Below are 137803 nucleotides of genomic sequence, written 5' to 3'. Positions count from 1 at the left end.
ATTAGTTATTAATGTGCCTTTAACCCAGATATATGTTTACTTATACTTTCATGGTAATTATTAGAAAAATTCAAAGTGTTTTGGGGAACATTGCCATTAGATCAGGTAGTTGTAAAATAACTACTGAGATTTGTCTCAAATGTAGCTAACCTTGTTTACTTGGGGGAACTTCCTGGAAGTGTAACTGCCTCATGAATTAGGTCAATTTCCCACAAAGGGAATCATCCATTTAGAAAAGGTAATACAAAATATGTGCCTACTTCTCTGGCATGGTGCTATAATAAGAAAAGATAGGATAAAATGGCAGAAGGAAAGATTAGGACCTGAGGTCCCTGGGTGGGGAAAGACACATATTTTGGAACAATGTTGGGAATGTCTGACTACAGCAAACCTCCTCAAGCATAAAGTCCCTCTTAAGAATATAACAGACACCACCTACTCCCCTCAGGTTCCTCTCAGGAATTTGACAATCAAAATACCTAGCTAAACCATAAAACCTATAACCCACAAGGAATGCATGGCCATAGACTACCCTTCATACAATGGAAATGAGCCAATCAGGAATGGACAATCCAGCACCTAGAGTTATCCAGCCAATAAGGGTAGAACCTGAGAAGGAACAAGGGGGAAGAACAAGGGAGCAACCAGAATCTTATGAAACAAGGACTCTTGTCTACTGTCAGTGGGCTTTCCTTTCGAATGTCCCCTCTGTAAAGACAGCTTTCCTACAATTCTTACTTTCTAATCTTATACTCTAATAAACTTTTGCCTGCTGCTCATTTTGTGTCCACCTCTTCATTTTTTCGAAGTGGTGAGAAAACAACCTGCCGGAGTCCAGCTCCAGCAGGTCTAGGGGTTCCCAAAGGATGAACGGCGTCTGCGAAAAAGTGAAAATAAAACTAAAACAAATATAAAGATAAAAAACTAAAATAAAAAGCTAAAATAAAAAACTAAAATAAAAATGGACACAGACAACAGCAGTGTATTGAACTGGCCGATTTATTGCAGTAAACGTGGCATTATATATGCTAGTGATTTCCTTGTAACATACGTCATCTATGTTTTTCTAACATTACCCAATTCTAAAATTGTTCCTTTGTATAATCACCCAATAAGGAATAACATGATTGTTTTCTCATAACGTTCCCTCCTGCCCTTTGCTTATTGATTAATTTCTTTTGTTGTTTTTATTATGTATCTATGTTTATCTATAATTTATAAAGTATTTGCTTTGCTGTTTTCACGAAAGGTCATTTATCTCTCAACACCTCAAGTGGAACAGTTACAGGGACATGACCTCTTAGTTGCTTCCTTGAACCATTCGTGGTTTTTTTTTTTTTTAATTTTTTTTTTTCAACGTTTATTTATTTTTGGGACAGAGAGAGACAGAGCATGAATGGGGGAGGGGCAGAGAGAGGGAGACACAGAATCGGAAACAGGCTCCAGGCTCTGAGCTGTCAGCTCAGAGCCCGACGTGGGGCTCGAACTCCCGGACCGCGAGATCGTGACCTGGCTGAAGTCGGACGCTTAACCGACTGCGCCACCCAGGCGCCCCGAACCACTCGTGGTTTTGAAGAACAAAAGAGTTCGCCTGGGTCCGAGGTGCCAGGAAGGGGGCCAAGAGGCCTTATACATTCTCAGAAGAAACCCACACCTTATACATTCTCAGACAGACAATGCATCTAGGAACCAATGAACCATTCTGTACTTTAACCGACTAGGTTCAATCATCATCTGGAATGCCTCCGGGGGGCCAAGTGGGCCTAGGGGTCAGAGTGACCTGTGTCCATAGATACACTCCTTAGTTACCGGAGTGGGGCTTTCAGATCCTTATGTCTCTCCTTCGTTGGCCGCCTTTGCTGGCAAACGCATGAGGCTATCCTTCCTGCAAGTAGAGGAGTCTCCATGGGGAATGGCAAGGGCTAAACGTAAGGCCGCACAATTTCTTGCGGAAACTTATTTTCTTCCTAATGGTTCTTTTCCCAGGGGGCCTGTCAAGGGCAATTCCCCAACAGACAATACCCCAGGTAGTTTTAAGGCCAAATTACCTAAAAGCGGGAGTACAAGAAGCTTCACTGTTGGTGGTCCACCTTGCAGTCACCAATCTGTCCCCAGCCCGGGCTTTGCCACTCAGGCAAAAAATAGCTCGGCTTCCAGCAACAACCCCCAGATATTGAGGTAAAAAATCCTACAACAGTGTCATCTGGGCCTTGGAAGCTTTCAAGTCAGCATCAACCCACAGGCTAGGATTGCCTTAGATTTTATCCTTAAGAGCAAGAGTAGTCTGTATGGTAACATAACCTGCTGGATTAATGCCATGGGCAATTTTAATGAAGAGACTTGAAAAAGCCATGTGGTTTGTAAGGTTAGACCTTATTGGTTTATAAGACTTGTTCTGTTAGGACATCGAGGGGCATGTTTGAGATTAATATTGTAGGTAGACCACATCTGGCTTCTTGGAGTCCTATTGATAATAGCCTTAATTAAGTGCCATACAAGAAAAGTGAAGGACTTCTGTCATATTTTTCAGAATAACTAATGGAGTAGCATAATCTAATAGGGAACTCTATCAAAAACCAAAATGGTATCAAAATGATGGATGGATAGTTTGGGGAGAAAATTGTCTATGGATCTCTTATGTCTCCATGTCTTACAAGCAGAGATACTGAATATTGTCCTAACTATCTTCAGGAATGTGTTCATAGAGATAATATTTCCCTCTGGGGCAGACCTATGTATACTTACTGATTAGTATAATAAGGATAATGTCTCCCTCAGAGCAAACAACAAGTATGCTTCTTACCCATTAATAAAGATTCACATTCCCTAAACGTAGGGTTCCTCTCCTACGGAATATAATCCACAATGTGTGCAGGTAACATCTGGCCCTCTTGGTGTCACCATATGGAAATGAGGACAGAATATATGTTGATACTCTGGCTACTGCTCTTGGGGTAAGTAATAAACTGTCCTTTGTTTCTGAGTGAGGAGTCTCATGTCTTCTGCATGATTTTGAGGCAGTGAAACTTGTCAATTTCCAAGTAAGGTAAATTATGACCTTTCACAGTTCTTGACAAAGTGATATGTGTCACTTTGGGTCCAACACAAAGGAGAAAATTATATGCATGCTCTGTGCCCCCTCCTTTTTTTACCTCTATCGACCAGAACCATACACCGAAAGGAACTATTTCTCTGAATTGCTTCGTGGAAGACAGCCCTCTGCATAATACGAAAAATTGGTTGTTCTGTTAGATAAGAGAGAAATATATTTTTTAATATGCTAACTCACTGAAATGTTGGGGTTTATTTGTTATAGTGATGGGAAGTGTGCATTAATTTGATCAAGAATGACAGATTAACAAATGTGAGTGGCCAGACAACATACACATGAGGACTTCTGAAAATGTTTGGTAAAACCAGCTATAGATGAGCGCCTTAGGCAGCAGAAGGCGGGGGTGGGGGGTGGGGTTGGGGGGATTCTGTTGACTCATCTGCCAAGTTCTACACCTGTAATTGCAAGGCCTAAAAATCCCATAGCCCCCAAATTTCTCTTCAGGTTTGGTATCTTGTCCCTGCTAGATCCCTGAGCATTATTCTAAACTCTGATGAGCAATGAAGGACTTGCCTGGGTATCATTGAGTTTCCCCTAGAAAATGCTGTTCCCACAGGTCTAGTTTATGTACTGTCTAGGAATTCATCTTGGTTTTTGTTTTTGTTTTGGTTTTTTTTTTTGCTTGTTTGCTTGTTTTTAATGTTTATTTATTTTTGAGAGACAGAGAAAAAGACAGAGTGTGAGCAAGCAAAGGGCAGAGAGAGAAGGAGACACAGAATCTGAAGCAGGCTCCAGGCTGCATACATCCTGACATGGGGCTTGAAATCACAAACTGTGAGATCATGACCTGAGCTGAAGTTGGATGCTTAATGGACTGAGACACCCAGGCGCCCCTCATCTTTGTTGATTTATTATTTCACACATATTTATGATTACTCAATTTAGCATAGAAATAGTACTAGATGAGGGGTGTGACTGCAATTAATCATAGACATATGTGGCAATTTATCAATGGTTGAGCAACAGACTAAGAAACAATATTTCAGGATAGAATTGTTGGATAACTGTTATATTGTGACAAATACTTAGTAAAATCACTGCTTGCCATAATATAGAAACTGGACCAAGATATCACTAGACCTGTAGCTCTTGGGAAAATTGACTCTAAAAATTAAAAGCATTAGTATAGTTGGCATTATTAGTATTATTGTTATTCCTTTATAGTAAGATAAAGGACTAAAAAGAGATTTAAGGCAAGAAAGGCATAGTAAGATTTTTCTGTTAATACAAGTGGCTCAAACCTGAAGCAAAGGTTTTACTTTCCCTTTTAATTCTATTATTTTAGATTGCCTCAAAATAGCCACAATTAAGTGATAGTAAAAGGTGTGGGGGAGAAACCTCAAGAGTTAAGACAAATTTGAATAGTATTTCTAAGACAAGACTTTGGTATGGTTCCTGGTACCTACAACTGGCTAGAAGGAAAACCTACCCAGGTTGTAGATAATTTTATTGCCAAAGAAACCAAATCCCTGGCATAAAAAACTTTTGACATTTGTAAAAATGTCATTCCTTAAACTTGCCTAAGCAGAAAGCAGATTGCCAAAACTCTACAACCGTCATGGAGTGTATGACACTAATACCCCCTTACCTGTGTCTAAGCAGGAACGAAGTAGGAAAAACTATGCAGACTGCAGCCCAGGTTTATAAAGAATAATGTTGTGAGTTGTTAGTTTCAGGGACCAGAATCAGGGTCTAATCAAGTAATTTCTACCACGGCCAGAGCGGGATTTGATGATGCTCCTTCACAGGATTATATCTTTGGTGTGTTTTTACCATTCTTCTCTTCTCTGAATCTTTAGGTGTTTTTAATATGAATGCCTTGTTCCTGTCTTTAACTGTAAAATGGTCAGGCATATATTATCATCTTCTAGTTTATAGGACATAAGACCACAACAGTGTATCTGACAGCAAGATCCTGGATTTTGAGGAGAGGTCTCTGAGACCTTGGGGACTGCCTGAGCCAAAATTTAGAAGCAGTCTGAGTGGAGGAAAACAAGATCCACATGGATACATAGGTGAGAAATAGACTTCTATGGTGTTAAGCCACCAAAACTGAAGATTTCTTACAGTGTTACCCTAAATTGGTGATTCTCAAATTTATGTTCATTTTCAACTCCCAGAAGGCCTTTTTAGATATTCTTTTTTCCTAATCACTCCTCCTGTTAAATTTTGACATCTTAGATATACTCTGTATCTGCTTGTGTACTATACATATATCTGTGCTTTATACATAAAGAGTAGGATTCACCCACCCTCTACCCACAAGAACCAATTTTTGTCCCCTTGGGGGTGCTATTGCCCCAGTTGAGAATGCACCTCTCTTACTCAAATTCCTCACCTACCCCTTCATACTAACCATTTCAGCCTTGCTTCAGTTCCTTGAACATACCAAACTCTTCTGAACTTTAAGAACTCTTTTGTTTACCTTTTTTTCTGTGAGCACACTTCATTTCAATCTTTCCATTGCTGATTTCCTCTAATTTTTCAAAACATTTCCTAACATTTCCTTGAATGTACTTCCACAGAGAAACCTGATTATAAAGTGGTTCTACCATTGAATTCTGTACTCTTATTTTCTTTCACAGCATTTTCGACAATTTATAATAATATATTTGACTGTTTTGTCACTTAATGTTTGTCTCACTCACTATAGTGAGATATGGAAATTGAAGAGACCCTATGAAGAACTGTTCTTTTGCCCTTCTTCTTGCTTCTATTCTTGTTAGAACCTACACCCCTGCCTTACACACCCTTTATAGTACTGATAATATGTGTTCTCCTTATAAAAGGTCAAGGACTTAGTGAGTCCTTTGGAGTCTTCCACCACAATCTAAAGAGTGACTGGATGAGGTCATCATGTATGCTTTCCGAGACCATTGACTCCAGACCCTTGATGCCAAGATCCATGGCTCCAGGACATAAATGACTTACGGAGGACACCTGAGCCCTTGCCCTAATTTTGACCAGTTTCTGGATGCCTGAGAAGACATGTACACTGGACCATAATCCTCAATAAAAACCCTAGACCTCAAGCAAAGATACCCTTCTCTCTCATTTCCTTTCTGAGTCCCCCAGACACTCCAGCTTTTATACTCTATCACTTACACTACTCTATAAATTCTGTTCTCACTTTCTCTTGTTTTGCAATTGAATTCTACCCTGCACAGAGCTGAGAACCCTTTAGACTGGTCCTGCAGGACCCCCTCTGGGTCCTTGGACCCAGCCAGCCTACATCAATATGACATTCCATATATTCTCAGAACCTAGTGTTGAAATAAAATGTCTATGCTCAAGATGGAGCCACTCCTGCCCAGTATGCCATATCTTCAAATTGAAGCCTTGGTAAGTTTTATGCCCTTGTGAATGCTCCACTTGACCAGATATGCAGTATATACAGCCAGCCAATCCCCAACTTCAAAATACCTGTAATGATTTCCTTGTTCTAAATAAGGTCAGATATGCAAGCTCAGACAAAAAATTTAAGCCAAATACTCTTTCCTTATTCCCTGATTGACCTGCTGGCCTTATAAGGAAATCCCCAACCTCCTACACAATCATGCTTTTTCTGCATTGCTGCTTCCAACACTACAAAACTCACTCTTGCCCAAACATTTTTGGGAAGAGTGCTCCCCTGCTTTGAAAGAGCAGTATTCCCCCAATCCATGGATTGTTTTTTCTTGAATAAGAGACATCGAATTCATCACACAATTAACTTATTTTTGTCATTTGACATTAGCCAATAAATACTGAAGAGTGGGTATAAAAAAGTATAAGTGAAACAAGGAGGAAAGGAAGGAAGGAAGGAAGGAAGGAAGGAAGGAAGGAGTCAACAGTAATCAATTCCATTCTTCTTTTTTTAACCTTCTTTTCCCCTGTACTTCCTCTTTTGTCCTCTAGAGTTCAAAGTTCATATCTAGTATGGGGGAAGAAAAATAATTTTCCTTCTACCCTTCTGAGTTCATGGCTGAGACCTCTTGTAATAAAAGATTAGTTAACAAGAGGGAAAAAAACCCCACAGAAGTTTATTAACATGCATACCTCATGTATACATAAAAGATACCCAGGGAAACTGAGTAACTCCCTGAGATGGCCCAAGCCACCACCTTAAATACCATTTTCAACTAAACAAAAGAAACAAAAGTGTGTGTGTTTGGAACAGTTATGGGAAGTTATTGGGAAAAGCACAATAAACAAGAGTAAGGTTTGTTAGCAGTTAGGTCAGTGCTTTCCCCATGGATAGAGTTTTAGGTGATTACACTCATCCTTCTCTTCCTGGTACAGAAAGGGAGACATTTTTAAACATAGAGATTTCTTTTATAAATGTAATTTTCCCTTATAAAAGGACAACCCCTACTCTTCTTTTCAGAGTTTCTCCTGTCTCTGTGTTTCCTTAAAAATAATCCTTGTGCCAAAAAGACATCTTTGGGGTGGCATATCGTGCTACCTTTCACAACTAATGGTAGTTTGTTGCTATGTGGCATGAACTTATGACTTAATAGATCTAACAATAATGAATGCATGCTGGATGCTTTTAATCACATGGCCATTTGATGCTTCACAATCAGGTACTCAGTCTCTATCTATTATGGCCCCAAATCCAGAAGTTGTACTGAAAGTGGTATACAGTTCCCTACTGAAGATGAGAAGGCCTCACAGTGCTCTGTGCTGTGACTCTCTTATTGGAACATTCCAAGGACTCTAAACAATGTGTGTGTGTGTGTGTGTGTGTGTGTGTGTGTGTGTTTTCCTGTAACGAGGTTCAGAATATTATAGCATGTGGGCCAAATCTGAGTCAGGGCCTGTTTTCATAATTAAAGTTTTATTGGAACACAGCCATACCCATATGCTTATGTATCATCTATGGCTACATTTGCACTACAAGTATGCAGCTGAATGGTTATACTATAATAGCAGGGGTGAACAGTTGCACTACATCAGCAGAGTTTAGTACTTGCAAAAGAGACCCTATGGCTCTCAAAGCCTAAAATATTTACCCTCTGGCCATTTTCAGAAACAGTTTGCTGACTCCTGCTCTACAACATTATTGGATCTGCTAGATTATATGACCCAAGTGGTAGAGCTGTTTGTACTGCAGCCTACACCTGCTCCTGAGCCTTTTTCTGCTCTGGGCCCCACTTGAAACTGGCAGCCTTGTAAGTCACCTGATAAATGAATCAGACAAGTACTGTGACTCTTTCTTAGTGGTAGAAAGTTCCAATACCCTGACACATACAGGTCATTGGACCTTTAAAATTTCACGAATGTGGCAGGCCCTTTGTTTTAGCAAGGCTTTAACTTAACAAGGCATGTAGAGTACTTGATACTTCTGCTTACTAAGTCCTCAACAAAGAATCAGACAGATGTTCTGTAGAATGCCCAGACAATCAAGACCCCTTCAGACTATAAATTGACACAGTAGAGCAGAGTGAAGACAGTTCTTGGGCAAGGTCATGTACTATTTACTCTTCATTTCAGTGAATGCTTTTGATTTTCTCTCCTGACTGGGAATGAAATGTGTTTACTAAATTAACAGTTATTATATTAATTTTCTGTTGCTGCTATAACTAATTACCATAAATTTAATGGCTTAAGATAACCCAAATTTATCATCTCACCTTTTTGTAGATGATCAGTCCAACACAGATCTCACTGGGCTTAAGATTAATGGCAGGTGAAGGCATTCCTTTCTGGAGGCACTTGAGAAGTTTCCTTTACTTTGTTTGCCTTTTCCAGTCTCTAGATTCTGCCCACTTTTGGGGGGCACATGGCCTCCTCCCTCTATTTTTAGAGCCAGTAATGTTAAACTAAGTCTTCTCACACTACCATCTCTCTACTTCTCTTCCTCTTTACTCTTCTACTTTTTTTTTTGACATTTATTCATTTTTGAGAGAGAGAGAGAGACACAGAGTGCAAATGAGGGAGGGGCAGAGAAAGAGAGGGAGACACAGAATCCGAAGCAGGCTCCAGGCTCTGAGTTATCAGCACAGAACCTGATGTGGGGCTCGAACCCACAAACCATGAGATCATGACCTGACCCAAAGTCGGACGCCCAACTGACTGAGCCACCCAGGTGCTCCTTTACTCGTCTAGTTTTAAGGACTCTTTGGGCCCACTTGAATAATCCAGGATAATCTCCCCATTTTAAGATCTGCTGTTAAGCAACCTTAATTCGATCTGCAACCTTAATTCTCCTTTGCTTGAAACCTTGCTTATTCCCAAGGTCTGGGGTTCAGGGCATACCTCTTTGTGGGGACTTCACTGTGCATACCACATCAACATACCAAGTGCAGAATCTGTGTGGTTCTATTCTAGAAGATATGCCAAATCTGGCACAGCAGCTATGAGAATGGGTCTGTCACTTAACTATGTGCAATTTCGGTGTCATCTGCCATGAGCTATCTGAATTTTCTTGCAGGTTACTATTAGTGAATTCAATAAGGATATAAAGGAGGATAGAAAACTTGTATTTTTTTAAGTCTTTAAGTTTGGTAAAAACTTCTACCATTTGACTGGAAATTCAATGGCATTTCTGATTTCTTTCAACCTCCATTAATGAAGTTTCCAAAAAGGAGGTATATCTGCTTTGTCAAGAGAGATATTTTTCTATGCAGACATTAGTGATATAGAACGTATTATTAACAATATACATTGTAGTAGGGAAGAATCCAAATCAGGCCTCAAGATTTCTGTCCTTTTGTGTATGCATCTTTGTATTATTCTCTCCCCTTGGGTAGGCAATCTTATTGGTTGACTTTGAATTAATCGAAAGGGAGATTATCTGGGTGGGTGTGATATATTCAGGGAACACTTAAGAAGGGACTGAGACTCTTCCAAAGAGACTGAAAGTATTGGAAGGTTCATGACAATCTCTGTGAATTAAGAGCAATGCCTGACCTACAGCAAGCAAGGAAAAGGGATCTCAGTCCTACAACCAAAGGGAACTAAATTCTGCAACACCTGGATTACATTGGACAAAGACCCCTAAATCTGGATGAGAACTGATTCCTGACAAACACCTTGACTTCAGTCTGATGAAACCCTGAACAGAGGACTCAGATAATCTGTGTAACACAGAAACATTGGGAAAACATAAAATTGTGTTAAGAAATGAAGTTTGTCATACTCTGTTATGCAGAATTAGCAAACTAATGCACATTTTACACATTTAGCCAGTGTTAATTTTCCTGCTAATGAACTAAGCAAAGTGTTATAAAAAGTTTCCACTAAAATTAAACAAAATTAGTCTGGCACTCTGTAAGTTATTAAGAATGTGTGTGTGTGTGTGTGTGTGTGTGTGTGTGATTTTAATTATTTTTTAATAATCTTTTTAATTAATACAATTGCTATAGTCTAAATGTTTGTACCCCCTTCTCAAATTCATTTTTTGAAATCCTAACCCCAAAGATAATTAACAGGGAAGGTCTTTGGGAGGTGCTTAAGTCATGAGGATAGAACACTCATGAAGGGAACTAGTGCCTTATTAAAACGGCTCCAGCAGGATTCTTAGACCACTCCATATGATGACACAGTGAGAAGGTGTTGACTATGAACCAAGAAGGTCCTCACCAGAATGTGAATATGTTGGCTCCTTAATCCTGGACTTCTAGTCTCCAACTGTGAGAAATACATTTCTGTTTATGAACTACCCAATCTAAGGTATTTTGTTATAGCAACTTGATATAATGATCATAATCAACATGATTGTGACATTTCTTAGTGGTCTTTATGAGCATATGAAATACTTGATTTCTATTTTCATATACTTTATTTTATTCATATATATCAGAAATAATAGTGTTTAAAGATCTATTTTATATTTTAATTACCAACATTTTCCTGCATTATGAGTGCAATTGAGTGTGTGTGTATGTGTGTTTCTGCTATACCCAGCTATGAGTCAGATAAAATTGTCTACCTGTTTCAAGAAAAATATTTTGCTTTCTCATTTGTTATAGACATAGTTTAAAGAAAACTTGGGGGCTGCCTGGGTGGCTCAGTCGGTTAAGCGTCGGACTTCAGCTCAGGTCATGATTTCATGGTTTATGAGTTTGAGCCACGTGCTGGGATCTGTGCTGACAGCTCAGAGCCTGGATCCTGTTTCAGATTCTGTGTCTCTTTCTCTGTCTGCCCCTCCCCTGCTCGCATTCTATATCTCTCACTCTCTCTTTCTCAAAAATAAATAAACAATAAAAATGTTTTAAACAAAGAGAAAACTTGGTATTATTTTATTTGTTCTAATTTTATAAGTAGGTATACAATATTCTACTTATATCAATTTATATATATAATTTTCCATTCCACAGTCTACTTATGTATCTTTTTTGTTTTATTTTGTTTGCTTTTGCATAAACCTTTACTTTTAGATTATCTTTTATTTTTAAAAATTCTATGGCCAATAACTAGTCTGAAAGAAACATTGAATGCATACACTTTGTTCATTGACTTTACCCCCTAAATCTCCTGTGTGTTGATTATAGGAATAATAGCTGTTTAAAGTGACTTACCAAGGTAACACAACTAGTCAGTGGGAGAACCAGATGGCCTTAAACATAATCCATTACTTTTAGACCATATCAGTGGCTATTTTTTACATATATTTATATGAATAAATCAAATGACAGAAAACCTCACTTATCTGTCCGTGAAAGTCAGTCAGTATGCTATATAAAATAAAATGACCTTTGGAAATTGCAATGCTGATGCAAAACATAGCAAAATAAAACAAAATAAAACAAGGATTTTGAGTTTCCAGGTAAGGTCCATCAATCAGAAATCATGTAAAATACCTGAGGTATCCTAGAAACTCAGAAGTATTAAATGTTAATTATATGGAATATCCGTTATAGCTTCAAAAATAATCTTTTATTAAAAAAATTGACTTATTTATTTTGAGTGAGCACAAGTGAAGGAGAATCAGACAGAGAGAGAGAGAGAGAGAGAGAGAGAAGAGAGAGAGAGAGAGAGAGAGAGAGAGAGAGAAAATCTCAAGCAGGCTCCATGCTGTCAATTCAGAGCCCGATTTGGGTCTTGATTTTACGAACCATTAGCTCTTGACCTGAGCTGAAATCAAGAGTTTAATACTTAACCAACTGAGCCACCCTGGTGCCCTGGAGTATCCCTTATAACTTCTAATTCATTATCTTACACATTTGCTCTATGCTGATTTTTTTCACTTTATCGAGAATGATAGAATGCATCGGTGCCTTTTCTTCTCCAGAATACAACTAAACAGAAATACAGATATCAGCAAGAATGTTTACAATATACAAATTTGTTTTGCTTTGTATCAGTAAAAAAATTCCTATCAGATTTTATATATGCCATGACAGCCAGTGCAGAATTGAACTGGAAGTGATTGAAGGAGAAGACATTCACAGTAGAAAACACATATTTTATGAAGGCATAGATAGGTTTATAAAGCTCAAAGAAAATAAATGCCTTTGTTAACATCTGTGAGAAACAAGGAAAAATTGGAGACTAACAAGAGGTGAAATTGTTTAATTAACAGTATATACTGGAACACGTGTTTGATAAAGAGTTTGAATAATTAGGCAATGTAAAGTAATCCTCATGATTATTCCTGTCTCTGTCTCAGTTCATTTTTTGTTTTGTTTTGTTTTGTTTTGTTCTATTATTATTATTATTATTATTTTGGAGATGACTTAAACGTACATAAAGTAAACATGTCATGAATGGTGCAGGCTGTGTGTGGCTTCCACATTATGCTCTAAGAGGCAGCTCAGCAAACTGAGAGCATGGTCTCTAGAGCCAATCTCTCTGGTTTCTAATTCTAGTTTAAGCTCCGATTAGTGTCTGATCTTGGAAAGTTAATTAACCTCTGATTGCTCATCTATAAAATATAGATTGTAGCATCTACGTCATAAGGTTATTATACGGCAAATGAGATAACACTTTCAATGCATGTAAAATAGTGCTGGGTGCATAATAACATCCATATTAAAAAAAAAGGAAAGGAAAAGAAAAAAAGAAATTCAATCACTTGTGCTAAGCCCACTGAGGCTTACTACCCTACCTAAATGTAGTTACATTACCCTCAGGAATGTAATCTTCACTGGTTGGTGTGGACTCTTCTAGTCAGCACCAATGAGGTAATCTGCTGCTAGTCCCCTTCTGTCTGCCGTAGGTGGGTTACCTAAGTCTGAAATAATCCTTTTGTTTGTTCATGACTTCCTTCTTCAGGTTTTAAAAACCTTTCCCTTTTTGTAGCTCTTTGGAGATCTTTTCTATTTGCTAGATGGAATCCTAACCAATTTGTGAATCATTCACTCAAACCAATCAGATTTTCAAATTTACTTGGCTGAATTTTTGTTATTTAATGGATTTGGTGGCAGCGTTGGGATGTGAAGTGAACATCTGGCAACATTAAGGGGCAATGAGAAACACAAGCATGGTACCCACACAAACTCCCTTTTCAGTCCTGTCTCTCACCATTTCTGAGGACTGTAACTAAGTTCTTCTTAGTTCTGAGCTCTGCTCTATTTGCATCGAGCTCCTTATCCATTTGGCTTTCTAATCAGTTCTCCATTTGTTTGGAATCACTGGCTCCACATTGGGAACTTCTGGTAGTTTGGACCACAATTCCCCATTTGATCTAATAGCCCAGCCCTTGGTTCTGTCCCCAGATTCCACATTGCAAACTGCTTTCTGCAGTTCTCCATTTGTTTAGAATCAGTCTGCAATCCTCATTTGTTTAGGTCTGATGGTTCAATCTGTTCCCCAGTCCCATCTTCCACATTTAGAATTATTGGAGGTGAAGAATTTAGAGTCATTGTTAGGGCCAAAATCTGTGGGCTGCTTCTAATACTGACATTGGGAGAATAAAAACTGTAGAGTCCATAAAGTTTTAGATAAATATGATTAAATCTCTTTCTAAATCGCCTCAATATCCATTAAAGCCTGAGTCTACACAAGGTCTCACTCTAATAACACAAGACCTAATTGCCTAGGGGCTAATCATTCCCTGTACCAGCTCCTGTAATAGACCCATCTTGCCAGTTGAGAAACCTAAAGTGAAGGGAAAGTAACTTCTCCAGGACTTGAGAGTTACTAACAACATAGTTATTCTCCATTTCCCAATTGTTCCAAACCTAAACACCCCTTTGTCTCAAATTCCACTGGACTCACAATGCTTAATTGCTGTGGTTCTTTGTTCAGCCTTTTTAGCATCACTTAGGCCTCCACAGGCAATATCTGTTTTTACCCGGAACAATTAATGATATACCTGGATAGTCAAACCTCAAGGGTTCACAAAGGACTCTATTTCTTCCAAGTACTCCACCTAGATTTAAGCACCCTCCAATTCCCTGGGAAATAGACCCTTCTGCAATATGTAGACAACCTCTTGCTGTGCTGTTACCAAAGAGACATTCATAAAAGATTGCAATCATTTGCTGCAATAGTTAGTTGAAGAGGGACATAAGGTCTTTAAGGAAAAATTATAATTATCTCCAGATACTGTTCATTACTTAGGTCATGATCTAAGCATGAGTGAATCCAGCTATCCAAAAAGAATTAAGCTAATCTAAAGTTTTCCTAGACCCACAACTAAGTGACAGCTCTTCCATTCTTGGCTAGTTTTTGCAGACCATGGGTTCCTATCTTTTTGTTCATTGGCTTCTCCACTCTAAGAACTTACTAAAATTTCAGTCCCTGAACTCTTTCCTTGGGAACATGAACATGCCTTCAGTCTTTGTAAGAACTGCTGGCTCAAGGGCTACCTTACTATTCAAAACCTTTCACCTTATTTATGTGTGAAAGAGATAACCAAGCCCTTGGAAGACTCACACGAACATGGTAATAAATATAGGCTTGTTGCCTATAACAGCATATAACTTGATTCAGTTTCTCCTGCCTATCCCAGTTGTCTTAAGGCTGTAGCCACAAAGTTAGTAGAAGCCTCAGCAGATTTAATCTTAGGAAATGGCATTTAGAAACCACAAACTGTTCAAACTCATAACTCTGAATTGACTCAACATTTCTCTGCAAGCTGACTAACCTCCTATGAGATCCTTTTACCACCTAATCTGCCTTTCACTATTACAAAATTCTTAATTCTGCTATGTTACTACCTCTACCTGACATAAGCAGGCCCAATAATTGTGAGGTGCTAACATCCAATTTTGTGATTCCATGTCTTGATTTACAAGGCACTCCTTTAATTAACCTGAATTTGATCCTGATTTTTGGTAAGTCATACTGAGACATGGGAAAGAGAATTTGTAAGCTAGTTATGCTATGACTACCCAATATGAACTACTTGAAAAAAGAAACTTTCCACAAGCTACATCGGCCTAGCAAGCAGAGCTTCAGGCCCTTACCAGAGCACACCAGTAATCAAAAGGATAAACTGTTACTATCTATATTGATACCTGGTATGCCTTTGGGGTCATCCATGATTTGGGGATTTTATGGAAACAGAGGGGTTTTATTATGTCCTCTGGGACCCCAATAAAAATGGACAAGTAAATGATTTTCTTACTGCCAATGTCTTACCTTCTGCAGTTGCTGTCATCAAAACTGGGGTTCACACTCAAAGGACCAAATCTGAGTATCAGGGGAATGCCCTAGATGACTTTTATTCAAAGGCAGCAACAATAGAATCCATAAAGGTTGTGGCACATGTGGATAAACTCCACTCTTCTTCTGCAAAAAATGACTTCTTACTGTCCGACTTCTGCCATCCTGACATCCTTGCAACATGGTGACTGTCTGCTCTTGAATTAGAAAATTAAGATGGACAAAGAATGATTGTAAATTAGATAAACAGATGGGGTTATGGAGAATCCAAGATGGCCACTTTGTTCTTCCTAGCTCTCTGGCAAAACCTATCTTTTGGTTTTTGCATTCTTCTACACACTATGGTGCATTAAAGATGACTCAAATTATGAACAGACAATGGTGGGGACATTTCTATAAAATTGCTAAGACAGTCTACTATCAACCTTACCAGTCAGGTCCACAATCCTAAAAAATCTATTTTTGTCCGTGGAGACCTCAGACCTCCCTCAAGGGTGGTTGAGCACTTGCAGTTAGACTTAATTTAACTGCCACTTAGGATAGGTTATAACATATTCTTACTGTGCATGTTTTCCTTTGCCATAAGGCCGATGCCCTCACAGTGGCAAAGAAACTGTTAGAAAATGTGTGTCTCACTTGCGGTATACCTTTCATAATCTCCAACGATTAAGGTATGCACTTCACTGGGAAAATCATATGAGCCTTAGCAAAAGCTTTAGAAACTTCTTGGAATTAACACTGTCCCTAACACCCTCAATCATCAGGCAAGGTCAGAAGAACTAATGGGATCCTCAAACTTAAAGTTTGCAAACTTGCTGGGGCAGCTGGGTGGCTCAGTAGTTTAAGCATCTGATTCTTGGTTTCAGCTCAGATCATGATCTCACAGTTCATGAGTTCAAGCCCTGTGTAGGGCTCCATGCTGACAGCACAGACCCCGCTTGGGATTCTCTCTCTCTCTTTCTCACTCTCTCTCAAAATAAATAAATAAACTTAAAAAAATCTCTAAACTTGCTGGAATTACTAGACTCCTTTGGCCTAAGGTACTGCCTCTGGTTTTTATGACTATTTTTGGTGTCCCCTTTGGAAAACATAAACTCCTTCCACATGAGATAGTCACTGGTAGAACAATGTTTATTGGTATACAATTTTCTGCTTATCTTTGGTGTCTCATGCTTGTATGACCAGCTACTGTGAGTCTTTAACGTCCTCTGCTAAAGCCTATCATTAACAGCTTAAAGGAGCTTCCTGGGGACGTGCCTGACTTCAGCTCAGGTCATGATCTTGCGGTCTGTGAGTTCGAGCCCACGTCGGGCTGTGTTGGCAACTCAGAGCCTGGAGAATGCTTCAGATTCTGTGTCTCCCTCTCTCTCTGTTTCTCCCCCACTTTTTCTCCCTCTCTCTTAAAAATAAATAAACATGAAAAAACATTTATTTTTAAAAGGTTTCCTGGATCCCAATTCAAAGACTCTTGGTCACAGATGGAGCCTAGTAATTGGGTATTCTGGAAACAGTCCTTGAGCCCCTGTAGAAGGAACCTTGCCAAGTGCTCCTGATAAGTGACACTGCTGTAAAACTAGATGGCATTGAATCTTGGGCACACATCTTACAGCTAAAGAGTCTTCATCTGACATCCAGCTGTCTACAAAAGCTAGAGACCTTGGAACCAAACTGATGAAAAAGAGAAGTAGCTGACATCAAGGTACACTGCTTTCACCCAAGACATCGGATTCATATTTTAACTAAATGTGAAACTCTTTCTTCTCTTCTTCCCTTTAGCGTTGGTCTGGGAAGATAATGCCCTCATCCTCATTTCCCAGGCAATTGCTCAAGTGGACTACCTTCCAGTAGCTGGATTTGTCATTGAAAATTCTGATCTATCCATGATTCAAGAGATCCTCTGGTCCTCCCTGTGATCAATATTTCTTCTATTTCCAATGTCCTGCAAACTACAATTGACCCCTCTGAGAAGTTTCTTACTGAGTTTAACTTATACAACCAGAATATCCAGTACCCTGTTTTTACTTTCTCTGATTATAACTGTACATCCTAAATTAGACACAATTACTTATGTAAATCTTAGTACATTTGCACCCCCATGTTCCCATGATTATTTAGATCAAATCTGCCCGTATTCACTAAGATATCTCACCAGCAACACCCATCTTCACAAGGTATTTGGAATGACTCTTTCTTTCAGGCTAGAGATTTTCTTCCCTTATGTGCTAAACACCTGACTGACCTCTGGCTAGAATGAGTAAATTCAGCAATCCTTGTGAATGGATCTATTAACAGTACCTCCTTAATAGGAATGGCTCGTGTCCCAGCAGGGTTTGTTTTTGTTTTTGGTGGTTATCCTTTTCCTTGGACCTATGAGTGCTTGAATAGCTGGTGCACAGCCAGACCGTGGCTCTTAGATTATCTAACTGTGCCCCTAATTTTTCACAAGTGAACTAAGACGTGCCATTGGCCAAACTCCCCTGGATTTACGTTATTGAGTTAGAAAGGACCTACCACGGGGGACGACTCAAGATTTGTTTCCTTTGACAGAGTCATACTTCCTCCTTACAAGTAAATGTAAATGAGAATATGTTCAGAAACTTCTCCTTAATACTTGAAGAGATTGCAGATTGTATTGCTAAGACGATAGCTGCCCAACAAAGATCCTTAGACTCTGGCCAAAGTTACTCTTGATTATCTTTTAGCCGAGTAAGGAGGAGTCTGTGCTGTGGTCAACACCACCTGCTGCCCCTGGATTAACATAGGGAATGTCAAACTCGATTACAAAACATCACTAAGCAAGCCATTTGGCTTAAAAAGTTGATTCCTTCAGTTGGTTAATCATCTGACTCTTGATTTCAGTCAGTGCAGAACCTGCTTGGGATTCTTTCTCCCCGCACCCCCTCCCAGCCTGCCCCCCTTCTCTTTGGCCCTTGCCCATGTTTGTGCTGTCTCTCTCTTAAATATATATATATTATAAATATTTATATATTTATATTTTTATATTTATAAATAATATTTATATTATTATATATAATATATTATATTATTATATTTATATTTATAATATATATTATTATATATTATAAATATAAATATAAATATATTATATTTATAATAATAAATATTTATAAATATTTATATATTTATATTTAAATATATATATTATAAATATTTATATATTTATAATATATATATATTTAAATTATATATATTTAATGCTATTCCTTCAACAGGGGTCTTTCTTTGACTTATTTGATTTTGGTTGGTTTGGGTTTTGGAGACCATGGCTCCAAAGTGTTCACTAAACACTGGGAATTATCCTGCTTATTATAATCATAATAATGCCCTGGGGCATTGTATTCTCTCAAAAGCTTCGAATTCATGTTTGCAGCCCCTAACCACCAAGTAAATTATTTCCTTAGGACTACAACATTAGAAAAGCAAAGAGAGTGACCAACTTAAAGATTGTGAACTTGAAGCCATGACCTGTGAGTATCACGGGGGTTAAGTAAAAACAGCATAACCTATAGATACCACATAAAGGAACAACAGAACTATGAGAACTGCAAAATGGTAACTGAGAGTGGTGTTAATGCCTCGAATTTTGATTACATCTTTCAATTAAGCTGTGAGTTTGATCAAAAGGGGGAAATTTTAAAAACAGAAATAACATGTCCGAAATGGAGTCACCTATGCTAAGCCCATGATGACCTAATACTTAACCTAATCACAGTTACAATCTTCTCCAGGAAGTAGTCTTAACTGGTCAGTCTGGAATTTTCTGGTTAGCACTAATGAGGTAATCTGCCACATAGTCTCCTTCTGTCCCCCTAGGTAGGTTGCCTATACCTGAATTTTTTTTTTCTCTTTTGCATTTATGATTTCCTTTTCCAGACTTTAAACTTTTCCTTTTCTGTAGCTCTTTGGACCTCATTTCTACATCTTGGATGGAATGCCGCCTGAGTCATTAATCATTCAATAAAGCCAACTTGATCTTCAAATTTACTCAGTTGAATTGTTGCTATTTTACACATACAAGGATGTATTAAATGAAAATAAATAAATGTGCTCCTTTTACATTTAGTATACTGCACAGTCACCACATCAACTTCCCAGAAAGAAGATGCTATGACATTTTGGGAAAGGTCATAGAATTTGAAATAACTCAGCATGAAATTAGCCAAATAAATTTGTGAACTGTCATAATTATTTTTTTTTAATTTTTTTTTTCAACGTTTATTTATTTTTGGGACAGAGAGAGACAGAGCATGAATGGGGGAGGGGCAGAGAGAGAGGGAGACACAGAATTGGAAACAGGCTCCAGGCTCTGAGCCATCAGCCCAGAGCCTGACGCGGGGCTCGAACTCACGGACCGCGAGATCGTGACCTGGCTGAAGTCGGACGCTTAACCGACTGCGCCACCCAGGCGCCCCCTTAACTGTCATAATTATTATATAACAATAGTAAATTTTCATCAAGATGCTATAAAGAAAGGAAAAAATTTTATCAAACCTCATGGTGCTACTCAGGTTTACTATTATTTTACCCTTTCTCATAAGTGCCTCATATACACATGGATAGAGACAGTGACCTCAGTCACATTAGCAGAACAATTTATAATCACTAGATCTAAGTGGTATAAAATAGCAGGGAAAAACAAATCCAAAAAATGAGGATGCTTACATAGTTGCTTAATCTTTAAACCAAGAATACAAATGTTGTTAATATCTTTATGTATGTCTATATTTGAAAGTTATCTTACATTCTTGATAAACCATGAAGACAAACATTGAGAGCTTTGCAAGCTTACAGGCATTTGGAAGTTAAGATAATTTCTAAAAAGTGTTTCTATTATGTAACAGTGTTTTGGTAGTAACAGTAAACTCTGCTTAGTACAAAACAAAGATTTAATCATAGCCTAAGCCTATTCTCTTCATTAAATTTCCACTAATGAGCAACTGCTAAGGCAATATTTCATTCCAAAACAGGAAGTTTCTACTTTCAAATTTAAATGCTTTTAAATTAGCATTTAAATGTATCCTATAAGCTTGTATCAGGCAGAGTTATTATTCAATAGCATGATCATTGTCGTGGTAATTATTATGTAGCATTTAATGAACACTCACTGTGTATTTGGAACCTTGCTAAATATAGTGTGTTTTATTCTGTGGATTTCTGATGACTTTTTTTTTCCTATTAGAACACAGAATATACATCTCACTTCAAGCCTAACACATAGTGATGAAAGGCTAAAGGAATCTGATGTGTTTTTAATTTTTGTTTCTTAACAGTTTCATCTATTCTTTAGAATTCAAGAACTCAAGAGAAATTACTTTTTAAAATTATAACTCATTCATTGGTTGGTTTGTGAATATTTGCGTGTGTGAATTTTGTGGGTCTTATTCTGAAATTATGTTGTTTTCAAAAAACAAAACATTTTTAATATCTTTATATTTTATCCAGTTATTTGATTAGTGTTCTTTTTATAAAATGCAATTTTCTGTTTTTATCTGATATATTGTTTATATTCTATAATTTTTTTTTTTAAATTTTTTTTTTTCAATGTTTATTTAGTTTTGGGACAGAGAGAGACAGAGCATGAACGGGGGAGGGGCAGAGAGAGAGGGAGACACAGAATCGGAAACAGGCTCCAGGCTCTGAGCCATCAGCCCAGGGCCTGACGCGGGGCTTGAACTCCCGGACCGGGAGATCGTGACCTGGCTGAAGTCAGACGCTTAACCGACTGCGCCACCCAGGCGCCCCTATATTCTATAATTTTAATTCAAGCACATTCTTACTAATTTGGGAAAAAACACTGCAGTTGCTATTATTACATAACATAACTCTACAAAGCAATATTGAATATCATAATTGAAACATTATTTTTTCTATCCAAAATTGCTCTGTATTTTGGTTAGATTATCAAATATTTTGCTTGGTAATCTTTCAGTGCTTTCCTTCAGTTGCATGGCTTTGATATCAATGCATTTATTGAGACAAAACCTCATTGAAGAGTTGAAACAACCACATTCAACCACTTCCCTTGTTCCTGTGAAAGTCTATAAAAAAACAAATTGAGAAATAAACAAAAAGTCATCACAGAATTAATGTCATTGAACACCAACAGTGTTCAATATTAAATATTGTAGTTGGAAGTATGTTACCTTGGACATTTCTTCAAAGTGAGGAAATTTGCTAACGTCAAATCATTTGATTGGAATTATTATCTTTCAAAAGTTTTCGTTTAAAAATAAAGAAATCTTTATAAATACTGCTATTTTAAATAATCTCGGTGAAACAGTGATCACATGGCTTATGAATAAAATATTTTGTGGTATGAGATGTTAGGCTATAAACCCCACAAATTTAACAGATAGTAAGTAGTTCAATAAGACATTGAATTGTGTTAACATTATTGGTCATCTTGTAACTAAAAATTATTTATCACTGCATAAGGTATATTTCTCACGTATATATGTGAATAAAAATAGATAATATAAAAGTACAGGTAAAGGGCATTAAAATTTTCTATTACTAGCTATTTTGCCCTCTGATATTTGAGTGATTTCCTATATAAATTCACATGGAAGTCCATTTGCAGAAAATTTGCTGAGAGTGAAACAATGTTTGCTAAAAGCCTTAGGGTAACTTTACACATTAATAAATATTCATTTAAATTCTAATAAGCTTCAGAAATGTGAATGCTAGGGACATCTGGGTGTCGTAGTCAGTTAAGCGTCCAACTTTGGCTCAGGGCATGATCTCACAATTGGTGGGTTTGAGCCCCGCATTGGGCTCTGTGCTGACAGCTCAGAGCCTGGAGCCTGCTTTGGATTCTGTGTCTCCCTCTCTCTCTGCCCCTTCCCTGCTCGTGCTCTGTCTCTCTCAGTCTTTCTCACTCAAAAAGAAATAAACATTAAAAAAATTTTTAAAGTAAATGTGAATCCTATAATTTACAAAAAAAATTATGGAGATTATATTTTATTAAAAAATAATTAGCTTTGTAAATGTTATTTTTTAAATATTTATTTGTTTATTTTGAAAGAGAGTGGGGAGGGGCATAGAGAAATGGAGAGAGAATCCCAAGCAGGCTTGAAGCAGCGTTCAAAATCATAAATCATGAGATCATGACCTGAGCCAAAATCAAGAGTCAGTCGGTCACTTAACTGACTGAACCACACAGGCACCTCTTTTGTAAACTTTGAATAACAAATATTTCTCTATTATTTTTTAATCTTTCTTACTGTCCCCTCCCATGGTAACAGTTTGCTGAACTGTGGTATTATCGCGCAACCAGGATATTAACACTGATACAACCACCCATTTTTTTTCAATTTTCTCCAGTTTTGCTTGTACCCATCTGTGTGTGTGCATGTGTGTGTGCATGTGTGTGTGTGTGGGGGGGCATTTAGTTTACTACAATTTTATCACATGTGTAGGCTCATGTTAAGACACTTAACAGCTCCAGCCTCACAAATTCTTTCATGTTGCCCTTTTATAAGCACACCCACTTCTCTTCCACCCTCTCCCACTGTTCCCCAACTGAATATTTCAAAAATGTTATTTAAATGGTGTCACACAGTATGTATATTTTGTAGACTGGTTTTTTTTTTCACTCAGCATAATTCCCTGAAGAGTCATTCAAGTGATTGTATTTACACGTTTTATTGCTGAATGGGCTTCTCTGAAATGTATGGACCAGAGCTTTTTTTAACCATTTTGCTGAAGAAGGACATCTGGGTTGATTCCAGTTTATGGCTATTATATATAAAGCTGCATTAAAAGATAAACTGGGGCATACTAAAAATTTGAAGAGTTTTTGTTTGTTTGTTTGTTTGTTTGTTTTAAGAACTTGAGTGCAAATAAATTCTAGTTGGGGAGCATGAAACCGGGAGTGGTTAGGAGTGCTCCACCAAGAAGAGCAAGGGGAATGACCTCTATGGGGAGAAGGGGCAAATGCAAAGAATTATCTGATTGGCTATAACTCAAAGACCAGTTAGCTGTTTGTGATTGGTTGTCCTTAGGTTTTGATTTTTTAACCTTGAGATATTTACAGTCTTAGATGTCAGTTTGTCTATACTGAGCACCATAGTATTTGAGATACCTCAGTCTAATGGTCTTCTTGTTCAATTAATTTAATAATTAAATTCATAGTGGTATAAGCACTATGCTTGGTCACCATCAGGTTTGAGTTATTCTTGTTTCATCATGGGAGAAAACGGTCTTGCTGTCCATCTTGCTCTTTATCTTTTTTTCTGTTTCTCCCAAGCACAACGAGACCATCTGTGGTACTACTGATGTCTGTAAACATGCATTTAAGATCCTTGAGTCTTAACACAGCACGCCAGAATGACTACAATAATGACTATTAGGAGGATAACACTAGGAGACTTTAGGACACTCCTTAGTCAGAGCTCCCATGAACTAAACCGGCTGATATCAAATAAATCAAAGAATGTACCGGAAGGAGTACCAACCTGTTTTGGCCAACTGACTTTGTTAATTTCTTTCATTTGTTAGACTACTGGAGGTGTTGTTCCAGGCACCACAGGAGGTATTTGTTATAGCACAGATTCCTCCTTCAGCCAGTAAGTAATCTAAGGCAATTCTATTATCTAAAGCTACCTTAGCAAGAAAAGCTACGACTTTTGTTGTGCAGTCAGAGCCTTTAAAGTAGATTCAATGATAGTTACCAGAGTTAAGGAGCATTGTCTTCTTGTGCATTAACAGAGAGAAAAAACACGTAGTAAAAAGACAAAAGGAGTAAATATTTAATATTGGAGATGAAGATCTTGATCCATGATCTTTGGAGAGTCATTCACCTCAAGATGCCATCTGCTTCTGGGAAAGAACCTAGGGTCAATTTTAATTTTTGGTCTCTAGGTGATGTGAAGTTCCAGGAGTCTGGAGGACCCTTGTTAATCGGGAGATGTGAATCCAAGGTTCAAGTCCCTGTAATTTGGCTGCTATCTGGATAGTGTGAGGGGCCTGGGATGGCCCCTTCTAAGAAGGTTCAAGACAGTCTTTGTACGTAAAGATCCCAAATCAGAAAGCTGGGAGAAAATCAAAAGTGTGGTTTAGAGACTCATAGCCAGATATTTGAGGAAACTGAAAGAATTCAGCATCCAGACCTCATTTCTAGCAAATATAATTACAAAAAAAAAACAAACAAACAAACAAACCTAATTTTACAAAAAAAAGTCTAGTCTCATTAAACTTAGTCTGATAATTTATATAAATGCAGCAAGAATACTTATTGACCATATAGGTTCTTTTTAAATCTGCTTTGCTGGAGCTTCTCATAAGGAATTTTAGATTGGACTTTTAAAGCCTCTCCAGACTAAGAAGCCAAGCCAAAGACTTGTCATCAGACTTCACCTGTAATGTCTACAATTTGGGGTTAATTCCTTTCATCTTGAGGTCCTCAAGATGCCCTGAGGTTCCTGGGCCTACCAAGAAGTAACTCACCTGATGAGGCTGCCAGGAACCCTATAAACAAGGTACCAGTCTGTTTTTTTTTACACGAGGTTTTATTAACTCCATAAAGTCATCTGTATCTTTTTAAAACTGTATGGTTATATCTCAATTTTTGCACATCCCCAAATATGACATTCCAGTTAAAGCCTTGGTTTCCAATTGTGTCCTGTTATAAGTAGAGAAAATTCTTGTTGAACTTATGCAAATAATAATATTGTCATGAAAATAAGACAACTCAATGAGTTTCTAAATTCTGGAGGGATCAGATAGGGAGAAAAAGTAAATGTTTCAATTCTATTCCCAAAGTGTACTTTGGATACCTCAGAGCCTGGAGCCTGCTTCTGATGCTGTGTCTCCTTTGCTCTCTGACCCTCCCCCACTTATGCTGTCTGTCTGTCTCAAAAATAAATAAAAATTAAAAAAAATTAAAAAAACACAACTTTTTCCTTGAAACATCGCTCATTCCTTAATGTATTGTTTTTTCCAAATTTAAGGAAACCTTTTTCTCTTTTCTCTTAAGCCGACTATGACTTGCAGCAATTTGGTAAGTTTGCCTTTGTGTTTTTTTGTTTTGTTTTGTTTTGTTTAACGTTTATTTACTTATTATGAGAGAGAGAGAGAGAGAGAGAGAGAGAGCAGGAGAGGGGCAGAGAGAGAAGGAGAGAGGGAATCCTAAGCAGGCTCCACTCTTAGCACAGTCTCAACACAGGGTTTGATCTCAGTGACTGTGAGATCATAACCTGAGCCAAAATCAAGAGTCAGATGCTTAACCAACTGAGCCATCCAAGTGCCCCTCAAGGAAAAAGTTGTAAGAAAATCTATAATCATGCTTACCAGTTTATTAAGTCCCATGTTATTAATTCTTATTCCACCTGAATTCTGGTTTTCCATTTGTTCTCGAGATTCTCGCCCATTTCAGTGGCATGATCTTACAGTTATCAGAAGTCTATATTCTAGAGTACTTGTCAGAATCCTTCTCATAAATCTCTCTAAATATGAAGCACTTTTGCAAAAACAATAACTATCTACAAAGGACAAATGGCCATGATTAAAGATCTGATGATAGTTTATTTGGTAAGGAAATGCCATTATTTCTGTAGCATATTTATAACAATTGGACCATACGAGTATTGATAAATCTCTATGAACTTCAAACAATTTCTGCAATACCTACATTAGTAATGTATGTGCATATACATGTAACTTGAGGTTTAAGACCACTTCTTATTGGCAATGTTTCCCATGTAATTAAATATATTAAATAAACCTAATTAATTTTAACACTTCTCTTTTACAAGGTGGAGAGACAAATTCTTTGTAATTTTCCAGGGATCATCTGGGAAATCTCAAAGTTAGTTTGAGGTCAAAAAGACCCCATTTAGCAATTGATTTTGGGTAGTTGTGAAAACATCAAAAGGTTTGAACATTTGACTAAATTGAATCACAGATCATTATGAAATAATACTTATCTATGTAACCAAAGTGACAATAGAAGATTTTAAAGGCAAATGGAAAGTTACATGAGTGTGAACAAAACTTAGTTCTTTTAATACTGAGAAAACTCAGTTTTCCCGAGTAATCAAAGACCTGATAAAGACAATAGGAAGCATAGGAAATTATTTTGCTAAAACCTAAAATCTTTGCTTTCCAGGCAGATTACCCAAAAAGTAAAGAACAACTTTTTATACCTCTTACCACAATCACATCAAAATAGTCCAAGAAAACATTGTCCTTTTAACAGAGAGAAAACAAATTCTAATTTCACATAAGTGTACTTTCAATATTGACTCATTATTTAAACACTTAAATAAACCCATTTCAATCCTAGTCAGCTTGACCATACATGAAATTCCTTTTCCAAGATTCCTTTCCCACAAATCTACAACTTCTTAAAATAATCATTCAGGTTTTTCCTATATTTTTCCTCTTTCTCACTCTGCAGAAAAACAAAAAGCAAAATAGTTATCCTTCATTAGGCCAAATTAGTCTTTTTCCCTTAACAAAAATATGTCCTTAATACTTTTCTTTATCCAAGAAACACAATTTAATTTCCTTACCTACTTTTATATACAGCTTTCTTTTAGCCTTGCTATTCCTGGTAGTTTTAATTACATGGATTGATTAGAATTCTTAATGCTTAGAAACTTTAATTTCTATTGAAAAATAAGAAGTAAGCAATTTGGACTGCTGTTACACTAGAATTCTATGGGTTTGCAGGTTTATGAATGCATTTCATAATTTCTAGAAGTATATTTTTTCTCATGGTAAATTTATCCATGTGGCACAAGACATGCTTACTGATAGATGAAATATCTTTATTTTCTTTGTAATAAGACACCAAAACTAGATAAACTTGAATTCAAAAGTTGTTTCAATATTTTCTTTATTTAAAGATGACCTAGATATTTAATGAATGTTCATCATTTAACTTAATTTACTGTAACTTTAAGTTTCAGATTACCAAAAAGATTTGGGAAATTATTTTTATTTTTTAATTTTTTTAATGTTTATTTTTGAAAGAGAGAGAGACAGAATGTGAGCAGAGGAAAGACAGAGAGAGAGGGAGACAATCTAAAGCAGTTTTCAGATTCCATCTTAAATTAGATGCAGTTAAAAGTTTATAGCCTTATCTTACTGGGTGTCATCTGAATTATAAAAATTAGAGCTAAAACTGGATTAGGTAACCACACTTTTTTTCTTTTTAAAAAATTTATCTTAGAGGGTTGAAATCAAGAGTAGGACACTCAATTTACTGAGCCACCAGATGCCCCAGGCTTTTTTGGTAAAATTTTGTCACAAAGTATTTGTCATGTTCCAACCAAGTAATGTTAGAACTTTCATTATTCTCTGCAATATTCTGTAAATATTACAGAAGGTTATTGGGCAGCATCAAACATCATCATGAGACAGTTTGAGATAGCTAGTATGTTTTAGCTTTTGAGGAGAGTTTGCTGTTTTCAATAAATCCTTTTCAAACAGAATTCAGAGCGAGCAACTTCCTTTATATATCAACTATATCATAACTACTGAGGGCTGTTGATTTTATTTTATTTTATTAAAAAAAATTTTTTTTCACGTTTATTTATTTTTGAGACAGAAAGAGACAGAGCATGAACGGGGGAGGGTCAGAGAGAGAGGGAGACACAGAATCTGAAACAAGCTCCATGCTCCAAGCTGTCAGCACAGAGCCCGACGCGGGGCTTGAACTCACAGACCGCGAGATTGTGACCTGAGTGCAAGTTGGCCGCTTAACCGACTGAGCCACCCAGGTGCCCCATGAGGGCTATTGACTTTAATAGTTAGCTAGGACATTGTTCTGAATATAGTCTTTAAGCTAAATGACTGAGTTTCTTTGGATATTACTTTATATCCCAGAAGTAAATATTTACTTTTAAATGTGTTGACATATCTAAAAAATTAGAAAAAAATAAAAAAAAAAACAACTTTCCTTAATAGTGTGTTGAAATTATGAACAACCTCAAGGCCCATCTAACTGCTCTTAGTAAAGATGTTAATTAATAAAACTGCTGTAAATTGGCAAGCTTATATCAGCGCTGAATAGAATCAGCAGGGATTAACACAGCATTTTGTAACACACAAAATTGGCATTAACCAATAAAAACACATTGTGATGTTTTGATTAAAGTCTGCCTCCTTTAGCCTAGTTAGAGCTAGCTGTTAGCTCAGTGAGAGTTTCTCCTTACCATTATGTCTCTACCACGTGACAGAATTCTTGATACATAGTACATGGTCAATAAACACTAAATGAATTCAATGTGTATCAGACATGGATTAGCTTCCATTCAGTGGATGACTAACTATCTTTTGGGGGAAACAAACGACTTTTTATTTACTAATCTAATTTTGTAATTTGTTTAAGTCATAAAATGTTTGGGATTTTTTTTAGGAAAATTAAGAGGCAACTAAAAATGTCACACAACCATATTAAGAGTATCATGCTAGGCCTTGGCTCTAAGTAACCAAGAGGTAATAAAGAAATGAAGGGGTGCCTTGGTGGCTCAGTCGGTTGAGCATCTGACTCTTGATGTTGGCTCAAAATCAAGGATCAGGATCGTGGGATCGAGCCCGGCGTTGGGCTCGGCACTGAGCATGGAGTTTGCTTAAGAGCTCAAGATATGCTCTCTCTCTCTCTCCGTCTGCCCCTGTACCCTGCTCCTTGCATGCTATCTCTCTAAAAGAAAAAAAAAAAAAAAAATGAAGGAAAAGGAGGACCCCTCAGTCAAGGGACCAATACAAAAAAAAAAAAAAAAAAAAGCCAACAGGCAGCAGCGAAAGAGCACCTAAAGATAAAAGAGAATTGTTAAAAATTGTTTCTTGGGAATTATAAAATAAAGTCATAATTGATGTTTAAAAAAACACATTGATAGTGCAAACCATAAGTTCACTTTTTTTTCACCGTGTAAACTGGAGCGAATCACACGGTTTTTATGTTCAAAGTACTTCCATAACTCTTTCTCCTGTATCTCTAACTTTGTCAAGGAAATTTAGGATTTAACAGAACTTTGCTGGTTAGCTACAAGGACAACTACTTCCTTGCTACACAGTGACAAAAGAAGAGACTCCAGTGTCTCCAAAGTGTTTATTGGTAGCACACAGTGCTGTCTAAAAGTTTTCACTGAGTGTTCAGGCTTCTTCTGCAGCAAAATGTCAATTCAATGGGAAAGATCATAGAAAAAGAGTATGAGTGGGCAACAAAGTGGCAGATGAGTTTCAATAACTGCAAAACACTGCATTTTGGTAAAAATAATTTTTACAATGCTCCATATTGATCGAAGGAGCCGAGCAATACAATGTGACCCAACAGAAGACGTGTGACTGTAGATCACGTCCAAGAGATTCTGGCCAGAGTGAGCCATTCAACCAAAAACGGCATGACAATTGCTTCTGCATCAAAAGAATTCAATCACACGTGGTACAAAACACCAAACCCCAATCTGGCATTGTATGTGGAACTCTGATAGTTAATCAAAAGTACATATACTGATATTGAAAAAAATTAAAAGGATAGAGAAATGGAGTTTGGAGTATATTAATGTAAGAATAGACCAACATTTGTTATTTATTTCTGGTTTAATAAAAAAAAAGCCTGAAAATGGGTATAATGAAAATTGATAAACTTATCAAAGATATAGAGTAAAATACTTTTCCTTTCTACCTCTTTCACTTCTAGTCTGCTCACAACCCTTTGTAATTGGCTTAAATTCCTGTCATTCTAATACAGTGGATGCGGCCTTATCTTGATATTACTCAACTTCTCAGAAAAATTTGATATAGTCCCCAGATCTCCTCTTGAAACATCTTTTTTTTTTTTTTTTAATATAATTTATTGTCAAATTGGCTAACATACAGCGTGTAAAGTGTGTTCTTGGTTTTGGGGGTAGATTCCTGTGGTTGAAACATCTTTAATTCTAGTGACATAAGACTTAGCTGATTTCCCTTCTTCTCCATGTCTTGCTGGATTTCCCTCTTCTATTTGATTTCTTCGTATTGGAATTCCCCAAGATTCCTAATGAGACACCTTCTCGGCTAACCACATAGTCTTTGTGCAATGTCATCTAGTCCTCAAGACCAAGACTTTCAAATTTATGTTTTTGGGCCTGATCTCCCAACTGAGATCTGGAATCATATTTTGTCAGACTCCTTGACATATCCTCTTAGATATAGGTTGGTCTTAAAAAAAAAAAAAAAAAAGCTAACAAGTCCAGAAACACAACTGTTAACTACCTTCCCCATCCCTGCCAATTGTTTCTTCTCTTGATCACCTTTCAGACAATGGCACCATCTAATATCCCAAACTTAAAAGATACTTCTGGTTCTTTTTCTCTCGACCCCAGCATAAGACCCATCAGCAAACTCAGTTAATTTCACTTTCAGTAGACTCTAAATTCCATTGCTTCTCACTATGGTTACAAATAGTACGTAGTGTAACATTATCACCTAGAACATTATAATAGCTTTTTAACTGGTCTATCCACTCTCATGTAACAACAGTGTTATCTAGTCTTTCCAGAATAATGAATAATGACAGAGTGAGGAGAAAATATATCATAAAAATGATAGAGCTTCTAAAAATATAAATGAAGTAATTTCACGCTCCTTCCTAAAAGAAACAGGATAAAACCTCCAATGTTACTTACAATCAAAGTAATTCCTCTTACCATGGCCTACAAGTTCCTACCAAATCTGGCTCCTGCTTATTTCGAGGCTTACTTTGTATCTGTCCTCCTGTTCACTATACTCTAGTCAAATCACCTTTTTTTCTGTTTTCAGAATATGTTATTTCCAACACAGTGTCATATTACATGTTTTTCCTCTTGTCCCAAAAGTTCTTCACGAAGATCTTTGCATTACAGCATTACACTATTGCATTCAGGTAATGGCTCAAATGTAATAGTGGGCTTTACTGGGCACTCAATTTTAACTAGTACAAGTACTCAGTTCTGGGACATTTTATATCAAATATTCAATTAAGGGTATTATTTTTTATAGCATTTATTTCCACTTAAATTATCTTTTTATTCATTTATTTTCTACAAGTTTGTTCTCTCTGTAAGTAATTTATTTTTCTCATTCACTGTCCTGCCCCACATAACTACAACCATTTGGGCTTTTTTAGTATTTACTCAGTAAATATTGTGAATATGCTTTTCAAAAAAATAAATGGTGTTATTTAGGAAATCATACCATTCCTGAACTAACAGCTATTTCTGGTTATTTGAGAGGCATTTTTTTTTAGAGAATAATGTATATTTATATGATGATATATCATCACAATATTAATAAGCAAATATTGAAATAAAAAGTAATATTTCAATAAGTAATTGAAATAATAGGATGCTCATTTAGAGAAATTATAGAAGACTTTCAAAAACTTAATTTAAAATAAAGGTTTTAGGTTAATAATAAGGCTGTGTTTTCTTGACATATGATATGATAAAAATTCAGTTTATTCAAATGTATTTAAGAAATGATTCTTCATGAAAAGACCTATAGATTAGAAAGCATACCTGTGACACAGAACTCATTTGAATTAGACTTTGTAAATAAATACTAATGGTGATGGACATAAAATAATAAAGCTTAAATGTTTTACATTTCTCTCCATATTTTGTAAGCTCATTTTAATTTTTTTTTTCACCTTTTTTTTTTTTTTTTTTTGGGACAGAGAGAGACAGAGCATGAACGGGGGAGGGGCAGAGAGAGAGGGAGACACAGAATCGGAAACAGGCTCCAGGCTCCGACCTGTCAGCACAGAGCCCGACGCGGGGCTCGAACTCAACGGACCGAACTCACGGACCGCAAGATCGTGACCTGGCTGAAGTCGGACGCCTAACCGACTGTGCCACCCAGGCGCCCCTGTAAGCTCATTTTATAACCCATTTTATCTTTGCTCACACATTAAAATCATTCTAGATGATGTTAAGTTATTACTCTGCAATACTTTGCAAACTATTGAACTACTGCAATAAGTAAATTAAAGGTAAGGAAAGTAAAAAATAGATTATAAAGTTTCAATAAATGCTACTCTTTCACATTTACATTTACAATTACTCAACTTCATTATAAAAATCTTTAACTTTTACAAATTTGTCTCTTATCACTGCAGATGAAAAAAATATTCCCTGTGATGACTATTACAGTTTTCATGGTAGCAAAATTTTGGTTAATTACTTATGCTCATGAAATATCTGCTGAGACCTTCTATTACAGGGACCAAAATATTTTTGCTATTTCAAAATACATGATCACATATGTACATATGTGCACATGTAAATATGTGTGTAAAATAATTGCCAAGATGCTGAGTCAGGTTAGTGCCATCAAGTCATATTGGAGCTTATGCTTTTTCATACTCCCACTTATGTACGGGGTGAAGGCCCTGTTCTCTGTTACCTAGGAGCTGTGAGCTTTATTATTGCAGCTGTCCATGTGGAGCTGTCAATATAGGAAGGAAGTGAAATTTATCACTTTAAAGGATCCATGGTCAATACGCAAAAAATGTTGTTCTTAGAAAACCTACACTTTAAGATAAAACAGAAGAAGAATTCATATGTGGCTGCCCCAACAAACAAAACAGGGTGATCTTTGGCCAATTAAAGTTTATAAGAGCAGTGTCTTGGCCTCAGTATTTTGATTGATCCTCAGCAATGAATGTACTCGGGACTTTACAGTTCCCTGATAGTAACCAAGCATTTCTCCTGCCAGGGAGATTTAGGCCAGGCCAGATCCTTTTATTACTGCTATGTGCAACACCTCTTCTCAGTTTAACTCCATCTCTTTCCTTCCCCAGTTGAGAGGCTCTCTAATGCTCAAATATGGTTTGAAAGTAAAAAAAAAAAAAATTCTGAATATTAACTGTTACTGTACAATCTTATTTCTCCATAAAGTGAAATCTGAGTTGATCTGTGAGAAATGACCCTGCTAAATAATAAACTTAAGAGTTAGCAGGTGCAAATCAATTGGGAGGAAGAGATGGAAATAGATAGAATGTAAAATTGGGTCATGGAAGTGAATTGTGGGAGTTGCTACTGAATAAGAGATGCACCACTCATTGTAGGCCTCGTCATTCTGCTTGTGATCATTCTGGACATTTATGCTTTTATTTTTTGAAGGATTTGAATATTTTCAATACTGAGGATGACTTTCAGTTACAGGAAGAGAATTGTCTTTTGGTTTTTTTTGTGTTTTTTTTTTTATTTATTAGGATAATGATAACTGAGCACTGATGCATTAATTGAATTGTGACAAAAAAAAACTGTATTCCTCTGAAGTTTTGTCTTCCTGTAGGATACACACTGTGAATTTTTAATACAAAAATAATTTAACACAAGCATATTTTATCTAGAATTTAAATGAGGATTTGTTGGGGTGCCTGGGTGGCTCAGTCAGTTAAGTGGCCGACTTTGGCTCAGGTCATGATCTTGCAGTCCGTGAGTTCGAGCCCCGCGTTGGCTCTGTGCTGACAGCTCAGAGCTTGGAGCCTGTTTCAGATTCTGTGTCTCCCTCTCTCTGACCCTCCCCTGTTCATGCTCTGTCTCTCCCTGTCTCAAAAATAAACGTTAAAAATAATTCTTTTTAAATAAATGAGGATTTGTTTCAACTAAGTTGGTAACACAAGATGCACGTTTAAATTTTTTTTAATGTTTATTTCTGAGGCAGAGAGAGACAGAGCATGAGTGGGGGAGGGGCAGAGAGAGAGAGGGAGACACAGAATCCGAAGCAGGCTCCAGGCTCTGAGCTGTCAGCACAGAGCCTGATGCAGGGCTCGAACCCACAAACTGTGAGATCATGACCTGAGCCGAAGTCAGACGCTTAACTGACTGAGCCACCCAGGTGCCCCAAGATACACATTTAAAAATTTTTTTTTCAACGTTTATTTATTTTTGGGACAGAGAGAGACAGAGCATGAACGGGGGAGGGGGAGAGAGAGAGGGAGACATAGAATCGGAAACAGGCTCCAGGCTCTGAGCCATCAGCCCAGAGCCCGACGAGGGGCTCGAACTCACGGACCGCGAGATCGTGACCTGGCTGAAGTCGGACGCTTAACCGACTGTGCCACCCAGGCGCCCCCCAAGATACACATTTTAAATAAACTATACTTCTCACTATACTCAGTGTTATTCTGGGCCGTATATTATAACAAAGAAGGAACTTTGTATAAACCATATCATTTAATATCAAAACAGTATTAACTAAAATGATATTTGGCCTCATAAATATCCCCTAGCTTCACAAACCAACATTGGACATGATTTGATAATTTGAGATAGATGATCTCACACACACACCCACACACACACACATTTATGTTTCCCTTTGACTTTTTATATAAGCTTGTGGGCTGGTCAAGTTTGAGAAGTAAAATGGCAGAATTTAGTTCCTTTGAGGACTACTTCTTAGACTTTGAATTATTTAAGAAAAAGGAAATATAAACCTATTTGGATTACTACGCGTTTAACCTGAGAATAACCTCCCCACCCAACACCACCAAATAAACCAGAGATTGACTTACAGGTTTGTAGATATTTATATATGGATACAGATGTATATAAATTCACTGGTAGGATCAGTGGGAATAGCTTTCAGTGCCTTGCCTATGATTTTAACCTGGAATGGCATTTTCCTTTCTGATATGAATATATATTATTGAGGTTAGGATCTTAGTCAAACTCTTAGTTTTATAGTGCTATTAATTTTAAAAGTTGATTTATTATATGGCCAGATATTCTCATAATAGGACCACTGTTGACAAATTATCCACAACCAAACATGAACCACAGAATTAAAGCATAAAATTATTATTGCTAGTTCCATCTAAACAAAGCAATTGCTTTTGAAATTAGTGTTGTGAGTCATATAATAAAAGACACACGAGTTATTGTTTTGACTTATAAGCATTTTGTTCATAAAAACTGATTACAATAATTATGCAAAAATGGAAATAGGAGCTTAGCATTTAGCTTTATTTTCTAATTAACTCTATGATTTATTACATCACCCAACTCTCTTACACAGCTGGTGGTCAAGGAATTTCCAGAGAAAATGGCTTTAAGACACAGGGTTGGAGGGGTGCCTGGATGGCTCAGTCTGTTAAGCTTTTGGCTCTTGTTTTCTGCTCAGGTCATGATCTCATGGTTCGTGTGATGGAGCCTTGCATCAGGCTCATGGAGCCTACTTGGGATTCTCTGCCCGTTTGCCATTACTCATGCTCTCTCTCCTTCCCTCTCTCTCTCAAAATAAATAAGTAAACTTAAAAAAAAAAAGACACAGTATTGAAAAACACTTTAGATTTACTTCAACCAAAATGTTAGGAAAACTGCATACAAAAACAGCTCCTGGGTTCTGATGTCATATCAGAAATGTGGAGAATTGGATAGTGTTCCCTCTTACTTTACAATAAGAAAAACACCTTGAAAAACTGCAAGTTCACAATGTTCCCATCAGATAATGAAAGCTGCAAAGGGAAAAAAATTAAAATAAAATCAGGAATGTTGGAAGCACTCTCAGGGAGAAACAAGATCCAGGAATTTGCTTACTTGAGACATAAAATATTGAACGGAGCGTAAGCTGGTAAAAAGGATCAGCTAGAAGATTTTAACTGACTGCTAACATCCGAGTGCGGGTGAGCATGAAAGCTGTAAGCCACATGGGACAAATATGTTCACATGCCTTTATAAGCTTTTCCTCCACACACCCCACCAGATACATACAGAGATGATTGGAGATGAGATATATATATTTTTGTTTTTTCTTAAGAAAGCTTCCCTGATGGTGCTGTCTGGGGAGTGAAAAAGCGTGCACTGACTAATGGTCACCTAGTCTCATCTTCTCTGTTTCCTTATGGAAGCAAAGCCTTAATATGCAAAACCTGTTGCCTGAGGGTACAGGTGGGAACCCAATGCAGTTGTGAGAGAATAAGGCCCTTACCCAAGGGCAAAACACATACTCAGCCCAACATGAGCTCTGGAGGAGGGGCATGGACCTTTGTGAAGGCTTCACATCTGGGACTTGTGTTTATATAGTACCTAACTAGAATTGCAGCTTAACCAGAACTTCAGAGAATGACCCCCACCTCTCTAGCTCCTGACCACCACACTAACAAGATTTGAGTAAAAATAAAAGTGGAATATATTTAGGAAAGATGTGAGAGATCTGTTCGGCTGAGCAGCACAGAGTGGAGAATAAATGTGAAATTTCATGTAGGAAAAGAGTAAAGCTAGAATTGACAGTGAAACTATTAAATCCTACTTAGCAAAGGCAGAAGGCTGTCCTTAAAAATCTTTCTTGCAGACTCTTTAATTCATCAATTATATGTACTTTGAACAGAAAGCGTATTAGATAAATAATTGCACTCTGTTAGCTCAGAAATAACAGGGACAAAAATAAAGGGGGGGGGGCGGGAATTAATGAAGTTTCTCCAAGGGGAAATCAACTGACTAGTTTTCTTTTACCTCGTAGGGTCCAATTTCTCTAAATAGTTAAGGAAATCTTGAAAGTTTTTGATTGATATGCCCTATGACACCTGGCATCTATCCTAACACTCTTACTCAACTTCTCCCTGGGAGCCAGCAACTATCATACGCTGGGTACCTGTAATAACCATCAAACATTTTGTATGTCCCAGCCCAACTGTTACCATCAGACCTTTAACTGAGAAACATTCTTTCCTCCTTTGTGACATCACATCCACTAACTAAATAGGGTGGTGTAGGGGATTTACTGTAAAACAGATGCTCACCTGATGGCCTACACCTGAACATTCCTGAGGACTCTCATAATCAGGTCATAGATAATTTAAACATTGATTTACTTGTATTCTTAATGGAAGTTGAAAGTCTAAGGAGTAATCATATGTCTGGGCATAAATTATGCTGGTTTTCCAACATATTTGGACTGAACCAAATATTCAGACCGAACCCTGCTAACATCTACTTGCATCCTTCCCTCTAACACCAGAAACAAAAGAGCACCAAAATCGATGCAATGAAAATCTAATAGAGAGATTAGTCATTGGATACCTTGTACTTTTCCTTATAATGCTTGTATTGTCTGGGGTAAAAAAATCCAAAGGTCAGAGATATATATTTATTCAGAATCTCAGCAGTATAAATGTAATAATCATTTCCTACTTACCTATAGTACCAAATCCAAATATTCTCTTATCTTTAGTGTACCATAAGGCTGCATATTTCATAGCTATAAGTCTGTTTTCTGTTCTTTTAGCATCGTTTTTTTAGTCAGAGTCATTTCTTTCCTTCCTCCTGGGAAAGCCAAAGTCCTCAACGAGGATTTCAAGAGTATTTCCAATATTTTATTTTTTATCTCATGTATCAATTATCTTTTGTTGTACTCTAAAATTCACTTGAGCTCTGGAACCAATTCTATCTATCTATTTATTGTTTTATCTCTAGTAGGCTATACACTTTCTTTTTTTTTCTTTTTTTTTTAAATTTTTTAATGTTTATTTATTTTTGAGACAGAGAGACAGAGCATGAACAGGGGAGGGGCAGAGAAAGAGGGAGACACAGAATTGGAAGCAGGCTCCACGCTCCGAGCCATCAGCCCAGAGCCCGACGCCGGGCTCGAACTCACGGACCGTGAGATCGTGACCTGAGCTGAAGTCGGTCGCTTAACCGACTGAGCCACCCAGGTGCCCCGCTATACACTTTCTGAAGAGAAGTTAGTATTTTGTTAAAGTTTATTCTTTGGAACATAATTTATCCCAAAGAGATATTTCTCGCTCCTGAAAAATTGTAACACGTCAGAAATTTCCTAGGTTTGTAACTAAGAGATCACACAGATGATTCCTAAGTCTCACTGGAAGGCAATGTGTTCCAAGGGTGTTCATTTCCTATTGCTGCACAACGAATTAGCACAAATGTAGGTGCTTAAATCAACATACACATATGTCACAATGCCCATGGGTCAGAAGTCCAGACAAGGCTAGATGGGCCCTTTGCTCATGACTTTGAGAACTGAAATCAAGACATTAGCCACATTACAGTTCTCTTCTGAAGCTTGAGGTGCTCCTCCCAGCTCATTAGGTTATTGACAGAATTTAGTTCCTTGTGGTTTTCGCATTGAGGTCCTCTGCTTTTAAAAGCTGCTGCTACTTGGGGCGCCTGGGTGGCGCAGTCAGTTGAGCGTCAGACTTCAGCCAGGTCACGATCTCGCGGTCCGTGAGTTCGAGCCCGGCGTCGGGCTCTGGGCTGATGGCTCAGAGCCTGGAGCCTGCTTCCGATTCTGTGTCTCCCTCTCTCTCTGCCCCTCCCCTGTTCATGCTCTCTCTCTCTCTCTGTCCCAAAAATAAATAAAAGTTGAAAAAAAAAAATTAAAAGCTGCTGCTACCCACTGGCAGCTCTACAGCCTACTTCTCTTCTTCCAAAGAAGAAGGGAAGCTTATGACTCCTTAAACACTGTTTCTTAAGTATCTAATAGATTTATTAAAACACCCATTAAAAAGTTTATTACAATATCCCTAGACATCTAGATTTAATCGTGTTTGTTAATTAAATCTTAAGATGAAAACCAGAAAACATCAGGCGGGATACATTGTAACAGATCTCAATTCACCACTAGAATATGACTACTTCCCAGAGGCAAAAATATGCCCAAGTGACAGAATTTGTTGTGGTCCCAATAGCTTCCTGGCTAGGTAAAAAAAAGAGGGTTTATATGTACACAATAGTAGAAAAAATTTTGGGATGGTTTATCATTTCAGAAAGCTTTAGAGAAAATAAAAGTGCTTAACCTAAGAAAGGATCCTAATTTAGAATGGTCATCAAATTGTAGGCATTTAATAGCTCTAATGTTTTTCAATAAACTGGCTATTTTCAAGATAGAAGTCCCTTCAAAAAGATATTAAAGCAAAAGAAAATGCCCTGGTTAATCATTATGCCAAACAGCCTGTCCTTACCAAAATCTCACTTTTCTCTCTCTCTGTCTCTCTCTCTGTCTCTCTCTCTGTCTCTCTCTCTCTCTCTCACACACACACACACATCTATGCAGAAATTCAAAAAGAATATTATAAAATATTATACACTGCCATCCTTTTGTTCCAGAGTTACAAAAAGACATTTATTAATGGCTGCTTGTGACCTCAAATGAAATCTTGAAAAAATTTTACATGTCACTACCCACACATTTAGGACAAATTGCTCACTGTACTCAATCAACATTAGTGAAGAAACAGACTTCATTGCCTATTGTTGATGAGTGATGCCAAAAATGTACGATACTGTTGACAAACCTGTGAGGAAATTTTAACCAAAAACAGATCATTGGGTGGTCCCCAATAACTGATATTCAGTTGGCAGTACAAAAGCTTACTGGCTATTATCCAAAAGCTAGACAAGTATGTGTTACCTTGTTAAATGGTTATCTACCTTAAGGTTAGCAGCTGGGGACATCATCCATTTTCTCCCATCACTTTTAACTCTCAAAAGAAGAGCTAAATGAATTCAAGAATGAGATAAACTAGGTGTGCCTGGGTGCCTCCGTTGGTTTAGGGTCTGACTTCGGTTCAGGTCATGATCTCATAGTGAGTTTGAGCTCCTCGTTGGGCTCTGTGCTGACAGTCAGAGCTTGGCGCCTGCTTCGGATTCTGCCTCTCCCTCCATCTCTGCCCCTCATCTGCTTGCACTTTGTCTCTCACTCTCCCTTTCAGAAATAAAATAAAATAAAATAAATGAGATAAACTAGACCTTAATTTTAGGAAGCAAATCCTAACCACTTAAAGGAAATTCTGGATTTTTGTTTTCTGTTCAAGCCTATTCACTTCATTTTTAAATAAAAGAACCTGAAATAGGGTGGATTCTACATGCTGTGGTTCAGAGACTAGACAGGGAGAGCTAGACAATGCCACCAACTCTTGGTCAAAATTATTACTTAATTGGACAGAAGCAGTAGTTCAGAATAGACCCATTTTAGATATAATACTGACTTTTGAGAGTGAATATATGTAATTTTAGGAGAAGACTATAGTGCTTGCATGCCTAGAGGTTTCTCTGGCATTTTTATTTTATTTTATTTTACTTTATTTTATTTTACTTAATTTTACTTATTTTTATTTATTTATTTTTATTTATTTATTATTTTTTAAATGAAATTTATTGCCAAATTGGTTTCCATACAATACCCAGTGCTCATCCCAACAGGTGCCCTCCTCAATGCCCATCACCCACTTCCCCCTCCCTCCCACCTCCATCAACCCTCAGTTTATTCTCAGTTTCTAAGAGTCTCTTATGATTTGTCTCCCTGCCTCCCTGTTTTTTTTTCCTTCCCCTCCCCCATGGTCTTCTGTTAAGTTTCTCAGGATCCACATAGGAGTGAAAACATATGGTATCTGTCTTTCTCTGTATGACTTATTTCACTTAGCATAACACTCCAGTTCCATCAATATTGCTACAAAGTAGTATTCCATTGTGTATATAAACCACAATTTCTTTATCCATTCATCAGTGGATGGACATTTAGGTTCTTCCCATAGTTTGGCTATTGTTGAAAGTGATGCTATAAACATTGGGGTACAAGTGCCCCTATGCATCAGCGCTCCTGTATCCCTTGGGTAAATTCCTAGCAGTGCTATTGCTGGGTCACAGGGTAGGTCTATTTTTAATTTTTTGAGGAACCTCCACACTGTTTTCCAGAGCGGCTGCACCAGTTTGCATTCCCACCAACAGTGCAAGAGGGTTCCCATTTCTCCACATCCTCTCCAGCATCTATAGTCTCCTGATTTGTTCATTTTAGCCACTCTGATTGGCATAAGGTGGTATCTCAGTGTGATTTTAATTTGTATTTCCCTGATGAGGAATGACATTGAACATCTTTTCATGTGCCTGTGGGCCATCCAGATGTCTTCCTTAGAGAAGTGTCTATTCATGTTTTCTGCCCATTTCTTCACTGGGTTATTTGTTTTTCAGGTGTGGAGTTTGGTGAGTTCTTTATAGATTTTGGATACTAGCCCTTTGTCCGATATGTCATTTGCAAATATCTTTTCCCATTCCATCAGTTGCCTTTTAGTTTTGTTGATTGTTTCCATTGCTGTACAGATGCTTTTTATCTTCATGAGGTCCCAATAGCTCATTTTTGCTTTTAATTCCCTTGCCTTTGGAGATGTGTCAAGTAAGAAATTGCTACGGCTGAGGTCAGAGAGATCTTTCCTGCTTTCTCCTCTAGGGTTTTGATGGTTTCCTGTCTCACATTCAGGTCCTTTATCCATTTTGAGTTTAATTTTGTGAATGGTGTAAGAAAGTGGTCTAGTTTCATTCTTCTGCATGTTGCTATCCAGTTCTCCCAGCACCATTTGTTAAAGAGGCTGTCTTTTTTCCATTGGATGTTCTTTCCTGCTTTGTCAAAGATTAGTTGGCCATACGTTTGTGGGTCTAGTTCTGGGGTTTCTATTTTATTCCATTGGTCTATATGTCTGTTTTTGTGCCAATACCATGCTGTCTTGATGATTACCACTTTGTAGTAGAGGCTAAAGTCTGGGATTGTGATGCCTCCCACTTTGGTCTTCTTCTTTAATATTACTTTGGCCATTTGGGGCCTTTTGTGGTTCCATACAAATTTTATGATTGCTTGCTCTAGCTTCGAGAAGAATGCTGATGCAATTTTGATTGGGATTGCATTGAATGTGTAGATAGCTTTGGGTAGTATTGACATTTTAACAATATTTATTCTTCCAATCCATTAGCACGGAATGTTTTTCCATTTCTTTATGTCTTCTTCAATTTCCTTCATAAGCTTTCTATAGTTTTCAGCATACAGATCTTTTACATCTTTGTTTAGATTTATTCCTAGGTATTTTATGCTTCTTGGTGCAATTGTGAATGGGATCCGTTTATTTATTTGTCTTTCTGTTGCTTCATTATTAGTGTATAAGAATGCAACTGATTTCTATACATTAATTTTGTATCCTGCGACTTTGCTGAATTTATGTATCAGGTCTAGCAGACTTTTGGTGGAGTCTATCAGATTTTCCATGTATAATATCATGTCACCTGCAAAGTGCGAAAGCTTGACTTCATCTTTGCCAATTTTGATGCCTTTGATTTCCTTTTGTTGTCTGATTGCTGATGCTAGAACTTCCAACACTATGTTAAACAACAGCGGTGAGAGTGGACATCCCTGTCGTGTTCCTGATCTCAGGGGGAAAGCTCTCAGTTTTCCCCATTGAGAATGATATTAGCTGTGATCTTTTAATAAATGGCTTTTATGATGTTTAAGTATGTTCCTTCTATCCCGACTTTCTTGAGGGTTTTTACTAACAAAGGATGCTGAATTTTGTCAAATGCCTTTTCTGCATTGATTGACAGGATCATATGGTTCTTATCTTTTCTTTTATTAATGTGATGTATCACATTGATTGATTTGCTAATGTTGAACCAGCCCTGCAGCCCAGGAATGAATCCCACTTTATCATGGTGAACAATTCTTTTTGTATGCTGTGAATTTGATTTGCTAGTATCTTATTGAGAATTTTTGCATCCATATTCATCAGGGATATTGACCTGTAGTTCTCTTTTTTTGCTGGGTCTCTGTCTGGTTTGGGAATCAAAGTAATGCTGACTTCGTAGAACGAGACTGGAAGTTGTCCTTCCCTTTCTTTTTTTGGAATAAATTGAGAAGTATAGGTATTATCTCTGCTATAAATGTCTGGTAGAATTCCCCTGGGAAGTGATCTGGTCCTGGACTCTTATTTGTTGGGAGATTTTTGATAACTGATTCAATTTCTTTGCTGGTTATGGGTCTGTTCAAGTTTTCTATTTCTTCCTGTTTGATTTTTGGAAGAGTGTGGGTGCTTAGGAATTTGTCCATTTCTTCCAGGTTGTCCAGTTTGTTGGCATATAACTTTTCATAGTATTCCCTGATAATTGCTTATATTTCTGAGGGATTGGTTGTCATAATTCCATTCTCATTCATGATTTTATCTACTTGGGTCATCTCCCTTTTCTTTTTGAGAAGCCTGGCTAGAGGCTTATCAATTTTGTTTATTTTTTCAAAAAAACAACTCTTGGTTTCATTGATCTGCTCTACAGTGTTTTTAGATTCTATATTGTTTATTTCTGCTCTGATCTTTATTATTTCTCTTCTTCCTCTGGGTTTGGAGTATCTTTGCTGTTCTGCTTCTATTTCCTTTAGGTGTGCTGTTAGATTTTGTATTTGGGATTTTTCTTGTTTCTTGAGATAGGCCTGGATTGCAAAGTATTTTCCTCTCAGGTCTGCCTTCGCTGCATCCCAAACTGTTTGGATGGTTGTATTTTCATTTTCATTTGTTTCCATATATTTTTTAATTTCTTCTCTAATTGCCTGGTTGACCCATTCATTCTTTAGAAGGGTGTTCTTTAACCTCCATGCTTTTGGAGGTTTTCCAGACTTTCCCCTGTGGTTGATTTCAAGTTCATAGCATTGTGGTCTGAAAGTGTGCATGGTATGATCTCCTTTATACTTATTAAGGGCTGTTTTATGACCCAGTATGTGACCTATATTGGAGAATGTTGCATGTACACTCGAGAAGAAAGTATACTCTGTTGCTTTGGGATGCAGAGTTCTAAATATATGTCAAGTCCATCTGATCCAATGTTATCATTCAGGGCCCTTGTTTCTTTATTGATCCTGTGTCTAGATGATCTGTCCATTGTTGTAAGTGGAATATTAAAGTCCCCTGCATTACCATATTCTTATCACTAAGGTTGCTTATGTTTGTGATTAATTGTTTTATATATTTGGGTGCTCCCATATTTGGCACATAGACTTTTATAATTGTTAGCTCTTCCTGATGGATAGAGCTGTAATTATTATATAATGCCCTTCTTCATCTCTTGTTACAGACTTTAATTTAAAGTCTTGTTTGTCTTATATAACTATGGCTACTCCAGCTTTCTGTTGACTTCCAGTGGCATGATAAATAGTTCTCCATCCCCTCACTCTCAATCTAAAGGTGTCCTCAGGTCTAAAATGAGTCTCTTGTAGACAGCAAATAGATGGGTCTTGTTTTTTTATCCATTCTGATACCCTATGTCTTTTGGTTGGCGCATTTAATCCATTTACATTCAGTGTTATTATAGAAAGATACGGGTTTAGAGTCATTGTGATGTCTGTATGTTTTATGCTTATAGTGATGTCTCTGGGACTTTGTCTCACAGGGTCCCCCTTAGGATCTCTTGTAGGGCTGGTTTAGTGGTGACAAATTCCTTCAGTTTTTGTTTGTTTGGGAAGACCTTTATCTCTCCTTCTATTCTAAATGACAGACTTGCTGGATAAAGGATTCTCGGCTGCATATTTTTTCTGTCTACCACACTGAAAATCTCTTGCCAATTCTTTCTGGCCTGCCAAGTTTCAAAAGAGAGATCAGTCACGAGTCTTATAGGTCTCCCTTTATATATGAGGGCATGTTTACCCCTTGCCGCTTTCAGAATTTTCTCTTTATCCTTGTATTTTGCCAGTTTCACTATGATATGTCGTGCAGAAGATCAATTCAAGTTACGTCTGAAGGGAGTTCTCTGTGCCTCTTGGATTTCAATGCCTTTTTCCTTCCCCAGATCAGGAAAGTTCTCAGCTATGATTTGTTCAAGTACACCTTCAGCCCCTTTCTCTCTCTCTCCTTCTTCTGGAATTCCTAGGATACATATATTGTTCCATTTGATTGCATCACTTAGTTCTCTAATTCTTCCCTCATGGTCCTGGATGTTTTTATCTCTCTTTTTCTCAGCTTCCTCTTTTTCCATAATTTTATCTTCTAATTCACCTATTCTCTCCTCTGCCTCTTCAGTCTGTGCTATGGCTGCCTCCATTTTATTTTGTACCTCATCTATAGTCTTTTTTAGCTCCTCATGACTATTTCTTAGTCCCTTGATCTGTGTAGCAATAGATTCTCTGCTGTCCTCTATGCCTTTTTCAAGCCCAGCAATTAATTTTATGACTAATATTCTAAATTTTTGTTCCGTTATATTGCTTAAATAGTTTTTGATCAGTTTGTTAGCTGTCGCTACTTCCTGGAGTTTCTTTTGAGAATTTTTCTGTTTTGTCATTGGGTAGTCCCTGCAGTGGCTCCAAACTGCAGGGCCATTCCCCTGTGTTGTCCATAGAAACTTGTGTTGGTGGGCAGGGCCACAGTCAGACCAATGTCTTCCCCCAGCCCAACACTGGGGCCACAGTCAAACTGGTGTGTACCTTATCTTCCCCTCTCTCAGGGGCAGGACTCACGGTGGAGTGGTGTGGCCCCTGTCTGGGCTACTTGCACACTGCCAGGCTTGTGGTGCTGCTTCAATGGGATCTGGCATATTAGCCAGGGTGGATCCACAAGGTGCACAGGGACAGGAGGGGCAGGCTTAGCCTGTTTTGCCTTCAGTGGTCCCCTGTGGGAGGGGCCCTGCAGCACTGGGAAGGAGGAAGACCTGTGGGAGGGATTGACCCACAGAAGCACAGCATTGGGCATTCATGCAGTGCAAGCAAGTTCGGTGACAGGAACTGGTTTTCTTTGGATGTTCTGCTGGGGGATGGGAGAGGGAGATGGTGCTTGCCAGCGCCTTTGTTCCCCAGCCGAGCTGAGCTCTGTCTTCAGTGTCTCAACAACCTTCCTCCTGGCATCCTTTCGACCTCCCCACTCTCTCAGAGCAAAGCTGTTGACTATAACATTCCAGATGTTAAGTCCCACTGGCTATCAGAACACACTCCATCTGGCCCCTCTGCTTTTGCAAGCCAGACTGGGGCCTCTGCCTTGCCTGGTGGGCTGCCCCTCCAGCACCCCGGCTTCCTCCCACCAGTCCATGTAGCACGCACGGCCTCTCCGCCCTTCCTACCCTCTTCCAAGGGCCTCTTGTCTACCTCTCTGGTATTTTTAATATTACTAAGAATGATCTGGGGAAAAGGAATTATTAAATTGAGTACTTCAGCTAAAACTCCCATATTGGTTCTTCAGACTCTTTGGATTAGGAAACAATGAGGTGAGTAGTTGCATATTGATGATGACACAATTGTTTGCTCATAAGCAAGAAATTCAGCAACAACTTAGATCCTGCTCCAGGAGTATATTTGTCAAAGTGCCATTGTAACTCCCCAACTTAAGCATAATAGTAGAGAACAGTGTTTAAAGAACTATTGTTGAAAACTAGCATCTCTGGTAGTAGTACCCATCATTTTGTGTTTTTAACAAGTTTAATAAGGGACTAGTAGGCAAACTTAAGTTTGAGGATCATTGGTATACAAAAGATAACAATGTTTTTTCTTTTTCCACAGAAGGCAATCATTGCCCTTTTATATTCTAGCAATATCAACAATAGTACATTGTTTTTCATGTACTAAGCTAAAAGTGAGGAAGACAATAGGTCAATTTTGTCAACTTAGATAAATCAAATATAAGCAATTACAAATAACTAAGTAATCAATGTCTATATCTTTAGAATCTAAAAGTGAACTTAAAAACATCAAAGAAATGTTCTAAAAAATGTAAACTGCTCTGCTAGTTTTCAAGAAAATAACTTTTGGGGTATACATTATATATACTTGACATGGTCTTCTGCAATAATAGAATATCCAAAATTGTTATCTAATTAAGTAAAGATATTTCAATGGGCCATGAAATGACAGGCTGTGGAACAGGGGTTGAATAATAATTATGTATATATAGAGTGCGTATCTGTAGATTGATCTTAGAAAGCATATAGACAAAAATATCAATAGACATTAATATATAGGATTCCCTTCAATCATAAACAAACATTGACACTTAAACATTATGTTTACATCACAGATGTGTAAAAGAAGAACATTCACTCTCACGTTAAAATGAATGATACTCATAGGAGATAAGAATAAAATAAAGATATATATCACTACCAATGTGATCAGTGAAGTACAAACTTCATGTCTGAGTGTTGTATATTCAACCTGTATACTCTATGTTAATTTAGGATCTATATTTAATCTTTGACAGGTATGAAAACTCACAAAACAAGTACTATACAAATATAATCTATGGGACAAATAACTGAATAGATACACATCATCCTGTTAATAATTGTCACTACTGGGAAGAAGTATGAGATTAAGGATAAGAAAAGAGTTTTCATTCTTTAGAAATCTGAATTGTTTAAAAATGAGCATGTATCCTTGAGTTACTTTTTAAAATTTTAATGACAATTAAAATATAATTATGATTCAGATATCCAAATATATTTACATAGATACTTGGTAATGTTCCAAGAAAATATTTAGTCAATTTAAAAAGATATTTGTGTTAGGGGTGTCTGGGTAGCTCAGTAGGTTAAGCATCTGAATCTTGATTTTGGTTCAGGTCACGATGCCAGGGTCATGGAATGGAGCCCCTCATGGGGCTCTATGCCCAGTGTGGAGACTATTTGGGATTCTCTCTCTCCCTCCTTCTGCCCCTCTCCCCTATTCATGTTCTCTCAATATATCTCTGTTAAATACCATAAAAATCAATGCAATATCTGTCTTTCTGTCTGTCTCTATCACTCTCTCTGAACACACACACACACACACACACATACACACACACACACACTAAATAAAAAGATTTTTTCTTAATCTTCAAAACATATACAAAATAATTATATTATGAAACTTTTGTTTGAAAACCAGTTAAATTTGTCTCTAATATTTTTATAGCTTTCAATGGTATAAATGAATACAATCCAGAAATTATTTCCTATGAAAATAAGATTTATACATGAGAATTGCTCTGGAAGAAAACTTATCTTTTTCACAATGGGGATGATTATAAAGTTAAAAGTACAACATTGTTGCAAATGGAATTATGAAGAATAAGGGTAAAATAAGAGTAAAAAAGTGCTTAAATGAATGGTAATATGAGATCATTTTCAAATATAGGATTTTTAACTCCCAGAAGCCACTTTAAGGAGAAATGATTAATGGTCCTTAAAATTCATTTTATGTAATGTTATATTGTTATACACTTAACTATAATACCTCTTTTTTCATATTAATATATAACAAAAGATAAAAATGTTAAATGATGCTTTTCCACAGAGTACTAAAAGATATATACAGAATGACATCAAAAAGGAGAGTTACAGAAACAACTATTTATATAATAATTACATATATTTTCCTGCAGGAGTAGCTGTGGTGTTTTTGGTAATTATTTATTAGTAACTAACACGGGCCATAGAACAACCAGGGCCATCCCTAAATGTATCTTTGTATCATACACCAGTAGCAACTCTCTTTATGCTTAGCACACCCATTTTGTATTGCCATACTTGAATATTTCCAATGAGCTATTCTTATGTTTTTAAATGTGGAAAAATTTCTTCAGTTTTTTAATTGAAGTGGCATATAACATTATGTTAGTTTCATGTGTACAATATAATGATTCAATATTGCAAAATAACCACTGCAATAAGTCTGTCATCTGTCACCATCTGTCACCATACATAAGCAAACTAGTGTGAGTGTGTGTGTGTATGTGATGAGAACTTTTAAGAAATACTTTCTTAGCAACTTTCAAATGTGTAGTTCAGTGTTATAAAATATAACCACCATGCAGTGCATTACAGCCTCATGACTATTTTATAACTGAAAGTTTGTAATTTTGGATCCACTTCATCCATTTCACCCATCCCATACCTCTGGAAACCATTGTTTCCATAAACCATTGTTGGTTTCCATAAACCATTGTTGTCTTTATCTATGAGCTTTTTTGTTTGTTTTGGGAGATTTTAAATTTTTATTATTGTTAGTGTTTATTATTATTATTATTCCACATACAAATGAGAATAATATGACTTATCTTTCTTTGTCTAACTTATTTCACCTAGCATAAAGCTGTCAAGGTCTATCCATGTTGTTAAAAATAGCAATGTGTGTATATGTATATACACCACATTTTCTTTACCCATTTATTCATTGATGGACACTTAGACTGTTTCCATATCTTGACTATTATAAATAATACTACAATGAACATAGGGGTGCATGAATATTTTTGAGTTAGTATTTTTGTTTTCTTTGGATAAAAGTTCAGAAGTGGAATTGCTATATCATATGGTAATTCTATTTTTAATTTTTTTGAGGAAACTTCACATTTTTTTCTATAGTGGTCGCACCAGTTTACATTCATACCCACAATGCATAAGGGTTCACTTCTCTCCACATCCTTGCCAACAGTTTTTTATTTCTTGTCACTTTGATAACACCATTCTAACAGGTGTGAGGTAATATCTCTTGGTTTTGATTTGCATTTCCCTGATAATTAGTGATGTTGAGCACTTTTCCATGTACCTATTGGCCATCTGTATGTCTTCTTTGGAAAAATGTTCACTCAGGTCTTCTGCACATTTTTAAATGTGATTGTTTTTTGCTATTGAGTTGTATGGATTCTTTATATATTTTGTATGTTAACTCCTTATCAAATATATAAAAAAATATTTCATCCCATTCCAGTTTTCCTTTTCATTTTGTTTATGTTTTCTTTTCCAGTGAAGAAGCTTCTTAGTTCGATGTGGTTCCACTTGTTATTTTCTGCTTTTGTTGCCTTTACTTGTGTAGTCAGATCCAAAAAAATCACTGCCGATACTGTATCAAAGAACTTACAGCCTATGTTTTCCTCTAGGAGTTTTATGATTTCAAAATATACATCCAAGTCTTAAACCCATCATGAATTATTTGTGTATGCTTAAAGTATGGGTCCAGGTTCATTCTTTGGCACGTGGCTGCCAAGTTTTGCCAACATCATTTATTGAAGAAACTGTCCTTTTCTCAGTGTATATTCTTAATTCCTTAATCATAAATTAATTACCCATATATGCATGGGCTTCTGAACTCTATTCTGTTCCATTGATCTATGTGCCTATTTTTATGCCAATATCATACTGTTTTGAGTCTATGGATTTGTAAATATAGTTTGAAATCAAGGAATGTGATACCTCTAGTTTTGTTCTTTTTCAAGATTGCTCTGGCTATTTGGAGTCTTTTGTGAGAGAAGATATTTGCAAATGACATATATATTCAAAATATATAAAGAACTTATACAATTTAATGCTCCAAAAAATGAATAATCCAATTGAAAGCTGTTTTTAAATATATATAAACAATATTGACAAACCTCTAGCTAGATTCGCCAAGAGTCTTGGTTCTCTATCCTGTTCCATTGATCCTATATGTTTACTTTTGTGCCAGTACCACACTGTTTTGATTACTACAGCTTTGTAATGTAACTTGAAGTCTGGAATTGTGACACCTTCAGCTTTGCTTTTCTTCTTCAAAGTCACTTTGGCCATTTGGGGTCTTTTGTTGTTCCACATAAATTTTAGTGTTTTTTGTTCTACTGTGAAAAATGCTGTTGATATTTTGATAGGGATTACATTAAACCTGATTGCTTTTGTAGTATAAACATTTAAAAAAAATATTTGTTCCTTCAATCCATGAGTATGGAATATCTTTCCATTTCTTTGTGTCATCTTCAATTTCTTAAGAAATAGGCAGCAGAAACGAACAGACATTTCTCCAAAGAAGACATCCAGATGGCCAACAGACAAATAAAAAGATGCTCAACATCATTTATCATCAGGGAAATGTAAGTGAGATATCACTTCACACCTGTCAGAATGGATAAAATCAAACACACACACACACAAAACAGTACGTGTTGTCAAGGATGTGGAGAAAAAGAAACTCTTGCACTGTTGGTGCAGTCACTCTGGAAAACAGTATGGAGGTTCCTCAAAAAGTTAAAAATAGAACTACCCTATGATGTAGCAATTGCACTAATTCACCCCCAAAATACAAAAACAGTAATTCAAAAGGATACATGTACCCTTATGTTTATAGCAACATTATTTATAATAGCAAAATTATGGAAGCAGCCCAAGTCTCCATCAATAGATGAACGGATAAAGAAGATGTGATATATACACATAATGAAATATTATTCAGCCATAAAAAGAATGAAATCTTGCCATTTGCAATGACATGGATGGAGCTAGAGAGTATAATGCTAAGCAAAGTCAGTCAGTCAGAGAAAGACAAATACCATATGATTTTACTCATATGTGGAATCTAAGAATAAACAAACAAATGAGCAAAGGAAAAAAGAGAGAGAGAACCAAGAAATGGACTCTTAGCTATAGAGAACAAACTAACGGCTACCAGAGGGGAGGTTGGTGAGAAGGGATGGGTGAAATAAGCAATGGGGATTGAGGACTACACTTGTCATGGTGCACACTGGGTGTTGTATGGAATTGTTGAATCACTATACTGTATGCCTGAAACTAAGATAACACTGTAAACTATACTGGAATTTAAAATAAAATTTAAAAAGACCCAACTTTTAGTTTAATCAATTTTTTTAGTTTCTATTTTGTATATTTATGCTCTAATCTTTGTTAATCCCTTCCTTCTGCCAACTTTGAATTTTGCTTGTTCTTATCCTACTTCCATTAGATGTAAAGTTAAGTTGTTTGTGATTTTTCTAGTTTCTTGAGGCAGGCGTTTATTGCTATGAATGTAACTCTCAGAATTGCTTTTGCTGCATTCCATAAGTTTTGGTATGTTTTATTTCCATTTTCATTTGTCTTAGGGTATTTTTATTTACCTTTTGACTTGACTTTGACATATATTTAGATTTTACAGTTTTGTTTGTTTGTTTCTTTGTTTGTTTTTGGAACTGATTTCTACTTTCATACCACTGTGGTCAGAAAAGATACTTAATATAATTTCAGGATTCTTAAATTTATTAAGACTTGCTTTGTGGCCTAACCTGTGATATATCCTGGAGAATGTTCCAGGCTGACTTGAGAAGAATGTATATTCAGTTCTTTGGGATGGAATGTTTTGTAAATATCTGTTACATCTGTCTGGTCCAACATGTTATTTGAGGCTGATATTTCCTTATTGATTATCTATCTGGACTACCTCTCCATTGATATAAGTGAAGTATTAAAGTCCCATACTACCATTGTATTGCTGTATTTTTCTCTTTTTAGTCCTGTTAACATTTATGTATGTAGGTGCTTCTATGTTGGATGCATAAATGTATACAAATGTAATATCATCTTGTTGGATGGACAGCTTTATCATTATATAATATCCTTCTTTGTCTCTTATTACAGTTTTGTTTCAAAGTCTATTTTGTCTGATGTAAGTATAGCTACCCCAGCTTTCTTTTGGTTTTCATTTGCATAGAAGATATTTTTCCATACCTTCACTTTCAGTCTGTGTGTGTCCTTAAATCTGATGTGAGATTTTTGTAGACAGCATATAGATATAGACAGGTCTTTTTTTTTTTTCCAGCCATTAAGCTGCACTATGTCTTTTGATTGCAGAATTTAGTCCATATACATTTAAAGTAATTATTGATAGGTATACACTTACTGACTTTTTGTTCATTGTTTTCTGAATGTATTGTAGTTTCTCTCTGTTTCTTTCTTCTTGTTCTCTTCATTTGTGGTTTTATGGCCTTCTTTAGTGGTATGCTTAGATTCCTTTCATTTTATCTTTGTGTGACTGCTATAGGTTTTATGTCATCATCATGAGGATTATGTATAACATTTATTATAGTCCATTTTAAATTGATAACAGTTTAAGTTTGAATGAATTCTAAAGCTTTACATTTTTACTCTCTCCAACACTTTAGGTTTTTGATGTCACATGTTGCATTTTTTATCTTGTGGATGCCTTAACTCATTAGTGTAGTTATAGTTATTTTTATGACTTTTATCTTTTAACCTTTATATTAGCTTTATATGTAATTAATTTACTACCTTTACTATATATTTACCTTTACCAATGAGATTTATACTTTCATATATTTTCTTGTTACTAGTTAACATCCTTTCTTTTTTAGCCTAAAGAAATTCCTTTAACATTAATAGTGATGAACTCCTCTAACTTTGCTTGTCTGAAAATTTTTTTTATCTTCCCTTCAATTCTGAATGATAACTTTTCTAGGTAGAGTATTCTTGGCTGGAAGTTTTTTGTTTTTTGTTTTTTGTTTTTTGTTTTCTCAGTATTTTGAATATATTGTGCCACTCCCTTTGGCTTGTAAAGTTTCTGCTGAAAAATCTGGTATTAGCCTTATGACATTTCCCTTGTTCATAAAAAATTATTTTTCCCTTACTGGTTTAAGATTCTCTCCCTGTCTTTAACTTTTGACATTTTAATTATAAGGTGTCTTGGTGTGGATCTCCTCAGGTTCATCTTATTTAGAATAGTCTGGGCTTTCTGGACAGATGTCTGTTTCCTTCTCCAGACTAGGGAATTTTTCCGTCACTATTTCTTCAGATAAGGTTGTTTTTTTTTTGTTTTTTTTTTTTGTCTCTTTCTCTCCCTTTTCTCCTTTTGACGTCTCTATAAGCCTTGTTGTTATCCCATAAAGTTTTCTTTCTTTCTTTCCTTTTTTTCTTTTTTTTAATTTTTTTTGTGTGAAAGAACACAAAGTAAAAAAAAAAAAAAACTACTATTTTGCCAGATATAATGAAATTATTGGTTTAGAAAGGATTATCAGTAAGTCCAAAAACTATTAGAAGAATGATTTGTAATAAAAAAAGACTTTTGTATGATTCTAAAACCATTCTACAAAGACTACTTTTGTTAGATTCTGTTTTGACAAGCTTGTTACAAAGAACATTTTGAGGATAAGTGGGAATTTGAATATGCACTGGATATTAGATGGTTTAAAAATAATAATAATTGATTTTGTTAGATCTAATGTTATTTTGACTATGTAGGAAAATACTTCTTCAGAGATGCTTATAAAAGTATATGGAATGTTATGTCATATTTTTCATAATTTGCTTTAAAAAAAGTTTTAAAAAATTTTTAGAAATTTAAAAGTCCTTGTTATATATGCAACGGTAGCATATTTAAAAATAAAAACTGTAACACTCATACCAAACAAACAAGAAAATAACTTTACAGTTTAGCTCTGAAAAAAATGATGATTACATGTCATCCAAAATGGATGGAAGTTCAAGGAAATTTGTTTGTTTTTTTTTTTAAGTGAAAAATAAATAAACTAGATAAGAAACAATAAAAAAGAAGAGACAAAATAGTAGGTAAAAGGTACTAACTGAGGAAGTGAGATAAAAGATAAGGTAAAAGATAGTAGATAGTTTCTATAAAATAAGAAGGGCAAACAGTCTTTGAAAGCTGATCATCTGTATCTGACCTTCTGAAACGTAGAAGCAGAGGATATTGACGTACAGTATACAAAAGATGATTTGTCTCATGGCACTGTGATATGTGTATAGGTAGCTAATGTTCTGAACAAAAACACAGAATAATGGCATTATTCTCACTCTTAAATGCTCTTCTTGTAAAACCCATTTGTATAGGAATCAATTCCTTTATAGTATAGCTCTCACAAGACCTTCTCATGGACCTCTGCCAGCCCAGTGAGGTAGATATTTTCCTTTATGCACAACATATGTTCCTATTCCCTTTTCCCAAATATGCTGGGTTTGTAGAGAAAATCACATAATGCTTACCCTAAAACGTGTTGTTTACATACTATACATATCTCGTTTCATACCAAATGTTCTTATCTATTCCTCATAGAGTGGTGCAACCCTCCTCAGCTCTCCTCCCACCACTTCCCTAAGATATCTCTTTGATCCTATCTTGAGACACTTTCAAGAAAAGAAGTTATGAAGATAATCATGAGGTAACATTTTATGAAATAGTTTCCAAATTTTTCTTCCCCAACTTTTTTTTCCTCCAGTCCTCCAATGAATTATCAATTTAAATCACAGAAGTTACTTAGAAAGTACTCTGTCTTACATTCATTGTTTATATCTGGAGTCAAGCCAGTTTCATTTTCCAACCTGGTAGAGTTTTGGTAGAATCTAACCCAGTCTTGTGCAAACAATATATGTATTTTTTCTGTATTGTATAAAACATTTTTTAAAAATTTTTTTAAATGTTTATTTATTGTTGAGAGAGAGAGACAGAGCATGACTGGGGGAGGGGTAGAGAGAGAGGAAGACACAAAATCAGAAGGAGGCTCCAGACTCTGAGCTGTCAGCACAGAGCCTGACACGGGGCTGGAACTCACAAACCGTGAGATCATGACCTGAGCTGAAGTCAGACGCTTAACTGACTGAGCCACCCAGGTGTCCCTCTTATGAAACTTTTCTTGATGTAAGATTTTTAACAATATGTATTTTCTCTATGTAAGTTTTAGAGCATGAAATCATTTATATACTTCAGGTTAAAAGGAAGATTATTATAAATCTTCAATCCAATATGGTAAATAAATATCTTTTCTGCATATTTTGAGAATAATACTCTTAGTTAATTGAAATTGTTCTTTTGGTTTTGTTAGTCACATTGTAAAGTGCTTAAGTATTCTGTATTTAAAGAAATAAAATGGTAAAGTCCATCGGTCATTTCTACGAACCAAAAGTATACAATGTGATTCATTTTTGATGGAGCAACTTCTAGTCAAACCATAAAGAAAACAGTGTGAGAATTTCAGTATTGTATTTTCCTGCTGATGTTTTGAGTATTTTACAATATTGAAGTCTAAAGTTGTTTTCAAATAAATAGTAAATGGATATGTTTTTGAAAAAATAATTGAAGAAATATGTTACCCTGTTATAGTATTTAAGTAGGATCCATGATCTAAAATTAATTGGTAAATGCTAAAATTAAAGCATTAAATGTAAAAAAAAATTTCTTTTGTAACAATAAAATTCTACGTTTTAAAATTAGTTGATTGCTTATATTTCTGTCTAAAATGCTTGCCCCAGGATGATATTTTTTCCTTAAAAAATATGTAAAATTTATATGTAGTTACCAGACATTATATGAGATATTTATTAATTTTTCCTAATTATATTTAATTTTTAAATAGAAAATGTAAATTCTCTAGAGAGTGCATGTAAAATTGCAGATAATTTTACAAATAGCAGATATAAAATGAGATTTTGAATGTACATGTATAAATAACATTTACATAGTATTTGGTGCTTCATTTTATGAGTGTAATCATTAGAGACATATATATGTGATATCTAGAATAACCTTAGTTATAATTTTGAAATAAACTAAGCAAATACTTAAATATAATACAATGCTTTTTAATTAAAAAAATTTCTTTTTAATGTTTATTTATTTTTGAGAGAGATAGAGACAGAGCATGAGCAGGGGAGGGGCAGAGAGAGAAGGAGACACAGAATCTGAAGCACAGACTCCAGGCTCTGAGCTGTCAGCACAAAGCCCCATGCGGGGCCTGAACCCACGAAAGCAAGTTCATGACCTGAGCTGAAATTAAATGCCCACTGACTGGGCCACCCAGGCGCGCCAAATATAGTACAGTTTTTAAATTAGATTTACATCTAATTTGGATATGCACATAGCATGATTCTGTTATTTGGCAAGAAATAGTATTCCATATCATATATTATAAATTATGTGATACTAATATATTTTCTTGGGATATTTTATATGTATTGAACATTTAACAAACCTTTATTAAATATTCAATGTGTGGAAGGCATGTTATTAACTGTTATAGTGGATATATATGGAAATAATTCCTATGTGTGTGTTTGTGTGCATGCTCCCCTGTGGTTAAATTTTAAAAGAGCTTCTAAGCTACAAGAGTCAAGGAAGGTTTCAATAAAAGGATTTTAATTTTCACATGGAGTTCTAAATATACAATAAAAATAGAAATAAATAAATCCACTAGATAGCCAGACTCAAGCAGTTATGGTAACAATTAATTTGAATATGAGACCCAAATGGGATCACTCTATTTATTGTCCAACTCATACATTAACCCATGATTCTTCTTTCTAACCTTTAGGACCTTGATTTGGTAGAAGTGAATGTAAGTATCAAATTCCTTAAATATTTCAAAATGTGAAGACAAATTCAAACCATATATAAACTTTAAATAAAGAACTGAAATGTAACTGTCACCAGGGAATATTAATAAACACAATGTAAATAAAACACAATGTTTCCATTTAAGTCTGTTAACAGTGGTAGCTAATTAATTGAAATGTCCCTACAGATCAGATCATAAGCAGCTTAAGTTCTAAAAATACCATGGCATACTTGTGGCTTTGTCTCTAGCATATTAAGAACCTAAAAGTTGTCACACACAATTTTTCAACAAGAAAAAAGATAAAAAAAAGATAAACAATGGGGCGCCTGGGTGGCGCAGTCGGTTAAGCGTCCGACTTCAGCCAGGTCACGATCTCGCGGTCCGGGAGTTCGAGCCCCGCGTCAGGCTCTGGGCTGATGGCTCACAGCCTGGAGCCTGTTTCTGATTCTGTGTCTCCCTCTCTCTCTGCCCCTCCCCCGTTCATCCTCTGTCTCTCTCTGTCCCAAAAATAAATAAACATTGAAAAAAAAATTAAAAAAAAAAAAAGATAAACAAACTGAAATCAGTGACTTTTCTGGGAGCCATTAGAGAGTTGGAGTCACAGAACAAATTGTCATCTGCTCCAGAGACAGGCAAATATAGGGGGTCACACCTAGGATCTGCTTACTTGGAGCAGAAGTTACTTAAGCCATAAACTGGTAGGAACTTTTTAAGAGTAATTTTGACGAATTCTAGGGAATTCGAGAAAGTGCGAGCAGGGGAGGGGCAGATAAAGAGGGAGAATCTCAAGCAAGCTCTGCACTGTCAAAGCCTCAATGGGAAAAAAAAAATATTTGAACAGTCTCATCAAAGCAAATACTAATAGCAAACAACCAGAGGAAAATATTCTCAACAACTCTTGTCATTAGGAAGTTGCAGATTGGGGCGCCTGAGTGGCTCAGTCGGTTAAGCGTCCGACTTTGGCTCGGGTCATGATCTCAGGGTTTGTGAGTTCCAGCCCCACATCGGGCTCTGTGCTGACAGCTGGGGGCCTGGAGCCTTCTTCGGATTCTGTGTTTCCCTCTCTCTCTGCCCCTCCCCTGCTCGCACTCTGTCTGTCTGTCTCTCTCAAAATAAATAAACATTGAAAAAATTAAAAAAAAAAAAGAAGTTGCAGATGAAAACAAAAAAATACTGTTACATACATCTAAGAATGGGTAAAATCCAGGGGCACCTGGGTGGCTCAGTCTGTTAAGCATCCGACTCTTGATTTCAGCTAGGTCATGATCTCATGGTTTGTGAATCCAAGCCTTGTATCAGGTTCTGTGCTGACAGCATGGATCCTGCTTGTGATTCTCTCTCTCCCTGTTTCTATGTCCCTCCCATACTCTCTCACTCTTTCTGTCTCTCAAAAAGTAAACAAACAAACAAACAAACAAAGGTAAAATCCAAAAACTGACACTACCAGTTGCTGGTAAGAATTCAGAGCAAGAGGAACTCTCATTAATTACTGGTAAAGGACAATGGCACAAACACTTTGAAAGGTATTTTGTAAGTTTCTTACAAAGCTAAATATAATTTTGCCATAAAATCCAGCAATCATACTCCTGAGTGTTTATGCAAACAATCTGAAAATTTGTCAGTATAAATACCGTCACATGAATGTGGCAAACAGATTTATTCTTAATCACCAAAAACTAGAAATGACCTTCAATATGTAAATGAATAAACAAACTGTGTTATATCACTATAAGGGGTATCATTCAGTAATTAAAACAAGCAAGCAAAAACTATTAAGCAATGAAAAGACATGGATGAACCTTAAGTACATACTGCTAAGTGAATGAAGTCAGTCTGAAAAGTTTACATAATATTTGACTTCATTTAAATGAGATTCTGGAGAAGGCAGAAAAAGACAATAAGAAGACTAGCGGGTGGTAGGAATTTGTGGCAAGTGCATTGTTCCCCATGTCTTAGATGTGGGCTGTGCAAAGGGACATACTGCCAGAGTACAGTATAAAAAAGGGGAAGGAGTAACTTTACAGTGAAGAAATTGGACAAATGCTATCAAGACAGTTGATCAAAGTCAACATCAATTGTAATAAGTCATGTTAATAGTAGATACTCTTTACATGATATGATGAAATGGTACGCTGTTTTCATGGCTGTCCTCACAAAAATGCATACTCTCGGTCTAATAATGAAAAGAATCAGATAAGCCTTAATTCAGGGATATTCTACAAAACACCTGACCAGAAATACACGAAAGTTTTTGTCATCAAAAACAATCCCACCGGGCCCCTGGGTGATTCTGTTGCTTAAGTGTCTGACTTTAGCTCAGGTCATGATCTCACAGTTAGTCAGTTCCAGTTCTGAGCTGTCAGTGCAAAGCCTGCTTTGGATTTTCTCTCTCCCTCTCTCTCTGTCCCTCCCCCACTCTCTCTTTCTCAAGACAAATAAATAAACTTAGAAAAAAAGTCCCACAGACAAAAGACCCTAAGAAGGCATGGGGGTTTATTGTAATGTGGAATCCTGGATAGAATCTTGGAACTAAAAATAGACATTAGATAAAAATGCTAAAGTCTGAAAAAAGCATAGACTTTGTTTAATAACCTGTCATTATTGGTTCATTAACCATGTAAATATACCATATAATGCAAGATGTTATAGGGAAAACATGGGCATGGGAGTATATGGGAACTCTCTGCACCGTATTTGCAATTTTTCTGTAAATCTAAACCTTGCCTAAAAAAAAGTTGATTAAAATATCATGGCAATCTTGCGCCTTTCATATATTTATGCCTCCAATGCTACTAAATATAGAATTAATGAAATGGCTCTTCTGTTAAAGATAGGAAGAAAGAAAACACCTTACAAGAAAGTGACTTTATGTAGTTTTCTTTTTTAAACTATTCAGTACAAATGTTCTCTGACAGAATTTGTTTTACATTATTAAATCTGAAAGTGTTTTCATACCTCTTATACTAATGCCAAAATTAAGGAGCCAGAAAAGGTATCCATTTCAAAGGAAAAAGGAAGTGGTTATCTACTTTCCTATGCAAAGGCTTGTGTTCCTGAAAAACAGAAGTGAATCAGACAGAAGATAAAATGTTAGATTAAAACTGATGACAAAAATTACTTTGAAAGACTTAGAAAAAAATCTAGAAATTCATGATGTGTGTTTTCTGTTTTTCTTGCTTGCTGGGAGATAAATGAAAGCAAAGTTACCATACACATGTTTCTAAAGATATGGGATCACACAAAGAAACACTGTTTCAAACACTCTAAACACTCAGCTTCCCTCCAAACCCATTTATTTAGAAAATTGTTTCCTGTTCGGTGTAGAAGAAAATATATTTTGTTGTTAAAAAGAATAAACTGAAAATTAAAGAAACCATTTGTTGTCTTTAAAAATAATAATAACTATCATTTATTAAATACATAGGGTATGGAAGGCATTGCCCTAAATATTTAAGCTGGGATATCCCATGTAACCATCAAAACCTTAGTAGGGCACAGACATTACTATTTTATTTCATTCTTATTTTACAAAAAAATAAACCAAATGTATGATCATTTACCTACATATCTACTATGTATAAGTGCTGGTATTAGAATTTAGGAATAATGCTTCAGACGGATGCCTACGTTGCCCTCTAGTCATAAGTCAACAAGACAACTTAGCCTACAGAAAAACTTTTCCTCAATCCAGGAGGACATGATATTTGTAAATATTTATGCATCCACCTAAAAACATAAAACGACCTAAAGATAACAGACCTAAAGATAGAGCAGACATATATAGCAGACTTAAAGATTGAAAAAGACAGCAAAGAAAAAGAGTTGGAATTATTAAAAGATAAGATCGAGAAGCCTTTAGTAGGCTCACTAAGAAAAAGAACGTAAATAAAGTCAGAAACGAAACAGGAAATGTTACAACTGATACCACAGAAATACAAAAGATCATAAGGGACTACTATAAACAATTATGCACTAACAAGTTGGACAACCTAAAGGAAATGGATAAATTCTTAGAAATATGCACTCTCCCAAGCCTGAATCATGAAGAAACAGAAAATCAGCATATACCAATAGTAGTAAGGAGATTGAATCAGTGATCAAAAACCTCCCAACAAACAACAGTGCAGAAACAGATCATTTTACTGATGAATTCTGCCAAACATTTAAAGACTTAATACCAATCCTTCTCACACTCTTCCAAGAAAATAGGGCAAAAGGGAACATATCCCAGATCATTTTACAAGTCCAGCATTACCGTGAAAACAAAACTAGATAAGAACACTACAAGAAACCAAACAAAAACAAAACAAAACTACAGGCCAAAATCCCTGATGAACATAGATGCAAAAGTCTTCAACAAAATATTAATAAACTAAATTCAACAATACATTGGAAGAATCATACACCATGATCAAGTGGACTTAATTCTTATGATGCAAGGATGGTTCAACACACACAAATCAATCAATATTATACACCACATTAAAAAAATGAAGGATAAAAATCATACAATTAACTTAGATGAAGAAAAGGAATGTGAAAAAGTTTAACATTCATTCATTATAAAAACTCAACAAACTGGGTATAGAGGAAAAGTACCTCAACATAATAAAGACCATATATAACAAGCCCATAGTGAGCATCAAACTTGGTGAAAAACTGAACACTTTTCCTCTAAAATCAGGAACAAGACAGATATGTCCATTTTGCCGCTTTTATTCAACATAATATTAGAAGCAATTAGGCATAAAAAAGACATAAAATGAATCCAACTGAGAGAGGAGGATATAAAACTGTCACTATTTACAAATAACCTGATTTTATATATAGAAAAGCCTAAAGACTCCATCAAAAAACTGTTAGAATAAGTGAATTCAGTAACATTGCAAGATAGAAAGTCAAGATATAAAAATCAGTTGCATTTCTATACACTATCAATGAACTATCAGAAAAAGAAATTAACAATCCCATTTGTAATTTTATCACAAAGTATAAAATACCCAGGAATAAATTTAATTAAGACGGTGAGACACCTATGCTCTAAAAACCAGAACACAATAATGAAAGAAATTGAAGAGGACACAAATAAAAAAAGAGATATCATGCTCATGGATTGGAAGAATTAATATCATCAGAATGTCCATACTACCCAAAGCAACCTATAGATTCACTGCAATCCCAAGCAGAATTCCAATGGCATTTTTTACAGGTATGGAAAACAATCCTAAAATTTGTATAGAAACACGAAGACCCCAAATAGTGAAAACAATCTTAAGAAAAACCATAGCCGGAGGTATTACGTTCATGATTTCAAACTGTATTACAAAGCCTTAGTATTCAAAAGTTTATGCTATTGTCATAAAAACAGACACCTAAATCAGTGGAACAGAATAGAGAGACCAGAAATAAGCCCAAGCATAGATGCGAAGTTAATTTGTGACAAGGGTCCCAAGAATACACTGGTGAAAGGATAGTCTATTTAATAAACAGTGCTGAAAAAACTGGGCAGGCAGCTGCAAAAGAGTGAAACTGGACCATATCCTGTCTTATACCAAACACTAAAATCAACTCAAATTGGACTGAATTCTTTTTTTTTTTTAATTTTTTTTCAACGTTTTTATTTATTTTTGGGACAGAGAGAGACAGAGCATGAACGGGGGAGGGGCAGAGAGAGAGGGAGACACAGAATTGGAAACAGGCTCCAGGCTCTGAGCCATCAGCCCAGAGCCTGACGCGGGGCTCAAACTCACGGACCGCGAGATCGTGACCTGAGCTGAAGTCGGACGCTTAACTGACTGAGCCACCCAGGCGCCCCCTGGACTGAATTCTTAAAGATTAAAGACTTAAAGATTAAACACTTGACTCTAAGACCTTAAACCATAAAACTCCTAGAAGAAATAATAGAGGGTAAGATACTACACATTGGTTGTGGCAGTGATTTTGGGGTGTGTGTGTGTGTGGGGGGGTTGACACTAAAAGCAAAAGCAACAAAAGAATAAACAAATGGGACTATATTACAGTAAGCAGCAAAAGAAACCAACGAAATGAAAAGATTACCTACTGAATGGTATAAAATATTTACAAATCATGTATCTGATAAGGGGTTAATATGCAAAATATATGAAGAACTCACGCAGCTCAATATATAAATATCCAAGTAGTTCAATTAAAAAATGGGTAGAGGAACTGAATGCATACCTTTCCAAAGAAGACATACAGATAACTAACAGGTACTTGACAAGGTGTCCAACATCAGTAATCATAAGGGAAATACAAATAAAAACAACAGTGAGATATTATTTCCTCATAACCTGTTAGAATGGCTATTATCCAAAAGATGAGAAATAAAAAGCACTGGCAATGATGTGGAGAAAAGGGACCCTTGTATGTTGTTGGTAAGAATGTAAACTGATGCAACCACTATGGAAAACAGTATGAAATTTTCTCAAAAAATTAAAAATAGAATGACAATATGATCCAGTAATTCCACTATTGGGTGTTTATCTGAAGAAAACAAAATCACTATCTTGATAAGAAATATTCACTTTCATGTTCATTGCAGCATTATTTGCAATAGTTAATATATGGAAACAACTTAAAGTGCCCATCCATGGATGAATGGATAAAGAAAATATGATTATATATATTTTTAACTACAATATTTATTAAAATATTGTAGATAAATATATAATTATAAAAAAATACAAAAAGATCACATTTACCCTTTACCCAGTTTCCACAAACAGTAACTTCTTACAAAAACTATAGAACAATGGCACAAACAAAATATTGACGCTGATATAATCCATGATTTTATTCAGATTTTTTCAGTTTTATTTGTACTCATTCATGTGTGTAGATGTATTTAATTCTATCAATTTTATCATATGTGCAGATTTATATATTCATTATCAGAGTCAATAAATAGAGTCAAGATGATGGATAAGAGGTTCCTGACTTTCCCTCCTCCTCCTGACTGATGCTAAATATGCAGCCGCACATGAATCAATTCTGTTTGATAGAAATCTGGAAACTAGTGGAATCATTCTAACATATTGGGTAATTGAGAAAACACCCACATTGAAATGGGTAAAAAAGGTTGAGATACACTCTAAACCTGACCCCAGCACAATGCCTTACAGTTGGAAGGGAATACTAACTTCCAATTTTTTTCTTTGTAGTGAAGGGTTTGGATCACACATTTATAATCCAATTTCTAAGGCTTTGAAGGAATTACCTACCTGTGATAGCTGTGATAAGGCTCAGTATTCACAATTGCCATAGGACCAAACTATCCAAAGAAGAAGTTTTTGAATGGTGTGCAAACAATTCTCACACCTATAACCTGGTCTTAGTGTAGAAAGAACAGGCAAAACCACTCATCACCCCTTTCTCTGTGGAAGGAATCTTTCTACTTTCATAGCTTCTGCCTAAGGATCTGCCTTCTAATTAGCCTTTACCTATATGGGTGCTGACTGGAATCTTCCTGGGAGCATGAAAATGCTAATAAGCACTTCTCCCATAATCTCTCTCCAGCTTCTTCCAACAATAAAACAAAGTCACCAGCTTCTCCCCAAAAGGATGTCCACACAACCAGCACCCCAACTTTAATGGCTGCCATCCAAAGGACAGGCTCCCAAATCAGCTAGCTCCCACCACCGACAGGTCTTGAATTCAGTACCTGTGGGACTCTAGCAAACAAAGAAGCAGTGTTTAAATGGGAGTATGTGTACTCCCTGCAGATAAACACTGAGCTCAGAGAGAGGAGGGAGATAAAAACACCCATCTCCCAATTTCTCTCTGGAAGAGACATGGTGCATACTTTTTCATCTGTTGCCTGAAGCTCTGGCTTCCAATAAGCCTACATGCTTACTGGGATCCTTCTAGGAACATGAAAGAGCTGGTGGGCATCCAAACCAAGTTTCCAGCTGCTCCCTAGCAGAAGCTTTTTTATACACCTAGCACCCCAAATGTTAGGGCTGTCAAACAAGAAACTGGTTCCTCAATCCCCTAGCTCTGGTAGCTGATGGAACTTGGCATATTAAAGAGGCAGTCTGTATGGGTGCACAAGCATTCCCAGTAACTATGGCCTCTGGCTCAGCATAGAATGAGGAAGCAAAGCCACACAGCTCTTGATTTCTCCCTGATAGGGTTAGGCTGCATAGCTAACATCTAGAATTTCCCAGCTGCTGACTAAAGGTCAGGATCCCAATTAGTTTGTATCAGAGAGCTAAAGGCAGGCAATTAGTTGCTGTACAGGAACGCAAACAGGTATGTGGATATTTCCCAAACCTTTGGGACAGTAACAGGTATTAGCACTCCCTAATCTACCGAGAGCCACAAAGAACAGATACAGCATCTTGGACAAACACAAAGGTTGGAGAGACAACTGAGAGCCTAGGCTGGCTGATTGACGAGGTTCATCTCCTACAGAAGCCACTCTGTCAAGGCTGGGAGAGGTGGCTATTTTAGGTAATGGGTAAAAACCGATGCAGAGAGTGTCAAGGAAAATCAAGAATCAGGGAAACATGTTCCAAACAAAAGAACAAAATAAATCTTCAGAAACTGACCATAAAGAAGCAGAGATGAGTGCTTTACCCAAAAGAGAGTTCAAAATAACATACATATAAACATAATAAATAACATAACGATGATCACTGAGATAAGGAGAGCAGTATATAAGTCAAATGAGAATTTCACCAAGAGACAGAAAATATTAAAAAGTACCAAAGATCATAGAGTTGAAGAATATAATTACTGAAGTGAAAAATTGAGTAGAAGTGTCCCACAGCTAACTAGGTCAAATGGAAGAAAAGACCAGTGAATTTAAAGATAAGAGAATAGAAGTCATACAATCAGAAAATCAAAAAGAAAAGAAGAATGAAAAATAGCGATGACAGCTTAAGGGACTTATGGGACATAATACATGCTTTACAGGTTTATCAGAAAGAGAAGAGAGAGGGAAAGGGGGCAGAAAGCTGATGCAAAGAAGTAATGGCTAAAAACTTCCCAGAACTGTACAGACATCCAAATGTAGGAAGACCAAACAATATCAAAAAAAGAATCTAGAGACTTATAGAAACACAGACTATAATTAAATTGCCAAAAGTTAAAGACAATCTTAAAAGTAGCAAGAAAAAAAGTGGCTTGCTATGTACAAAGGAACCCCATAAGATGAGTATAAGTGGATTTTTCAGCAAAAACCTAACAAGTGAGAGGGAATGGGATGCTATATTCAAAATGCTGGGGGGGGGGGGAATGCCAAAAGAATATTTTACCCAGCAAAGTTGTCCTTCAGAATTGAAAGAAAGCTAGATACTTTCCCCAAAACAAGCTGAAGGAGTTCATCGCCAATATGCCAGCCTTACAACAAATGGAGTAAAGGGAGTTCTTTAAGCTGAAACTAAAAGGATGTTAATTAAGAATATTAGGTGAATATATAGTTAAATTTAGAACACACTAACATTGGAATAGTCGTGTGGAAATCACTTATAATTTATAAAAAGTTTAAAAGACAAAAGCATGAAATTACAATAGCTACAAAATTTGTTAATAGAGACACAATATAAAAAGATATAAATTGTGATATCAAAAACATCAATGAGGAAGAAAATAAAAACGTAGAGTTTTGTAGGCAATTAAGTTAAGTTGTTACCAGCTTAAAATAGGCTGTTATAAGATGTTTTATGTAAGCATCCTAATATTAAAATAAAAAGCTCTATATATACACAAAAGGTAAAGAGAACTGAATCAAAGCATACATGAAAAAAATCATCTAATCATAAAGAAATCAAGGAAGAGAGGAAGAAAGGAAAAAATAATACTACAAACCAGCCCGGAAGCAATTAACAAAATGACAGCGGTAAATCCACACCTATTAATAATTATTTTAAAAGTAAATGGACTAAATTCCCCAATCAGAATACACAGAGTGATTGAATGGTTAAAAAAATAAAAAGCAAGATCCAATTGTAGCTACCTACAAGAGACTCACTTAAGCTTTAAGGACACACATAGACTAAAGTGAAAAGATGCAAAAAATATTCAATGAAAATGCAAACAAAAAGAGAGCAGAGGTAGCTATACTTATCCAGACAAAATAGAATTTAAGTCAAACTGTAATAAGAGACAGAGAAGGTTATTACATAATGATAAAAGTGTCAATTCTAACAATTACAAATATGTATACATCCAACATCTGAGAAGCTAAACAAATAAAGGAAATATTAAAAGATTTGAAGGGTGGGGCGCCTGGGTGGCTCAGTCGGTTAAGCGGCCGACTTCAGCTCAGGTCATGATCTCGCGGTTGGTGGGTTCGAGTCCCGTGTGGGGCTCTGTGCTGACAGCTCAGAGCCTGAAGCCTGTTTCGGATTCTGTGTCTCCCTCTCTCTGACTCTCCCGTGTTCATGCTCTGTCTCTCCCTGTCTCAAAAATAAATGAAACGTTAAAAAAAATTTAAAAAAAAAGATTTGAAGGGAGAAATACACAACAATACATAATAGGGGACTATAATACTTAACTTTTGATAATGGATAGATGATTCAGACAGAGAATCAACAAGGAAATAGTGGACTTGACTATGTGTTAGACTAGATTAATCTAACAGACACACAGAATATTTCATCCAGTAGCAGCAGAATACATATTCTTCTGAAGTAGACACAAAACATACTCCAAGGTAGGTTGTACGTTAGGCCACAAGTCTTAACAAATTTAAGATTGAAGTCATACCAAGTATCTTTTCTGACCACAATGGTATGAAATTAGAAATAGGCAAGAGGAAAATTGAAAAATTTACAAATACATGGATATTAAACAACATATTCTTGAATAAACAATGGGTCAAGGATGAAGTTAATAGGGAAATTTAAAAATCCTAAGACACGAAAACAGAAACATAACACACTAAAATGGGATGCAACAAAGGAGTTCTAAGAGGGAAGTGTGTAGCATCAAATATATACATTAAATAAATAAATCTCAAATAAATCTCAAATAATCTAAAAAACCACAAGGAACTAGAGAAAGAAGAACAAACTAAGTCTAAAGTCAGTAGAATTAAGGAAATAACAAGTAACAGAGTGGAAATAAATGAAGTAGGAGGGTGATAGAAAAGATTATTGGAACTAGGAACTGTTTTTTTTTTTTTCAAACATAAACCAAATTGATGACCCTTTAGCAAGACTAACAGAAAAAAAGAGAAGACTCAAATAAAATCATAAATAAAAGAGGAGACATTACAACTGAAATAACAGAAATACTGAGAATCATAAAAAAGTACCCTACTATGTACAATTATACACCAATATTTTGGACAACCTGGAAGAAATGGGTAAATTTTTAGAAACATACAACCTACCAACACAGAATCATGAAGCAATATAAGATCAAAACAGACTGATTCCAAGGAGGGAGATTGAATCAGTAATCAAAAACCTCCTAACAAAGAGAAGCCCAGCAGCAGATAGCTCCCCTGGTGAATTTTACCAATCATTTAAAGAAGAATTAATATCATTTCTTCTCAAATCATTCCCCAAAATTGGAGAGGATGGAACACTGTCAAACTCATTTTACAAGGGCAGCATCACCCTAATATCAAAGCCAGAAAGGGACATTGCAAGCAAAGAGGATTACAGGCCAACTTTCCTGATGAACATAGATGCAAAAATTCTCAACAAAATATTAGCAAATAGAAGTGAACAATACATTAAAACGATCATACACCCAATCAGAATTTATTCCTGGGGGGAGAGCGGATGCAAGGATGGTTCAACATATACAAATCAATAAAACTGATATATTACATTAACAAAACAAAGGATGAGAATCATATAGTCATCTCAATAGATGTAGAAAATTATTTAACAGAATTCAACACCATTTCATGACAAAACTCTCAATAAGTTGTATATGGATGGGATGTACTTCAACATAATAAAAGCCATATAAGCCAAATCCACAACACGCTCAATAATAAAAAGCTAAAAGTTTTCCTTCTAAGATCAGGAAGAAAACAACAATGTCGCCCTTGCCATTTCCATTTGACATTGTACTAGAAGTCCTAGCTAGAGCAATGAGGCAAGACAAAAAAGCAAAATGCATCCAAAGTGGAAAGGAAGAAGTAAAATTGTCTGTTTGCAGATGACATAACATTATATACATAAAACCATAAAGACAGCACTAAAAAACTGTTGCAGCTAATAAACTAGTTGAGTAAAGTTAGTTGAAGGATAAAAAATCAATACATAAAATCAGTTGTATTTCTATACACTACTATAAATGATCAGAAAGAGAAATTAAGAAAATAATCTGATTTATAATAGCACCTGCCAAAATAAGCTATCAGGAATAAAATTAACCAAGGGGGTGAAAGATGCGTACACTGACAATTATACACATTGATGAAGAAGACACAAATAAATGGGAAGATATTCTGTGTTTATGATTTGAATGAATTAATATTTTTCAATTCCAAAACAGCCAAAGTGATCTCCAGATTCAGCTTAGCTTCTGTCAGAATTTCAGTGGCACTTTTTACAGAAATAGAAAGAAAACAAAAATTCATCTGAACCTAAAAGACCCCAAATAGATAAAGCAATCTCAAGAAAAAAGAACAAAGCAAGAAGCATCATACTTCCTTATTTGGCATATGTTACAACATAAATGGACCTTTACAAAATTTTGCTTATGGAAAAAAAGGAAACTTTGTGGACAGTTTGTGGGAATGTGAACTTGTGCAGCCACTGTGAAAAAGAGTATGGAGTCTCCTCAACAATTTTAAAAAAGAATACTATACGATCCAGTAATTCCACAGCTGAGTATTTACCCAAAGAAAATGAAAACATTAATTTGAAAAGATACATGCACCCTTATGTTTATTGCAGCATTATTTACAAGAGCCAAGATATAGAATTAAGCCAAGTCCATCAATAAACTAATAGACTAATAAGTGAGGTATATACATTCAATGGAATATTATTCAGCCATGAAAAAAGAATGAGATCTGCCACAACATTTACAACAGCATGGGTGGAACGAGGGGTATTATGCTAAATGAGCTATTTCAGAGAAAAACAAATACCATATGATTTCATCTGTATGTGTAATCTAAAAAACAAAACAAATGAAGAAAGAAGCAAACAAGCAAGCAAACAAAAAAGTAGACTCTTAAAAGCAGGGAACAAACTGGTGGTGGCCAGAGGGGAGGTGAGTAGGGGCATAGGTTAAATGGATAAAGGAGATGAAGACATACAAACATCCAGTTATTAAAAAAGTAAATCACTGGGACTCCTAGTAAATGACTCCACTGGGTGGCTCAGTCGGCTGGGCATCCGACTTTGGCTCAGGTCATGATCTTGCAATTTGTGAGTTCGAGCCCCATGTCGGGCTCTGTGTTGACACCTCGGAGCATGGAACCTGCTTCGGATTCTGTGTCTCCCTCCCTCCCTGCCCCTCCCCTGCTCATGCTCTGTCTCTCTCTCTCTCAAAAATAAATAAAAGTTAAAAAGAAAAGTAAATCACAGAGATGAATAATACAGCACAGGTAATACAGTCAATAATATTGTAATGATAATGGTCGGTGGCTCCACTTATTAGAGGTGAGCACTGAGTAATGTACAGAATTGGTGAATCATGTTGTATACCTGAAAGCACTATAACACTGTATTTTATAGTTCAATAAAAAATAAAAAATTACAATAACAAGATTTTTTGCTTAGTGAAATAAGCTAAGACACAAAAGGACAAATATTTATGATTCCATTTATATGAAGAACTCAGAATAGCCAAATCATAGAGACAAAGTAGACTGTTACCATAAGTTGGGACTGGGGAAAAGGGAAGTTACTATTATTATTATCTTTTTAACATCTATTTATTTTTGAGAGAGAGAAACAGAACAAAAGCAGGGGAGAGGCAGAGAGAGAGGGAGACACAGAATCCGAAGCAGGCTCCAGGCTCCAGACTCCGAGCTGTCAGCACAGAGCGCCATGCAGGCCTTGAACTCATGAACTGCGAGATCATGACCTGAGCGAAAGTCAGATGTTTAAGCAACTGAACCACTCAGGAGCCCCAGGGGAAGTTACTTGTTTAGTGGGTACGGAGTCTATGTTGGAGATTATGAAAAGATTTTGGACGTAGATAGTCGTGATGATTATACAACATTGTGAAAGTAATTAATGCCACCAGATTATGTACTTACAGATGGCTAAAAATGATATTATGTTATGTATAGTTTACCGTACTAAAAAAATATAGATAAAAAGCAGAAAATCGTTCCATGACCTGTACTCATTTCTCATGTTGCCTTTTTATAACCACACCAAACTTTCTCTCCCTCCGTCACTGCCCCATCCCTCCCCTCCTACCCCAGTCCCTAAACACTGGAAACCACGAATCTGCTCTCTATTTCTAGAATTTTGTCATTTCAAAAATACTGAAGAAGTGGAATCATACAGCATGAAGCCTCTGGTATTGGCTTTTTTCACTCAGCATAATTCCTTCCAGATACTTTCAAGTCGTGTGAATTGTTAATTGATAGTCTTGTTCTTTTATTGCCAAATAGTACTGTGGAGTTATATATATCACATTTTGTTTAACAATTCATCCTTGAAAGACATCTGGACCTTTCTGATTTTTTGCTCTAATAAAAAATAGCTTGTATGAACATTCCTGTATAGGTGCTTATATGCATATGTTTTTATTTCTCTGGGATAAATGCCCAAGAGTGAAATTTCTGGGTCATATAGTAATTGTATGTTTAGTTTCAAAAGAAACTGCAATTTTTTTTTTCCAGAGTGGCTGCACCATTTTCCATTTCCACGAGCAATATATAAGACAGCTTCTCCACATTCTCTCAAGCATTTGCTGTTATTACTTTTTATTTTCACCATTCAGTGAGGACCTGATGAATATTTTGGGATTCTCCTGTTCCCTTGACCATAGAATCTCCTTTTGCACCCCTCTGCTTGCTTTTGCACAGAGGTGAGGCAACAGTGCGCAGGTCTTAACAGCCATTGGCGATTTTCCTACCTTGCTATACAGGGATGTACATGGGATATTTTGTCACTTAGTTTTGTTTGTTTTTTTTTATAGATATTTATCATGGCTTTTGGGGTTTGCTATCCTAGCTGCTCTGTTTTTACAAGGAAGTTAGGGGAGATAATCTTATCCTGTGCCTCTACCATATTCCAAGAGTTATTTATATGGAGCTGCATCTAAATGCCATGAAAGTCAATGAAACTGCACTACATTCTTATAAGTGCACAAATGCAACCCTTTGTGATGGTCTAATCTGAAGATTTCACCTGGCTTTTACTTTCATGGGTTGAGAGTTTTGCTCATTTATAATCCCAGAGACCTTCAAATGATTTTTGTTATATTTTTCTCAATCATAAATTATCTCTCCAGTAATCAGAGCACATCTTTGAAAAATAATTTTAAAATAAACAGGTAAGATGATGTATCTTCTGAAATGTTACATATTTCAGAAATCTTCCTGTTAACTTGGTCCACAAATGAATGAAATTCTTGGTTCTCAACATTTTTCGGTGTAATAGTCCCCACAATTCTCAATTGAATTGGGAATTTGAAATTCTAGAGAACACTAAGGTCAGCATTATTTTATTTTTCTTTATACATTCTGTCCTTTTTAGAGATCTTGAAAATCTAGATTTTTAAGGAATATTTTAACTTTGGCAATTTAACATTTTCCACACCAATTTTTCTTAAAGGACCTGCAGGTTATAGTGAAACATATTTTTATGAATCACCAAGGGTCTTTTGTCAGCTCAGTAGAATTTTAATTACCTTTTTCAGAGTTGCTTAGTTTCAGATGTGATATTTTCTTTCTTAGAAATTTCTACTTGAGTTTTAGTTTTATCTCTATTTCTCCCATATTTCCCATTTTCTTTCTTTGCATTTTATTTCCACTTTTTAAAAAATGTGCATTACTATAGTTAAAACACTTGCTTGGCTTTTTCCAGAATAATTCTAATTGTAATTTCAACTGTTGCAAATTTTAATTCAGATATTGCGTTTCAGTTTCCTATGAACACATCTCTTCTTTTTTAGTTAATCTCTCTTTTTTCATCTATTTATATTCCATTTCATAATCTTTGGCTACAAAAAAGTAATTGATCATCTTATTTTTGTACATGTGCTAAAAGTGGCTTCTGTAAAGAGAAACATTCTCTTCGCCTTGTAATACAGACTTTTTGGACTCCCTTATAAGGAGCAATCTATACACACATAGCATTTCCCTTTATAAAGTTTGTCTTCCACATCATACTATCTACTTGGGTCTGATCAAATTTGCACCTGAGAGATGCATTTGAAAAGTCTGATTAATGTGCCTCATTCTAACCCATTGCTTTTTACTGTGGGCTGCACAACTGTTGAGATGTTTTAAGGTAATTTAGTTAAGCTTCATCTCCAGAAATTCTGACTCAGAAGTTCTAGGGTTTCATGTATTTTATGGGAGATGTTGGTGCATAGATAAAATTGGAAGCCATTGTTAGAGTTCAACTTATCAGCATTTTATCTAGTGAGTCTGTTCTTTGGAAATGAGATCTTCAGCTTGGCCCACAACTAACGTTTCTGATAGTAGATGCAAAAAGATAGGCTAAAAGTGACATGAACAATAGCCTATTTCCTTAGAAAGATGTACCTGCTAAGTAGAAGTAATCCTTTCAATTTACCTATTTACTATATATTAAATTACTTGAATATATAGGTAAGGAAAAATAGATGGACACATACATACATACACACATACTATAGTTTATAAATATATTTGCATATCAGAGGCTTCATAGACCTGAAGAGAAAGGATTGCCGGATCTGTGGATTTTTTTCCTTTAGTTTCCAAAGTACCTCAGCTACACCACAAGGCGTCCTTATCTGGAAAAGCCAGTTAATCTCCTGGATAAGGTCTCTATTTTGTCACCTCTCAACTGAAACAGTTTTATAACACATACATAATAGAAGTGTCTGCATGTAGTACAAGACATATCATAAGAAATGCATTGAATGCCTATTATATGCCAAGGTACCTTCCCATAGGAAATTCAGTTCATAGTGAGAGTAAAATATGTAAATAAGAAAAAAAATAAGCAAAATAAGCACATGTACACACAGTACATTTTTAAGGCGCTTTGAGATTTGGAACCACAGGGAACAATTCTTGGAAGAGGTTACAAATGGATTTCCTTTCTGTCATATTTCTTTATTCAAATGTAATATAATACAATCTAACGTTGATAACAGTTACGTCTTTTGTGAAAAACCAGACCCCAGAGAACAATGCAGGCTGAGTAATATAGCATGGAATTTGTGCAGCATTCCAGAGAATTAAAGTACATGCTTCATTATCATTAAAACTCTACATAGTAAAACAAAACAAAACAAAAACAAAAACAAAATATAACAAAAAAAAAAACCTATAAGTAAAATCTTACAATTGGAGTTTATCTCTCACAATAAATATATTCTTATAAAAATTACATTTTGATTAGTGGGCAAGCACAGAATAAGTACAGGCTTTAACATTATGATTAAAATTACATTTCGTAGGGGCGCCTGGGTGGCGCAGTCGGTTAAGCGTCCGACTTCAGCCAGGTCACGATCTCGCGGTCTGTGAGTTCGAGCCCCGCGTCCGGCTCTGGGCTGATGGCTCAGAGCCTGGAGCCTGTTTCCGACTCTGTGTCTCCCTCTCTCTCTGCCCCTCCCCCATTCATGCTCTGTCTCTCTCTGTCCCAAAAATAAATAAACGTTGAAAAAAAAAATTTTTTTTTAAATAAAAAAAAAATTACATTTTGTAGTGTCAATTCTCCATTTCAGAGAAGCACATATTGATTTTTCAATATTAGGTATGCAAATATGTTGGGACAAAGCCATGTCAATACTCATAGATGTATTTTTGTTGAATACCTATGTTCCCTTTGAAATGGGAGCATCAGAAATGAATGAGATGTAGGCCCACCTCTTAAGGAGCTTGCTTATACTTCTTACTGAATTAAAATGTTTTCCCTTAAAATAAGCCTATTACCTTAAGCATAGTTAGAAATAAGATTTTTTTTCCCTTTTGCTACTTTCCAATACACTTGAAGATTAGGGTATCTGGGAAACAAAATAAAATTTACAAAATTTGGCAGGTTAATCTGGTTGTCCTAATACATATAGAGGTTTTTATTAAATGGGTTCACAGTGTGGCAGTCCCGTTGATTACTCCCTTCTTTGAATGTCTAATACACTACTTTGCTCCATCATCCATTCAATAATTATTAGAAATGCTGTATAGCACTTTGATAAAAAAAATGGACTTCTGAGTCATGATATTTGGGTTTGCTTTTTGACTGTATGAATCACATAGTTATGTGAAGTAATGTGAAGACTTAGTTTCATCATTTGGAAGATAGGCATAGTCATAGAACTTTTAAGATTACCTGGGAGAATCAATTCAATAACCTACATTGGACTCATTTCAAAGTTACACTTCATCTCCCTGCTCACGTTCTCTAACTAGAGATTTGCATTCTATATTGTTAGTGGCACAATCACTAACCTAGTCTCTCAACCTACACCTAGGAACTCTTTAAGTCTCTGAATTCCCTACTGGGCTTACCAACTAGTTAAAATTAAATCAATTTTTAATATCTCTTGGCAATGTCTTCTCTTCTCTGTTCTTATAACTCCTCTTGTACATTTCCTCAAATGTGAATTACTGAAGAAGGCTTCGTACACATTGTTTAAAATGAATGGTCTAAAATACCTATCTTAAGAGATTTGTCTTAGTCCATTTGGGCTCCTGGAACAAAATTACCAGTTTAAACAACAAATATTTATTTCCCACAATTCTTGAGGCTGAGAAGTTTAATAAGGATGCCAGCAGATTCAGTGTCTAGTGAGAGCCTGCTTTCTGTTTCACAGATGGTGTCTTCCCTTAATGTTCTCACATGGTGGAAAAAAACAGCTCCCAGGGGTTTCTTTTATAAGGGCACTAATCCCATTCTTGAGGGCTCCACTTCCAATGCCTAATTACCTCCTACACACCATCACATTAGGGGCTATGATTTCAACATATGCATGTTGGGGAAACAAATAATCCATCACATTCCATACATAGCTCCCCCCCCCCCAAATTTATTCTTTCTCATGTGAAAACTACATTCATTTTATTCTAGTAGTTCCAAAACGTTTAACTCTTTTTAGCATTAACTCTAAATTTCCAAATGTCATCTAAATATCATCTAAGTTAGACGGTGTGAGACTCAGGGCATGATTTGTCCTGAGGCAAATTTTCTCTTCAGCTGTGAATGCATGATATCAAACAAGTTATGTACTTCCAAAATACAGTGTGCGGCAGGCATAAAATATGGCATTCCCATTCCAAAATGATGAAATAAGAAAGAAGAAAGGGATCATGGATCTCAAGTAAATCTAAAACCTAATAGAGGAAATTCTACTAACTTCCATTAAAACTTAAGGCTCAAAAACAATCCTCTTTGTCTAGATGCTCTGCCTTTCAGACTCAGTGGGGCAGAGATCCCACTTTGTGGACCCACTGGAGTGGAGAACCTGTTTTTTGGACCCACTGGACAGTATGTCACTCCCACATCCCAATGGGGTGCTGTTCATGCAGTGGTTTTCTTGTTTTCTTTTCTTTTCTTTTCTTTTCTTTTCTTTTCTTTTCTTTTCTTTTTCTTTTCTTTTCTTTTTTTACCTTTTTTTAATGTTTATTTATTTTTGAGAGCGAAAGAGAGAGAGACAGACCATGAACAAGGGAGACACAGAACCTAAAGCAGGCTCCAGGCTCTGAGCTGTCAGCACAGAGCCCCAAGCAGGACTCAAACCCAAGAAATTTGGAAATCATGACCTGAGCCAAACTCAGATGCCTAACTGACTGAGCCACCATGGCATTCCCATGAAGTGGTTTTCTGTTGTCAGGATGGGAGTTGAGCTGGATCCCCATAGCTCCCTTGGATGTTGGCCCCATCCTTTGAAACTAAGATGGACGTAGCCCTGTACCTGGGGACTGTGTACTCTAGGTCTTTGATGGGAATGGCAGCCACGATGATCTCTGAATCACCTTTGGCATCCTTCTCTTGCCTTGAAGAATAGTGTATGTTTACATGCAAATAGCTTTATGAGCCCCCAGGTGCCCCACAAATATTACAGTTCATCCACTCTACTAGTGAGAAAAAAATTTTTTTTCCAGTTGGGGCAATTTTAAATAATGCTGCTGTAAGCATTTTTGTACTTGTTTTTGGTTGAGATAAGCACTTGAACTTGATGAATGCAATCCATCTCTGAATACTAAATATTTGTCTGAATTAATATAGAATTCTATACTAGTTAGAATTGTTTTAAAAGTTTTCTTCTGTTACTGAATTATCTCAATTCCCTTCAGCATTATCAACTGTTGCCACATTGGTCTTTTTTAGTATTGTAAGTTTTTCTCATACCTCAGGTCACCCTTAGTTATCTGTAGTTACTTTTGAATGCAGGATATATAAGTTCAGTACAGATAGTTTTAAAGGGTTATTTTTGTAGACACTTATCAAATTTCTTCATTGTACAATTGCATGGTTGATATGTCAACAATAATGTACTCATAACTTAACTCTAGTGTGAGTAGAAAACCAATAGGCATAAAAAGGAAAGCTTTGACATGTTAAATCATGGAAGACTTACTCCGGGCATTATATCCACATTAGGGTGTCCTGACCTTACCATGTGGTCAGTCAGTCTTCAACCAGTTCTTTGGTTCCAACCTGTGGTATATATTCCCCCATTCACACTGAAGTGAGCCAGTAGTTATCGGGAACACATATACAGATAGATATTTGTTTACACATCATTATTATTTCTATCTCAATTTTCACTTTTTTTCTTCCTCTTTCTGGAACTTTTAATGAGAGTGTGGTTTTGATTGCCCACTTTGACTTTTCTTTGAGTTCTGGCTATAACACTATGGCTACGTATGCATTCTTTCTTTCAAAAATTTATTATTTTGGTCTTTTTTAAAATAAGTTTTTGTTTCTTTTTTAAGTAAGTTTTCATTTAAATTCTAGTTAGCATATAGGGTAATATTAGTTTCAGGTGTACAATTTAGTGATTTAACACTTACATACAACACCCGGTGCTCATCACAAGTGCCCTCCTTAATGGCCATCACCTATTTAAACCACCCCCCCACCTCCCCTCTGGTAGCTATCAGGTTTTTTTCTCTATATTTAAGAGTCTGTTTTATGGTTTGCCTCTCTTTTTCTTCTATGATCATTTGCTTTCTTTCTTAAATTCCACATATGAGTGAAATCATATGATACTTGTCTTTCTCTAACTTATTTCACTTAGCCTAATACACTCTAGCTCCATCCATGTCATTGCAAATGGTGAGATTTCATTCTTTTTGATGGCTAATATTCCATTGTATATATACACCACTTCTTTATCCTTTTATCAGTCGATGGACATTTGGGCTCTTTCCATAATTTGGCTATTGTAGATAATGCAGTTATAAACATCAAAAATCTCCCACCCCAGTGGGTCCTGAATGTGTAACTGTAGAGGCAGCTTTTAGGCAACAGGCTTGAGCAATGGAAACTTGATCAAGGCAAAAGGTCCCACAGTGACCACCAAGCCAAATGCAAATAGGCTGATTAAGTGACCTACCTGGAAATAGCCATACGACCTAACTAACCAATGGGCTACTTACAACCAGACATAGTTACAAAAATAGGGAAAATTCCATACCTTCCCATACTCCCTCACTCCCCCCTACAACTGTGGCCCTTACCACTGCCTCCTAGTAGACAATCTCAGCCTTGCTATCCTGCCCACCTGCTCCCTCATGGTGTATTTAATAAACCTCTACCTCCTTTGTTCTGCTTCCAGTGAATTCTTTCACTGCCCTCATTGCTGGCTTCCACCTGATTGGGTAGCTCCACATTTGGGGGCCCCCATCTGATCGGGAGAGATACCACAGTAACTGCCACCCCAATTTTCAAAACTCAGAACCTAAATGAAAATAGATCCTCTACCTAACTGAGCACCTTGAAATGTTCTTGACTCTGATATTCTCTATTCTCTATTTAGAACTGGTAGTTTCTTCCTTAATGTGCCCAAGACTATTGATGCTTTAGACCATTTCTTAGGGCATGTCATAATCTAGTATCACATTCTACAGCCAATTATCTTTAGACTCACCTCAACATTCTCTTCAGCATCCCCTTTGTACTAGAAGTCATTCCTCTCAACCAAATGCCTTCTCTCAACCTCTTCCAATGGATATTCAATGTCTCATTCTTCAAAAGTCATTCCATCATTCAAACTTAAGCACACATCTTTCCCTTACCAGTTCTCTGCAGCTACATTAACGGTTGCTTCTTCAACATTTGTATATATTGCATTCAGGAATCAATTTGATCTCATTAATATATATTTACTTGTGCTTTTGTTTAATATTTTCATAAATATGTATTCAAATTTCTAAAAAGAGATTTTATTTACTGTGACATATAAGACCCAATAAGAAAAAATGCCCATAGATAAATCTCTCCAAATCCATATATGTTTTTTAAAATGGGGAGTGCCGTGGGGCTCTGTGCTGACAGCTCAGAACCTACTTGGGATTCTCTCTCTCCCTCTCTCTCTGCCCCTCCCCTGCTCATGCTCTCTCTTTCTCTCTCTAAATAAATATACCTTTAAAAAAATGTTTCAGGGGCACCTGGGTGGCTCAGTCGATTAAACGTCCAACTTTAGTCCAAACTCAGTCCAACGTCTCATGATGTCCTGTTGGTGGGTTGGAGCCCTCCTCCCGCTCTGTGCTGATAGCTCAGAGCCTGGAGCCTCCTTTGGATTCTGTATCTTCCTCTCTTTCTATGACTTCCCCACTCGTGTTCTGTCACTTTCTCTCAAAAAATAAATAAACATTTAAAAAAAGTGCTTTAAAAATATGGGGAGGGAGTGTGTGAAAATGAGTTAGGACTATAGCTTTCTTTTGATTTATGTTTGCATACTATATATTTTTCCATTCTTTCACTTTGAGTTTGCTAGTGTCTTTAGTTTTGAAGTGAATTTCTTATAGACAGCATATTGAGAGTCTTGTTTTCTATTCATTCAGCCACTTTGTCTTTTCATTATAGAATCCAGCCCATTTTCTTGTGTGTGTGTGTGTGTGTGTGTGTGTGTGTGTGTTTTCTTTAGTGTAATGTTTAGATTCTTTCTTCATTTTCTTTTTTTTTTTTTTTTAATTTTTTTTTTCAACGTTTATTTATTTTTGGGACAGAAAGAGACAGAGCATGAACGGAGGAGGGGCAGAGAGAGAGGGAGACACAGAATCAGAAACAGGCTCCAGGCTCTGAGCCATCAGCCCAGAGCCCGACGCGGGGCCCGAACCCATGGACCGCGGGATCTTGACCTGGCTGAAGTTGGACGCTTAACCGACTGCGCCACCCAGGCGCCCCTACTCATTTTCTTTTGTGTATTTACTATCAATTTTTTTCTCTGTAGTTACCATGAGTTTTTTTTTCTGAAAGATTGCCACCATCCTAGCTTACATTTTTTTCCACTGCATTTGTGTAATATTTTAATGACTACATAAAGAGTTTGCACAGCTGTAATGTCTCTCTGAGCTTATCCTTAACATTTAGATAAACTTAAGGTTTTTTCCCACCCAATTTTAGTACTTCATAAATAATCAAATAAAATTGTGGGAAATTTAATTAAATCTAGGCATAGTTAACATCAGGCTCTGTCAGATATTTTATGATTTTGTGGCTATCAGGCTGATCATAGCAAGATATATTTGCTGATCTTCTTTGGGCTAATAATCTAGATAATTAGTCAGCTAGTGGTATGTAAATATTAATACTATTCATATAATTCTTTAGGAAATAACTCTATAGGAGGAAAATGGTGAATTTTGAAAGGAACAGGGGAAACATGTTATAATAATAATATTATTATTATTTTGCAATTGATAATATAGGCTTTCAAATGACAACAGAAGATATTTCTGGAAATACTGGTTTCAGAGTCTATGAAATAGAGCTTTTGTAATGAAAATAGTTGATGTAGTTTAGGGAAAACCTTCATAGAAAAGTATTTATTATTTATTAAATGTAATAACTGTTATGCCTTTCACTCATGTATTCTAATTTACTAATCAGGGATTTTCAAATTCATGTTTGGCAATATCTACTAGAAAATATATAAGTTTGAAGAAAAAGGTTTATCTATTATAAAGTTTTAAAAATTAAATGTTTTGATTAGTCATTGATTATTCCTATATAAAAAAGGCAGCTTAATGTTTTAAACATGAAAGTGTAATTTATTAAGGTTTATTTTTATTTTTCAAAATAATTTTTATTTCTGTTTTATTTCTATATCCATCTATTGTTTATATATTTTGAATTTATAGATAACATTGATTAATAGATTTGAAAGGGAAAACTTACAAGATTACAAGCTTTTAAATAAAATCCAAAGTTTTTTTAATGTCACTTAATTTTGATAAAGAGAGTGCATGCAGGGGCAGGGCAGAGAGAGATTGAGAGAAAGCATCCCATGCAGGCTCTGCACTGTCAGCACAGAGCCTGGCTCAAGATCATGAACTGTGAGATCATGACCTGAGCTAAAATCGAGTTGGACGCTTAACCGGCTGAGCCACCCAGGCATCCCAACAAAGTCCAAATTTTTAAAAGGGTATGTTTGCATTATACATCAATGTCATTGAGATAATAGCTGATATGTATGTACTTTTACTCATTTTTAAATTACTTTTCAATCTTATGTTATCATAGGTCATTGGGATTTCCCTTTCTCCAGAGTGAGACTCACAAGTAGGTTAAATCACAACAAGACGTTGAATCATAACCATTCATATAACTGTTACATGTACTGAATTTTGACGTTCCAATTTATATGTTGAAACCCTAATCCCAGATGTGATGGTACTTGGAGATAAGCCCTTGGGAGGTAATTAGGTTTAGATGAGTTCTTGAGGGTGGGATTCGATTAGTGCTTTTAAGAGAAGAGATGTGAGAGAGCATGTTTTTGATCTGTCTCTGTGAACACGCAGTGAGAAGGTGGTCTTCTGCAAGCCAGGAAGAAAGCTCTGACCATGTTGAACATGTTGGCACCTTGATCCTAGACTTCCTAGTTTCTAGAATTGTCAGCAATTGGTTTCTCTTATTTCAGTTACCCAGTCTTTGGTATTTTGCTCTAACAACCTGCGGGAAGACAGATTTTGGTACTGAGAAGTAGGAGTGCTAAAAAAAAAAATACCTCAAAATGTGGAAGCAGCTTTGGTACCAGGAAATGATTAGAATCTGGAAGAATTTTGAGAACCATGCTAGAAATGTGGACATTAAGAGAGAGCCTGAGGAGAACTCAACATACATGCATTTATCAATCAATAAAAAGCATTAAAGAGAAAGTTTCCATCTTCCTCAATAATACATAAATAATAATGTATAGTATGTTGGTTAGAAATATAGTTGCAAATGTTAAAGGCCACTCTGGTGAGGTCTTACATGGAAATGGGAAATGTTATTGAAAACTGTTGGAAAGGCAATTTTGTTATAAAGTGGCAAAGATCTCTATGGAATTGTCTATGTATTTTGGTGTTTACTGGAAGGTAAAACTTGGGTGATGAAATTAGATATTTGTCCTACAGAGTTATAAGCATTTCTAAGCACTGAAGGAGTGACTTGGTTTCTCCTGACTACTTAAGTAAAATAAGAGAAGAGGGACTATTGAGGGAAGAAGAGATTGTTAAGCAAAAAGAAACCATTATTTAAATGTTTCAAAAATTCTCAGGGCACCTGGGTGGTTCAGTGTATTAAATGTTTGACTCTTGATTTTGGCTCAGATAATGATCACATGGTCGTGGGATTGAGCCCCCAAGTTGGGCTCTGCACTGAGTATGGAGCCTGCTTAGGATTCTCTCTCTCCCTCTCTCTGTTCCCCTCAAAATAAATAAACATTTGAAAAAAAATAAAATAAATATTTAAAAAATTCTCAGCCTGTACATATTGCAAAAACACGAGGCAACATTTTCAGAAAACACTCGGAGTGTGGCTGGAATATCACTTGATAAGGAGATTATGAGGTCATATAAGCAGTAACATTGCCACTTGAACTGAACAGGATTAAGAGAAAAAATGCACTTGATCTTAGCCAAAAGGCCGAGAAGTGATTAAGAGAAAAAAATGCATGAAGGCTGCAAGATTTCTAGATTCTGCAGGACTAAACTGTGGAACTATTTGGTGTGAACATTTTCTTTCTTGGTCTTTCTTTCTTTCTTTCTTTCTTTCTTTCTTCCTTCCTCCTCCCTCCCTCCCTCTCTCTTTTTTTTTTTCTTCTTTATTTCTGTTTTAACATATGCTTTCTTCTCAACTTGCTGATGTCTACCTCTGGCTGTTCCTCACATGACATTTTATTTATGTATGTACATTCATGGTTTTTCTGTATGTCTTATTTATTTTCTTTTTATACATACAATCACATGGTATTAGGACTCACACTAAGGGCCTCATTTTAACTTAGTTAACTCCTTAAATTTTTTTAAAAAATTGTAATTCTAGTATAGTTAACAGTGTTGAGTTAGTTTCAGGTGTACAATATAGCAATTTAACACTCCCATATATTACTTGGTGCTCATCAAGATAAGTGTACTTTTTTTTAACTTAATTTTTTTTTTAAATTTACATCCAAATTAGTTAGCATATAGTGCAACAATGATTTCAGGGGTAGATTCCTTAGTGTTCCTTACCCATTTAGCCCATCCCGCCTCCCAAAACCCCTCTAGTAACCCTCTGTTTGTTCTCCATATCTATGAGTCTCTTCTGTTTTGTCCCCCTCCCTGCTTTTATATTATTTTTGTTTCTCTTCCCTTATGTTCATCTGTTTTGTCTCTTAAAGTCCTCTTATGAGTGAAGTCATATGATTTTTGTCTTTCTCTGACTAATTTCACTTAGCATAATACCTTCCAGTTCCATCCATGTAGTTGCAAATGGCAAGATTTCATTCTTTTTGATTGCCAAGTAATACTACGTTGTATATATATACCACATCTTCTTTATCCATTCATCCATCGATGAACATTTGGGCTCTTTCCATACTTTGGCTATTCTTGATAGTACGGCTCTAAATATTGGGGTGCATGTGTCCCTTCGAAACAGCACATCTGTATCCCTTGGATAAATACCTAGTAGGGTAGTTGTATTTTCAGTTTTTTGAGGAACCTCCATACTGTTTTCCAGAGTGGCTGCACCAGCTTGCATTCTCACCAACAATGCAAAAGAGATCCTCAAGATAAGTATACTCTTAATTCCCTTCTATTTCATTCATCTACCTACCCACCTCCCCTCTGGAGTCTGAGAAAGACAAAAACCATATGGTTTCACTCACATGCAGAATTTAAGAAGCAAAACAAATGAACAAAGGGAAAAAAGAGACAAACCAAAATACAGAATCTTAATTAAGTTTTTAAAAGCCAAATGTTTAAATATAATCACCTTCAAAGGTACTGAGGATTAGGACTTCAACATGTGAATTTTGAGAAGACATATTTCAGTTTATAGCAAGTTCCCTTAATTTTTAAAAACATAGTTTATGGAAAAAATATTATACGGGACAATGCTGGTATTTAATCAACAAATAACATATTACATCCCACTTCCATCAGATAGTCTGCTAATTTAGTTACAAAAAGTAGTTGAAGGGGAAGAATAAATAAGGCCAAATCATGTTCTAATTTTTATTATTTTTCTCTAAACAAGTTTTTTCATTTTGTTTCTGCCATTTAAAACATCATATTTAACAAAACTATTATACAGTTTTAAAAGTATATTTGAAACAGTGATATAAGTACGATGTACCCCCTTATTACCCAAATTATCAAGATCCTGTTATATGTAATTTATATATACCTTTCTTTGCTCTAAAGCATTTAAACAAATTCCACACATCAGTTTACAAGTGAACTCTGAAAAAAGTGTATATTCGTATACAACAGTAAAACTAGTATTATTTCAAACAAAATTATCAAGTGGTTCATTGATTTGAACTAATACTGAATCAATAATCAAATTTTTCTGAGGTCATAAAAATACACCATTTGCTTATGTGCATCAGGACCCATGGTGGTCCATATATTATATTTACATTAGGTTGTATCTCTTAAGTTTCTTGTATTTTAATTCTGTCTCCCCTCCCTACTTTTGGTGTTGTTACTGTCAATGCCATTGATTTATTGAAGAAACCAACACAGTTGTCCTATAGAATATATCATGTCCTGGGGCACCTGAGTGGTTTAGTCAGTTGAACATCTGAGTCTTGATTTCAGCTCAGGTCATGATCCCAGAGTGGTGGGATCAAACCCTGCATCAAGCCCCACATTGGGCTCTGTGCTGAGTGTGGAGCCTGCTCAGGATTCTCTTTCCCTCTGCCCCACTCACTTTCTGTCTCTCTCTAAAGGAAAGGAAGAAAGAAAGAAAGAAAGAAAGAAAAAAAAGAAAGAAAGAAAGGAAGAAAAAAATATATATATCTCTCACATCCTGCATGTGCTGTTAATTTTTTCAGGTGCATTTAAAATTTTTCCTGTTCATCTGTTTTTTCCATGTAAATTGAAATTGACTCTCATTCATTGTTAATTCCAATTTTGCCAGATGGAGTGAAGGCATAATACTTTCCATGAGGCCCTTTAGAATTCTGACATGAAGGTTTAAAAATAGTAAACAGGGGCGCCTGGGTGGCGCAGTCGGCTAAGCGTCCGTGAGTTTGAGCCCTGCGTCGGGCTCTGGGCTGATGGCTCAGAGCCTGGAGCCTGTTTCCGATTCTGTGTCTCCCTCTCTCTCTGCCCTTCCCCCGTTCATGCTCTGTCTCTCTCTGTCCCAAAAATAAATAAGCGTTGAAAAAAAATAGTAAACAGTTACAGTTAGGGTTTCTTCCTTAGGAATCATCTCTGCCACCAACATTTGTAGTTGCAGCCCTGGTCCTGTGAGCACCACCTCAAGTAGGAGGAAATTTTAGAAGTTGAGGTGACGTAGGGGAGAAATAAAAAAAAAACAGTTGTTATAATACGTGTGTCCTCCCCAACTTGGCGTGAACTGCATAGTCATATAGCTCCTGGTGCTCTTCCAAAGTCAGTCCCAGGGGAAAAAAAGTCTCCCTGCTTTTGAATTTCTCCTTTTTGCATTTCCCAGGTATGTACCTTCCATGAGACTGTATAGACCATTTCCATTTTATTTTGTACCTCTTCTAGGCATTGTCATTCCTATGAGAGCATTTCTCTGACATCACCCAAAATATTATAGGTATTTCAGGTTTCAAGATAATTTATGTACTTCAGTCATAAGGGCATCTTCAATTAATGTCTGAAAGCAAGGTACTAAATGTCCATCAAATGGAAATTCTTTAGTCCAGAGTTCCAGCGATTGATCGTTGTTGGGAGACACTAGCAAGCATTTTCTGTAATCCCTGTTCTTAGCTCCACAAAGGGCTATCACAGAGAATTTGTTCCTACCAGCATCCAGCTTTTATTCTGTTTGGGCTCAGGCAATTATACTGGTTCCCATTTAGCATGTCCAATTAATATTGCTTGAAGGGCAGACTTCATGCCTTCTGTTTTATAATACTAGGTAAGGGAATCATTCCCCAGTCACATGCATTGTCTATCCCCATAATACAATTAGGTTAAAAAAAAAAAAAAGACACAATTACTTCACATAAATCCTGGTCACATGACCAATTATCTTACAAACCTTACCTAAATTCCATTAATCCTTACATTCCTAACTATAGAATAGAACTTCATCGATAGATTTTCATTTTATAGTAGGAGATAGGGGAAATGCTCCTCAGCCAGACATAATATCCATTCCCATAAGAACTTACTTCCATACATTCAGGTAAAAGAAACACTACATGTTTACATAAAACCCATTTAAACATTCCCACTTTTGTAATGCTATCAACCCATATAATTTTTGGTTCTTTTAACCTAATCGTAGCCTGAGTCAAGGCGCATACAATAGATTTTGTACCACAGTGCATGGAGCTCGTATATCAAGGAATCCTGGGAACTTCTCTTCTCCATCCCCTGACCATTTAATCCTCTCACCAGAAAAAGGCTTTAGGTTCCCAGCTAGGGGTGGAGCCAAGAGACCCTGGCTCTTTTGTCAATCTTTATCTGGTCAATCTGTCCTACCACTATCCCAAGCAAGTGCTGGTCAGGTTTCTCATTGTAATCTCTGCCTCTGGCTTTTTAAATTTCTCCAAGCTGGGGTAAAAATAGCAGACTTGTTTGGGGACCCTTCATGTTAGGGAACCTGTTAGGGGCCTGTCCAACCTTTGTTAATGCTGTATTAAAACCTTTGCTTTAACCCCATCAATGCCTGCATTACTCATTGCATTATTTTGTTTTTAAATTAATGTTTGTTTATATATTTATTTGGGGAGAGAGAGAGAGAGCATGAGCACGCACGTGCACATATGCATGCAAGCTGGGGAGGGGCAGAACCTTGAGATCATGACCTGAGCTAAAATCAACTTCACCACCCAAGCCACCCAGGAACCCCACTCATCACATCTTTCTTTCTTTCTTTCTTTCTTTCTTTCTTTCTTTCTTTCTTTCTTTCTTTCTTTCTTTCTTTCTTCATTGCTCTCTTTCTAATGTTTGTTTTTGAGAGAGAGAGAGAGAGACAGAGACAGAGAGAGCAGGGGAGGGGCAGAGAGAGAAGGAGACACAGAATCGGAAGCAGGCTCCAGGCTCTGAGCTGTCAGCACAGAGACCGATGTGGGCCTGGAACTCACCAACTGGGAGATCATGATCTGAGCGGAAGTCGGCCGCTTAACGGACTGAGCCACCCAGGAACCCCTCATCGCGTTTCTTAATAACTATCTAAAGGTTTCCATCCTTCTGGGGTAAGACTCCTGACTATTCCTTTTCTGTTTCCTCTTTGCTACATTCTTACCAGTATTTGCTTTATTCACTTTCGTTAGTAATAACTGTTTTATTCCACATTGTTAAAAACAATCCCTTGACTTTCTTCTCTCCTTTCTCTTTTCTCCTGTTAATCAACCTAATGTTTTTGTTGGTATCTGAAGATCCAGGAGGAGAAGCTCAGAGAGAAACTTTCATAAAGCTTCCTGAACTGCCTTTCAGTTGTGCTGTAAAGTTTCATGGGGTCTCTCTTAACCACAGCATTTATTGTGGCCTGTGTAATGGGCATATTTGGTGGGTGATTATCCCAATTATCACAGAGCCTGGTACACCTGGCTTGCTACATATGAACCATATCAGCTGCTTCATCTGGAGTGTTCCACTTGGCATTTATAGGGGTAGACAGTTTCCCCTCTAAGGGTAAACAGACCTTATGGTGGCTTTTGTCCAGCCTATCAAGCTGGCTGTTTCCTTGGGAATAACCTGCTCTATACCTAGATCATGGAAAGTCATCTATGATTGTTCCATAATGAGCTGTGGATCTTGTATCAACCCAAGCATACTCTTCCATCCTGTAGCATTCAACACTGGAGAAAATCCCCCTGAATTACTCTTAAAATCCATTTTGGTAAATGTTCTGATTGCAATACACAAAATGAAACAACTCCTTCACACCATATCCCTGATTTTAGTAGTTGGTTTTGCTCCCACCTGACGTGGACCATTTTCCTGGTAATCAGAGGTCTTACGGATACATTCTATTGACCCTAATAATTTTTTTTCCCACAGAAGCCAGCTTTAAGGTTAGTGGGTGAAGCTTATATTAAAATCTGAATATGTTCTAGCATCCATATTTGAGCCAACACTCTCTTTTAATTTTATTTTAGCTATTATGGATACCAGTAACCAAGGGATTAAGTTTTTCTCCTTTTTCTTGTTATTTTGCATTTCCTTAGGCATCTGGTGAACCAACTCCCCAGGAGTCTGATCCATCTCTAAGTTCGATTAGTAACTTTTACCTTTATGGTAATCCGTTGTGGATGGCTGCACAGCTGGTGCTGTATACCCGGGGGGGGGGGGGGGAACCACGTGGCCACTCAGGAATTAAAGATTCCTCATTTCTTGCCCTTTTATCTTTCTCTTCCCAAACCTCATATTTCTGTTAGCTAGGGCCATGCTAATAAACGCTACCTCTCTGATATCAAATGTAAAGGAAACAAAACAGAACAAAACACTCTCCTACCATCAATACTCTATTCACAGAATAGTCTATTTCACTTCTTCTGATCATCACATATGTGGGCTTAATTCTCACACCAAGCAACTCTGCAACACCAACTGAGTGTTCTCCCATTTAACTTAACTCTGATGCTGTCTACCCAGAGATAGTATCAGATCCCACAGATTATGTGCTCAGTTCCACAAGACATCCCCCTCCCTACCCTCCTCATAGTCAACACCAATCTCAAGTTCTGGTTATCATGTGTGTTTTGGACCAATGGACTATAAATCAGAAATTTCCATGGACTTGATTTATGTGCTAAAGAAACTCACAGAACTCAGGAGAACATCTTACTTACTAGGTCATGAGTTTATTATAAAGGATATAACTCAGGAATTGTCAGATTGAAGAGCTGTGTAAGGCAAAGTATGTGGAGAATTGCATGGAGCTTCCATGTCCCTCTGGCCATGCCACTTTTCCACCTCCATCTGACCAATAACCTGGAAGGTGAGTGGTATCATTTTTATTGTATGATGTTTTGATGGGTACAAGAGAAAAATGATAAGAACTTTACATTTCAAGAAGAAAAATTCACCAAGGAAGAGAATAGGTACAGATTATAAGATAATGGAATGAGTTCCTAGAAAGATGAATGGAAAAAGAAGAGTGTGGTGGGTAGAATAATTGCCTTCCCAAAATATTTGTGTCCTAATCTCTGAAGCCTGAAAATATGCTAATCTACTTAGGAAAGGAAAAGTAAGGTTGCATATGCAATCAAAATTGGTAATCAAATGACCTCAAAATAGATTATCTTGCAAAGCTACAAAACTTTCCATAATATATTTCCATTGCACTATACTTATCCCATCCTTCTTATGTTTGGCATCATATAAATCCGATTCTCCTATCACAGAAATGTCCTCATGTATTTATCCTTCCGGAAATCTATGATAATTTAAGTATACTTATCAGGGAGCATGATTTCTAGATCTGACAGTGTATATATATGTGATTTTACAAAGTACAGCACCATTGTTTCACCAAAATCAGAAAAGAAAGGATTATCAGTCTATATTATTCAGAATATTCTAGAAATATATGCTGTCTCTACATACGATCTTCCTAGCCCTAGAAAGAAAACTACATATTCCCCCCAAAACATCCCATCCATGAATTAAAAGTATAACTTCAAAAAAAGGAAGTCTGTATCCTTTTATGTAACCATATTAACAAAAGAAAAAAAACTGATTATTGAAAATATTCTAACTATTAACTATCTGGTAAGATCATATTATCATTGCAACATTTATTTGTAAGTTCTTTACTACGCCGAAATTAACAATCAGTAGGACTTACTGTGGTGTGTGGAATACAGAAAGATTTGGCATCTAGGGACATTTTGTCCGTTGGTTTGAGTTATTTTGAAAATGATAATTATAAGCCTTAACTGATGAAGAACTGATGAAGAATTTGGTATAGAAAGATTTTTTTTGACCACTATATTAAGAAGTATTAGTTCCCTAGCTGCTTTCTCCAATAGTTGTACCCAGAATATTTTTAACACATAACTTCTCCTTAAGATTTAGATTATTGCTCTTCACATACATTTGAACTTCCTTATCTCTTTCCCTTATATTTCATTTTAGTTTATTAATTTAGGCTTCTCCAATCTTTCAGATTAGTCACAGTAATGTTTTCTTCTGTAGCTTAAATTAGGGTAAATGTAAAATTGCATAATTACCCCATCCCTTATTGGAAATCTAGAATATATTTGACTCTAAAATCTCTGGGCAAAAAAATATATTGATATCTAGAAATTAATCTAAAATGTAGTTCAGTTAGGCATCATTTAGATCACAATAACTCATGAACTGTAAAACTGATATTTGAGCTCTTAAATATGACTTCTAAGGGTTTTGTAAATTTCCAATAATTATGTAATTAAAAGCTTTCTCAGGTTTAACCTACTAATCTATTTCTCAGGTTTTACTATTAAAATAGCAAAAAAGATAAAATGGTTCAATTTGATCTTAATGAAAATAATAAACATAAAATATTCCATTATAATTTATAATTTATAATACTTGTTTCTATGGTTATCGTGAGTCTTTTGTAATAGCAGAGACAATTTTGTAAGAATATAGTTTCTACATAAGCATTAGTCCCTTTAATTAAAATTCAACTACACATTTTTTGATTTATGGATTCACAAGGATTTAATACTGGTGAAATCCCAAACCTTATGGCTTTTATTATGTTGATTTATGCTCATTCACACCCAGTTTATTGACAGCTTTTATTATGAATCATTCTTGAATTTTCTTAAGTTATTTTTCTGCATCATGAGAGGATTGTGTCACTTTTCTCTTTCATTTTATGAATGTGATGTTACACATATATTGATTTGCATTTGTTGAACCATACTTGCACCCCAGGGATGAACACACTGTGATCATGGTGTATATTTTCAATGTGATGTTTAATTCAATTTGCTAGTATCTTTTTGAAACTTTTTGCAACTATGTACTTCAGGGATATTGGCCTAGAGGTTTATTTTCTTGTAGTGTCCCACCAGACCTTGATATCAAGTTTGGCCTAGTAAAACAGTTTGGGGACTATTCCCTGGTTTTCAACTTTTCTAATAGTTTGAGAAGGATTAGTATTAATTCTACACATGTTTGCTAGAATTCACCAGTGAAAACATCTGGCCCTGGGATATTATTTTGTTGGAAGGTTTTTGATTATTGCTTTAGTAATTAGGTATTATCCTTATTTAATGGTCTGCTCAGATTTTCTATTTCTTCATAATTCAGTGTTGGTAGATTGTATGTTTCTACAAATGTATCTATTTCTTCTAGGTTATATAATTGTGGTGTAGAGTTATTCATGGTGATTTTTAAAGATCCTTAGTATTTCTGTGGTATCAGTGATATTGTCTCTTCTTTTATTTCTGATTTTATTTACTTGAGTCTTCTCTCCTTATCTTTTTAATGGAAACCTCTTTATCATTATATAATGATTTTTTGTCTGTTTTTATCAATTTTAACTTAAGGTCCATTTCTTCTGATATAAGCATAACCATCCCTGCTTTCTTTTGGTTACCATTGCTTGAAATATATTTTTCCATTCCTCCACTCTGTGCATGTGTGTCCTTAAAGCTAAAGAAGGTCTTTTGTATCCAGCATACCATTGAATCTTTTTTTTTTAATAACTTCAGCTATTCTATTTCTTAATTAGGAACTTAATCCATTTATACTAAAGCAATTATTGATAAGTAAAGATTTACTGTTGCCATTTTATTGTCTTCTGTTTTGTAGATCCTTTGTTTCTTGCCTTCTTTCTTGCTCTCTTCCTTTGTGATTTGATAACATTTTCTAGTGGTATGATTTTACTCCTTTATCATAATCTTTTTGTGTATCTGCAGGTGTTTCCTTTGTGGTTTCCATGAGGCTTACATAAAATATACTTGTAACATTCTATTTTAGACCAGATCAGGCATGTTCAGGGTGGTATGGCTGTAGACTATAACATTCTATTTTAAGCATATAATAACTTTAATAGCATACAGAAACTTTATACTTTCATGTCTGCACTACCCCTTCATATGTTAGGTTATTGATGCTACATTTTACATTTTATTTATATTATAGATTGAACAACAAAGTATTGTTGTTATGTTTACTTTTAATATTAACAATTTTTAGATCAAAGAGTCAACACGGTGGAGAAGTAGGGGGACTTGAAGTTCCCTCATTCCTCAAACACAGTAGTATTGAGACCAGAAGACAGAATTCCAGGAATCTGGGTTACAGAGTAACAGAAACATCTCCAGGGGCCCACAGGAATAACTTGACGGGCGATAGACATTTTTAATCTATTATTTTTATACCTTTTCTGTATCTCCTTTTTTTCCCCCCTTTCTCTCTGGATTAAGCTGTATAGTTTCTCTGATTCTCTGCCTGGTCAATTTTCTTTTCTCTTCCTTTCCCTTGCCCCTGTCATTTCTCTCTTTGTATGAGATAAGACTTCTTCCACCACCACCCCTTTTAAAATTTTTTTCCAGGGTTACTTCAATGAACAAATCAAAGCACACCTGGTGGAAGGTCCAAACCACCACTACAAGTAGGGAGATAAAGCAACAACAACATAGAGCACTCAATGGACTCCAAAAACACCTTTTGAAGGGCCAGGCCCTAAACTGTGTATGACCCCTTTTTACTATAGTAGTACTCACAGGAGCAGGACTGATAACAAAATATTAAAATACATATGGGATAGAAAACTAGCCAAAAATGATGAAACAGAAGAATTCTTCTCAAAAGAAGCTCAAAGAAGAAATGACAGCTAGAGAGTTGCTCAAAATAGATATGAACAATATATCTGATCAAGAATTTAGAATGATAGTCATAAGATTAATAGCTCGGTTTGAAAAAAGCATAGAACATAGCAGAGAATCTATTGCTGCAGAGATCAAGGAACTAAGAAATAGTCACCATGAATAAGAAATGCTGTAAATGAGGCAGAAAATAAACTAGTTGCACTGACAGCAAGGATGGAGGAAACAGAACAGAGGATAAGTGAAATAGATGATAGGATTATGGAAAATTATGAAGCCAAGAAAAGGAGAGATAAGAAAATACTAGACCATGAGGGAAGAATTAGAGAACTAAGTGATTCAGTGAGACATAATAATATCTGTATCAAGGAGTTCCAGAAGAAGAAGAGAGAGAAAGGGGAAGAGGGTTTACTTGAACAAATTATAGCTGAGAACCTCCCTAATCTGGGAAAGGAAGTAGACATCTAAATTCAGAAGGTATAGAGAATTCCCTTAAGATTTAACAAGAATAGGTCTTCACCATGGCATATCTTAGTGAAACTGGCAAAATACAAACATAACAAGAGAATTCTGAAAGCAGCTAGGGAAAAATCAGTCTTTTTTAAAATTTATTTATTTAAAAAAATTTTTTTAATGTTTATTTATTTTTGAGAGAGACAGAGACAGGATGTGAGTGGGTTGGGGGCAGAGAGAGAGGGAGACACAGAAGCAGAAGCAGGCTCCAGGCTCTGAGCTGTCATCACAGAGCCCGACATGGGGCTCGAACTCACAAGCTGTGAGATCATGACCTGACCCAAAGTCGGATGCTCAACTGACTGAGCCCCAGAAAAATTAGTCTTAACCTACAAGGTTAGATACATAAAGGTAGTGGCAGACCTGTCCACTGAAACTTGTCAGGCCAGAAAGGAGTGGCAGGAAATAATCAATATGCTGAATGGGAAAAATAGACAGCAAGAATCCTTTATCCAGCAAGGCTGTCATTCAGAATAGAAGGAGAGATAGAGGCTTTCCCAGACAAAAACTGAAAGTGTTCATGACCACTAAATCAGCCCTGCAAGAGAGTCTAAGGGGTCTCTGTGAGTGAAATACTGCAAAGACTACAAAGGACTAGAGACATCATCACAAGCATGAAACCTACAGATAACACAAGGACCCTAAATCCATATCTTTCAGTAATAACTCTAAATGTAAATGGACTAAATGCCCTAATCAAAAGGGACAGAGTATCAGAATGGATAAAAAAAAAAAAACAAGATCCATCTATATGCTGTCTACCAGAGACCCATTTTAGACCTAAGGACACCTTCAGATTGAAAGTGAGGGGATGCAGAACCATCTATCGTGCTACAGGAAGTCAAAATAAAGCCAGAGTAGCCATACTTATACCAGACAAACTAGATTTTAAACTAAAGGCTGTAACAAGAGATGAAGAAGGGCATTATATCATAATTACAGGGTCCATCCATCAAGATCTAACATTTGTAAATGTTTATTTCCCCAACTTGAGAGCACCCAAGTATGTAAATCAATTAATCACAAACATAAGCAATCTATTGATAACAATACGGTAATTGCAGGGGACTTTAATACTCCATTTACAATAATGGACATATCTAGGTAGAAAATCAATAAAGAAACCATGACCTTGAATGATACACTGGACCAGATAGACTTGACAGATACATTCAGAACTTTTCATCCAAAAGCAGCAGAATACACATTCTTCTCGAGTACACATGGAACATTTTTCATGATAGATCACATACTGGGTCACAAAACAGCCCTCAATATATATAACAGAATTGATATCTTACCATACACACTTTCAGATCACAGTTTCAGAAACTTGAAACCAACGACAAGAAAAAACTTGGAAAGCCTCCAAATGCATGGAGGTTAAAAGAATGAATGGGCCAACCAGACATTTAAGAAGAAATTTAAAAATATATGGAAGTAAATGAAAATGAAAACACAACAAATCCAGGCCTATCTCAAGAAACAAGAAAAATCCCAAATATTAAATCTAAAAGCACACCTAAAGAAACTAGAAGCAGAACAGCAAAGAAACCACAAAACCAGCAGAAAAAGAGAAATAATAAAGGTTAGAGCAGAAATAAACATTATATAATTTTTTAAAAAGAGTAGAACAGATCAATGAATCTAAAAATTTGTTTTCTAAAAAAAATAAATAAAACTGATAAACCCTTAGCCAAACTTATCAAAACGAAAAGAGAGAATCCAAATAGGTGAAATCATCAATGAAAAAGGAGAGATCACAATAAACACCACAGAAATACAAACAATTATTAGAGAATACTATGAAAAATTATATGCCAACAAACTGGACAACCTGGAAGAAATGGACAAATTCCTAGACATACACATACTACCAAAGCTCAAATGGGAAGAATCAGAAAATTTGAACAGACTCATAACCAGTGAATAAACTGAATCAATTATCAAAAGTCTCCCAACAAATAAGAGTCCTGGGCCAGATGGCTTCCCAATGGAATTCTACCAGATATTTAAAGCAGAGTTAATATCTATCCTTCTCAATCTGTTCCAAAAAATAGAAATGGAAGGAAAGCTTCTGGACTCACTCTGTGAAGCCAGCATTACCTTGATTCCCAAACCAGACAGAGATCCCACATAAAAGGAGACTCACAGGCCAATAGCCCTGATGAACATGGATGCAAAAATTCTCAACAAGATACCAGCAAATCAAATTGAACAGCATATAAAAAGAATTATCCACCATGGTCAAGTGGAATTCACTCCTGGGCTGTAGGATGGGTTCAATATTTGCAAATCAATCAGTGTGATACATCACATAAATAAAATAAAGGATAAGAACCATATGATCCTGTCAATAGATGCAGAAAAAGCATTTGACAAAATATAGCATCTTTTCTTAATAAAAACCCTCAAGAATGTCAGGATAGAAGAAACATACCTTAACATCACAAAGGCCATGTATGAAAAGTCCATAGCTAATATCATCCTCAATGAGGAAAACCTGAGAGCTTTCCCCCTGAGATCAGGAATATGACAGGGATGTCCACTCTCACCACTGTTGTTTAAGATAGTGTTGGATGTCCTAGCCTTAGCAATCAGAAAACAAAATGAAATAAAAGGCATCAAAATTGGCAAAGAAGTCAAACTTCCACTTTGTACAGAGGACATGATACTCTACACGGAAAAGTTGAAAGACTCCACCAAAAAGCTGCTAGAACTGATACATGAATTCAACAAAGCTGCAGGATACAAAATCAATGTATAGAAACATTTAAAATATCTATATGCTGAAAACTATAGAAAACTTATAAAAGAAATTGAAGAAGACCCCAAAAAAATGGAAAAACCTTCCACGCTCATGGATTGGAAGAACAAATATTGTTAAAAAGTCAATACTGCCTAAAGCAATCTACACATTCAATGCAATCCCAATCAAAATTGCACCGGCATTCTTCTCAAAGCTGGAACGAAAATCCTAAAATTTGTATAGAGCCACAAAAGACCCTGAACAGCCAAAGTATTGTTGGAAAAGAAAACTAAAGCAAGAGGCATCACAATCCTGGATGTTAGCCTCTACTACAAAGCTGTAATCATCAAGATAGTATGGTATTGGCACAAAAACAGACACAAGGCCAATGGAATAGAATAGAGAACCCAGAATTGGACCCACAAATGTATGGCCAACTAATCTTTGACAAAGCAGGAAAGAGTATCCAATGGAGAAAAGACAGTCTCTTTAGCAAATGGTGCTGGGAGAACCGGACAGCAACATGCAGAAGAAAGAAACTGGACCACTTTCTTACACCATACACAAAAATAAACTCAAAATGGATGAAGGACCTAAATGTGAAACCATCAAAACCCTAGAGGAGAAAACAGGTAACAACCACTTTGACCTTAGCCGCAGTAACTTCTTACTCCACACATCTCCGAAGGCAAGGGAAATAAAAGCAAAAATGAACTGTTGGGACCTCATCAAGATAAAAAGCTTCCACTGCAAGGAAACAATCAACAAAACTAAAAGACAACCTACAGAATGGGAGAAAATATTTGCAATGACATATCTGATAAAGGGTTAATATCCAAAATCTATAAAGAACTTACCAAACTCAACACCTGAAAAACAAATAATCCAGTGAAGAAATGGGCAGAAGACATGAAAAGACACTTTTCCAAAGAAGACATCCAGATGCTCACCATCAGAGAAACACAAATCAAAACCACATTGAGATAATACCTCATGCCTGTCAGAGTTGCTAAAATCAATAACTCAGGAAGCAACAGATGTTGGCAAAGATGTGGAGAAACAGGAACCCTCTTGCACTATTGGTGGGAATACAAATTGGTGCAGTTGCTCTAAAAAGCAGGGTGGAGTTTCCTCAAAAAATTAACAATATAATTACCCTACAACCCAGAAATATCACTACTAGCAATTTATACAAAGTATACAGGAGTGCTAATTCATAGGGGCACATGTATCCCAATGTTTATAGTAGTGCTTTCAACAATAACCAAAGTATGGAAAGAGCCCAAATGTCCATCAGTGATGAATGGATAAAGAAGATGTGGTTTATATATACAATGGAATACTACTTGGCAATGAGAAAGAATAAAATCTAGCCATTTGCGGCAGTGTGGATGGAACTGGAGGATATTATGCTAAGTGAAATAAGTCAGTCAAAGACAGATATCATATGCTTTCACTCACATGTGGAACTTGAGAAACTTAACAGAAGACCATGGGGAAAGAGAAGGGGAGAAATAGTTTCAAACAGAGAGGGAGGCAAACCATAAAAGACTCTGAAATACAGAGAACAAACTGAGAGTTGGTGGGGGTTGCGGGGGAGAGGGGAAAATGGGTAATGGGCATTGAGGAGGGCACTTGTTCAGATGAGCATTGGGTGTTGTACGTAAGTAATGAATCATGGGAATCTACCCCCAAAGCCAAGAGCACACTGTATACATTTTATGTTAGCTAACTTGACAATAAATTATATTTTAAAAAATAAATAAATAAATTACATAAATAAATAAAAGGCAGGAAAAGAAAAAAATATTAAAAAAACTTTAAATATAGATTTGTAAGTTATTTATGTACCATCATTACAATATTAGAGTTTATGTCTTAGACTACATATATATCACCAGTGACTTTTACACATTCCTATATTTTTGTAAGAATAATTAACATCTTTTTATTTCCACTTGAAGAACACCCTTTATCGTTTGTCAGATAGTTCATGGATCTGTGTTTCTGGAGATGACCAGTTTTTGGAGATTTATTAGTTTTCTTTGTTGATGTCACGTTTATCTGATTCTTCATGAGTTAATTCCTTGCACTTGTATCTTCACACTTGAGTAAGCAATCTCTTCCTCTAGACTTCACAGATTTGCTTTGGCAGGGATAGTCCTTCACCAGTCACTTTAGCTTGGGACTCTATATGCATCAGCAGATCATGTCCTTGGGCAGTCAAGGCTGGCTATTGTAGTTTTCATTTGGGTGAGGTTATTGCCCATTCTCTGAGCCCGGGGGGCTGTTGCTGGCTGGGCTCCATAGTTGGATGGGCATGGTGACTGGGTTTTGTTTTCAGGCAGGGTACTGCTGGTTTGTTTCTCTTTCCAAGTGTGACTATAGGATTGGCTCTGTGGCTACCCCAGAATTTCTGGTCATACTTTCTGGTCAGGTGAGACTGGAAATTATATTCAGCAGTCAGGCTAGACTTCAAATTTGCTTCTCTGTGCAAGGCCGTAGGATGGGCTCTGTGGCCACTACAGCTCATTTGCTAGGGATGTGAATGGGAACTGCCCAAAGATCCTTGTTTAGATGGGGCTACCAGCTTGGCCCTACAGATGAACAGAACTACTGATTGAGTTCTCTCTTCGGGTGCTGCCACAAGTGTAGCTGTAGAATGGACTACACAGTTGCCTGGATTCTCTGGTTAAGTTTTTTGGTCAGGTGGAGTTGGGGCTGTCTCCAGCAGTAGGTGGAACTTGAAATGTACTTTACTGCCTGCGTGGGGCCATAGCACAAGATCCATATCTGGCATATCTGATGAATCAAACCAGGTAAAATTGCACACTGAGCTCTCTGGCTAGATACAGCCACTGGCTTGGCTCTACAGATGGGATGAGATGCTAACTGGCATCTCTGCTCAAATGGAGTTGCCTAGAGGAATGTATTTTGCCAAGGTCTTAGTACTGGTTGCTGTAATCCATGCTCCCTTCTCTATTTCTATATTATCCTCAGTGACCAAGTCCCACAGATTTCCCCAGTGATCCCTATGAGGTAAGACAAAAGTGGCTTCCTGGGAATTACCCTGCAGTGCTTGTGGAGCTTGATGTACACCTTGGGCTCCTTAATCCCTACTAGAGAAAATGTAGGCCCAAGTGGGCCTTCTCTGGAAAATGTGCTGGCCCAGGGTAAGGATTGCTGGCCAAGGGTCAAGGTAATTTAGTAAGAGTATAGCCACTGCTCTGTGTTTTATAATGTGGTCTCTCTTGGTCTCTGTGTTCTAAGGGGTTGCTTCAGCCTCAGCCCTTGGTTCTGAAACTTTTGCAATGGTGTTTTGTCTTTGGATAGTTTCTAGTTGGTTTTCCTGTGAGGAGAGCCGAAGTCAGAAACAACCCATGTCTCCACTTAATAATACCAGACTCTAAAATGCATTTTCAAGATAACTTTTGTATATAGTGTGCAGTAAGGGTTTAAATTCACCTTTTTGTATGTGTACTATTGTTCTAATATCATTTTCTGAATATATAGCCTTGGCAACTTTTACTTGCCAATCAAAGATTAAATGACTATGGGGGTTGGGGCACCCGGTGACTCGGCTGAGCATCCCACTTCAGCTCAAGTCAGGATCTCATGGTTCTTGAGTACAAGCCCGCATTGATCTCACTGTTGTCAGGGTAGAGCCTGCTTCATATCTTCTGTCTTCCTCTCTCTCTGCCCCTCCCATCCTGTGCTCCCTTTCTCAAAAGTAAATAAACCTTTAAAAAAGGATTATAGGGGTTAATATTTATCTCTGCATCTTCAATTCTGTTTTATTTATCTACATGTTTATCCTCACACCTTTACCGCACTTTTTTGATAGGTGCAGGTTTATATTTTCGAATCAGGAAGTGGTAATCCTCCAACCTTGTTTTTTCTCCAAATTGTTTTGACTATTTCAGGTGTTTTGTTTTTCCATGTAAATTTTAGAATTACTCAATATCTAAAAAAAATCCCTGATGAAATTTCGGTAGGGATTGAGGTGACTCTATACATTAATTGAGAATGATTTCCACCTTAATAGTAGTGAATCTACTAGCGAATGAACATAGAATATCTATTTTATTTAAATCTTCTTTTGCTTCACTTGGGAAAGATTTGTAATTTTTAGTGTACAAATCTTGATTTTTTTTCCTGTCTTTGTTAAATGTTTCTAAGTACTTAAATTTTTTGATGCTACTGTTACAGAAATTGTGTTCTTAATGTCAATTTTTGATTGTTCATTGCTCATAGAAATGTATTTACTTTTTTTTATATTGATATTGTATCCTGTGGTATTTCTGTACTTAGTTTAAGTTTTTAGTGTGTTTCCTAGTACTTTTGGTATACAGGATCATGCCATTCGCAAGAAGTTTTACTTCTTCTTTCCAATCTAAATGCCTTTTATTTCCTTTTTTGCTTAATTGCACTATGTTTGTTGCATTATGCTAAATTATTTCCATATAGTAAGTATGCTTTTTCCAGGCAAATTACATGGGAGGAGTCCTAAATTTGTGTTTTCTCATTTTTCTTTATATTTCCTGTTTTCATTGCATAATCAGTGAATTATCATAATTTTAAAAATTTTACTTTTCTTTTATCCATATTCTTTTGATTATTTTCCAATTATTTCAATGGAAATTACTCCAAATGTTGTATATGGGAAGGAAAATGGTACTCGTGCTGAAGAAAAAAGTGTTTTATATGGTATAAATCAATTTATGTTATATGTGTACAAGTAACATATTTATACATGTGTGTAAACAAACACACACACATAAGTAAATGGTAATAAATAACCTGTTAATTTGCATATAAACTAAATCTGTTTATTATCTTTTTTGCTTCAGAATTTACATTCTTGTTCTTAACATGATAGTATACTATTATAGGATGAATTACACCACTAAAAAAGTCATACGTTGGTCCAAACTCCAAGTACGTCATAATGTGACTATATTTGGAGATCCTTTAAGGATCCTTAAAGATCCTTGAAAAGAGGTCATTAAGGTGTGCCCTAATCCACTATGACTGGTATCCTTATAAGAAAGGGAAATTTGACACAGACATTTACAGAGTGAAGGTAATGTGAAAATTCAGCCAGAAGAGAGCTTAAAGGTAGCTTGGGAGAGAAATGATCCAGAACCTTCCCTCATGCCCCTCAGCAGAATCAACCCTGCCAATACCTTGATCTCAGATTTCCAGCCTCCAGAACTGTGAGAAAATAAATTTCCATTGTTTCAGCCCCCAGTCTGTAGTACTTTAATATGGCAACCCTGGCAGACTAACACATACTTGAATCGCAACAGAGTAGTGTACATCTGTCTGAAAAGAATTATATTTTTGTCACTTTAATTTCTTTAATAACTAGGACAGTGATGGTTCTTCAGCCCTTAATTGAAAGTCATCAAGTGTCAGAGAAGGGATTCTCTGCTGTTCCTCTAATTCTAGATGTTCCAATTGATGTGTAGAAACGATTGTCATATCTTTAATGCTAAGAAATTTTTGTAATTGCATTGGTTTTCTTATATATTACATCTATATATTATTATACATCTATATATAATGTATATTATATATATCTCCATGTATAGATAGATAGATATAGATATAGATATAGATATAGATATAGATGATATAGATATATGCAGGTCAGACTTAAAGAATCACAGAGGCGGGGCGCCTGGGTGGCGCAGTCGGTTGAGCGTCCGACTTCAGCCAGGTCACGATCTCACGGTCCGTGAGTTCGAGCCCCACGTCAGGCTCTGGGCTGATGGCTCAGAGCCTGGAGCCTGTTTCCGATTCTGTGTCTCCCTCTCTCTCTGCCCCTCCCCCGTTCATGCTCTGTCTCTCTCTGTCCCAAAAATAAATAAACGTTGGAAAAAAATTAAAAAAAAAAAAAAAAAGAATCACAGAGTCAAGGCAACCTGTCCATGCTCTACACTTAGCTTTGAGATAACCCTCTAGGCTTTATACCGTAATTTTCTGGGAAGATAGGCAATGATCAGACTTTCTGATGCAATCATTTCTTGTCCACGGCATAAAATTAGTTACTCAAGTATAATAAGACCTGTGCTTAGTAACTCAAGCTTCTTAATTCATAACAACTAATTAAGTAATTGACAGAATAAACAGACATGTAAATGTTAGGTGTGACTCAGCCCAACTCAGTGCATTCATATGTATTTCTAGACAGTTGTTATTTGTAAGATATTTTGTGTGGCATAATGGTTCTGGGAAAAGGATACCTTAATTGGGAGAAATAAAAACCATGATCTTTTACTTCATATAATATAAATTAGTTTGAGAGATAAGGTTATAGGTCTAAGTAAGTTTATACTTATTTGCTTAAATAAGATTTATGTAAACCTTGCTATACAAGAGAGGCTATGGTGAAAGAGATAAATAAGTCACCAATGTGGTATCTAAATAATGTTTTTAGCCTCTTTGAACTTCCCACATTCTCTTCATTGTTCTCTGCTAGGTGACAACCTTGCTTCAGAATTTACTAAAAAATATAATCCAACAGAGAAGAAAATCTCTCATAGTACCACAGATAAATCTAGAAATAAAAGGTCTGAGGATTTCTTCACCCTAGCAAAAACCATTTTATTTCATTTGGTTTGATATTTCATTTTAAAACATCATTCTCTTTGGTTTTCTCCAACATCCTCTCCAGTTTTTTTCAAAGATTTTTTCCTTTGAGTATATGACTCTGACTCCCTCATCCCCTTCTCCACTTTACTGGCTCCCTGGTCCAACATTATAATTTGTCCTTTCTCTACTGGCTCAATCTTTTCTGTACACACTATGCTGTGTCTCCAACATCTAAAATCACAGCCTTTACTACAAACACTCCTCTTCCTATAGTCTTTCACAACCTTGACAGTACAATTGCTCTAAGGGATATCTTTACACATGTGCTCTCTTCTTTCTTTCATGCCCTAGGGTGCCTATCAAAAAGGTAAAACTCTTCTTATCAAGGTACTGCATAATTTCTAATCCATCATGTCAAAGGGGCAGTCCACTCCTCATCTTCCTGACATGGAAAACTTTTTTTCCCTGGTTTTCATGAAAACACAATCTCTCATTACTAATCCATTGTCTGCTTTGTTGCTTCTTCTCCTTTGCTTTCTTTTTTTTTTTTCTTCAATATATGAAATTTATTGTCAAATTGGTTTCCATACAACACCCAATGCTCATCCCAAGAGTGCCCTCCTCAATACCCATCACCCACCCCCCCCCTCCCACCCCCCATCAACCCTCAGTTTGTTGTCAGTTTTTAAGAGTCTCTTATGCTTTGGCTCTCTCCCCCTCTAACCTCTTTTTTTTTCCTTCCCCTCCCCCATGGGTTTCTGTTAAGTTTCTCAGGATCCACATAAGAGTGAAAACATGTGGTATCTGTCTTTCTCTGTATGGCTTTTTTCACTTAGCATCACACTCTCCAGTTCCATCCATGTTGCTACAAAGGGCCATATTTCATTCTTTCTCATTGCCACATAGTACTCCATTGTGTATATAAACCACAATTTCTTTATCCATTCATCAGTTGATGGACATTTAGGCTCTTTCCGTAATTTGGCTATTGTTGAGAGTGCTGCTATAAACATCGGGGTACAAGTGCCCCTATGCATCAGTACTCCTGTATCCCTTGGGTCAATTCCTAGCAGTGCTATTGCTGGGTCATAGGGTAGGTCTATTTTTAATTTTTTGAGGAACCTTCACACTGTTTCCAGAGTGGCTGCACCAATTTGCATTCCCACCAACAGTGCAAGAGGGTTCCCGTTTCTCCACATCATCTCCAGCATCTATAGTCTCCTGATTTGTTCATTTTGGCCACTCTGACTGGCATGAGGTGATATCTGAGGGTGGTTTTGATTTGTATTTCCCTGATGAGGAGCGACGTTGAGCATCTTTTCATGTGCCTGTTGGCCATCCGGATGTCTTCTTTAGAGAAGTGTCTATTCATGTTTTCTGCCCATTTCTTCACTGGGTTATTTGTTTTTTGGGTGTGGAGTTTGGTGAGCTCTTTATAGATTTTGGATACTAGCCGTTTGTCTGATAAGTCATTTGCAAATATCTTTTCCCATTCTATTGGTTGCCTTTTAGTTTTGTTGATTGTTTCCTTTGCTGTGCAGAAGCTTTTTATCTTCATAAGGTCCCAGCAGTTCATTTTTGCTTTTAATTCCCTTGCCTTTGGGGATGTGTCAAGTAAGAAATTGCTACGGCTGAGGTCAGAGAGGTCTTTTCCTGCTTTCTCCTCTAGGGTTTTGATGGTTTCCTGTCTCACATTCAGGTCCTTATCCATTTTGAGTTTGTTTTTGTGAATGGTGTGAGAAAGTGGTCTAGTTTCAATCTTCTGCATGTTGCTGTCCAGTTCTCCCAGCTCCATTTGTTAAAGAGGCTGTCTTTTTTCCATTGGATGTTCTTTCCTGCTTTGTCAAAGATGAGTTGGCCATAGGTTTGTGGGTCTAGTTCTGGGGTTTCTATCTATTCCATTGGTCTATGTGTCTGTTTTTGTGCCAATACCATGCTGTCTTGATGATGACAGCTTTGTAGTAGAGGCTAAAGTCTGGGATTGTGATGCCTCCCACTTTGGTCTTCTTCAAAATTACTTTGGCTATTCAGGGCCTTTTGTGGTTCGATAAATTTTAGGATTGCTTGTTCTAGTTTCGAGAAGAATGCTGGTGCAATTTTGATTGGGATTGCACTGAATGTGTAGATAGCTTTGGGTAGTATTGACATTTTAACAATATTTATTCTTCCAATCTATGAGCATGGAATGTTTTTCCATTTCTTTAAATCTTCTTCAATTTCCTTCATAAGCTTTCTATATTTTTCAGCATACAGATCTTTTACATCTTTGGTTAGATTTATTCCTAGGTATTTTATGCTTCTTGGTGCAATTGTGAATGGGATCAGTTTCTCTATTTGTCTTTCTGTTGCTTCATTGTTAGTGTATAAGAATGAAACTGATTTCTGTACATTAATTTTGTATCCTGCAACTTTGCTGAATTCATGTATCAGTTCTAACAGACTTTTGGTGGAGTCTATCAGATTTTCCATGTATAATATCATGTCATCTGCAAAAAGTGAAAGCTTAACTTCATCTTTGCCAATTGTGATGCCTTTGATTTCCTTTTGTTGTCTGATTGCTGATGCTAGAACTTCCAACACTATGTTAAACCACAGCGGTCACAGTGGACATCCCTGTCATGTTCCTCATATCAGGGAAAAAGCTCTCAGTTTTTCCCCGTTGAGGATGATGTTAGCTGTGGGCTTTTCATGAATGGCTTTTATGATGTTTAACTATGTTCCTTCTATCCTGACTTTCTCAAGGGTTTTTATTAAGAAAGGGTGCTGAATTTTGTCAAATGCTTTTTCTGCATAGATTGACAGGATCATATGGTTCTTATCTTTCCTTTTATTAATGTGATGTATCACGTTGATTGATTTGCGAATGTTGAACCAGCCCTGCAGCCCAGGAATGAATCCCACTTGATCGCGGTGAATAATTCTTTTTATATGCTGTTGAATTCGATTTGCTAGTATCTTATTGAGAATTTTTGCATCCATATTCATCAGGGATATTGGCCTGTAGTTCTCTTTTTTACTGGGTCTCTGTCTGGTTAGGGATCAAAGTAATACTGGCTTCATGGAAGGAGTCTGAAAGTTTTCCTTCCCTTTCTATTTTTTGGAATAGCTTGAGAAGGATAGGTATTATCTCTGCTTTAAACATCTGGTAGAACTCCCCTGGGAAGCCATCTGGTCCTGGACTCTTATTTGTTGGGAGATTTTTGATAACTGATTCAATTTCCTCGCTGGTTATGGGTCTGTTCAAGCTTTCTATTTCCTCCTGATTGAGTTTTGGAAGCATGTGGGTGCTTAGGAATTTGTCCATTTCTTCCAGGTTGTATAGTTTGTTGGCATATAGTTTTTCATAGTATTCCCTGATAATTGCTTGTATCTCTGAAGGATTGGTTGTAATAATTCCATTTTCATTCATGATTTTATCTATTTGGGTCATCTCCCTTTTCTTTGTGAGAAGCCTGGCTAGAGGCTTATCAATTTTGTTTATTTTTTCAAAAAACCAACTCTTGGGGCGCCTGGGTGGCGCAGTCGGTTTAGAGTCCGACTTCAGCCAGGTCACGATCTCGCGGTCCGTGAGTTCGAGCCCCGTGTCAGGCTCTGGGCTAATGGCTCAGAGCCTGGAGCCTGTTTCCTATTCTGTGTCTCCCTCTCTCTCTGCCCCTCCCCCGTTCATGCTCTGTCTCTCTCTGTCCAAAAAATAAATAAATGTTGAAAAAAAAAATTAAAAAAAAAAAAACCAACTCTTGGTTTCATTGATCTGCTCTACAGTTTTTTTAGATTCTATGTTTTTTATTTCTGCTCTGATCTTTATTATTTCTCTTCTTCTGCTGGGTTTAGGCTGCCTTTGCTGTTCTGCTTCTAGTTCCTTTAGGTGTGCTGTTAGATTTTGTATTTGGGATTTTTCTCGTTTCTTGAGATAGGCCTGGATTGCAATGTATGTTCCTCGCAGGACTGCCTTTGCTGCATCCCAAAGCGTTTGGATTGTTATATTTTCATTTTCATTTATTTCCATATATTTTTTAATTTCTTCTCTAATTGCCTGGTTGACCCACTCATTCTTTAGTAGGGTGTTCTTTAACCTCCATGCTTTTGGAGGTTTTCCAGACTTTTTCCTGTGGTTGATTTTAAGCTTAATAGCATTGTGGTCTGAAAGTAGGCATGGTATGATCTCAATTCTTGTATACTTATGAAGGGCTGTTTTGTGACCCAGTATGTAATCTATCTTGGAGAATTTTCCATGTGCACTCAAAAAAAAAGTATATTCTGTTGCTTTGGGATGCAGAGTTCTAAATATATGTCAAGTCCATCTGATCCAATGTATCATTCAGGGCCCTTGTTTCTTTATTAACCATGTGTCTAGATGATCTATCCATTGTTGTAAGTGGAGTGTTAAAGTCCCCTGCAATTACCATATTCTTATCAATAAGGTTGCTTATGTTTGTGAGCAATTGTTTTATATATTTGGGGGTTCCCATATTCGGTACATAGACCTTTATAATTGTTAGCTCTTCCTCATGGATAGACCCTGTAATTATTATATAATGCCCTTCTTCATCTCTTGTTACAGCCTTTAATTTAAAGTCTAGTTTGTCTGATATAAGTATGGCTACTCCAGCTTTTTTTTGACTTCCAGTGGCATGATAAATAGTTCTCCATCCCCTCACTTTCAATCTGAAGGTGTCCTCAGGTCTAAAATGGGTCTCTTGTAGACAGCAAATAGATTGGTCTTGTTTTTTATCCATTCTGATACCCTATGTCTTTTGATTGGCACATTTTGTCCGTTTACGTTCAGTGTTATTATAGAAAGATATGGGTTTAGAGTCATTGTGATGTCTGTAGGTTTCCTGCTTGCAGCGATGTTTCTGGTAGTTTGTCTCACAGGATCCCCCTTAGGATCTCTTGTAAGGCTGGTTTAGTGGTGATGAATTCCTTCAGTTTTTGTTTGTTTGGGAAGACCTTTATATCTCCTTCTATTCTAAATGACAGACTTGTTGGATAAAGGATTCTCGGCTGCATATTTTTTCTGGTCATCACATTGAAGATTTCCTGCCATTCCTTTCTGGCCCGCCAAGTTTCAGTAGAGAGACCGGTCACGAATCTTATCGGTCTCCCTTTATATGTTAGAGAATGTTTCTCCCTAGCTGTTTTCAGAATTTTCTCTTTATCCTTGTATTTTGCCAGTTTCACTATGATATATCGTGCAGAAGATCGATGCAAGTTACGTCTGAAGGGAGTTCTCTGTGCCTCTTGGATTTCAATGCCTTTTTCCTTCCCAAGATCAGGGAAGTTCTCAGCTATGATTTGTTCAAGTACACCTTCAGCCCCTTTCTCTCTTCTTCTGGATATTGTTCCATTTGATTGCATCACTTAGTTTTCTAATTCTCCCCTCATGATCCTGGATTATTTTTTTATCTTTTTCTCAGCTTCCTCTTTTTCCATAACTTTATCTTCTAATTCACCTATTTGCCCCTGGGCCTCTTCAATCCACACTGTGGCTGCCTCCCTTTTATTTTGCATTTCATTTATAGCATTTTTTAATTCATCATGACTATTTTTTAGTTCCTTGATCTCTGCAGTAATAGATTCTCTGCTGTCTTGTATGCCTTTTTCAAACCCAATGATTAATCTTATGACCATTATTCTAAATTCTTGTTCCATTATATTGCTTATATCTGCTTTGATCATTTCTTTAGCTGTCACTTCTTTCTGGAATTTCTTTTGAGGGGAATTCTCCCATTTCATAATTTTGGCTAGTTTTCTGTCCATTATGAGTTTTAAAAGCTTGTTATGTGCTCTGCATCTGTGAGCACTGCTATATTAAAGGGTGGTCATCTACTATCCAGGGCCTGGCCCTTTAAGAGGTGTTTTTTGGAGAGTGTTACTTTCTTTCTGTTGTGTTTTTGGTTATTTTATTTCTTTACTCGTAATGATGTTTTGGACCCACCACAGGTGTGCTTTGATTTTTTTCCTTGAAGTAACCCTGGAAAGGAAAACAAACAGATGAACATGAAACAAAGACACGCAAACACACAAATAAAACAAACAAGTAAACAGATACACACACAAACACAAACAAAAACAATCCAAAAGCAAAAAACCAGAAACAAGTACAAGTAAAGAACAGAGTAGAGGCGGTGCTGATGGAAGAACACATAGAAAGAGAGAAATGACAGGGGCAGGGACAAAGAGAAAATAAACATTGACAGGCCGAGAGACTAAATGGCTTAAACCAGGGAAAGAAAGGAAAATAAAGAAGGAGGGGACTGGGACGAAGATAAAGGTACCCGGACAGAGAATCTATACGGCTTGATTATTCCAGAGAGAGAGAAAGGAAAGCACAGAAGGAGATGTAGAACATGTATGAAGAGAATGGATTAAATATGTCTTCTTAAACAAACCAACAACCAGAGTAACCAGCTAGAGGAGGAAAGAGATAAGAAGGGAGAATACATCTAAATAACAAAAATTGTCCTGGAATTAATCCAGGCTAGGCAGCATCACTGGTCTGGATGATGGAGCCATCTGGTTGCACAGCATCTATCTGCTACAGCAGATGCACCGTTACCCGGCATGGAGGGGAGTGGTTTGGTGTAGGCTGGTCCCACCTCCACTATAGGTCCTGCCTTTTGTGGTGGTGGGGGTGGAGGGTGGGAAATGGCGATGCCCAGTCCATTCTCCACGACCTGGTGGACTCCATTCAAATTGTCCTTACTGTGTTGCAGGTGCAGTGGGGGAGTCCTTCTGGCTTCACTGACTCCCCTGACCCTGTGCTTTGCTAGGATTCAAAATCCCACTCTGTGCACTCTCCCACTGAGGAGGTGCCTCTCTGTTCAGCTTGAGATGTGGTCCCAGCTGGCTTTTTCTATGCCGCAGCACTTCAGGGAGCACTTCCAGCTGTGGACTGCACCGCTGACATAGCTGCCAAGCCTGGGGGTGGCGGAGACAGCAGGCTTTGTTCTATCCGACAGCACTCCAGGGAGGGGACCACTTTCTCCTACTGCAGCCTGCACCCTGACCTACCACAGAACCTGGCTCCCCTCCCCATGTGTGCGAATGGGGCAGCTGGCCCCAGTCCAAAGAAAGCCCCACAGTTAACTATGGGATCTCTCTCAGTCCCAGTCCAAGGTTTATCTCTTGTCCAGATACAGTCCTATGCTTCCCCAGCCACTCTTTCTCTTCCCTTTGTCTTTCCACAAAAGGGGATCCTTCCCCTTGATGCCTATGCAGCCCGTTTTATCTCTTCCAGTTCACAATCACCCACCTATATCCCATCAAGGATGTCCCAGTATCTCCTTTTAAGACTCAGTCTCTTTTCCTCTCAGACTTCTGGGGTTCAAAGTCCTTTGGCTTGAGTAATTCTTTGTTTGAGAGATGCGGGAAGTACAGATACCTCTATTTCCCTGCCATGTTGGCCCGCCTTCTCCCTCTCATTGAATGTTTTCAGGGTATTTAGTTACATTTAGAGGGAACAAGCAGAGAAACTGAGTTTATATGACCTTGTTGCAGAAATTAAATTGGCCAATTTTTTTGAATGATGTTCTATATTAAAAATGTAATAAAGTATAAACACTATTGAGTAACATTCCAAAGAACAATAAAAGTCAAGTCAACCATTTTTTATTACGTAAAGAATTAAGATAGGCATTATAGGAGATACCAACATTTGTGAAAGGCACAAATAATGCTCTTGAGTATTTCTAGTCTGATAAGCCTAGTAAGAATAATGTAAGGAAGAAAAAAGAAATAAACCTTTTTGCTTCAGGGAGGTATGCGGTAAGCACCATGAAAAATATTTAAATTAATATTAAATTAATATTAAATTATATTTATATTTATGTTAAATTAATATTAAAATATCATAATATTAAAAAACATTATAAGTGCTTTTTACAAAAAAAAAATGTCTCTTAACTAATCAGTTGAGTTTGAAAAACAGAAAGAGGTATTACTATTTATGCCAATTTAACGTGTAAATTGAGACAATCTCAGCAATATATGGTCACCTAACTCTAAGACCCTTCTGTTTTAACTATTAATTTTGGAAATGTTCATGCATATGCATATTTATAGAATAGTACAATAAATCCCTATTTTCCCATCATCTAGGTTTAATAACTATAAATATGTAGCCAGTTTTCATTCTTCTATATACCCTGAGTCCCTTTTTGCTGGATTAATTCTTAAGAGCAAATTCTAGGAAGTTTCCTGGGTTATTCCTTGAGCAAACACTAATTACTTTTATTGCATGCCTTTTTCTTTTTCTTCACCAGGCATAACCACTTCCATCCACATGTTGCTTTTTGTTTTACTTATAGGGGTGATACTGTAATGGTTCAACTCTGCCAGAACACAGATCCCAAATGATTAGCCCTTCATATTGACCAGCTCAGGATAAGAAGCCAGAGCATCTGGACCAATATTTCCATAATGGTGGCTGCATAATGACTGTGATTAAAGGTCTCCTATACATGAGGATCATATTTCTGCTACACTGGTTTGGGGTGTGTCTGTTCTTTTGTGGACACACCCAGGCTGAGCACCCCCAGTCTAATAGTCCTCCAGAAGTGGTGATTCCTTTGAGGATACCTGGCACTGGCAGAGGCATGAAGCCTTCAGGCTGGCTCTCTTACAGCCTGCATTTTGGGGGCAAGAGACACATTGTCCATATAAAGGTCAAGAAGCATTTGCTGTCCAGACACCTCCCAGTGTTCACCTATACAGACCAGGGTGCTCTCCTTGAGGACCAACCTTTTGTTCAGAATGACTGCTACTATCATGGCTATGTGGAGGGAGACCCAGAATCCCTGGTCGCCCTCAGTTACTGTTTTGGTGGTTTTCGAGGATTGTTACAGATAAATGACATTGCTTATGAAATTGAGCCCATGACTTTTTCTACTAACTTTGAACATCTGGTATATAAAATGGAGAGTGAGGAAGCCCAATTCCCAATCATGAACTCTGACTTTATGCGAGAGAAAACTGTACCCCAATGGGAGTCTCAAGAGATTGATAATTCTACTCAGAAACAAAGTTCTTATATGGGCTGGTGGCTCCATATGTTTGTTATTGAAATAGCAGTGGTGGTGGACCATAGTTTATATCTTCATATAAAAAAGAACATTTCAAAGTTTAATGAAGACCTATATACTATTGTAAATATAGTGGATTCCATTTATGACGTCTTGGGTCTTAAATTGCTATTGTTTGGTTTGGAGTTCTGGACTGAAAAAAACTACATTGAAGTAAATGATATAAGGAGATCTCTGAGATATTTTTGCCTTTGGAAAAAGGAAAACCTTGATATCCGCCTACCACATGATACTATACATCTTTTTATAAATAAGACAGTACGAGGAATGAGTGGCTTAGGCTACGTTCAAGGACTGTGTCAATCACACATTAATTGCGCAATTGTTACTAATGTAGAAAAAACCTTGGGCACTGTTGCAATTGCAATGGCTCATCATATTGGTCATAATTTGGGTATGATTCACGATACTGACTTTTGTACATGTGCAGTGCCTAAATGCATAATGCATTTTTCAAACCCACCAATAACTAAATTTAGCAATTGTAGTTATTCTTATTTTTGGAGATATTCTATACACCAGGTAAAATGTTTGTTCTACACTATACACACAAAGGACATATTTTCACAGACACGTTGTGGGAATGGTATTGTTGAAGATGAAGAGGAGTGTGACTGTGGACCTTTACAGAGTTGTGCAAAAGATGCCTGCTGTCTGTCAAACTGCACTTTGAGCTTTGGGTCTACATGTGCTTTTGGGCTTTGTTGCAAGGACTGCCAGTTATTACCATCAGGAAAAATATGTAGAAAGCAGGTCAATGAATGTGATCTTCCAGAGTGGTGCGATGGCATATCCCACATGTGCCCAGATGATGTCTATGTGGAGGATGGAATTCCTTGTAATGAAAGTGCCTATTGCTATGAGAAGAACTGTAATGACCGCAATGAACAGTGTAAGCAGCTTTTTGGCCAAGAGGCAACGAGTGCGAGTCAGAGTTGCTACAAAAAAATAAACACTCTTGGTGATCGTTTTGGTAACTGTGGTCTCAAAAATGCTGCATATATAAAATGTAATATCTCAGACAGCCTGTGTGGCAGAGTTCAGTGTAAGAATGTGACAGAAATTCCCACTCTGCACGAACATTATACTGTGCATCAATTTCACTCCAATGACGGCGTCTGCTGGGGTATTGACTACCACTCTGGGATGCCCATACCTGATATTGGTGAAGTGAAAGATGGCACAGAGTGTGGCCCAGAACATCTCTGCATCGACAGGCAGTGTGTCCATATATCTCGCTTGGATAGTAGTTGTTCACCTAAGTTCTGTAACTTGAGGGGAATTTGCAACAATAAACATCACTGCCATTGCAACTATTTGTGGGATCCACCCAACTGCCTAAAACGGGGCAATGGAGGTAGTGTTGATAGTGGACCACCCCCGAAGAGAGAAAAAATAAAGAGGGGTTACTTGTTAGCATTCTCACTTCTTTGGTTGCTTCTCTTATTATGTTGTCTTATTTGTCTTTGCATGAAGAAAAAATCAAAGGAAAAGGAAGCTGAAAGTGCAAAACAAACACAAACGTTTCCTTTAAAACAGGTGCAAAAGGTTCCTTCAAAACAGATGCTAAATGTTCCTACTCAACCTGAAAAACCAGCACAAAATGTTCCTCCAAAACCAGAGAGTAAGGCTCCTTCAAGACAAGAGAGTAAGGCTCCTTCAAGACAAGAGAGTAAGGCTCCTTCAAGACAAGAGAGTAAGGCTCCTTCAACACAAGAGAGTAGGCCCCCTTCAAGACAAGAGAGTAGGGCTCCTTCAAGACAAGAGAGTAGGGCTCCTTCAAGACAAGAGAGTAGGGCTCCTTCAAGACAAGAGAGTAGGGCTCCTTCAAGACAAGAGAGTAGGGCTCCTTCAAGACAAGAGAGTAGGGCTCCTTCAAGACAAGAGAGTAGGGCTCCTTCAAGACAAGAGAGTAGGGCTCCTTCAAGACAAGAGAGTAAGGCTACTTTAAGACAAGAGAGTAGGGCTCCTTCAAGACAAGTGAGTAAGGTTTCGACTCAATCTGCAAAACAACAAAAAGCTCAACCCTCAAAACCACCACAAAAACTTCAGAGTCAAGCTAGCCTATCGCTTCAACAGGGTAAAGGTGGGAAACAAAGGCCATCACTAGTAAAAAATGTACCCAAATAAGTATGCATTAAACAAGGTTCTTCCTGGAATGTTTCTCCTTGTTCTTCATTATTTTAAACAATTAGAAGATCCATTTTGCCTAAAATTTCTTTCTTTATATTTTCTGGGAAAAAGCATGGCACATGGGTTGTGTACCAGTTTTCAAGTTACTCAGCTTCAAATCCCCTTCCCATTTTGTACACTTCATCACAGGGACGATATTCTGCTGTACCAGGCCCTCTTCCTATAGGGATCTGCAATAAGGGGAATGAGCGAGAGTTTGGAAACCTGGGAGATCTGTTTGCTTCCTGTATGTCAATATCACCTCAATAACATGTTTTACACTGTCAGTTATACTTCGTTTACATATTTTTTCACTAAAATATTTATTGAAAATACTTATTTCTTTACTTATTTATGTATATTTTTTAAATTCACTGCAGACCAACTTCACTGTCATCCAGCATCAGTGTGTTATCCTGAGAGTCCCGAGTTGCAGATCGTTGAGCTTCCTACCAGTATCCCAAATCTTCTGCACCAGCTTAGCACTACCTACTGTCAGAGTTCTGGGTCTCAGATCCACGCAGTCAGACCTACAGTCTTCTAGATTTCAGTAACCCTCAAGCTCTTCCCTTTGCTCCTTGGCTCCTTGAAAGAAATCACCTTTTAACAGTTAGTATTTCATGCCTACTAACAAGTTAGTAGCACATGACTCCCTTTTCTTGTTCTTCAATATCTATTTACCCAATTCTTATACTTAATTCTATCCCTCTAAAATTACTGATGTGTTTTTACTTTTTCTTTTTGTAATGTTATTTATTTTTGAGAAAGTGTGAGAGAGAGAGTGCGAGCTTGGGAGGATTAGAAAGAGAGAGAGAGAGAGACAGAATCCAAACCAGACTCCAGGCTCTGAGCTGTCAGCACAGAGCCTGATGTGGGGCTCAAACCCACAGACCATGAGATGATGACCTGAGCCGAAGTCAGATGCCCAACTGACTGAGCCACCCAGGTGCCCCTAAAATTGCTGATGTGGTTTTACTTTTTCTGACTCAATCCTGACTGTTACAGTACTAATCTTTGTGTAATGAGGAAAGTGAAAGTCAGGAGGTGCCAGTTTTTGTTTGTTTGAGCTTTTCTTTACCACTGACCTTTCCCATCTTAAAATTACTTAAGTGTACCTCAATTTTCCAACCAAAAAAAGAAAGAACAGGATGATAATAAGAATTTTCTCTCAACCTTTGGTGTTTCTTTGGTTATAAAATGAGATAAAGAAAATGCTTTCATTTTTAAGTAGGTCTTGGTAGATAAGTTTTTCCCCCACTGAAAGCAACAATAAAAACAATTGTGCAATACCAAACACATTTTTTAATTATATGTTTAAAGTATCAGAGAACTATGAAGGAAATGAAGATTAAAAGACTTAAAAACTACAAGGAAAGGAAAACAATGAGAAATATCAGTACTTTTTCCCTGGGAACAAAAGTGACTGTTCCCTGTAATGTGATGATTCTGAATACAAATTAAGGATCAACTTGGCCATCCCAGTTAGAAAGCCTCTGTTGGAGAACGAGAAGCCTGAAGCTTCTTAGTGTATATAGGAGACCAGATTGATAGATGAGACACTAAATGAGCATCAAATTCAAAATCAGTTTTCTCTATAACACATTTGCTGGATTTAGGTCCTCTCTGGGAGGCTGGGGAGACAGGTTGAAGCCTTTAAAGGAAGAAATCTCTATAATCTGTTGTACTCAAGAATCAAAGATTTGGTGGAAAAGGAGGATTTCCTTAGGACATGTCCTACCTTCCCTTTACAATGTTAGCCTGATTTTGAAGGAGTTTGGAAATAGGTTAGAGAATTGAGTTTTGAAGATTTGAATATCAGAACATAGTCACCAATTGCTTTTAGAGCTGAAAAAATAGAGGCATAGGGGCTCTCAAAAGAAAGTACAGCAAGATATATGTGTCTTACTAAAACTACACTATTTGCTGACCAACTCAGTTGCTAATTGTATTGGAATTATCAGTCAGCCTATCTTCCAAATGTAAGACAGATGAAAACTTCTCAAGTCAAAGGTAATCTCAAAGTCTACCCTGAACTTTTAGGGTTCTTTATACATAACATGGAGCAGACTATAAAAAACAATTATCACACATATCAAGAGGGAAAAATTATGGCCAATGGTAAAGAGAAAACACCAACAATGACAGTAAAAGAGATGCTAGAAGCCATGTAAAAGATGATTCAGAGAGTGGAAAAGACAATAATGAAAAAAACCCCACCATGATTACTATTTTAGAGAAAATAGAAGAAAAATAAACTATGTGAAAGAAGATAGATAAATTTCACCAGAAAATTAGAACCCTATTCAAAGTTATCAAAAAGATATTCTAGAACTAAAAAAATAAAGTAACTAAATGCAGGGAATTAGCGAACATTTTGCATTATAGACTGCTTTCTTCAATTAACTGCATTAGTTAACTAGAAAAGCAGTCAGTGAAAAATATCAATTACACACATAGTGAAAAATATTAAAGATTAGGATACAGATTAGTGATATGTGAAACAGATCAATAAACCTAAAATTAGTAAAATAGAGCCCCAGTTGAGGAGGAGAAAGATAACTGAATAGAAATAATAAAAAAGATATGTCAGAGAATTTCCTAAAAGCATGGAAACATACCATCTCACTACTTCAAAAAACTGAATGAATTTCAAGCAGTATAAATACACAAACTCACACCTAAGAGTAACTTGAAAACCAGACACTGAGAGATCTTAAGAGCAGCCAGATATATATTTCTTAAGAGGAATGACAATAAAATAGATGGCTGACCTGAACAAAATGTTTGAATGTAGAAGATAATGGAATAAGATATTTACTTGGTAAATATAATTACCACATTAGAATTACTTTGTAAAAACAGACTTCAAGAATGAAGAACAAAACTTTCCTTTGGCAAACAAATCATTGCCAGCAGTTAGCACTCAAATATTGAAATTTCTTTTTTGGTAGGTAGAAACATAATACCAGAAAGAAGCATGAATGTGCAGGTGCGTATAAAATGCACAAGAAACACTAAATATGTGGATATAATAATTAAAAATAATGTACCAAAGAATACTAATAGTATCTTATGGATTATAAAGATGTGCAGAACAAAACGCAAACGTATTTATCACAAAAGCTGGGAGGTATGCAAATAGTTAACAGGTCTAAGCATCTAGCAGTACAGGGAAGAGGTAAATTAATGATATGCATAGTAGTACATGACATTGAGAACACATGCTGCAATCTTTAAAGTAACCATTAAGGGGTGCCTGAGTCACTCAGTTGGTTAAACATCAGACTTAGGCACAGGTCATGATCTCACGGTTTGTGGGTTTGAGCCCCTTGTCAGGATCTGTGCTGACAGCTCAGAGGCTGGAGCCTGGATTGGGTTCTTTGTCTCCCTCTCTCTCTGCCCCTTCCCTTCTTGAGCTCTGTCTCTCACTCTCAAAAACAAACAAGAACAAAAGGGAACCATTAAAATGATAAGATATGTAAATGTAAGAAATTAAAGAAAAAAAGGCAAAATAAATGGTATTTGATTACTAAAGATATGGGCAAGTGAAGAAGGAAACAAACATAATGTGAAAATAGAAAAAAAAACCTATGGTAGATGTAAGGCCTATGTAAATGAATTACATTAAGTAATTAAAAGACATGTTTCAGAGTGTAAAAATCTAGTATTATAAAACCTAGTAGTATGCTGTTTACTAAAAACACAATTTAAAAATAAAGACCTAGAGGGTGTAAAAACTTGAAAAATAATTTTTTATGCAATATTAACCAAATTAATTTAGTGTTAATTCTCTTATTTGATAATGAAGACTGGGGAACAAAGCATTACTACAAATAAAGGGGGATATTTTCTAATGATAAAAGGCAAATCATTAGGAGGTAGGATGTCCTTAATATGTGAGCACCCACTAATATAACTTCAAATATATAAGGCGGGGGGGCATCTGGGTGGCTCAGTTGATTAAGTGTTTGACTCTTGGCTTTGGCTTATGGCATGATCTCATAGTCATGAGATCAAGCCCCGTGTCCAGCTCTGGAGAGATTCTTTCTCCCTCCCCCCAAGCCCTTCCCTCACTTGCACAGGTACTCTCTCTCTCTCTCTCTCTCTCTCTCTCTCTCTTAAACTTTAAAGGACAAATAAAAAACAAAGATATAAGGAGAAATATGGAGGTAGAGAAATCCATAGTAAACAAGAGGGAAAATTTTAACCCAATTCTCTTAATAGTGATAGAAAAGATAAACAGCAAATCTGCTGAATAAGATTTTTGGTATATAATTAACAAACTGGATCTATTATATATATAAAGAAAAGAAATACTAAACTCAAAATGGCTAAATTGACTTTGATTCATCCACACATAAACTATTACCAAAAGCCACTTTATGGTGGGCCAGAAAGTCCCAACAAATTTCATATGGTTTTAATCTAGAAGAGTCATTTCCTAAACCTTATATATTTAATCTACAAGTCAATCGCATTAAAGATAACAGGACAAATTCCAATTACCTGGGACAATTGTGACACTGGTCTCACGTCTGGTTACCAACCAAGATTTTGCACCCAGTTCTAAGGTAGAGCCGTGGTACCCCCACACATCAAATAATTCTCTTACACCATCTGGGTATTCTACAGTTTAACTCAATCCTAGCACTGTCTCCTGAGAGATGGCTCCAGGTGACACAGGTTAAGGGCTCAGGCCGATAAGACTGCCTGTCCCCTCGTTTGTCATCTGTACTTCTGACAAACCAGCTATAATTTGGAGGTTATAATGACCATCTCTTTGGGTTTGATTAATTTGCTAGAGTTGCTTACAGAACTCAGAGAAACTTTTTGCTAATTGTCTTATCGTTTTATTATAAAAGGATATAATCCAGAAAGGGATAGATGGAAGGGATGCACGGGGCAAGGTATGTAGGAAGGGAAAAGGAATGTTCTTCTCGGGAATGTTACTCTCTCCAGGTCTCACCATTCATTCACCAATCCAGAAGCTCTCCAAACCCTGTCCTTTTGGAGTTTTATGGAGGCTTTATTACCTAGGCATGATTCATTAAATCATTGCCCATTGGTAACTGAACTCAATCTCCAGATCCTCTCTCCTCTACAGACGTGATGGTGGGGGACAAGTTGAGACTGGAAGTTCTAACTCTCTAATCACATTGTTGGCTCCACTGGCAGCCGACCACCATCCTTAAGTGGTTTCCAAAAGTAGCCTCATTAACATAACAAAAGACAACTGTATTGCTTTCTTAATTTTGGAGATTTAAGGGTTTAGGAGCTCTGCCGAAAAGGATGGATGATGACCAAACATTTTTCTTATTAATAAATCACAATATAATATCACACCTTATATATATTTTTGATAATCTATATGTCAATGAAGATTCAAAACAAAAATTAGGAAATATTTTGAACTGAAATACAAATAACTACAATATATTAAGTTACATAGTATTTAACCTAAAGCAGTCTTCTAGGGAAAATGTAGTCATATACCTATGTTAACAACAACAACAACAAAAAAGTGAAGATACATTGATTTAACTTTCCATGTCAAAAAACTGGGAAAATAACCACACTTTAGATCTATGGAAATTAGAAGTCATAACAAAACTAGGAGAAAGAGTCAATGAAACTAAAACAAATGCACAATGGAGAAAATCAGCAAAGATAAAATTTGATTAAATGAATTAAAACATTATAAAACCTTCATTTGACTGAGGAAAAAAGTAAAAGCAAGAAAATACAGGTTACCATGAGTAGAAATGAAAATGGGTATCACAAAGGGCATGTGTAATGAAAAAAAATAGGAAGTTTTTTACCAATAAACTTGGCAATTTAGACAATTAAACAAGTTTATTGAACAACATAAATCACCAGGCCAACAGTAGAAATAAATACTAAAAAGATTGAATTAGCGTTCAAAGACTCAGCCAGTCCCAGATAACTTTTCAGTGAAATCTTCCATAAATACAATTTTTTCAGAGAAATCTGCCAAAAAATATTTTTCAAGAACTTTGGAGACAAAAAGGAATGGCTTAAACTCTTTTTATGAGTTTTGGGTTATCTTAATTCGCAAACCTGACAAGGGCAAAATTTTCAAAGCAATTTATTTTATGAGAGTAGATCTAATATTCTTAAAATGTTTCTATGGCAAATAAATTTCAACATGTTTTTATAAACAATAATGTATCATCATGATCAAATTTTTAAAGTATTTCTGACTCAAAAAAAATCTTTATGATTAATATTAACAGAGTACCTGAGAAAATTATATCTCAATAGATACAAAAATTATTTCATCAAGGTCAGCACTTTGATGTGACTATTGGTGGGAATATAAATTGAGGGTAGGCACCATGGAAAACAGTAGAAAAGTTCTTCAAAAAATTGAAATAGAACTATCATTTAGCAATTCACTTTCAGATGCAGGCATGTCTTGTTTTATTGCACATTGCTTTATTGCATTTTGTATATATTCCATGTTTTACAAATTGAAGGTTTGTGACAACCTTGAGTCAAGCAAGAATATTGGCACCATTTTTCCAACAGCATATGTTCACTTCATGTTTCTGTGTCACATTTTTGGTAACTCTCACAATATTTCAAACTTTTTCATTATTATAATATTTGACTTGCTGTGATCTCATGATAAAACATTAACAGATAAGGAATTGCTTCTTATGGATGAATGAAGAAAGTGGTTTGTTAAGATGGAACCTACTTCTGGTGAAGACAGTGTGAAGATTATTAAAATAACAACAAAGGGCTTAGAATACTACATAAACATCATTGATGAAGGAGTAGCAGGGCTTGAAAGGATTGAGTCCAATTTTGAAAGAAGCTCTATTGTGGATAAAATACTTTCACGCAACATTGCATTCTATAGAGAAATTGTTTGTGAGTCGATTGATGCTGAAAACTTCATTGCTGTCTTATTTTAAGAAATTGCCACAGCCACCCCAACCTTCAGCAACCACCACCCTGATCAGTCGGCAGCCATGACCACTGAGGTAAGATCCTCCACCAATAAAAGGATTATGACTCACTGAAAACTCATATGATGATTAGCGTTTTTTAGCAATATAGTATTTTTAAAATAAGGTATGTACATTGTTTGTTTAGACTTGATGCTACTATATACTTTAAATAGAGTGTAGGATAGTATAAACATAATATGTACCAGAAACTAAAAAATTCATTTTTGATCTATTATGATATTTTCTTTATTGTGGCAGTTTGGAACTGAACCCAGAATATTTCTGAGGCACACTTGTATTTATCCAAAGGAAAGGAAAACATTATGTTAAAGAGGTATCTGCATTCCAGTGTTCATTGCAGCATTATTTATAAAAAGCTAAACATGTAAGCAACCTAAGTGTCCATCAATGGATGGATGGATAAAAAAGAGGTGGTGTGTATGTGTGTGTGTGCACGTGTGTGTGTGTATCCCTAAAGTTATCTGATGACTAATATTTCCAATATCCACAAAGAGATCCAAAGACATCAGAAAATAAAGGGAGAAGAAACTAATTATAGAAATTAGAGCCCAACTATTTTTTATAAAACCATATAAAACCATTGCATGATTTGTTCAACTTCCCCAAGATTAATTTTTTCCTTCCAAGTCTGATCTATTAAATGTAGATAATTGTTCCTTACTGTAGGCATAAGCATACATTTTTGTCTCCTCAGTGTAAAACTCCTCCAATATACCCCTTAACTAATCAAAAGAACTTCTTGTGTTTATCATATAAACATGTGTTCTGTATACGGACAGGTGGTCTTTGTAAGTACTTATGCAATGCCCTCAGTTTCTCACATTTATTAAGAGCCAAATATAGTTACTTATCAGGAGTGATCTGAGACACTAGATTTTATCTCTGCGTATCAAGGTTTTACTCTGGCCTAAATTTTCTAGATTAAAATATGTGATACACAATTTCTGTAACTGTCCTCCTCCAAAAATGAAACAAATTAAATGTTAGAGACTCAACAGACACATATAACATCAATGGCTAAAATAATCTTAAACAAATGAATAGTTCTCAACTATTTATTGGTCACCAAAACAAAAAACAACTAATACATCTTTTATACCTGGCTAAAGGCTTGCAAACAAGATGAAATAAAAGTAAACTATGAAAAGAAATCCATGCAATTAAAGTTAGTCAAATTAACCCTTCATCTTATCTATCTGATTAAGACTAGAGTGTATAGAAAATTTGATAAAGCCAAATTTTTCACACAGTGCATATTGCTATTCCCATGCATGTATCCCTCCTACCCATCTAATATCCAGGTAAATTGAATGTTCCTATAGAGGCTTAAATTAAGCTAAAAAGATTAAAACCCTCTTGGTCAAATTATGTCTCTTTGCAAACTGGTTGTGACCAAAGCTATGGAAAAATGAGAAACTCCACTTATGGAAAAGGTATACGTCCATACTTATTTAGATGGAATGGTAAAGGATATTTTCTTTATTGTGGCAGTTTGGAACTGAACCCAGAATATTTCTGAGGTTCTCAAATCATACTGGCAGAGAATACCAGAGAAAACCTCCTCTCTGTCTCAAAGCTAAACCCTCAAAGATAAGGCATAGCTAAACTTGTTTCTGTGATTTATCCAACCAAATTGCTAAATGTAGACTTCCCAGATTAGCATTTTTAACTGCTAGCAAGTCCATTTACCTATTAAATTTATTCCCACACTATTTTTTTGTTCGCCTCTCTTCTGAATTTTATTTTTGGTTTTTCTTGCTGACAATTCAACAGTTCTCCTTAGAGATGAAGCATATTTGTGTGCAGATACCTAATGTCTCTGAAATATTGTTTGAGAGTAAAAAGAAAAGTAGAGAAGATTATTGATGTCTGTTTTCTTTAGAGAAAGTTTAATAGTGGGGGCAAACTTTTTTTCTAGACCTTCAAGTGTTTTATGATATTATTTAATCTTAAGGAAACAATCTGGGAATAGGAGAACAGTATGAGTGAAAGCACTAAACTGAAGTGCTTAAATAAGCATATAAGATGAGGGTAAGAAAGTTAGTTGGATTTATTCATATTGAGAAGAAATTAGAAGTAAAGCTTGGATGGGGGTGGTGAAGTCACAATTGGGAGGGACTTTAGCCAGTTGCCATGGTGTGTGAAACTGAGAAAGTCTTGTTGCTAAGCAGCTAAATCTTGATCTTAATCAAATGAGAGGCACAGGGGAAGATATTTATATTTCCCTTTGCCATGTGAGGTCTCCAATAAAAATCTTTGTCCATAAGATTGGTGAGACAAACTAAGTATAAGGACTATAGTTGGAAAGGATCATGAAAACCTCACTAATTTTTCTTCTGCTAAGTTATGTAAGAAGTTTAGCTGTGAAGGAGAGAAGCATCCAGTATTTTGTCATGCATGAATATATGCATGCATGAATATATTTGTGCATATATGAATATATGAACACATGCACACATACACACAAACAACAGTATTCTTTCTTGCCAAGTGGTGACATCTCGTTTAGGATTCATGCCATTTAATGTATCTTATTCAGTTGTATTTTAGTTTGTTGAGATGGACAAAAATGTGTTTTAGGAGGAGTTAGTTTAGAAAACACTGATTTAGGCTATGAATGAGAATAAGAGGGGGGTGGTAATTAGAGTACAGATATTGATGAATTTGAAGAAACTGTTGGAAGGAAAAAGCATTTATACAAGATGCATAGAAAATCTAGCAGCATAATTTGAAGTCACTATACTATGTCATTATTACACTTACTAATGAAAATGTTATACTGCTTCAGAAGCTTTGGTTTCTGGAGTCATCAAATACAATAATTAATGAGGACAAAGATTCTGGCTCATGATCTTGAGTTATTTTTATGTGTTCTTGGCATTTTGTAAGGTGCCTACACATTAGTACTTGGAAAGTACTTGAGTAAACCAGGTACTTTGTCACCTTAATGATGAGGATGATGTTTACCTGAAGCACATCCTTTTTTCCTATCTACAATCTGATAGTAAAGTTTAATACAAATATTGAATCCTGTATTTAAAACAAGGGTAATGAGGAATTCTTGGCTTAAACATTTAAACAACCATGATCAAAAGCCAACAGTAATAAGTTGTGAAGACAAAAAAAAATGTAGAATTTCAGCGTAGCACTCTGTGCATTAATGAAGAAATTTAGAAATTCAGGAAGTTAAAAAAACTTGTGGACAACAAAAGACAAAGTATTAATGTATAAGAGTTTTTTGAAATAATTATTCATAACTTCAACCTTTTGACTGGGGTATCAAGGTATCATTCTAATTCCGATTGCATTACTTTCTTTTAAGCATCTTCCTAAACATAGCATGACATTTTCCCAGGAGTGATGGCAGTTTGTTGTAGTAGTGAAGGAATTAGTTCGTTTTAGGTTGAGGAGTTGGGAAAATGGTGGTTGAATTAATGGACTCCACAAAAGGCTATGAAAATGGAAGGGAAAACAATGTGTTCCTGAAAACAGTGCAATAAAATGGAAAGAGCAGTTATTTAAGTCCTCTATGAATTTGATGAGCTAATTTAGATTAAAAATAAAAATCGTGGTAAGCTATTTAAGATGGAAGAACCAGGAGAGTTGAGAGTGTGATAATATAATATAGGTCATGGCCATGGGTTGATGGCTAGGGATCAATGACATTGAGTTTTGGAGGTAGAATAAGCTAGATGTTATATACGTTGTCCACTTGCTTGCTAAACATAGTCAGAATATGGATAAGATGGTGGAGAAGAAATCTATAAAACAGGGATAAAATTCCCTGAGCTGTAAGAGTTTTTTGTTGTTGTTGTTGTTGTTTTTTAAAGAGTAAATAGTGATTTAATGAGATGGCTACCAAGTTTAGTGGTTTGCAAGTGGCTTTGGTAATCAAAGAAAATTATGACCATCTGTCTACTCTGTATGGTATATGGGGATTCTGACTATGGGAATCTTTCCCTCTGCAGGGCTTCAGATTGTTGAGATATAAGTTTTAGTAGGATTAAGTAGGAATAAGGAATTCTCCACGAAGAATAAAGAAGCAATTGTTGCTTTTCATAAAAGGAAGTGACAGGAAAATGATTTCAGAGAGAGAAGAAGTCAAGGCACACTGAATCAAGGTAGAAAAAGTAAGCAGACATGAATAAAGCATTCAGGAGATGGTAGGTGCTGAATCAGGCATCTTTCATTTTTATATCACCTTCTATGAGAAGTGATTTTTGAGTGGTGTGTTAGATCTCTCATAACAGACTTTTCTTTTTTTTTTTTTTAACTGGGCTAGGGATTCTTACAGTCATTACCTTAAATAATCACATATCATTATAACCTGATAAAGACTGTGGAACCTTTCACTACAAAAATAAAACAGGCACCTTATAGGTAAAATATTGAACACAATTTTACAAGCCCTTCAAGTCTATTCATATCCCAATTACTCTGCCCAAATTTGTATGCTAGGCCTATATCATTCATTTGTTTTTCCCAAGGGTGTAACAGTGTCTGCACCATTTTGTGGCTTTTATTAATTCTTTCACAAAGCAAGAATGTAATGAGAGAATATTCCAGCTAATGTTGTGCCAGTGCCAGATTTCTCACTTTCACAAATATGAGATAAATGCATTTGAAAGTCAATCTCTGGAGCAGGTTAGCTTGCAATTTGAAAAATGCTAGAGTTTAATGATTTTGCCCCAGAAAGACAACCACACCTTCCCCCAACTTTCCCTCGCTCCTTTTTGGATTCATTAATTTTCTCTTCAGTTTTAAAGCCACTTCCTTTTGTCTACACTATCCCTCGATCTCCAACTTTTCTTTTTTTTTTTAATAATTTTTTAAATGTTGATTTATATTTGAGAGAGAGAGGGACAGCAAGAGACAGTGCGTGAGTGGGGAGGGGCAGAGAGAGGGAGGCAGAATCCAAAGCAGGCTCCATACTCCAAGCTGTCAGCACAGAGCCCAATTCAGGGCTTGAACTCAGGAACTGTGATCATGACCTGAGCTGAATTAGGACACTTAATCGACTGAGCCACCCAGGCACCCCTCCAATTTTTCTTAACTAAGTTAATTTGTTTTATATTTCATATGGCCAGAGGATTTGAAACATGTTCTTTTTTCTTTTTTCTTTTTTTTTTTTTTTGTGGCAGAAGGAGAGAATCATAGGTTTTATTTTTAATAAAAAGTAAACACTTTTTCCTAATTACAAGAGCAAAACATATTCATTGTAAAATGAAACATGTTATTTTTCTTAAGAATAAAATCAATCATATGCAGTGCCTGGGTGGCTCAATGGGTTGAGTGTCTGAGTCTTGACTTCAGCTCAGGTCATTATCTCCTGTTTGTGAGTTCACTGCTGACAGTGCAGAGCCTGCTTGGGATTCTCTCTCTCTCACTCCCTCTGCCCCTCCCCACCCCTCTCAAAGTAAATAAGTAAACTTAAAAAAAAAAAGAATAGGGGAGCCTGGGTGGCGCAGTCGGTTGGGCGTCCGACTTCAGCCAGGTCACGATCTCGCGGTCCGTGAGTTCGAGCCCCGCGTCAGGCTCTGGGCTGATGGCTCAGAGCCTGGAGCCTGTTTCCGATTCTGTGTGTCTCTCTCTCTCTCTGCCCCTCCCCCGTTCATGCTCTGTCTCTCTCTGTCCCAAAAATAAATAAACATTAAAAAAGTTTAAAAAAAAAAAGAATAAAATTAATCATAAACAGTTTGGTAACACACATCTAACACCTCAAAATATTTCCCATTCAAATTCTACCATTGTTTATTATTACTTGAAGTAACCAAGCATTACAATGGATACTAATAGTTGACACTTTGCTATTAACACCTTACAGTTTGACAGCGTTAGAAGAGAGAGCATGGGGAAAACAAGTAAATACATAATTGTGCCATATAGTATATGTGAACTACCATGAAAGATTTTGTAATATAATTTATGATTAATTTTTGCATATACATCTCTTGAGTAGTGTGGCCAAGTAATTTATCATTTGAAATTTAAAGGAAAAACTATTAATATTTATGTGAAGTCAACATATGTAAATTGAAATATCCCCAGAAAATTAAGAATTATGTTCATCTTTTCCCCAAGGCCTTTTTGCTTTAAATGTCACTTGTGGAAATGTTCACAGATATTTATGTATTAGAGAGCAGTAAAATAATCCATATGTGTTCATTTTTCAGATTTAATAATTATCGATCTCCAGTTAATCACCATTCTCTTCCTACTCTTCCAATATCATTCAGCTTCACCAATGTTAAGAACATATCCAAAGCAATACATTGAGTGATGTCTTGGGCCAAACGCTAATCACTTTTATCTTGGATCCTTCTCTTTCTTCTCCACTCCAGTATGCTCATAACCATCTTCATTCTATACTTCTTTTAATTTTTATAGTGTTTCTTCTCTGATAGTTCAATCTTTCGAAAGAAACATCCTTAAAAATCAGCACTGCATACAGCCAGCTCAGAGGGAGAAGATGAAAAGTGATGTTTCCTGACCTGTCCTCTTTTGTTTTCATCAATGGATCCATATGATTGCTCCATAAGACCCTGGTGCATGTGAGATTATTCTCCCATTCCAGCAGGAGGTGTTTTTGGTCCTTTCTGAGTGGTCTTTGGTTGGGTGCTCCCAATACCACGGTCTCCAGAAGTGGTAATTCCCTTGAGGGTAAAGGGAATGGGCAGGGGCTTCATGAAGCCTCCATGTTGGCACTCTTACAGTCTGTGTTTTGGGGGCTCAGAGACATGTTCTCCATTTGAAAGTCAAGAAGATTTTGCTGTCCAGACACCTCCCAGTGTTCACTTATACAGATCAAGGTTCTTTTTTTCAAGGACTAGCCTTTTGTCCAAAATGACTTACTACTGTGGTTATGTGACGAAGGACCTGGAACCCTTGGTTGCCCTCAACTCCTGTTTTGGTCGCTTTTGAGAAATGTTATAGATAAATGATATTGCTTATGAAATCGAGCCCAAAAGGCTTTTTACATTTAAACATCTGGTGTATACTATTGCCAGTGAAGAGACAAAAATTCTACCCACAAACTGTGGCTTAACCGAAGGAGAAGAACAACAAATGAAGTTTTAAGAAAGGGATAATTCCTCTTTGAAATATAGTTCTTATGAGGGATGGTGGAACCACATATATCTTGTTAAACAGACAGTGGTGGTAGACCACAATTGATTTCTTTATTCAGAAAGTAATATCTCATAGATGCAAGAGGAAACCTGCACTGTAGCCAATATAGCAATTCTTATTTTGATTCATTGGCAATTGATGTGGTTTTATTTGGGTTTGTGATCTAGAGTCAAGAAAATCCCATGGAATACATGACAAAGTCAACTATGGAAGAATCTTTGTACTTGGAAGATAATCATCTTTAAGTCTCACCTGCATACTAATGTGGCTCATCTTTTTGTAAATAAATATTTTAACATTACTTTGAGTATCACTTACATGCAGGGATATGTAAGCATCAGGTTGATTGTGTATTTGAAAGTTTCCAAGGGGTCAATTTGAGGGATTTTGCATTCACTGTGACTCATGAGCTCAATCATAATTTGAGTATGAAACAGGATGAAAAAATGTGTGCATATGAGTAAACAGTGTGTGTAACATATCCAACAATTTAAAGACCAGTCGATTCAGTAAATGTTGTTATGCTGATTTTTGTAACACTATTGCATAAAAAGAATGCATGAACAACTCTTAAAATCCAGGGGACATCTTTCTATGGAAGCACAGTGGGAACAGTGTGGTTGGAGAGAAGCTTGACGGCAGATCCTTATAACATCGGGAAAAGGATATGTGTTCTTTCAAACTGCACTGAGTCCTGAGGCTGATTGCACTTTTGAGTTTTTTTGCAAATACTGCAAATTCATGCCATCAGATGAAATTTTAGAAATGAAGACAATAAATATGGCTTTCCAGAGGGGTGCAATGGGACATCTTATCAGTGGCCAGAAGATGTCTATGTGCAGGACAGGATCCCATGCAGGGGTTGTTATAAAAAGAGATGTAACAGCCATGATGAATAATGTAGGGAATTTTTGGCCATGGGACAGAGTGCAACTCAAAGTTGCAACAGAGATTAAATGCCCCAAATTGGTCACTGTGGTATGTGTGGTTTTACATATGTAAAATGTGATATCTAAGATATCTGTATTGAAGAGGTCAGCATGAGAAAAAAGGAATTCACTTTTTAAGAGATCATTCTACTGTGCATTAGACTCACTTCAGTGGCTTTAATTGGACTCACGTCAATGCTGAGATACAGACTACCATTTTGGGATGATGTTGTTGAAGTGAAAGACAGCACAGAATGTGGTCCAGAATATATCTGCATCCATATGATGAAGATCCATATGTCTTTTTTGAAAAGGGGTTGTTTTCCTCAGACTTATAATATGAGGGAGATCTAAAGCAATAAATATCAAGGCAATGTCCAGTGGCCCTTCCAAGTGACAAGAAAGGTAACGGAGATAGTGCTGACAGTGGCCCTCCCCTGCCCCCAGACCCTGTCCCCAGAGAAAGAAGGCAGAGTTACCTGCTGATTGGTAACCATTTACCATTTGGTTAATTCCTTTCTTTGTTTTATGTTTATTTTCCTTTTTAAAAAGTGAATGAAACAACCAGAGGAAGAAAAGCAAACATGTTCAGATTTATTTTAAGAAAGAAGAGAACAAATTTATGAGTATAGAAAATAAACCCAATAAATCTCCCCACGCCATAAGTTTTAGTTTGCTGGCCATAAAAATGTTAGCACACATTTGTACTAACAGGTAATTGATAAACATTGTTTCCATTTCTGGCTTTGTTCATTGTTTCCTGCATATTTTAAATGATGTCTATCCTTATTCTAACACAATGTCAGTCTTACTCTTCTTTTTTGTGTTGCTATTGTCAAATATATTACATTTCTACATTACAGGTCTAACAATACAACTTTATTATTTATGTTTTGTGCAAATGATTTTTAAATCATGGAAGAGATGGGGAAAATATGTAACTACACTATCTTTTATCATTATCTGAAAAATTACCTTTAGTGGTATTCTTTGTTTTTTTTTTCACATGGAAATGACTATTGATGCTATCATTTCCTTTCAGTATGAAGAACTTATTTTGGTATTTCTTCAAAGGCAGGTCTCCTGAAAATAATTTCTCTCCACTTTTTTGTGTGTTTTGCTTTATTTTGCTTGTTTTGTTTTTAAGCTGAAGACATCATTGTTTATCCTTGGATTTTGAGGGGTATCTTTGATGGATGTAGGATATTTATTCGCCTTTGTTTTGTCAGCATGCTATGTCATTCCACTACCTTCTGAATTTTATTGTTTTTGATGAGAAGTCAGCTGTCAAGCTTACTGTGCTTTCCTTAGATGTAATAAGTCATTTTTTCTCTTTTTGTTTTCAAGGTTTTCTCTATTACCTTTGCTTTCAGAAGTTTTAGTATGATGTGTCTGCATATGGAACTTTTTGTGTTTGTCTTACTTGGAGTTCACTGAATTTCTAATATGTGTAGATTAATGGCTTTCATCATAGTTGGAGAGTTTTCAGTCATTATTACTGTGAATATCTATTTTCCCCACTTCTTTTTTTCTCCTCTGCTTCTGAAACTCTCATTGTGGGTATGTTGGTACATTTAATAATGTCTTATATGACTTAATTGCAATATTTATGTGTCTTCATTTTTTTGATAAGGGGAGGGACAGAGGGAGAGAGTATCTCAAGCAGGCTCCATGCCCAGCACAGAGTCCAATGTGGGCCTCAGTCTCATGGTTGTGAGACCATGACCCGAACTGAAATCAAGAGTCAGATGCTTAACCAACTAAGCCACCCAGGAGCCCTTATTCTTCTTCATTTTTGATTATTTCTTTTGTTCATATTGTAAATATTTTTTTTATGCCAACTCAAATCTACTATTTTATTCTTTTAGGGATTTTTCATTGGGCTCATTACCTTTTTAATTCTGGAATTTACATGTGATTCTTTTTAATAATTTTTATCATTTATTGATATTCTCTATTTGATGAGCTTTTATTATTATTACATTTTTCTCTTTTCATAAAAGTAGTTTCTTTTAGTTCTTGGAACAGATTTGTAATAGCTGCTTAGAATTCTCTGCTAATTCTAGCATCCAAGTCAAAAGGACACATTTAGTTAAAATAGTTTATGCCTTTCTCTGACTTATTTCACTTAGCACTATAGTCTCTAGATCCATCCATGTTGTTGCAAATGTTATATAATACATACATATATACATACATACATATATATATATATACATTCACACACACACACATATATATATATACCGACAGTGTACAAGGGTTCCTTTTTTTCCACATCCTCACCAATACTCATTGTGGTTTTGATTTGCATTTTCCTGATAATTAGTAATGTTGACCATCTTTTCAGGTGTCTTGGCTATCTGTATGTCTTCTATGACTTCATTCATATATGGAATTTAAGAAACAAAACAAACAAAGGGAAAAAAGAGACAAACTAAAAAAAACCAGACTCCTAAATATAAAGAACAAACTGGTGGTTGCCAGAGGGGAGGTGAGTGGGGAATGGGTAAAATAGGTGAAGGGGATTAAGAGTATACTTACTGTGATGAGCACTAAGTAATGTGTATGAATATTGACTCACTATATTGTATACCTGAGACTAATAAAACATTGTATGTTCATTATACTGGATATATTATTATTATTATTATTATTATTATTATTAAATAAAAGTTTGTACCCAAGACCCTTGGTTCAGATTTTCACTCTGCTATGGTGTGTGTGTGTGTGTGTGTGTGTGTGTGTGTGTTATTTGAAGACTTTTTACAGTTCAGGTAATTTGTGATTTTTGTCCTGTATTCAACTAGGGACTAGTAGCACTACAGTTATTTTCTTGGCTGCTCCTCAGATGGTGAAGCTATTGCCACACTCATCCATGGAAACATATATGACTTAGCGAAGGCTTCAGATCTACCACAGGTCATACTCTGGTTGCTACTGAGTAGGTGCAGGCTTACATAAATACACAATCTTCTAAACACCTAAGGATGAGTGTGATCTCAGGATGAATCTTGTTTACTATTCCTTTCTCTGGTTCTTTCTGCTAAAGTTCTGCCTGGTCTGCCATTTTGCTTATAGCTATTCAGTTCATTGAGCTACTAGCTCCCTCTTAATTTCTTGCTACCAAAATCTCCATTGTTTTTGACAATGCCCTTAGTCATAAACATTTCTGTTCCAAATAAAGCCAGTCTCTTCAAGAAGAGCTATTCTCATGGCCAAGTTCTTGCCTGGGAAGTACATCTATGCCTTGATGTTTGGATGTTTGGAATAATGGTCTACCTCTTCTTCTTTTCAAAAAAAAATTTATTGTTATTTATTTTTGAGAGAGAGAGTGTGTGTGAGCAGGTGAGGGGCAGAGAGGGAGGGAGACACAGAATCTGAAGCAGGCTCCAGGCTCTGAGCTGTCAGCAGAGAGCCCCATGTGGGTCTTGAACCCATAACTGGGTAATCATGACCTGAGCCGAAGTCAGACATTTATCCAACTGAGCCACCCAGGCGCCCCATGTGGCCTACTTCTTCTGAAGTGACTTTTCCACTCTACAAGAGAGCCTGGTATACCATATCTTCTTAGTTTACTAGTCTTGCCATAAAATCTTGGTATGAGCAATCTGGGACAGATTGGGAAAATTACATCTTCAATATTTTAGGTCTGCTGTACCTAGAACAGAACCCATAGCCTATGAGTGGAAGATGGGTGGTTGGGCTGAGCCATGAAATCAGAGTTCCTTGCACCTTTTGCATGCTTACATGAAGAGTTCCAGAGGTGGAGCTGAGAGCTGAAATAGGCACCATAATTTTGGCTACACCTGTTCAGAATAGAATTTACATGACATAGAACCTGAGAGGCATAGGAGAAGATTGTAGTTGAAAGGCCACAGATTATTGATGTTCTTCTAAAGATTTAGTATGTTTTATGGGTAAATGTTTCTCCATTTGTTATAGGTAACAGACATTTTTTTTAAAATAACTTTTACCAGTTAAGTGGTTGGTGGGCTGGCAAAGAGGGTACCCTGAGCTTCTGATACAATCAATCCAAAACTTCTACTCCTATGGTAATTTGAAAGAGAAAAAAGCAGGGGATTATACTACCAGATATCCTGAATTATGATAAAGCTGTAGAATTTAAGAGAGTGTGGCACTGACTGATGAAACAGAATGGAGAGCAAAATAGTCTTTTCAATAACTTGTTCTGGGTTAATTGGTTATCCATATAGAAATGATGTATCTTTTTCTCTGCTCACACTAAGTACTTAAAACAATTCCAGATGAATTTCAAATTTAAATGCCAGAGAGAAATTTTAAAAATATTAGAAAAAAATAACATAGGTGAACTTTATAATATTGGTAATGGCAAAGATTATTCAAACAAAAAGAAAATCTGTAAATTTAAAAGAAAAAATCAGACTCTGAAATTAAGAGGTTTTCTTTTTAATTAATAAACAGGTTTCATTAAACCAATGAAAATACATGCCATTAGCATTTTTGGAAAATATATTTGCAAAACATGTATATAAAAAGGGTATATATTCATAATATAGAAGTATTTCAAACCAATGAAGTAAAAGAAAGATCACTCAATAGAAAATTGGGCAAATAACTCAGACACTTGATTGCCAATAAACATGAGAAGGTGCTTAACTTTAATAGTTAAGGAAATGGAAACAAAACTGCAAATTAAAACTGATACCACATTACACACACCAATATGACTAAAATAAAAATTTTGGAACTGTCAAATGTTAGTAAGGATATGGACTAATTAGAACTCTCATATATGATGTTAGATATATAAATTTTTGCCTCCACTTAGAACATTGCTTTGAAGTATTTAATAAGTTTGATTGCACACATTCGGATTAAGCAATCCAATTCAAGTTATAGGCCCAATGGAAATGTTTCCATATTTTCCTGAATGAGATGTAATAAAACATTCATAGAAAAACTAATTACGATGGCCAAAAAACTAGAAACTACCAAAAGTCCATCAGCAGTAGCCTGGGTAAACAACTTGTGCTATATTCAAATACTGGAGTAATATACAGGAATGAGAAAGAATGATGTAAAATCATGTAAAAATGTGAATGAATTTTACAAACAAAATGAATGAAATAACCAGTCACAAGAGAATGCATATTGTAGAATTGCAGTTATATGAGTCACAAAATAAGTGAAACTACTTTATGCTCTTAGAAATCAGCATAGAGACTACTCTCCAAGGAGAAAGAAAAGGGGAGGTTGGGTGGCTCAGTCAGTTAAGTATCTGACTTCGGCTCAGGTCATGATCTCATGGTTTGTTGAATTCAAGCCCTGCGTCAGACTCTGGGATTCTCTCTCTCCCCCTCTTTGCCTCTCCCCTACTTCTGCACACGCTCATGCTCTCTCTCTCTCTCTCTCTCTCTCTCTCTCTCTCAAAATAAGCCAACTTAAAGAAAAATTTTTTTAGAGGAGGAATATAAAATATGTCTTTGGCATGTTGGTAATTTTAGGATTCTTGAACTCAGTATTGGTTAAATAGGCATATTTCACTATGAAAATCCTTTGTCCTATATTTCTGTGATATGTTCATTTTTTCATGCATATTATACTTTAAACAAAATTAAAACCAATAATTCAATGCACTCAAAGTCTTAGACATTTTTTTAAAAGAGTTTTAAAACAAAATCTTCTGAAAACTGTTCTGTTTGCTTCATGGCCAAGCTCGATGGAACTAACCTCTCGCCTTTGTTTGGTTTAGTTATAAATAAAAGTCAAAATTTTTACCCTTAATACATGGTTTCAATACTAAAGCATATGTTTCATTAGGGTAGACAGGAAGTTTTGCCTGTTTTATTCCATTGTATATATATTATTTTAAGTATTAAAATTAAAAAAGTTTAAGAAACAAATGGAAAAACTAAGAAAAAAAGGCAAAATCAATTGGGAAATTCCTTTTATAGAATGAAAGTGAGTCTCATTTTAAACATATATGGGAATTGTATTAGTGCAGAGGGGACAACTTTTGAATATTAAGAACAAAAGCCTTTTTAGTTAGCAGGATTCAAAGCTTATTAATAGCACTGATATTTTGAAATAAAGATTGACTTGGGAAAGGAGCTCTTTATAAAAGGAAAATTTTCTGGGGTGCCTGGCCGGCTCAGTCATTTAAACATCTGACTTGTGATTTTGGCTCGGACTATGATCTCATGGTTCGTTGGTTCGAGGCCTGTATTGCGCTCTGCACTGGCAGTGCTGAGCCTGCTTGAGAGTCTTTCTCTCTCTCTCTCTTCCCCTCCCTTGCTCTCTCACGCTCTCTCTCAAAATAAATAAATAAACAAAAAAAGAAAATTGGCTAATAATTTTTAAATCATTTTTATTGTAAGTAGGGGAAATTAATCATTGCATATTACTCCAGCAATTAATAAATCCTATGTGTTCTATATTCAATAATATTACAGAAGACATTCTTTGTACCATCAGTCATCATGATTAAATCAACATAACTTAATAATATAGCTATTTAATGTGAATTTCATTAGGAAAATTAGAAGGAAGAGGAAGATGCAGTATAGATGACCCTTGAACAACATGGGTCTGCATGGGTCCACTTACACAGATTTTTTGATAAATGTATACCTATAATTTTCTCTTTCTTATTATTTTCTTAATAACATTTTCTTTTCTCTCAAAATATGTGCTCTCTTTTCTCACAAAATATGTGCTACTCGACTACTTATGGGTAAGATTTCCAGTCAACAGTAGGGCATTAGTAGTTAAGTTTTGGGGAATCAGATGTTAATGTGTGTATTTTCTACTGCACAAGAGTCAGGGTCCCTAACTCCCATGTTGTTCAAAGGTCAACTGTACTTGGAATAATTACAATCAAACATGGGACCATTAAGCAAAATGTGAGATGAAAATCTGATAATCTCACTATTTGACTTAGGAATATGCTTACCTCAGATCACAGCTGCCTAACTCAATATTGATCTAAACTTTTTTGTTGGTTTGTTATACTAATAATGATGAAAGAAAAATAGTTGTGAGTCTTTATTTTACTTTTTGTCATATAGACTCAGTGTTTGTAAAAAGAACATCTGTGTTTCCTTTAATAATGCAGCATCAGTGTATGATTTTATAACTCCATTAATACATTTTAATTATTTTTACAGGTATTAATCTTGTGCCTTTCATTATTTCTCTTTAACCCTAAAATTCTATACCAAATATAATAGCTATGATTTCAAAGAAGCATACAGTAGAAAGTACAAATTTTGTAACACTATTATTGGAACTTAGTTTAAAATAATCATACAAGGAGACTTAAACTTACAAAAATCATACAACAAGAGTATATAAAGGAGAGATTAAAAGCCAGTGTCATTTCTGAACATGCATGGTATTAAGCAGTAACTTAAAAGTTGTCGGTTATTTTCCCCTGAGGCAGTCTTGAGAACAAAAATTAAATGTAAAATTGATCTAACTCCCTACTATGTTAGAGTGATAAGGTAAACTTTGTTTTCTTTTTTTTTTTTTTTGCTTATTTAAATAAATTATTTAAAAATTGTTTTATTCTATTTTTTAATGTTTATTTTAAATAGCTCTTTTTTTTTTTCAACGTTTATTTATTTTTGGGACAGAGAGAGACAGAGCATGAACAGGGGAGGGGCAGAGAGAGAGGGAGACA

At 36.3% G+C, this 137803-nt stretch overlaps 1 protein-coding gene across 2 annotated transcripts; it reads left to right on the top strand.

Moving 5' to 3' along the window:
* Positions 1-37344: 37344 nt before the first annotated feature.
* On the top strand, positions 37345-115069 carry ADAM29 (ADAM metallopeptidase domain 29). 2 transcript variants are annotated; one of them, XM_043565345.1, is made up of 3 exons: positions 37346-37429; positions 55187-55292; positions 112137-115069. In XM_043565345.1, the coding sequence occupies exon 3, from the start codon at positions 112263-112265 to the stop codon at positions 115038-115040; it is 2778 nt and encodes a 925-aa protein (XP_043421280.1). In that variant the 5' UTR covers positions 37346-37429; positions 55187-55292; positions 112137-112262; the 3' UTR covers positions 115041-115069. The 2 variants fall into 2 exon arrangements, with proteins under 2 accessions (XP_043421287.1, XP_043421280.1); XM_043565352.1 differs by lacking the exon at positions 55187-55292 and having other exon boundaries at positions 37345-37429.
* The last annotated feature ends 22734 nt before the right edge of the window (positions 115070-137803 follow it).

Source organism: Prionailurus bengalensis, chromosome B1, assembly GCF_016509475.1.
Source record: "Prionailurus bengalensis isolate Pbe53 chromosome B1, Fcat_Pben_1.1_paternal_pri, whole genome shotgun sequence".
NCBI lineage: Eukaryota > Metazoa > Chordata > Mammalia > Carnivora > Felidae > Prionailurus > Prionailurus bengalensis.
The sequence above is the reverse complement of the archived record's forward strand: the minus strand, read 5'-3'. Positions and strand labels throughout refer to the sequence as shown.

What these genes read in the sequence shown, in the direction of transcription:
- ADAM29 (XM_043565352.1), top strand. Translation starts at nt 112,263, where the DNA reads ATGACTGTGATTAAAGGTCTCCTATACATGAGGATCATATTTCTGCTA.